Source organism: Pseudorasbora parva, unplaced genomic scaffold (genome assembly GCF_024679245.1).
Source record: "Pseudorasbora parva isolate DD20220531a unplaced genomic scaffold, ASM2467924v1 scaffold_31, whole genome shotgun sequence".
NCBI lineage: Eukaryota > Metazoa > Chordata > Actinopteri > Cypriniformes > Gobionidae > Pseudorasbora > Pseudorasbora parva.
In genome coordinates, this window is record NW_027125103.1 from 196,696 (window position 1) to 340,874 (window position 144,179).

At 40.2% G+C, this 144,179-nt stretch overlaps 2 protein-coding genes and 1 long non-coding RNA gene across 3 annotated transcripts; 2 read left to right on the top strand and 1 right to left on the bottom strand.

Annotated features, from left to right (window-relative positions):
• The first annotated feature begins 21,262 nt into the window (after positions 1 to 21,262).
• Positions 21,263 to 64,644, top strand: iqck (IQ motif containing K). The gene is made up of 8 exons (XM_067437322.1): positions 21,263 to 21,454; positions 21,637 to 21,715; positions 42,309 to 42,435; positions 44,832 to 44,884; positions 44,994 to 45,071; positions 53,314 to 53,398; positions 54,579 to 54,693; positions 64,031 to 64,644. Exons 1-8 carry the CDS (start codon positions 21,451 to 21,453, stop codon positions 64,243 to 64,245), a joined length of 756 nt encoding a protein of 251 aa, XP_067293423.1. The 5' UTR covers positions 21,263 to 21,450; the 3' UTR covers positions 64,246 to 64,644.
• A 6,283-nt stretch (positions 64,645 to 70,927) lies between these two features.
• On the bottom strand, positions 70,928 to 113,849 carry gprc5ba (G protein-coupled receptor, class C, group 5, member Ba). The gene is made up of 5 exons (XM_067437312.1): positions 113,367 to 113,849; positions 92,367 to 92,431; positions 83,105 to 84,122; positions 82,159 to 82,271; positions 70,928 to 72,271 (listed from the first exon to the last, which is right to left on the bottom strand). Exons 2-5 carry the CDS (start codon positions 92,409 to 92,411, stop codon positions 72,227 to 72,229), a joined length of 1,221 nt encoding a protein of 406 aa, XP_067293413.1. The 5' UTR covers positions 92,412 to 92,431; positions 113,367 to 113,849; the 3' UTR covers positions 70,928 to 72,226.
• Positions 79,851 to 81,256, top strand: LOC137065809 (uncharacterized). The gene is made up of 3 exons (XR_010901795.1): positions 79,851 to 80,475; positions 80,663 to 80,759; positions 80,869 to 81,256. It is a non-coding gene; the product is annotated as an uncharacterized lncRNA (long non-coding RNA).
• Positions 113,850 to 144,179: the final 30,330 nt, after the last annotated feature.

Sequence of the window (144,179 nt, forward strand, 5' to 3'; positions counted from 1 at the left end):
ACTAAAATATCTATCTTCTGGCAGTCAACCGTGCGTGTCTACTAACGCCAAAAGAGTGACCTCTGACCTGAAGCATGATGTATTGATGAATGCGGATATGCAGAGAATAGAGGAAAACAAAACACTGGTCACGAATTTGAATTTAAAGAGGATTCGATATAAGAGAAGAGAAAATTGTAATATTGTACATCATTTAGATTCATATATGTTGCAGTTACATGAATGCAAATTATAGAAGTTTATATTTCAGCTATATTTTAACTAAATTAGAGCAATTACAAACTCAAGTTCACTAAAACATTAACTCTTTTAAAGTGAATTGGCACAAAATAGACTATTAATGATGACAAAAGGAACATACCGGTAAACAAATCACATTACATTTATTCTAACTTTTGCTTTTTGTCGGTGTCACACAGCTTTCACTGTGTCACACACAATCGTTGTATAACGTTATCTATGCAAACCATGAGCTTTAGGGTTTAACTTAGTTACCAAATTACATCGTTAAACAACTAGAATAGTTGTTTTTTTACATTTGATCATTTAGCAGACGCTTTTATTCAAAGGGACTAACAAATGAGGAGACCAATCATGTAGTTTAATAACTTTAATACAAATATAATCATTTTTCACTTGTTTTTGCACATTAAATACTTGTAATTTAATTTTTGCACATGCGCAGCATAATTAGGCTTAAAGTTACCTGGCACCGACATAATAACAGAAACGAACAATTTACAAATGTTTTAGCAAATCTTGCCATTAAATAAGTTAACATTTGCATTGAGAATGACATGACAAACACAAACCTTACCTGGAGCGGTCCAGCTGGGAGGCAATCATATGCTGGAGACAATGAACCCGCGATTGAGTTCCGCGTGGCCGCGGCGCATTGACGCATGCGCAGTTTGCGAGGACCGAACCAAGGCTATTTTTGAGTGTTTAATTTTTTTTTTGTATTGCTGATATTACTGTTAACAAATAGTTTGTATGGGTAGAACATTACGAAACAAATATATGGGAATATACTGCAATTATATGCAAAATAGCCTATATTAAAGGAAATATAAAGAAAATATAGCTACTGCAATGTATGCATTGACCTTGTATGGCTATATTTTAACACACAATATTTAGTATTACGATATAAATAGTATTACATGTAATAGGCTATCCATTAATTTGTATCCTTTATTGTGTAGCCTTACTGTATATTGAATTTCCCATATTAATGTGAATGCATGTACACACATAAACCGTCCCCGGTTACGTATGTAACCTTGGTTCCCTGAGAACAGGGAACGAGACGCTGCGTCAGCTGACGCTACGGGGAACGCCTTCAGCGTGACAGGTGTCTGAAATCGCTATCAAATCACAATCCTACTGACCGTCGGCAGCTGGTGATGTCATCACCGTGCGACCAGGAAGTATAAAAGGGCACCGTGCCAACATGATAATATCCGCTTCATCTGAAGGGACTGTGGGCAGGCACACCTTGAAGCATGGCCATGTGACGCAGCGTCTCGTTCCCTGTTTTCAGGGAACCAAGGTTACATACGTAACCGGGGACGTTCCCTTTCGAAAGGGAACTCGCGCTGCGTCAGCTGACGCTACGGGGAACGATATACCCACACCGCCATGCTGAGGGGAGTGCACGCCCCTTACTGGCAGTGAGAACTGCCTGGACGAGTGTTCGCAGGAAGTCTGAACCACTCCCGCTCTAGCCACACAGGCTGCCAGTGACATCATTCCCTACGGTCATAGCCCAAGCTATATGCTTAAGAGAGAACCTAAACAAGTTTTAACTGAGGTTTCCTACTCTCGGCTTGCTCGAGGGCCTGGGACCTACTACTTCGAAGGAAGGAGCCCTTAAAGGGGGGGTGAAATGCTGTTTCATGCATACTGAGCTTTTTACACTGTTAAAGACTTGGATTCCCATCCTAAACATAGACAAAATTTTCAAAAACTAATGTTGGACGTTTGATGGACTATTTCTGTGTCAAAAATACTCCTTCCGGTTTCTCACAAGTTTCGGCGAGTTTTTTTCGAGTATGGGTCTACTTGACGTTAATAGATCGGAAGGTCCTTGTATGGGCCGTACGGGCTCTTCTCCCGGTAGGGTGCGCGCGCGTGACTAGAGCACGCCGTAAACAGTCTCTCAGATGCAGATCCAGTCGTCCGTGAACCCTTATGTGGCGCCGTGCTTCTCTTTATTCCTATGGGTGACGTCGAGCGACTTCAACGCTTCAGCACAGCATTCCGGGAAGGCAGCGCTGCATTTGAACCGATTTGAACGCAAAAATTACGGGAAGCTTCACAACATCGTTTCAGTCGCGTCTCAAAATGGATTTACACGCCACTGCTGTCAGGACTTTACCAAATCATACCAAAGAAGTGTGTTTTTGACGGAGCAGTCCCAGCGATAAAGGTTCGGTCCTGCTTTGGAAGCAGCCGGTGAGTTAAACTGCTTCAAATGTCTCTGCTTTTGGCTACTGACGCATGAGTAAACATCAGTAAACGACACGATCGCGTGCTTCGTCATTCAAATGCGCTAACGGTTACTCCATTGTTGTTCTGTATAACGTTACAGTATTCTGACGTGCAAAACCGTTTTGCTTGCTACTTCTAAGGTCTAGTCGCATACAATAGTCCATAAACCGAATCATGTCCTCATACACTGCGAGTAAAGACACAGAAATGTGGAGAGGCCACTAAATACAGTAACTTACATACCACAGAGATGGACGTCCTGATGTTGCCGTTTCTCCTGTTCAATTTATTTCTCCCTCAGATTTGATTCTGGATCATTATCTGTATTAGCTGAGATAGATGGGTTTCTCCACGCTTGAGAACGTCACCGCTTTGCGCGCTTGTCATTCTTTAGCTCCGCCCACACGATACGCCTCCAGGCGCTCGGTTTTTTCCGGAAAGACTCGGTACAGCCTATATTTCTTTTATAAATATGATAAAACTAAAGACTTTTCGGAGATATGAAGGATGCAATACTACTCTATAGGTACTCAAGATTGACATGAGATTGACTGAAACTGAGTGTTTCACCCCCCCTTTAAGGGAATGTGGCTAGGGGACCCGAGGGCGCCCCAGCTGTCACTAATTCGGGAAAAACCTTCACCGAATGCCACCAGGGAGGCCTCACCTGGCATCACTTCTGTGGGACACCCCAGCTTGGCCAACCCTGTCTGTCAAAACAGAGCCTCCGGACGTCGCTCTTACTCATGAGCATCCAGACTGAGGGACTGCAAACTGGCAATGTCCTCCTCAGACCGGAACTCGGAGACGGGAATCCTGGAGAGCAGTACTCAGCTTAGTGCTTCTTACCCTTGCCATCGAGGGGAGTCTCTTCTGCTCGATCCTAGGATCTACTGAGCACATTTATTACAGGGGTGCTCAGGAGGCCTAAAAAAGGCCTATGGACTGATCTACCCGGGAGGCCCCGAGGGGGGCCTGCCCGTCTGATCAGACTCAAGCGGCCGTAAGCTCGCAGATGACCCTCAATGAGGGGAGCTCTTAAGCCAGCTTGGTAGGTAAACCATGCTGTAGGCTAGCCAGTCCCTGTCCTGAAGGGACTGCGCAGCAGAAACGGAGTCTCGTTGTGCTAGGGCATGAGCCCGTCCTTGAGTTATACCGGCCCAGGCCGGGACCCACCGGCGGGCAGCCGCTAGCTGTCAGCCCAAAGCCAGTTATACGTTCCCGCTTAGGGGAACCGTTTCCCCTCCAGGGAGGCCAGGAGGCGCCTCTACCTGGCACCGTTAGTGCTAGCTGTTAAGAGCCGCATGAAGGTGGCTTTACTGGTTCCTCAGGTGGCTCATGAGGCTATAACGCCAGAAGCCACCCATGCTAATGGCTAGCTTGTCACCGAGACCTGGTCCGGGAATCCCCTCCCAAAAAGGCCCGAAAAGGCCTGACAGCTCAATACACTGGCCTACCGAGCGTACCAGCTCGGGGGCTCACCCTCAGGCGGCCTAGAGCGGCCTACTTCCTGCCAGCCAATGTGCAAACTGTCGGGAGCTGTTGTGTTCCCGGGGCTCACCTCCAGGGAGGCCTGTTTGATGCCTATGTACAGTCCGGTCTTTTTTAGGGCGGCCTGGAGAGGCCTACTGCCGAATGGCAGTTCCCTATTAGATAGGTGACAGACGGTGCTTATCCGATGGCAAATCCCACCGGAAACCCCGCAGGGCCGGGAAACGACCATAGGACGGCCTGAAGCGGCCCGTCCCTGATAGCAGACCATGCTAGCCGCCTGGCTAGCACCCACGCACACTGTTGCAAGACCTGGGAACCGGGGCTCACCCTACAGGAGGCCTTAAGCGGCCTAGATCCTGCAAACCAATGGTCGGAACCCTAGGTCACCCCCTCAGGGGACGCCATGTGAGGCGTGCTGATACTCAGCGAGCCCTCAAAGTCAGGCTGACAGTGGCTGTCTGATGAGGGCTGGGTATCCAGTCACTACCTGGGGACTCATCCCCAGGGAGGCCGTTAGGGGCCTACTTATGACGAGGTTTCTGCTGCAGCCGACATCGTTGGGGAGGACCCTCCCTGCTCACATGGGCCACAATGTCGGAACTCACCCGCAGGGAGGCCTACTGAGGCCTACCACCTGACTCAGAGTTAACTGCCCGGACTGCCTCAGCTGGCGTCTCCCGCCAGCCAGCCTTCTATAGTCGGTCCACCCCAGCGGCCCATAGCAGCCTTCTGCGACGGCGCAGTCTCTCAGGCAGCGCCTACCAGCGTGGACCTAAAACACAATGCCCACAGCAGTGCACTCAGCATAAAGCGCCTTGGACCCTCTAAAGCGAGGGGAGTACAACTTACGCCACCTGCCTCCAGGGCGGCCGTCTGGTCGTCCAGCGGTCCGCTGTCCGCGCAAGGGCGTCCGCCGTCCGCGCAAGGGCGTCAGCCGTGACAGTGTTTTGGCTCCAGGGGAGCATCCTACCAACCCATGCTTTCCGATGGTTGCGAAGTACAGCTAGACCCGAGCCCTAAAAGGTGAAGCAGAAGACACAGAGCAAAAAGTGAAAGATATTGAACACACACAACCGGCCATTTCCTGAACCAAGCCGAGGGGCCGGCCAGAAGTGGCGGCCGCACTAGCTCTGGGGGGCGGGGCTACTGCGCACAGCGAAGAGACGCCTACCCCGTCCCTACGACCACTGGCTGAGTCGCGATTCATTCTGCTATACACCTTTTTGCATTAATAATAACCCCCAAATGCAGAAGGGGGGGTGGGAGGGTGGGGGGGGGGATGGGGCATTGGCCGGACGACCCTACTGTGGGGAGGCCGGGTAGGGATACAAAGCTCCTGCGGGACTACCAACAGGAGTCCGGGGCAACTGCCAGGGCGATATGCCACCGCGAGACGCCACCGTCATCCCATCAACAGCCTAGGCCAACTTGATGCACTAGCATCGGTCTGATAATCCCACAAACAACGGCCTAAAAAGGGCTGGGACAGACCTTACTGCAGTTCATGCGCTAGCCTAACCTCACATATTCATCTAGATATATTTTACTAGCAGAGGTGCCACCGCTACCCGGAGGTGGCTCCAGCTAAAAAAGTTCGCCAGGAGAACATACATCAGTTTAAATCGCCGCTACATGCCCGCGGCATGTGCGGTGGCCTCAACTGCTCATATTACACATATCCAGAAGAGAAACAGCCTCATAAACTACTGTTTCTACACTAGCAAACATCCAGCCTACATAAACACTCTGTGTTTATACAAACATCGTTCTAGCCACCTTTACCGGGGAACTACAGGCCCACATTTCCACTGTTAATTATTTTTCACTTTTTTTTGACAAAATATCCCTCAGGGAAGCATAGAGTCCAGACATACGGCATTGAAAGGAAGAATGTTTGCCCTAAAAGGGGACTCACCCGCTGTCTTCAGTGCCTCATCGCTTCATGTAACATGCATGCTTCGTCACACTAACCTGAGGGTGGGGCGCTCTCACAGGCCGTCAGAGTCTCACATCCGCTCATCATCGGCCCGCGCGGCCTGGTGTAAAGCGCGCCCGGGGAGAGAAAAGAAAAACAACAGAAAAACAAAGGAGGGGACACCACACTCACTTCCGCGCCCTCGAGGGCGGAGACCGCTGGAAGCGGTTCTTCTCCCCGATGTCCCTCCTCCTGCTGCGGGTGTCCAGCCTCTTCTGCGTCCTACTCCTCCACGGAGGGGGCGCACGAGAGGCCACGCTGCTGCGTTGGCCCAGTCGATGATCCTCGAATCCCGAAGGGCCAGGGACACCCCCCTGCCTGGGCGCCACCCCGGACCTCAGCGGAATACACGTTCTATATGCCGCTGAGCGTGCCCTCGCCTCTCTGAACTTTCCCACCACCGCCTCGACGGAGGTGCCGAAAAGTTCAGAGGGCGAGACCGGGGCATCAAGGAGAAAAGCTTTTTCTTTCCCCCCGATGTCCGCCAGGTTCAGCCACAGATGCCTTTCCGTGGTGACCATAGCCGCCATCGACCGTCCGATGGCGACTGCTGTGTGTTTGGCCGCCCGGAGAGAGAGATCTGTGGTGCGGCGCAACTCAGCCATCGCATCAGGGGGTAGGCCCTCACCCTGATCGAGGTCCCTCAGCAGATCGGCCTGATAGGCCTGCAACACTGCCATTGTGTGCAAGGCCGCCACCGCCTGACCCGCCGACATGTATGCCCTGCCGTTAAGACGCGAAGTCGTCTTTAATGGTTTAGACGGCAGGGCAGGAGCTCTTAGTGTCGATGGCCGCCCGGACGCGAGATAGTTCGCGAACGTCTCGTCGATGGGCGGCATCGACACATACCCTGCCTCGGCCAATCCCTCGACATCAGCGAAGTTAAAACGCTGATGTCGATGGATTCGCGCCGAGTAGGGTTTCTTCCATGCCCCCACGACCTGCTTGTGAAGGTCGGGGTGGAATGGAAGGCTCCCGGGAGCTGGGCGGCTATGGTCGGGGAGAAACCGATCGCCCAATCTGTCAGGGCGGGCGGCCTCTCCCCTGGCTCTCTGCCAAGGCAGCTGAAGTCTCAGCGCCGCGCGCCCCATCACATCTAACAGCTCCCCATACACGGGGCAGGATGGCTGGGAGGATTCAGCCTCAGCTTCATTTTCCTCCTCATCCACAGCCATCCTCTGATCAACCGGAAAAGCACGGGCTGGCGACGAGGAGGAGTCTCCATCCGACTCCTCCTCCGTCAGCCTGCTCTCGCAACCTGGCTGATCATCCGCGAGAACTGTACTCTCCAGCCGATGAGCCAGGTCCATCTGGGAGCCCCAGGACAGACGGCGCCTCTCAGCCTCAGCTTGAGCGGGACCGCTCGCAGATGCTGGCTCTTCTTCCCTCGAGAAGAAGGCCAGGCGAGAGCGGAGCGTCCTCAACGGAAAACGCTCGCAGTTTGCGCAGGAGGCCCCCTCGAGAACCTCCCGCGCGTGCTCTTCCCCCAGGCAGAGCACACAAAGGGTGTGTGTGTCCTCAGGCGTGAGAAACCTGGGACACGGATCAGCGCACTTCCTGTAAGCTCCCTTCATTTGCGTGTGCACTTCATTTTAAGACTTTCCAGCGAACCAGACAAAACAGTCCCTGAAGACGAAAGGATATTGTCATGTTGGCATGGTGCCCTTTTATACTTCCTGGCCGCACGGTGATGACATCACCAGCTGCCGACGGTCAGTAGGATTGTGATTTGATAGCGATTTTAGACAACTGTCACGCTGAAGGCGTTCCCCGTAGCGTCAGCTGACGCAGCGCAAGTTCCCTTTCGAAAGGGAAACTTTTTTTTTTTACAGAATGAGTTACAATAAATTTCTACTTCCCATTATGCTTTACTTCTGGTTTAAAGGAGGTTAAATGTTAAAATTAATTGTTATTTCATGTGTTTTTGCTCAATGTAATAGAGGGAGATAGGTTGAGATAGTAGAGACAGTGAGGTTGACGTTTGGCCAAAAACCAATAAAACTGTTACTTTTATTAAAAATAATGTCTGTGCACTTTTCAGCAGTTATAGCTCTTTGCTAAATATTTAGGAACATGCCGGTGTGCTTGACTTGTGTTATTGTTAACTGTGTGTGTGTGTGTATATATATATATATATATATATATATATATATATATATATATGTGTGTGTGTGTAACCTCAACTATATGGCGGTTTAAGAATGTCGACTAAATAGACTACGCCACCCCCACTTCCACGGGATAGGGGACCCTCATAATATTTGTAATAGGTCGTTCAATTAAATGAACTAGAAGCCAGGGTATAAAAGGTCAACTTTTATTAGTTACTCACAATTTTTCATTGATACCACTTGGGTTCACAGCACGGTTCTCAAATTAAAAAAACACAGTAAAAAAAAAAGAAATGAAAAATCCACCAAACACAGAACACAAAAAAAAGAATGCCAAAAGTGCTGTTCACCACAAATTAAGAATACCAAAATTGATAATACATCTAGTGCTCAAAGACAGTAAAATAAAGTTGCGTTGCTTAAATTACAAAAAACAAATGACAATAACACAAAGGATAACTCTGTAGCGACTCAGGCGAATCAAACACACAATCGCCAGTTACATTTAACAAATATGTTTTGAATGCTTTGTGCTCAGTAACAGACCTTCCCCCAACACAACAGAGAAAGATTCTCTGTTACCCTGGAAACCATCTGATAAGATGTTTTATGGCCCAAAAGAATTTGGCCACAGGAAGAGTGTCTTAGAAACAAAGAGTTTAAGACACGAAGCTTGTAACACACACGCTTTTGCCTCAAATTATAGACAAACCATCTATAAATGAACATGCACCCCAGGACATTATATGTAAACACATAACTGTCTTGTAAAATGTTTCTTCTGTATGGTATTTTGCATCTTTTTGTCTTTGTCTTAACAATTTACTAGTTCAGGTAACCTCATATATGCATGCTCCTTGACTCATGCCTACTCAATCATGGTGTAGAAACAATGTAAGTTCATTTTAAATGCTTGTATTTCTGTGTAAGAATGTATCTCTGCTTTAATATCTCCCAACCATAAGGTGTTTGATATCTAAATATTCCTATTTCTTTGACTTACTCAACGATGCACAAAATGGGATTATGAAATGTATCATTAATATGTTTAGCAAACTTGGGAGTAAAACCATACAAAATCAACACCCCTTTACGACACCTCAGAAACATGCAAAGCAGGTCGTAAACCAAGACAAAGAGAACTTTTCCCGCTCAGAATTCACCCTCTGGATTGGGTAAACTAACCCAGAAGGGGGCGTGGATTAATTGTCTTAAAAGACCAGTGGAGACAACAATCCTGCTCTTTTCTCTTCTCTCTCTGGCTGAACCAACACGTCCCTCCAAGCAGGGAGGGCCTCCATATACAGAGCCATGTGCTGTGTGGGACCAGAAACCGAGGCCCACCACACTATTTGGGCCAGCAGGCCCCAGCTCTTCTAGTCTTCTACCAGCCACCTCTTCTTCTCTTCCAAAAAAATCTTCTTCTACACTCCGCTTTTCCACAATCCTCTTCTCCTCGCTTCCCTACTGCCTCATCAACTTACTAGCCCCAAGGGCCTTCTTCAGGAGGAGAACACGAAGCATCGCTAGAGCAACCAGCCGCTCCCCCCCCGACCTCGGAAAGAACCGCCGGACACGCAGGACATTTGAACTCGGAACACACGCGAGAAGCCAAAACGAAAGCAAGTATTCTTATTTTCCAAATTCAAACTGCTGTTAAGAGGGTGTGTTATTTTCCCGTTGGGACAAGTTAACTCCGTGAAGGTTGTATTTAATGAACTGAAGGAAAGCTGCTTCTTATCCCTAATTCTTTGTCCCATCTCTCTCTCTCTTTTACCTCTCTCTAATTTTAGTCTATTCATTATTCTCTTTTATGTATTCTTTCAGTGTGTTATTTTTAGTCTGTGTTTATTAAACCTCCAAAATACATTTAATGAGTTGAGTCTGTTGTTCTCCCACATACACAAAGTCAATGAAACTTACGATCTAACGTTACCTAACTGCTTATGCTACTATGTTAGTAAAGTAAACTGTATGACCATTTGAAATATTGAACTTGTCCTGATCAGTAAAGTTAATGTTTCTTATGCGCTCGAAAAGCAGTAATCCCTTATTGAGAATTGATTTGAAAAGTCTATAACTAATTTGCAGGACAAACTTAGTAGGATAATTTCAAGCAATTCCGTAAAGGGTTACTTGTATTTAATTAAACAATTTTCCCTATCGGAAAATTTTAATACGTAATGAACGACTAGCAAATTATATTCATAAATTCATGATTATTAAATATTAAATCCCTTTTGAGTTAATTATTCCCCGAGATATTAAACTCATAGTCATTGTCGTTACAACTCAAACTGTAATCATAAAACTGGATAAACCACATGGGAGAAAACACACCAATCCAAAACAAATGAACCCAAAAGCAAAACCCTTCACAAAACCAACCAAACATCAAATATAAAGATCTCCCATACAGTTGTAAACCAGTAAATGAAACAAAAAACGTTACAACAAAATAAATACAAAAAAACAAATAAACACCCAAAAACAAAATGCAAATTAATCAAATGAATCTCAAATATTAGTGGGAAAAGAAAACGGTGGCTGCTAGACCAAAGAGGAGGATGTAAGACCTGTAATTAAAAACATTTCACATTTTTTTATTACACAAAAGGACATTACACTGATAAACTTATAAAATACTCACATACCTCCTTAATATACGCTATGGTTTACTTTGTTGACTGAGACACAGTCTCACTGAAAGCAAAAGAATGGGTTGTAACGCAGTCGATTCCGTAAGAACCTCTGTGCACGCTGTTACTCTCATAACAATCATTAAATAGCTAAAACCAATGCAGTGTTGCCCGCACAGTGCGTTCAGATCAACAGGTCATCAGCACGGGAATAATCCTAAAACAACATTGTGTACATTTAACACTAATGTGTCTCCTATACTCCCACATAAATATAAAAGACATCGACTCACATTGAATTGTCAAAAGCATCAGAATATACGCACGGTCATTAGGTAGCTGAAGCCAACACAGTGTTGCACGCACGGCGCGTTCAGATCAACAGGTTATCAGCACAGGAATAATCCTAAAACAACACGGTGGGTTCAACACTAATGCATTCTCTTATTAGATTAGACTCCATAGATAAAATTACATTTACTCACACCACGTCGTCAAAGGCAGCAGTCAAAAAGCAGTTTCTCCAACGCACCTGTAACGGAGGGGGAGAAAACCACACACACACACTCATTCGAGGGAAGAGCGAGAACAAACGTGGCTTCACAATGACCGCGAGAATTTAAGATGGGTTCATCCCATCACCTTAAAGGCATAGCGTACTCATTCCGGTTACATATGCACACACATATATACATACATATATTATATATATATATATATATATATATATATATATATATATATATATATATATATATATATATATATATATATATATTGTGACGGGGTGAAGAAGTACACGACACAGGAGGGCAGGTGAATTTCCCCGAAGGGTGGATTTATTAACAATAGTGAAAGTGAAAGTGCGTCGAGTGGGGTGTTCCGTGCTCGGTGTGGTCTCTCTCTCTCTCTCGTCCTCAGTGCTCACGGTGATCTGGATCCGTGCTCAGAGTGAGTGCTGGCCGTCACACGCTGCTTTCTGGTGGGGAAATGGAGACAACAGTTAGCCGAGTCTTCGGGAGACATCTCTCACCTCTTTCTTCTTCTTCTTCTTCTTCTGTTTACTGGCGCTTTGCATACTATGTGCATATCGCCACCTACTTTTGCTGTTATGCAGTCGCTGTTTATTCATCAGATTGTTCTTGCTTTTACTCTTTCCTATCATACCTACTTACATAAAAAAAAAAAAAAAAAAAAAACAATGCTCTATCCTATTCCTTCTTCCCAGGACCCACCTGGCGCTGCGTGTTCAGCTCCTCCAGTCTAATTATGTGGTGTCCTGAGATTCAGAATTGAGTAGATCATCCGCGTTCTATATTTAAATCCTTTCACTTAACCCAGTTTTATATAAGTATTTTATTAATGTCATGTATCCTACTCTGTCTCTATTAAAATCATATCCTAGTATATATTCCAAATTATTATTTACCTTACCTTTTTTGTTTAAATATATCATTAATTCCTTTCTTTCTTCTTCATACCGTTTACACTCGTATATTACATGCTCCACCGTTTCTTTTTCCCCGCAATTTTCACACAAACCAGTCTCATGTAATCCTATTATGAACAATGAAGAATTCAACCCTGTGTGTCCAAGTCTCATCCTAGTTATTATTACCTCTTCTTTCCTATTTCTACCACTTATTTTTCTTTTAGTATTTACCTTTTTTTTAATATTATATAAATGCCTTCCCTTGATATCAGTATTCCATTTGTCTTGCCATTCTTTAATAATACTTTCCTTAATAATAGTTTTAACTTCACATTTACTTAGAGGAACATTATAATAAATTTCTTCCCTTTTTAAAGCATTTTTTGCTAATTCGTCTGCAGACTCGTTACCAGCTATTCCTACATGTGCTGGCACCCAGCAAAATCCTACTACCACTCCTTTTCTCTGTATGCGCCATAATAATGTAAATATTTCACACATCAAATCCTCTCTAGATGATTGATGAGTTGATAAAACTGATGCAGAGTCAGAGCATATCACTACTCTGTCTGGATTTACTTCCTCTACCCATGTTAATCCTATTATAATAGCAACCATTTCTACAGAATAAATCGATAATTTAGATGTTAATCTTTTACTTATGGTTATTTTAAATTCTGGGATATATATTCCTACTCCTGTAATCCCTGTTTTGGGGTCTTTGGATCCATCAGTATAAATATGCATACTTGCATAAAATCTTTCCTGTATATACTTATTTACATTATACTTAATCATACCCATCTCCTCCCATTCTCTTCTCTTCTCTAATATCTCTAAATCAATTGTAACCTCAGGAATTATCCATGTTGGGACCTCTCCCCACACTGGAGACACACTACATTCTATGTTTGCAGTCTGATATTTCTCTTCTAACTGATGTATGTTCCATCCATATCCTCTTTCTTTGTTATTGGTATATTCCCAGCAATTATTTAAAACATCTTTAGTTATATGATTTCCAGTATAACCCTTTAAAGATGTCAGATATACCAAGGACAATTTGACTCTCCTTAATCTCAGTGGCATTTCATTCACCTCTACTAATAGCGCATTGACTGGTGTTGTTTTTGATGCTCCTAGGCATATGCGTAGAGCTCTATATTGTATTCTATCTAATCTTTTTAATAATGTTTCTGAAGCTGAACCATAAATCATGCATCCATAATCAATTATAGATCTTATCAATGCTTGATATATTGTTAACATTGATTCTCTTTCAGCTCCCCATTCTTTGCCAGCTATTGCCCTCATCACATTTAAGGTCCTCCTGCACTTTTTATCCATTTCCTCAATATGTTTTTTCCAGGTATATTTCTCATCTAACCAAATTCCAAGATATTTAAAGACCTTAACTTGTTCTAGTGATTTTCCATATAATACCAAACCAATATCTTTATAAATTTCTTTTTTCTTACTGAATAACATATAATTTGACTTACTTGTTGACATTTTAAAACTCCATTCTATACTCCATTTTTCCACCTTTTTTATTGCTATTTGCATACTTGAAATTACTTGCCGAACATTTCGACCTCTCTTCCAAATAGTCCCATCGTCAGCATATAAAGCACAACCCACACCATGTCCTACATTGTCAAAAATATCATTAATCATAATGTTAAAAAGAATTGGACTTATTACACTCCCTTGTGGGATACCATTTTCTGCTTTAAAAACTGAGGACTGACATGCTCCCACTTGTACTATAAATGTTCGTTCAAATAAAAACTGTGATATCCAATTATACATTTTACCATCTATTCCTATCTTTGATGCTTTTATTAACAACCCTTCTCTCCATACTGTATCATAAGCCTTTTCTATATCAAAATATACTACTGCCATAATTTCTCTCATTTTAAATGCCTTCTCAATTTCATTACTGACCTTAATTAATGCATCCATTGTTGATCTTTTACCTCTAAATCCACATTGATATTTACTTAATTGACCCTTCTTTTCTAGCTCATAAGATAATCTATACACTATGATCTTCTCCATTATTTTACATAAGCTTGAAGTTAAAGCAATAGGTCGATAATTTCCAGGGTTTGTTGGATTTTTACCTGGTTTTCCTATTGGGATAACTACAGCTTGTTTCCATATTTTTGGGAGTATTCCTTCTGTCCATATTTTATTATATAACTTGAGTATCTTCAGTAATACACTATCTGTCAGATGTTTTATCATTAAATAACTTACCCCATCACATCCAGGAGCAGTATTGCCACATTTTTGTATTGCTATTTTCAGTTCTTTGATTGTGAATTCTGAATCTATACAACTATTATTACTATTTCTCTTCTTCATTATATCTGGATTTTTATCTAAAATATCTCTTCTTCTTAATTCATATTCTTCTCCCAATTCTATTTTATGTGCTTTTTCTAATACCTTACCCAAGATATTTGCTTTACTTATGTCTGTTACTGCCACTGTATCCCCTTCAATTAAAACTGGTATTTGAGTTGATTTTCTCCCTTTCCCACACATACTTCTTAACATATTCCAAATTTTATCCAAAGGAGTATCTTTTCCTATGGTAGAACAAAATTCTCTCCATCCTTCTCTCTTGGCATTCTTAATTATTATTCTTGTTTTAGCTCTTGCTTTCTTATATTCCATCATATTACTCATATTCATATTGTTCCTAAGTTTTTTAAATGCCTTATTTCTTTCTTTTATTGCTTTACTGCATTCTTCTTTCCACCATGGAATATTTTTATTTTTCTGCCCTGCATTTCTTTGTGGTATATATATTGTTGCAGCTTCCATAATTAAATTAGTTATTGAATTGCAGAATGTTTCTACCGAATCTTCAACCAGTGTATCCTTATATGCTTCACAATACTTGCTAAATGAATTCCATTCTGCTTTCTCATACATCCATTTCCTTTGTAAAAAACATCCAGTATTACTACCATTTACATGTATTTTACAAACAATTGGAAAATGATCACTTCCAACTGTATTCTCACTGCTTACTTTCCATTCACATATTTCAGCCATTCCATTTGATATTAGTGTTAAATCTATATTTGATACCGTATTATCTGTTATATTATACCTAGTGCCTTCTCCTGTATTTAAGCATACTAACCCTCTATCATCCATAATTTGTTCCATTACTTCCCCATTGTGATCTATATTTTTACTTCCCCACATCCCATTATGTGCATTAAAATCACCACACCATAATTCCTTTTTGCATTTTTCAATTTTTTCAAACAAATTTATTGATATCTTCTTACATGGGTTATAAAAATTATATATAACAATTGACTCTTTTTCAAGAAATACCTCTACCACAACACATTCAATATCCTTAATCTCTTCTAATTCCCTATACATGGTTCCTTCTTCCAAAAAAGTTACTACACCTCCACCTTGTTTCCCCACTCTATCCCTCCTAACAGATGTATAACCTGGTAAGACAAATTGAAGATTTGGCTTGAGCCATGACTCTTGTACACAAATAATGTTTGGCTTATTCTCTAAATCTAACACAAATTTTTTGAATTCCTGACCGTTTGCTACAAGGCTCCTTGCATTCCATTGTAATATAGTTATCGTCATTAAGCTAGTCAGAAACTTGAGAAGCTTCTACTGTTACTGATCGAGTCAGAATCTCATGTATCGTGTTTGCTGAAATCCCAGATATCCCTAGGAATTCTGATGCAGCCTCTAGAATTGTTTTGATCTTGGCTGATCTACTTGGTAACATAGCAGTGACATTTATAACCTTTATAATAAAGGCTAGAAAGTTCTCTTTTGTCAATATTAGTACATTATCTTTAATAGCACCCTCACCTTTATTCTCATTCTCTTTTGTTTTTGTTGTTTCTATGTTCCTGAACTCTTGATTGTTTTGTTCCCTTACCTTCTCCACATTATCTACTTTACTTCCACAAACCTTCACAGCTTCAGCATAAGTGACTTTATGCTCAGCCTTATATTTTTGGACTTCTTTAGCTTTCATTTGAACCTCACATCCTCCATATGCAGCACTGTGAGGACCACCACAGTTACAGCATTTGAGTCCATTCACCTCAGTACATTTGTCATATTCGTGTTCTCCTCCACATTTAACACATCTTACTTTCCCCCTACATACTGCAGCCACATGTCCAATTCGCTGACACTTAAAACACCTTAGTGGCATTGGAACATACACTCTTACTGGATAGCTAATATATCCCATTTGTACCTTTTCAGGCATTTTTCCTTCAAATGTCAGCAAGACACACATAGTATCTTGTCGCTGTCCCTCTTTAGTCTTATATAATCTTCTCACATCAACCACTTTTCCTCCTTTTATATTTTCTTGAATTTCATCAGTAGGTATATATGTTGGAATTCCATATATTACTCCCTTTTCATTCTTGGATACGCCAATCTCTTTGACCATGATCTTTTCCCCATTCATTTCTTTCATCTTGAGCAGCTTGTTTTTTTGCCCTCCGTCTTTCGTTATAATCAACACTCTCCCTTGCCCTAAACATTTGGCCATGATAACCGCTCCGATACTTTTATCAATTGCTTTGGTCAGTCCTAATGGATGCAGATGTTTTCCTGAGCTCTTTTCAAATGTCAGCATTACTTTGAACCCATTCTCCTCCGTATTTTGTACAATCTGCTCTCTTGAATTTTCCTGATTTGTTTTGTTCTTTTTTTTATTCAAATCCTTTACAGTTAACACCATATCCCCACTATCTTCTTGCTCCTTAACAGATTTCTTGCGTTTTGAGTTTTTCTTCCTTGAGTATACTTCCGTATATTCCTCCCTGCCCTCCATGATCGATTCTTCAGAATCTTCATCCATGACTGCACAACAGCAAACGTTTGTTACCTATCCTTGTCTTTTTCCTTCGCAAAATTTGAAATCCGTTTCAGAAACCTCCTCCAACTCCTCGCCGCCAACAACAATCCACATCTTCTCAACCCTCTCACCTCTTTGGGCGGCGGGCAGGCTTATAAAGCCGCCCGCTGATGAGCTGCAGCTGTGACGGCTCAGCCTGTGATGAGCGGGTGCAGGTGTTCCCGCCTTGTTTCCAGGGCGACGCTGATGAGCGCTCGGGACACTTGTCACGATATATATATATATATATATATATATATATATATATATATATATATATATATATATATAGCCCTTTGTAATTGTTAACATTTTCATGAATGTATATATATGTAAATAAATAGTAACTGTAATATAATAGCACTTTTTTTCTCAGTAACTGTAACGGATTACAGTTCCTTTTATTTTGTAATATATTATTTTGTTCCAATATATTTTTGGGTATATCATCACATGCACATCAAATAAAATGACATACATTATGATATATAAGTAAATATATTGTCACATATTTTTCTAATTGAAAGTAATTCCTCATGTACTATGAAATATTGTAATATATTTATCCTGTATATTTTTAATATGCAGTTAAATAATTTAATATATTTGTCATTCACATATATAAGGAAATATTTTCTTTGCGTTAGGGTTACCCATTTTTATTAGTTTTACTTGCTAATTAATTTACTAAAGTAAAATCTTACTGATTTGCAGGGGTTGTATTTAACACAATCCAGCATTTTTTTTTTTTTACAGTGTAGGACATATATGATTGAAAATACATGAATATTGTACAATTTGTATATGTGGTTTTTGCAGCATATATAATCCTTATAGTTTTCTGTTGGAAAATATAAGAATCACACATGTTTTTAGCGAGACTTTTCCATATGGGTGACTGCAGAGAGTTTTTCATTGACAGGCCATTCAATCTCAGGGCTAGAGCCCAGACCTGGTCGAATTATAAACACCATAACACTCTTAAGGCTCTAATAGGTATCACGCCCTATGGCTCAATATCATTTATTTCCAAAATGTGGGGAGGGAGGATATCAGATAAAGAGATCAGTGGTAAGTCTGGCTTTTACAGTAACATTAATCCAGGCAATCAGGTGATGGCAGATAGAGGTTTTCTTATAGGTGACCACCTGGCTAGGCTTGGTGCCACACTGGTCATGCCTCCATTCTTGAAGGGGAGAAAGCAGCTACCTGGGTGTGATGTTCAGAGGGCCCGCCAACTTTCAGCATTGTGTATTCATGTTGAGCGAGCTATTGAACGCATGAAGGTCTTTAGAATTTTGAAAAACACACTCCCTCTGACCCTTGTTCCTCTCTCCAGTGACATATTGACCATCTGTTGTGCTTTAAGTAATCTTAGAACTAAACTTATTAAAGGGGGGGTGAAATGCTGTTTCATGCATACTGAGCTTTTTACACTGTTAAAGACTTGGATTCCCATCCTAAACATAGACAAAGTTTCAAAAATTAATGTTGGACGTTTGTTAAAGTATTTCTGTGTCAAAAATACTCCTTCCGGTTTCTCACAAGTTTCTGAGAGTTTTTTTCGAGTATGGCTCGACTTGACGTTTATAGAACGGAAGGTCCTTGTATGGGCCGTACGGGCTCTTCTCCCGCTTTGGAAGCAGCCGGTGAGTAAAACTGCTTCAAATGTCTATGCTGTAGGCTACCGTCGCGTGAGTAAACATCAGTAAACGACACGATCGTGTGCTTCGTCAGTCAAATGCGCTAACGGTTACTCCATTGCTGTTCTCTGTATAACGTTACACTAGTGTGACGTGCAAAACCATTTTGCTTGCTACTGCTAAGGTCTAGTCACATACAATAGTCCATAAACCGAATCATGTCCTCATGAACTGCGAGTAAACACACAAATGTTGACAGGCCACTAAATACAGTCCATACCACAGAGACGGACGTCCTGATGTTGCTGTTTCTCCTGTTCAATTTATTACAGCCTCAGATTTGATTCTGGATCATTATCTGTATTAGCTGAGATAGCCATGGGTTTCTCCACGCTTGAGGACGTCACCGTTTTGTTCGCATTCGTCATTCTTTAGCTCCGCCCACACGATACTCCTCCAGGCGCTCGGTTTTTTTCGGAAAGACTCGGTACAGCCCATATTTCTTTTATAAATATAATAAAACTAAAGACTTTTCGGAGATATGAAGGATGCAATACTACTCTATAGGTACTCAAGATTGACATAAGATTGACTGAAACTGAGTATTCCACCCCCCCCCCCCCTAAATAATACTGCTACTGGACTTCGATTACTTTCCTCTCACTCTTTAACAAATTGATAAAGTATAATTTCTTGTGATTACTCTTGTGAAAATATAATTAAATCAAAACCCTTTGCTCCTTAACTTTGTTCACTGATTTATTTTTGGATTGTTTTATTTATTATTGTATAATTCAGCTCCTTTCTGCTCCTTCTGGAGCCTTTCCCTAGAGGCCAGTTAAGAAATTGCAGTTTACATTACTTCCTTATTGGCTTCAAGAGAGATCGCAGGAGGTTGCCGCTTGAGTGGCACACGGCAGAGACACGAGAGTGTGTGTGTGTGTGTGTGTGTGTGTGTGTGTGTGTGTGCGTGTGCACGCGCGGGGGCGCGCTGCCGCACCCTCGCATCTGTGCCTGTTATTCACGCAGAGACGCAGAATATGCAGGAGTAATATTTAAATAGTAATTTGCAGTTTAATATTCACAGTGTCTCAGACACTTATATATATTTGGCTACAGTTTGGAGCCCTGCGCTTGGATTAACACGAAAGCTGCGTGTACCGAATATACTCGGGAGTCGTTAGCCTACTACCGGTAGCGTTAATACAGAAATGCTGGTATCGTATTTTTTTTTTTAATTTCACCACCAACATCGTACTAAAGTAGCCTACCTGTACTTGTGACAACCGTACATTTGCATGTTTACATTTACATTTGTTCATAAATAAAAAATTCTAAGTCTAAATTAGCTCACTCTGATTAGATGCAAAGTAGCTTACGTCTTGGCGAGCTACCTCCAATCAGGCCACGAGCTACTGGTAGCTCGCGAGCGACGTGTTGGAGACCCCTGGCCTAACATATTGGAAGTCAAACAGCAACAGTCACTAAAATAACTACTCAATGGCAGGCTGAAGCTCAATTAAAATGATGGTATTAGACAGCGCTAACGTTACATCTACTAGACCAAGGTTATTTCATTCATTGCTATCTCCTGAATTAGTTAATCAATTACTCAGTCCCTCAGTGATCATGTTAACTGTCTACATTTTCACCACGTCTGTTTTTGAATCAACTTACATGTTGGAATGTAGATTAGGCTACTCCCTAATGCCAACGGTGGGTCTCCCTTCCAAGCAATTTACTAGCGTTGCCATAGGAACACTTCGGCTTTTGCCACCCGGAAGCACGTTTATTACTGTTGTGACGTCATGGTGAATTGTCCTATATTGGCAGCCTTGACATTCCATACTTCCGGGTCATGTATTGAACGCATAGATTGAACGGTGGAGCTGCGTCATCAAGTTCACGTCAATAACTTAGTGGATAAAGTCTGTGCGCAATAACTATTTTCATCACATTGTAAAATTATTGTACAGCCACTGTAGTGAGATGGACTTTGTAATGTCGTCTTTAGTGCCTTTATGGGTCTTGTGAGTGGGTCAGTGGGAATGTACTTAATGCCAATGGAGGCCTTTTTTAAGCCTTTCTCAGCCATCAGCTTTCAACAAAAGTATATTTTGTGTTCCGAAGATGAATGAAGGTGTTACGGGTGTCCAACAACATGAGGGTGAGTAATTAATTAAATAATTTTTATTTTTTGGGGTGAACAAACCCTTTAAGGCTCATGTAACGAGAGATCAGCTTTTTAAAAATTAAAGCTATTTAATGTCCTCTTAAAGGTTAAGTACACATTTGCTTCTTTGATTCAAAAACAGAAGAATTAGAGCTACATTTTCTTTAAAAAAAAAAGTATTTAATTAAAGATTAAAGTGCAGATGAATTAAAAAATAATAATAATAAGGATGTGTACGTATAAATAAATTTAAAAAACTGCAATATTGTAGTTAAAAAAAGAGATGAATTTTGATTTCATGGTGACTTTCAGGTAAGTGGTCTGTTAGTCGTTACTTCCTCAGTTACCGTCACTATGGTTACAGAAAACAGACAGGGCAGAGGTGGTGGAACTGAGCTTAATGTTCAGTCGCGACTGATCAGCATCGTTTATACTCTAACAAACAAACAATCAATCAAACAAACACACAGACACACGCGCGCGCGCACACAGACACACACACACACGCGGTGCTGCGTTTTCGGCTGTTTTGACTGTGACTGTTATCTGATCGCTTACTGCAGCGCTGCATGGGTGAGAAAACGCGGATCTCCAGCCAGAACAAGGGCTTTCATTTTCTCTGTCATGAAGTATAAATCATTCATAGCGAAATTGCGATTGATAGGTTTAAATGCCAGTGGAATGGACGTAGTAAAATAGCTGATTCATCAAATTGTTTCCCCATAATATCTGTAATATTTCTTTCTGTTTTGCAGAGGACGACATGAACGAGTCATCTAGTTCACCAGACTCTAGTTTCTACACACTCTTCATCAGATGCTCAGCTCAAACAGAGTAATTTAATCCTTACTATTTCCTCCTGTTGATTTGTTTGCTTGTTATATGTTAAACTTAAAATAGTCATTCATTCATTTTATGGTCACATTGAGAAAATCATGTTTTTTTGTGTGTGTGGAAGACTATCCAGATCAGATTCAGAGAAATGATCAAACACAGATGGAGTAGATTGAGTCCATATACCATAATGTTATTGTTGCCTAGCAATGGTGGGGGGTAATTTCAGTCAGTGCTAATTTTGGGACTTTTTGGTTGGATCTTACCCAACAAACAATTTTTTTTTAATGCTTGAACAACAATAACAGGACAATAACAACAAGACAAATACATAAAATACAAATAACACAGGAGAGAAAGGCCAGGTTTAAGGATACTTAAATATACAATACAAGAAACTGAATAGTACCATAAGACCAAACAAGCAGCAAAAGACTGACATTTCACAAAATCTTAAATGAATTCAATAAATGAATGGTTTTAACAGCCTTTTTGTTTGTAATATCTTTAAGAGAAACCATATAATTTTCTAATTCTTTCAATACCACAGAAAAAAGAGGTTTCTGATTACTAAATTTACAACGATGAATATGAAACTTAATGAAAAAAATCACAAGATTAATAAAATAAACTTCTTTTTCAAAATTATTTTCATATTGGATAAAGCCAAATATTACATGTTCGTATAACAAGGAAAAATTGAGTGCCAATTTGTCATTAATACATTTAGAGACTTCCCACCATAATCTCTGCACTGTAAAAAAAATATTTAGAAAAAAAAGTTACCTGGTTGCCTTAAAATTTTGAGTTCATTGAAATTAAAATTTTGAGTTAATACAATGAACATTTTTTGAGATTCGACAACCTTTATTAAAAGATTATTAAAAGATTTTGTAAGCATATTGGGTAATAATATGTGTGTTATTTCTGATGACGCAGTGAAACATGCCAAATTGTGCTATTTTCAAGATTTATTACATTTTTTATGTGGTTCAGATACAAAAATATTTAGAGTTTCTATTTAACTAATTTCCTTCATTGTATCAACTCAAATTTTTAATTTCAATAAACTCAACATTTTAAGGCTTACTTTTTTCAGTTAAACCAACAAAAAGCACCACAATTTTTTTACAGTGTGTGTAAATTCACAGTGCCAAAAAAAAATGAGGTACAGTTTCTGTGTGCATAGATCAAAATGAACAATTTACATCAATGTCTTTAATAAATTTGGATAGAAAATGTTTAGCGGGGTAAAATTTGTGCAATATCTTAAATGAAATTTCCTTGACCTTATTTGTAATAATAAATGTAGGTAACAGCCAAACTTTACTCCAATAAATAGTACCAATAAACCTTGACCAATAGGACATTACATGTGGTTTACTCACTACTTCTTTTTGGAAAAGGGAACGTATAGCCTTATTATTTTTGCTTGCAGAAAAACAAACTTTACCACAGATCGTATCAGCTGGATGCAATAAAGATGCACATTTAGAGTATGAAATACCTCTACATAAAGAAACAACACCTGTGGAAATAGCACCTATTACAGAGGCAAATTCTTTAGGGGACACAGGAAAGTTTAAGTATGAAAGGAATTCATCATAAGTCATTAAATACCCATGATAATTCAACAACTGTCCAACCAAAAGGATACCCTTGTCAACCCATGTTTTAAAATATATACTCTTATGTTTCTATAAAATATTACAATTATTCCAGATGTAAAAATTATGTGGTGAGAAGTTATGCTTGTAAATTAACTTCCAAGTTAAAAGTGCTTGTCTATGAAAAGCTGACAGTTTAACTGGAAGTTTTTCAATTTTGTAATCACACATAAGCAAGAATGAAAGACCACCAAGTTGGTCAAAAACAGATTCAGAAATAATATATTTCAGCTAGTTAATTTTGAAGGTGTTATTTAAAATCGAAAAGTCTAAATAATCAAGGCCATCATTTTTATATGAATTAACAATTACAGATTTTCTAATATAATGTATACGATTTTTCCACAAAAAGTTCAGAATTATTTGATCAATTATCTTATTTATTTTATTATCTGAATGTATTGATGTAGCTACATAAGTAAGCCTAGAAATACCTTCCGCTTTTGCCAGCAAAACACGACCTTTGAGAGACAAGTCCCTCTGTAACCAAATATTAAATCTGTTCTTTACTTTACTAATCACAGGATTAAAATTTAGTGAGATTCTCTCTTGTACATTTTTAGTTACAACCATGCCCAAATAAGTCGGGGCATCCTTTACAGGAATATTACAAATTGAGCTGGCATGGCAACTTTTTAAACAGTTCACATTTTCTTAAATTAAGGCAGAGACCTGAGACACTGGAAAAACGTGAAAGAATTTGACAGCTGTCTGAATTTGATCTACATTTTTTAAGAAAAGAGCTGTATCATCAGCCAACTGACTTATCAGGACATTCCTCTCTTCAATCTGAATTCCTTCTATATTGCTTGATTTAATGAAGTGACAAAACGCCTGAGCAACAATGAGAAAGAGGTAAACAGAGACTGGGCAACCCTGCCTAACTCCTCTTTCCAAATAAAATCTTTGAGTAGTACCATTATTTAATTTCACAGAACTATTCCCACTTGCAGAAAGAGTTTTCATGGCATTACAGAAAAAAAGCCCCAAACTTAAATTGCTCTAAACAGTAAAAAATAAAAGGATGCTCAACAGAATCAAAAGCTTTGAAAAAAATAAAAAATAAAAAGTATAAAGCTATCATCTTTTATAAGTTCAGAATAATCTATAAACTCAAATATAAGTCTGATATTATTAAATATATGTCTGTTTCTCATAAACCCAGATTGATTTTCATCAATAATTGAATCTAATACTAATTTGAACCTTTGGGCAAAAACATGAGCAAATATTTTATAACCATTATTCAAGAGGCTAATGGGTCTCCAATTATCAATAAACAACAAATCTTTCTTGGGCTTAGGAATCAAACATATTATACCTTGTGTCATAGTTGTAGGAAGTTGTGAGTACTTTAAGCTTTTAGAATAAACTTCAAAAAGAAATGGGGCAAGAATCTCAGAAAACTGCTAATAGAACTCTGTAGAAATCCCATTGTTACCAGGCGATTTATTACATTTTAAACTTTCAAAAGCTTGTTTTATTTCCGTAATAGTTATTGAAGAATCACATAGCTTTTGGTCCTCTTCAGTAATCATTTTTACATTCGTAAAATATTTACAAAAGGATGCCATAGTATGATCACTGAATTTAGAAGTGTATAAATTGGAATAATAATTATAGCAAAAGTTAGATATAATGTCAAAATTATCTGTAATAGATCCATTAATATTCATTTTAGAAATAGAATTTAGTTTAGCCCTAGATTTTTCAAGTTGAAAAAAATAAGCAGACATCTTCTCTCCATGCTCTAACCATTTTTGCCTTGATCGGATAAAGGCTCCTTGAGCTCGGTTCTGTACGTTATCAAGCTCAATTTGCAACTCTGTTAGACGCAATCTCTGTCCTTCTAACAGGTCTACAGAGGGAATATGGGAATAGCCATTAGAGATGGCTAAGATTTAGCTAACAACCTTCTCTTCGACAAGACGTTGCAATTTAACTAATGTACTACTAAACCTCCTCAAATATTTTCCAATTTCAAATTTTAGTAATTCCCAATTATGACTAAACAACCTTTCCTTTTTATGATTTACTCCAATGATAATTAATACGTTTTTCCAGGTCCTGTTTAACTGCACTTAATTTAAGCAAAGAACTATTCATTTTCCAGTATGAATTATACTTATTACAGTTTTTGTTTGGAGAGATATTAATTTTGATTACTATGGCCTTGTGATCAGTTAATGGAGTTGCCATAACATTAACAAAAACATTGTCCACATCAAAATTGTTAGAGACGAGCCAAAAATCAATCCTAGAACGTCTAGAGCCATCCTTGTTACTCCAAGTATACGCAAAATCATCTACATTTTTCTATCTCCATATGTCAATCAGATGAAATCTATCCATGAATAATTTTAAATTAGAATTTAAATTTGAAGGTCGTCATGGTGGCCACCTATCTATCTATTCATTTAAAACAACATTGAAATCGCCCCCTATTATTAAATAAGAATCAGGAAATTTGGATAGCCAATGTGTGAGCCTTTCCTCTAACAAACATAATAACTGGTCATTTTCAGATTTACAATTATAGCCATAAATGTTAACTACTATAAAAATCACACTAAAACATTTTAAAAATTAAGCATATAAAGTGGCCATTTTTTTCACAGTCCGAGTGCAAAACTTCACCTCTAAAATAATTTTTCAAACAGGAAACCCCTGCAGAATGTTCTGTTCCATGAGACAGCCAAATATCACTGCCCCATTGTGATCTCCAAAAGTTAACATCAGAGTCAGAGTGTGATTCTTGAAAAAAAAAACGAGTCATTGTTAAACCGTTTGGCAAACAAAAACAAAGCCTTGCACTTAATGTTCTCTCTTAAAGCCCTGGCATTCAAGGATAACATAGAAAATGACATAACCAATTAACACTAAAATAAAACAAATAAAGAAAAAGAAGAACAACTTGTAACCTTTTATGAACAAACAGTTCATTCAAGTTTTCAAATTGGCAAAAAGGTCAACCGCATTATTTAGCACCATAGCATCTTGTATTTTGTGCAGATAAGCGTTTCTTTAAATAAAATAAATGGAAGAAATAATTGCTACCACCACTGATTCAGTTCGCGGTCAAAAAGTGCAGATATACAAGATCCCGTAAACATGTAACATGTCTTCAATTACATTCAAACATCACAACAGTCAATTAACAAAATTAGTTCCCAGTTCCCTGGTTGTGAGGATAATTTCACCTTTTCCTTGTACAAAGGCTCTGGCACCAACAAAGTACGTAGCTTTTCCAGCCCCTCGAGCTTTCTGAACTTCATCCTCCTTTTGCGGTCACTTTTGGAGAAATCCTCCCTAAAATGCAAACCGTTGTCCCGCAGATAAGAAGAATTTTGGAAAATTAGTTCCCAACTCAGTTAGTTGTGAGGATAATTTCACCTTGTCCTTGTACAAAGGCTCTGGCACCAACAAAATATGCAGTTTTTCCAGCCGCACAAGCTTTCTGAACTTCCGGCCACAACTTCATCCTCCTTTGGAGAAATCCTCCCTAAACTCCCTAACTTTTTCCTTCAAGTCGGAGATTTTTCGCTCTATTGCGTCAGAGTGGCAGTTGATCAGTTGCGTTATGTCTGCCAGTTGGGAAGAAATATCAGCACTCGTTAACATATCAACATATCATTAGCCTTTTTCTTAGCAGCTGGGGGCTTGCTTGGAGTAACAGGCAAAGCTGGGAACTCCTCTTTAGCCAGACTAAATGAATCCTCTTCTCTCATACTGACAACATAATCATGCCCGCTGCTAGCCACTGAGATTGTGCTTGTGCTAGCGGTAGCATTACTCTTTTCAGAACATGCCGAGAGCCCTCGTTTACAAACCATGGTGCAGCAAAAAGTAGTTAAAAGTTGAACCAAAGATACAACAAGCTGTTACAAGTCAAAGTACCAGAGTAACTACATTACACTGCTTATAAGCAACTTATATCATACAATCTTTGTGCAAGTGCTCAAAATACGTCCGCTCAGGCTGCCATCTTGGTCACGCCCCCCACCCAACAAACATGAGACGTCCGCACGACATGCAGATCACGTCTATATTGCGTCAGTCGGTCGTCCAGGACCATATCTGCACGTCAACATGACGTCCAAATCCAGCGCGGTATCCGGAGATCTTACTACGATGTCTCTCGGACGTGGATATGAAGTTCAATATTTACGTCCTGCTTGGAGGTTGTTTGGACGTTCGTGGACGTGCAAGACTGGCAAAAAAAAACTGTTGTGACACACCCTAAGAAAAAAGATCTTGTCAAGTAAAACATTATATAAATTATAAAATATTTTTCATGGATTACATTTTTTACAGTAAAAAATAATATGAAAGCATAAAAAAGGGAGACTGGCTTAATATTGCTAGGTATATAACCAAAGCAAAGCATTTGTATAGAAAAATACTGTCTATATGCAGTCACACTTTCAAATTAAATAATTGAGTGTTCCTGAACAAAATAATAAACCAATATAATATAAAACTAATATAAAAGGGCCACTTTGTCACAATCTAGTGGGTGGTAACTACAAAATTAATGAATTAATATTAATGAGGTTTTTATTTATGTAATGTTTTAACTCTAGATGGGTTATTTGTGTAAATTATGCGTGACTGTGACGGGTTTTAATGCGCATTCGAATCGCGGTCAACCCATGGTTCAAAGTTCAACCACACTGGAGCGGGCAGAGTTGCCATGGAAACGGGGACGACAACTGCCGACGAGCAGCACAACTCCGTCCCTCACTATTTTTTTCACTACTTTCAGGTAAGTTTAGTCTCTAAAACCGCACAAATAATACACACAACTGTTCCTTTAACGTTTCTTACGTGTTACTGACACTTATGTTGAATATTTACTTCATAGAAATGGTTTAACGTTTGTGTCTTCGGAAAAAGGCTGTTAGCATATCAACCGTTTTCATAAGAGGTAAGTTAGGTTAAACGCTATCGATTGAACTCTTGTTTATGAAAGTTTGATATAAATCTTTATGTGAAAATGAGAGGTTTTGATAGTTTTATGAAGTGTTTCCTGGTAATTTGTCAGTGGTATGTATCAAAAACCTAAAAGTATACACTGTAATGTTATTGTTCATCGGTGATGTCAGTTACATGGAGCGTGAAAATTAGCTGCAAATTGGTAAACAAATATTGTAAAATGTTCTGTAATTTCAGGAGGGACCGAATAACGCATCTACAACAGAGGGGAAGCTCCCAAGATTCCAACATTTCTGAAGGAAGCTGCTGACAAGAGAAAACAGGTGAACTGAGGAAGTTCATTAAATAACTTAATTTCACAGTATTTTTTCATGCCTTTGACTTGGCTTGCTCAGTTGGGGACACTGGAATTTCGATGTAAGTTATTCATCTAAATATACAAATACAATTAATTAATTAGGTCTTGTTTAATTCTATAAACTATAATACTGATCTGCCAACATTGTCGCTATATGATAAATTAAGCTGATAATCACTATTTTCTCCAGAGCAATTGTACAGCCAAATCAAAATTTGTTGCAATATTTTCCTGTTTAACACTGTGAAGCTGCTTTGAAACAATCTTCATTGTAAAAGCGCAATACAAATAAAGTTGACTTGACTTGACTAATATTACCATGATTTTACATCATTGTCTTTTGCAAAATTATACATTTTAAGACTTTGAAAATTAAAATGTAAGTGACACTATGAGCAATATTAAATTAACAAGTAATCCTAAAACATAAACTCTTATCTTAATCAATTATTTTCTGTATACTCTATATATTTCTCTTTTCTGTATTTCTCCTCTTCTCTAGCTTCTTTTCTTCTAATAAACTGCCATTATATACTAAATATTGTTGGCTTGGTGTTTATGTTCCTAGATTCTTCCATGCTGATGTTATGCTGCACCCCAGCAGAGTGGATCTCCTGTCAAAGAAAAGCTCCAATACGACTAGTAAGTACAATCTAACATACAGGGGCATAAGCATCTTTTAAGAAGTGAGGGGGACAAAAGCAAGAGATGCGATAACTTAAATCAGTCAATTAGACAAAATTCTCACCAGTGTTCAATCAGCTTTGACATATTTAAATCTGCATATTTGTGATATTTTTACCTTTTATAAAGGGCATTTTTACCTCTAATCTTATAAAATATAAAAAATTAATTTCTCTCTTTGTAATGTCAACACAAATGTTTAAAGCTGCAGTCCGTAGTTTTTCCTCTTTGTCGCCATCTCTGTTCGAAAACTGCAATTGCAGTTATTCGCGGAATTATCAACTCTACGTGAGTAGTGCCCCGGTCGGCACAGCGCGGAGGAATCAAATGTGCAACTGTCAGGAGTAGCGCTGTCAGTCACCCGGTGTGGATACTGTCATTCACAATCACAGACTTTACTGTTTGAAAGTATGACCGACATAAGAATGTAATCTGAACAAGTAAGTAGCTCATCCTCTTTTGTTCTGACCAACTAAGGAGAAAAAAGTATTGCAATACATCGCAATGATTAATCTAACAATCGTTTATCATATCACGTCAAACTGCAAATTATACTTTTTCAAACTGTTAAATGTTATCAGGATTGCGTGACTACATTTAAAGGGGGGTGGAACACTCAGTTTCAGTCAATCTCATGTCAATCTTGAGTACCTATAGAGTAGTATTGCATCCTTCATATCTCCGAAAAGTCTTTAGTTTTATTATATTTATAAATGAAATATAGGCTGTACCGAGTCTTTCCGGAAAAAACCGAGCGCCTGGAGGCGTATCGTGTGGGCGGAGATAAAGAATGACGATTGCACACAAAGCGGTGACGTCCTCAAGCGTGGAGAAACCCATGGCTATCGATCCAGAATCAGATTCGGAGGCTGAAATAAATTGAACAGGAGAAACAGCAACATCAGGACGTCCGTCTCTGTGGTATGGACTATATTTAATGGCCTGTCAACATTTGTGTGTGTTTACTCGCAGTTTATGAGGACATGATTCGGTTTATGGACTATTGTATGCGACTAAACCTTAGCAGTAGCAAGCAAAACGGTTTTGCACGTCAGACTAGTGTAACGTTATACAGAACAACAATGGAGTAACCGTTAGCGCATTTGAATGACGAAGCACACGATCGTGTCATTTACTGATGTTTACTCACGCAACGATAGCCAACAGCAGAGACATTTGAAGCAGTTTTACTCACCGCCTACTTCCAAAGCAGGACCGAACCTTTATCGCTGGGACCGCGCCGTCAAAAACACACTTTTTTGGTATGATTTGGTGAAGTGGAGATCCGCGATGTTGTGAAGCTTCCCGTCATTTCTGCGTTCAAATCGGTTCAACTGCAGCGCTGCCTTCCCGGAATGCTGTGCTGAAGCGTTGAAGTCGCTTGATGTCACCCATAGGAATAAAGTGGAGCGCGGCGCGGACTATAACCGACATAAGTGTTCACGAACGACTGGATCTGCAGCTGAGCGAGTGTTTATGGGCGTGCATTTCCTCTTTCGCCTACCGGCAGAAGGGCCCATGACACAGAAATACTCCATCAAACGTCCAACATTAGTTTTTGAAACTTTGTCTATGTTTAGGATGGGAATCCAAGTCTTTAACAGTGTAAAAAGCTCAGTATGCACGAAACAGCATTTCACCCCCCCTTTAATGTGTATTAGGGCTACCTGTAGTACAGTTTCCATTTCTGTGCAGTTTAATTTCTAATCGTCATATACTAACACATTAATGTGGAGTAGAGGTGAAGCTCCCACCACTGGAATTAAAAAAATTATTACAAGCTTACTGCTGTAAATCGAGCTACGGTAAGCAGATAGTTTTGAATACTGGCTGGTTATGTACTTGCTCAAAAATATATTTTGGATAATTTTTTAACTCAAAAAAGTTACGGACTGCAGCTTTAAATAGTACAGGGCTCGAATAAATCGTTTGAATGAATGACTCAATGACTCACTCCTTAAGACGGCCACCTGCTGCTACCTACTGGAGGTTTATTTTCATGTTTAAACATACTTTCCATAATTTCTTATTTGTCTATTCAAAACTACAAATCTCAAAACATTATTTAATGCAGTTGTAATTTTTCAGTGTAAATTATTTAATTTGATTTGTAACAGCCCTTTATAGTGTCTCATTTTAATTTAATGTATTGATCAAATTTAACAATATAAAATTAAATCTAAAGTATGGCCTATATTTAATAAGATTAAAGGAAAATGCTCTTTATAAAAGGCAAAAATATCACAAATATGCAGATTTAAATATGTCAAAAGCTAATTGAACACTGGTGAGAATACTGCTTCAGAATAAGTTATATTTACAAAACACACAAATCTAACTTTTTTCCAGAAAAGCAAATTTTTTTACGCGGACAACCGATTTACATGCACATGGACATGCTTAATGTCGAGCCCTGATTATAAATGCAAGGATGAAACTATCATTTTAAACAATTTCAAAAATGAATTATAGCCATTAAACATTATAGTGTAATTAAACTCCAGAAAACTCCTTCCTTTACATAAACCCAACATGAATGCCATATTTACCTGTGTCCTGCCTGGTAGGAAATATACATAATTTTAAATAGTTATCAAACAGTCTGCACTGCGTAAATTATAAATTAAATATAGCTGAATCATTAGCTACAAAAGTTATTTAGTCAATTTTCCCTGTTACCTTTGTTCTTTATGTTTTCTTGTATTTATGTATGTATTTTTGTTTCTTAATGTTAATCAAAGAACAAAGGTAACAGAGTAAACCTGATTCTGGCATGCATATTTCTATGCGTTGTTAGGACATTCACAGACTCACAAGAGCCTGCTTTTGCATATTTATATATTTTTTGTCTTTTCACTCTTACAGCTGCAGTAATGAAATGGAATAAGGATGCAACTGAGGAGATGATAGACATGTCTCGGAGCACCTCAAGCATGCACCAACAAGGAAGGGAGGAGGAGGAGGACCCACACAATAAATATTTTTAAAAAGGAACGTTATGGATTGTTGTTATTTACGTATTTTTTTGTTATGCAATGTTATGCAAGATGTTTTAAAGATAATTTTTGTTCTCATTATTTACAATCATAAATGGACTTTACATTGAAATAAATTAGTTATAATGCAAAGTGTGACTTTATTTGGCCCAGAAACTGTAATTGATGTCTAAAAGTCTGCAGTTGACATTTTGAGACGTTGAAAATACATCCACAATGACCACATTTTAACTAAAATGTAAATTTCTAGAGACGTCCTTTGGACATCGATATTGGCTTCTAAAACACGTAATGAAAAGACGTCATAAAAACCTTCATTCGGGCTCTTTAAGGGATGTCCGTTCAACGTGCGACAATGACGTCCAAACGACGTCGAAAAAGACTTCATTCTGGCTCTTATAGGGAAGTCTTTTCAACATCCGACAAACACGTCGAAAAAACGTCTTTTGGCCGTCCCTTTGCTCAGTGGGTATCGTCTCAGATAACTCTACTCAGCTGTTGACAGTTGGAAGTTTGAATGGACTCCCTCATGGCAGGAGAGGACGCTCATTTTTCGCCGCTTTTATACATCTAAAACCTTTGTTCGGATTTTTACGGTTTTGCCTAATTTCAAAGACTTTTACTCACCTACTGCTATCTCTTCTAAAAATCGTCTTTTTGCTGGAGATTGCTGGGAGTTGGCGCATACACTCCTCTGCCATGGTATGGACCATCATCTCACTGTGCCTGACAGTGTTCCAGCTCTGTGCTTGGATAATGCCTAGTGCTAGTCAAAACCTTCCAGCGGCCGTCATGAAGCTTAAATATTCCATCCCACAGCTGCTAAATTTCAACAACTGCACATTTACGGCATGCATTGTGGTTATTAAGGAACTTGAACTTCTGCGCAGACTGTTACATCCATAAAGGCTCTCATTGCGGGCTTGTTTACCATAAAACCTGAACACACTGCTTCCTTACCATCCATCTCGACCACAAGGTCGCACATCTACTGCGTCATCACAACAGTGTTGCTCTCTGTTTTGGTAACACAGGAATCACCGCGAGATCTCACCAATCTAAGCTGGACTGCACGGGAAACACCACGAGATCTTTTAGCACAGAGCATGACAGAAAACGTTGAGAGGATTTTAGTGTAACGGCCAATAACGAGATTCACCACTTTATCAACGCTCAAAATAGAACTTTTTAATGCGCAATCCCTCACAAATAAATCATCTTTCATCCAAGACCACATCATGGATAAGAGATTAGGCCTTATGTGCTTAACGGAAACATGGCATCAGCCTGCAGGTTACCGAGCACTTAATGATGCCTGTCCTCCTGGTTACTGCTACCTGGAGAAAGCCCTTAACACTGGTTGTGGTTGTGGCTTAGCTGTAATTCATAGACAATCATTGGAGCTGTCTTTTTTCCCTTTGCCCAGTGTCATCATTTGAATACCTTGTTTTTAAATGTAAACCCCCTTTTTTTTGTCAATACTTATTTATTGGCCCCCCAAAACGAATTATGTTTTTATCTCTAAGATGCACGACTTCCTTACAACACTCTGCTCTACTTCTGTCAACATTTTATTATTAGGAGATTTTAATATTCATGTAGATACCCCCTCCTTCCACCTGCCAGCTGAGTTTCTGCAATTATTGGACTGCCTTAATCTTAAACAGCACTCATTCTAGGGGGCAGCCTCTGGACTTGGTCATTTCCAACTCTCCTCATATTAGAAACCTCTTGGTGTACGATCTGGGTGTGTCTGACCACCAGGCCATCTCAATGGAGCTGCCACGCCCCTCTTTCCATACCAAAGATACCCGTCAAATTTGCTTCAGGAACCTGAAAAAGATTAACCAAGACACTTTAACTACAGACCTTCAGCAATTCTTCTCTGCTGATCTCTCCTCAGTCACGGAGTCGGTTGACTTCTACAACCAGTCTCTGAGCAGCCTTCTAGATTTTCATGCGTCTGTCAAAATTTGAATGGTCACCTTCTCACGCTCAGCCTAGGGTGACTACCCGTTCCGCGTAGCGCGTGCGCGCACAGCGTTTGAAGCCATATTAATGCGTCGCATAATCAATGCTTGCTCAAAAAAAAGTTGGTCAATCTATATCCTCGAACCCCAGGCAGCCAAACGATCATTGCCACACCCACCCCTCAGTTGAACTGCTGACTAGGTTGTCAACTTTTCGTTGTTGTCATGACAGCGCACACACGTGCATACCAAGACACAGTGGTAAGGAACTTTTAGATACTTGCTCGATAGAGGAGTAATTATCTCCGAACAGAAACTGTTCGGACCAATGAAATCATCAGGGCGGGCTTTAGACAATGATGGACAGATGGACAGTAAAGTAATCATGCACGTCATCAAAGGGGCTTGCATTATATTTGTTCAAATCTTAAATGGAGAGCTTGTTTGTATCTGCATTCACCTTCACAATTTCTCTCAAAAATGATGATCATGTTGGGTAAGTACTCTATACCAAGACACAGTGGGAAGGAACGTTTAGATGCGCGCTTTCCAACTTAATTAATTTCTAAATTCATATTTGTGGCTGAAAGGTGTTGAGGGGGATACCGAGAGGGCTTTTTGTGACCTTTGCAAAACATCTTTCTCAATCGGACATGGAGGGGAATACGATGTCAAACGACACAGACTCAAGTTCACCATCCTTCCTCCCCCTTCTCGTTCCGTGAACCTCTGGAGTTGTGAGTTAAGATTTATTTTTTAACTGTTCCTGTAGTGTTGAGCTAGCCTGGATGTCAGCCAAACTTAGCCCCGCCCACAAAATGTTTAGGTTGGGCAGTTCGGTCTGGCCTCGCTCCATAGAGGAGTAATTATCTCCAAACAGAAACTGTTCGGACCAATGAAATCATCAGGGCGGGCTTAAGACGATGACGGACAGATGATCAACAGAAACGTAATTATGCACGTCATCAAAGGGCTTGGATTTGTTCAAATCTTAAACGGAGAGCTTGTTTGTATATGCATTCATCTTTACAATTTCTCAGAAATGATCATCATGTTGGGTAAGTACTCTGTGTATCAATAAATTCTTTTATTTTTTCACAAGACCGGCAAAGATCGTTTATTCCAGCGCATAAAGACAGGGTTGCCAAGTTTTTACAACAAAACCCACCAACTACTAGCCCTAAACAATAGCTTCTCGGGGGGTTCTCCGGAAAAAAAATGGTGTTTGGGGGGTAAAATGTGTGTTATTTTGGCAAGGTTGCCTGCTAAAATTCACACTCATGGGTCTATATATCACATAATAGTCTCTTCAACTCACGGACATAGAAAACAACCCGTGGGTAAAAAAACGCGGACTTGGCAACACAGGGCAGTTGAGCTCTGTTGAAGTCGCTTCGTTGCTCTGATTCGTTGTATGTCTATCCAATTGAGGTCTTTCCTGGTTAGGTTGAAACACGCCCCATAATCACAGCCCAAAGGAGCAGTTTCAGACTCATATTCTGACTAGAATTGAGTTTGACCACGTCAGGCTAGTGTTGAGCAACTATAATTTTAAAGTGAATAAATTGTAATGAAAAATAAATATGACAAATACATGTAATGTTAAAAAAAAATATTATGAATCTTTATTTAGAAAAAAATACACATTGGTTGGCCTATTCATGAGCATACATAAACAATTACACCTGTTTAGGGGAATAATGCATTATTAATAAACCATGTAAGGTGCTATGTGCTAGAAATAAGCAAACCACTATCAGTGTCCCACTTTGTCCCTCAGAAACATACCCCTTGTCCCCTCTTGGACTTATTAGCAGGTGGTCACCCTAGCTCAGCCCCCTGGTACACCAGCGAACTGCGGAAGTTGAAGACAGTTGGGCGTGTACTTGCGAGGCGTCGCAAGCTCTCAGGACTCACTGTTCATAGGCAGGCCTATAGAGATCATCAGAAGGCCTACGCAAGGTCCTTGAGAGATGCTCAATCTCAGTTCTACTCTAGCATCATCAACAATAACCCTGGAAACTCCAATAAGCTCCAATTTCTCCACTTTAAACCACATCCTCAAACCACAAACTCACACTTTTCAGAGGCCACAGAAGAGAGGTGCAACAAGTTCATGACCTTTTTTAGGATCAAAGTAGACAACATCCACTTGCTCCTATCTAGCACCTCCGCCTGTCCCATCTGTTGATTCACAGCCAGGGACCTTCCAACATCTCTGCTGCTTCTCTATCATCACACAGCACGAGGTTGAGGACATCATCAGAATAATGAAACCATCCACCTGTGCACTGGATCCTTTTCCTACAGCCTTGGTAAAATCTAACCTCTGTGGCTTAAGTCCATTTATAACCAAGATTATTAATAATTCCCTCCAGGCTGGCCTTGTTCCTTCATCTTTAAAAACTGCTATCATCAGACCACTTCTTAAAAAACCCACTTTAGACCCAGATTTTATTGACAACTACAGTCCCATCTCCAACCTCCCATACCTCTCTACGGTGCTGGAAAAAGTTTTTGCTGCACAGCTTCAGGTCCATTTGGAGCAAAACAATCTATATGAGAAATTTCAGTCTGGTTTCCGCTCAGGACACAGCACAGAAACAGCTTTGGTTAGGGTCACAAACGATCTATTGATGGTGGCAGATGCTGGTTCCCCATCCCTTCTCATCCTCCTGGACTTAACTGCAGGTTTCGATACTATTGATCATAACATCCTCCTTCACCGTTTACATTCCACCTGACTCAGTCCACAACTGGGTTTCTTCTTATCTCACTGGGAGAACTGAATATGTTGCATTGGGAGAAGCTACATCCCTGTCACACAATGTCACCTGCAGTGTCCCTCAACGCTCAGTGCTCGGCCCCACCCTGTTCATCCTCTACATGCTGTGTCATCAGCCAGTATGAAATTTCTTTTCACTCATCTTTACCTCAGGAAAAGTTCATCCACGTATGCTGACCTCACACCATCCAATTTGATCACTTGCCTGGATGAGATAAAAGCGTGGATGAAGCAAAACTTTCTGCAGCTAAACAACTCCAAGACTGAAGCTATCCTAGTTGGCACTTAACTTCAGGTCCGGAATTCTGTTTTCACCAGCATTGCTTTCTCTGATCAGGACATTCCACTTTCCACTTCAGTCACCAATCTGGGGGTCAGAATGGAATCGCAGCTTACTTTTGAAGCTACACATCAAACATTTGTGTAAGACCTCCTTCTTCCACCTCAGAAACATTGCCAAGCTTCGTACAATACTAACTCTGGCTGATTCGGAGAAGCTTGTCCACGACTTTGTCTCCTTCAGGCTGGACTACCGTAATGCGCTCCTTATTGGCATCCCTAGCAAAAATCTCCAGAGGCTGCAGTGTATTCAGAACAGTGCTGCTAGGATCCTCATGAGGGTGCGCAAATACGACCATATCTGCCCCATTCTAAAATTACTCCACTGGCTTCCTGTGTCGTTTAGGATTGAGTATAAGATCTCTCTCCCTACCCACCAGTGCATCCATGGTGACGCACCCACCTATCTCAAGGAACTCCTCACCACACAAACATCCACACGTAACCTCCGCTCTGTTTCAACGTATCTTCCTAAAACTCCAACGTCCAAACTTTTGATTGATTTGAATTTTTCAGTTTTATTTATTTTATTTTATTTACTTATTTATTGTTGTTGATTGTTTTAATTCTGTAGCACTTTGAGATCTTGTTTAATATAAAGTGCATTACAAATAAAATGTATTATTATTATTATTATTATTATTATTATTATTATTAAATACCCCTAATGCTGGCACAGTCCTATAGCTCTTCTTGGATCCACATTTCATTCAGTAACATTAGATAGTTTTGATTTAGATGCTGTTTAATGTTGATGATCACGATATTTTACATGTGCATCTGCTTACATACGATCGCTTGTTTAATAGAAAAATGTACAAAAAATGGACTTAGTGTCAGTGACCCATAGGATTCTGAAGAGCTGTTCTGAAGTGTAAAGTAGTGTCGAGCTGGCCGTTGCCATATTTGCCAGCGTGTCAGTCCCAGATAACAGAAAACGGGAAAAGCAGCAGGACATGGGCGGAGCTGATATGATGCAATAACTAATAGACAGCGGATAAATGGATATCGACCCATCACTCAGTGGCCACCCCCTTAATTATGCTAAACTTTAAAGGGTTTGTTCACCCAAAAATGAAATTTATGTCATTAATGACTCACCCTAATGCAAAGATTTGAACGGTTATGAATCAGCGTATTGATCAATATGCTGATTCATAACCGTTCAAATATTTGTTTGAGGATTGAAAACAAACCCAGAAGAGAAGACAATGCTGAATAAAGTCGTAGTTTTTGTTACTTTTGTACCAAAATATATTTTCGATGCTTCAAGAGATTCTAATTAACTAACTTATGTCACATATGGACTTTGATAATGTTTTTATTACTTTTCTGGACATGCACAGTATAGTGTGCATACACTTGCATATGCTCTCGGACATATAGGTTTTACGGGTGTGGAACGACATTAGGTGAGTCATTAATGACATAAATGTAATAATACTATAAACTATAATACTAATCTTCCAACATTGTCGCTATACGATAAATTAAAATGAGCTGATAACATCGCTGTTTTCTCCAGAACAACTATACAGCCAAATCCAATTTTGTTGCAATATTGTCTTGTTTAACACTATGAAGCTGCTTTGAAACAATCTTCATTGTAAAAGCCCTTCATTGATCGATTGATTAATAAAAAAATTTGATGTCTTCCTCGCGTGTGTTTTGATTAGGAGATTGTGTACTCATTCAGAAGATGCGCAATAGCACCTCCTAGTGTCTAACAGTGAAAACATGGAAACAAGGAATATTCCATGTTTGGCTGGGAAAGAGTTAAGGATTAAAGTTAGGGTCAGGTGTGGTGGTGTGGGTAAGTTTAAGTGTAAATTTAGGGACAGGTGTGGTGGTGTGGGTAAGTTTAAGGGTAAAGGATAGGTGTGGTGGTGTGGGTCAGTTTAAGGGTAAAGTTAGAGACAGGTGTGGTGGTGTGGGTCAGTTTAAGGGTAAAGTTAGGGTCAGGTGTGGTGGTGTGGGTCAGTTTAAGGGTAAAGTTAGAGTCAGGTGTGGTGGTGTGGGTCAGTTTAAGGGTAAAGTTAGAGACAGGTGTGGTGGTGTGGGTCAGTTTAAGGGTAAAGTTAGGGTCAGGTGTGGTGGTGTGGGTCAGTTTAAGGGTAGAGTTAGGGACAGGTGTGGTGGTGTGGGTCAGTTTAAGGGTAGAGTTAGGGTCAGGTGTGGTGGTGTTGGTCAGTTTAAGGGTAAAGGATAGGTGTGGTGGTGTGGGTCAGTTTAAGGGTAAACTTAGGGACAGGTGTGGTGGTGTGGGTCAGTTTAAGGGCAAAGTTAGGGACAGGTGTGGTGGTGTGGGTCAGTTTAAGGGTAAAGTTAGAGTCAGGTGTGGTGGTGTGGGTCAGTCTAAGGGTAAAGTTAGGGTCAGGTGTGGTGGTGTGGGTCAGTTTAAGGGTAAAGTTAGGGTCAGGTGTGGTGGTGTGGGTAAGTTTAAAGGTAAAGTTAGAGTCAGGTGTGGTGGTGTGGGTCAGTTTAAGGGTAAAGTTAGAGTCAGGTGTGGTGGTGTGGGTCAGTTTAAGGGTAAAGTTAGGGTCAGGTGTGGTGGTGTGGGTCAGTTTAAGGGTAAAGTTAGGGACAGGTGTGGTGGTGTGGGTCAGTTTAAGGGTAAAGTTAGAGACAGGTGTGGTGGTGTGGGTCAGCTTAAGGGTAAAGTTAGGGACAGGTGTGGTGGTGTGGGTCAGTTTAAGGGTAAAGTTAGAGACAGGTGTGGTGGTGTGGGTTAGTTTAAGGGTAAAGTTAGAGACAGGTGTGGTGGTGTGGGTCCGTTTAAGGGTAAAGTTAGGGACAGGTGTAGTGGTGTGGGTCAGTTTAAGGGTAAAGTTAGGGACAGGTGTGGTGGTGTGGGTCAGTTTAAGGGTAAAGTTAGGGTCAGGTGTGGTGGTGTGGGTCAGTTTAAGGGTAAAGTTAGAGACAGGTGTGGTGGTGTGGGTCAGTTTAAGGGTAAAGTTAGGGACAGGTGTGGTGGTGTGGGTCAGTTTAAGGGTAAAGTTAGGGACAGGTGTGGTGGTGTGGGTCAGTTTAAGGGTAGAGTTAGGGACAGGTGTGGCGGTGTGGGTCAGTTTAAGGGTAAAGTTAGGGACAGGTGTGGTGGTGTGGGTCAGTTTAAGGGTAAAGTTAGGGACAGGTGTGGTGGTGTGGGTCAGTTTAAGGGTAGAGTTAGGGACAGGTGTGGTGGTGTGGGTCAGTTTAAGGGTAAAGTTAGGGACAGGTGTGGTGGTGTGGGTCAGTTTAAGGGTAAAGTTAGGGTCAGGTGTGGTGGTGTGGGTCAGTTTAAGGGTAGAGTTAGGGACAGGTGTGGGGGTGTGGGTCAGTTTAAGGGTAAAGTTAGGGACAGGTGTGGTGGTGTGGGTCAGTTTAAGGGTAAAGTTAGGGTCAGGTGTGGTGGTGTGGGTCAGTTTAAGGGTAAAGTTAGGGACAGGTGTGGTGGTGTGGGTCAGTTTAAGGGTTTTAAAGTTAGGGTCAGTTGTGGTGGTGTGGGTCAGTTTAAGGGTAGAGTTAGGGACAGGTGTGGTGGTGTGGGTCAGTTTAAGGGTAAAGTTAGGGACAGGTGTGGTGGTGTGGGTCAGTTTAAGGGTAAAGTTAGGGACAGGTGTGGTGGTGTGGGTCAGTTTAAGGGTAAAGTTAGGGTCAGGTGTGGTGGTGTGGGTCAGTTTAAGGGTAGAGTTAGGGACAGGTGTGGTGGTGTGGGTCAGTTTAAGGGTAAAGTTAGGGACAGGTGTGGTGGTGTGGGTCAGTTTAAGGGTAAAGTTAGGGACAGGTGTGGTGGTGTGGGTCAGTTTAAGGGTAAAGTTAGGGACAGGTGTGGTGGTGTGGGTCAGTTTAAGGGTAGAGTTAGGGACAGGTGTGGTGGTGTGGGTCAGTTTAAGGGTAAAGTTAGGGTCAGGTGTGGTGGTGTGGGTCAGTTTAAGGGTAAAGTTAGGGACAGGTGTGGTGGTGTGGGTCAGTTTAAGGGTAAAGTTAGGGTCAGGTGTGGTGGTGTGGGTCAGTTTAAGGGTAAAGTTAGGGACAGGTGTGGTGGTGTGGGTCAGTTTAAGGGTTTTAAAGTTAGGGTCAGTTGTGGTGGTGTGGGTCAGTTTAAGGGTAGAGTTAGGGACAGGTGTGGTGGTGTGGGTCAGTTTAAGGGTAAAGTTAGGGACAGGTGTGGTGGTGTGGGTCAGTTTAAGGGTAAAGTTAGGGACAGGTGTGGTGGTGTGGGTCAGTTTAAGGGTAAAGTTAGGGTCAGGTGTGGTGGTGTGGGTCAGTTTAAGGGTAGAGTTAGGGACAGGTGTGGTGGTGTGGGTCAGTTTAAGGGTAAAGTTAGGGACAGGTGTGGTGGTGTGGGTCAGTTTAAGGGTAAAGTTAGGGACAGGTGTGGTGGTGTGGGTCAGTTTAAGGGTAAAGTTAGGGACAGGTGTGGTGGTGTGGGTCAGTTTAAGGGTAGAGTTAGGGACAGGTGTGGTGGTGTGGGTCAGTTTAAGGGTAAAGTTAGGGTCAGGTGTGGTGGTGTGGGTCAGTTTAAGGGTAAAGTTAGGGACAGGTGTGGTGGTGTGGATTGTTTCAAAGCAGCTTCACAGTATTAACAGGGAAATAATGCAATAATATAGTTTGATTTGGCCATACAGCCGCTCCAAAGAAAATGGAGTCATCTATCTCATTTCAATTATCATACAATGCGGGCAGATCAGTAATTTAGTTTATATAGTTAATTTAGTTTACTAATTAGAATCATTTGGATATTGAATCTAATTAACATTACACCTAATGTAAAGTGGGTTCGATTTTATCAGTCGTTTTAATATTTTTTTAAGTAGAATTGCATGTATACAATGTCCATCTCTGAACTTGTCTAAATTGTATTTTTGTCCGAGCAGATGTTCAGTGAGAGGCCAGCTCTGTCCGGGGCTCAGCCGGTGTTATTTAGAGGAGCGTGTGTTTCCTGTGCTGCTGCCCGGACTGGAGGCTTTGCTGACAGAAGTACAGAAGCACCAGTGTTTTGAGGTCAGCTTCTTCAATGTCTATCAGCATCAATGTGTGAGCCCTCCTGACTCACACACATGTTGTCCAATTTAATTAAAATTGAAGCTAAAGCCTATAGTAGTTCTCAGCGCAATCAGGAGCCACCTAATACATGTTCATGCAGAGCATGGTAATTGAAATTAGAAAATCAAATAATTATAAATCAAACAGCTTATCCATAAATCTTGTGGTATAAACACAATACATTAGCCTGACCACTTTGCAATGATTCTCCTGCTTATATGTAGCGCACCAGCTAACGTTACTGCTAACACATCATGTGTCTAATTTATGCCTTGGACCTGAGATACTGACCTGAGCCATACATCAAAAAACCCACAGTTACTGAAATACAGTCTTATAACAGAAAGTCACTCTCTCAAACATGATGGGTTTTATTAATTTTATAAACAGCCACAGCAACAATCCTTTTGATGAAGGTCTTAATTTGAAAACAATGTGTCTAAGCAAACTACAATACAAAACTAATAAATAAAGATACAAGACTTTTTATAGTCTATATACAGTAGCATACTGTGGGGTTTCAGTCAAGGGCTTCACTAACGATCAACACACCCCACGCCGTCGCCATAACAACACCACGCACGCGCACACAGACACACACACAATACAACAATGCACTGAACACAATACTTTTATGAATGTTGGGAAGGAGGCAAGCAAAAAGTACACACGAGACAAAAAGGCAATTTGACTATTTATTGACGATACCACTGCCCTTACGTGTCACCGTTTAGGCAAATGGTGAAATTAATCAAAATCAGCTCACTGACACAAATACTCTTAAACAAACAAAAATACGGACCAACCAGAACATCCAAAGAAACAGAAAAAACACAGCTAGTTAGCTAACGTTACCGGCTTGACATCAGGATCGATCATTCGAACGCAGCCCGTCATCCGCAGCGGCCATAGCTCAATTCACAGAGAACACTCATAACCCGCGAAAAGTTCAAACGGCTGATGACATCAGCGGGGGGTTAGCACTGACACATTGCTGGGCCTCTGGGCCGTTCTATCACCACACATCAAAGTTTGATTGGCTGATGACCCACGTCAGTCAAAGCTATGGTCCAATGGAAAATGGCAGCTTCAATGGAAGGCAAACTATTCTTCTAGTGCTGGTCCACAGAAAGGTGATGCGTTCAGATGGTGACATATGGAAAATACAGCTCAGCCTCACAAAAAATAGATACATTCTTTCTGGAAATATAATCGTAAATATATAAGATTTTGACAGGGCCAGCAGAGAAGGCCCTGATGGCCCTGACAGCCCACCACTGTCTATATAGTGCATCATATGTAATAATTTTCATAAATCAAAAAAATTCAGTTTATTAGAGCAAACGTAGGGTAACATTTTTGTTAATCCTGTCGACATTTAGTTGTGAATGGGGCCTCACACACTGCTTGATTCACGCCTGGCATTTCTCCCCTTGGGTTTTAGGTTTGGGGAAGGAAAATAATTCCACCCTCTGTCCAAACTTTTAGGATACCAGGTATCAGATTTGCACAATCCATATTTTCGCAATTTCCCTCGCTCGAAAGCTTGACACACCTTCTGCACCTAGTTACGGTTGCTAAGCCACAATTGGCCTGTGGTGGGTCAAATAAACTATAAAAAAATGTATTCAGTTTAATTCAATTTCAATTGTTCATGAGTGGGACATAGTGAATAAACAATATGAAATGGGAGGAAAAATGATCCCTTTACCCCCTTTAGCCATCACATATCAGATCAAAAAGGCATTTATTTTCAATAAAGATGAAGTATGATGAAATATTTGAAAGGTGGAAATAAAGTGTCTAACGTGTGTTTAAAGTATTATTCGGTTAGGGTTTATTGCCCCAATAAGGCTGCATCCATTTAATAATTTCAATAAACAACAATTTACGCTCTGTTATTATAATATACAACAACACTGAGGTGCAAATAGTATCTGCCACTATTTATAGTATCTAACTAGTGAAAAAACTAACAGTGAAAAAAGCATATTTCTTAGCGATAGATGATATTTACACTGAGTTTAAATAGCAATAGATTCTATTTAGACTAAGTGAAATATGCTTTTGATAGCAATATGCTATTTTTACTAAGTGTAAATAGCCACTGCCTATTATTTTTTCTCCCAAAATCATATTATTTTTCCTCCTCCATGTCCCTTCAGTAATGTCCTGAGATGCTGGGATAGGCTCCATTATTCTCACCAGTTTGGAGAATAGATAGATGAACATTATCATTGGATGCACAGACAAATGCTGTCAAAATGCAATAAATATAATAATGATCTAATATCTTATAATAAATCATATTTTTCTTTTTCTTGTTTATTTCCATTGCATCATTGTCTATCTAGAGGAAAAAGATGGCATTTAATGGCTGTGACTTCCTCACTGAATGGCTATACAAGTGAGTGGGAGAAATGTGTATTGCCAATATTTGATGGTTATTTTGTTTATACATACAGTAAAAATATTGAAGTGTGTTTAAATCTATTCTTTATTCTCTTGTTCATCAGTAAAAACCCTCAATGGACCGAGCGAATACCTATGGATTTTCATAAGATTCCTTTTGTGCAGGACTGGTTTCTGAGACAGTAAGTATATTGCCTATACACTCTGCACATTTTGTTCTCTCTCTCTCTCTCTCTCTCTCTCTCTCTCTCTCTCTCTCTCTCTCTCTCTCTCTCGCTCTCTCATGCTGGGTGGTTGAGGGTCAGTTTTTATACGATCCGTCTTTTACGTTTATTTTAAGCCATGAACAGTATTTTATAATATTGTCCAGAGCTTGAATGTGTGTGCAACTGATGCCACAGAAAGTAAGTTACTAAAGAATTTTAGTTCTGATTATTTTAAAGGAAATCATATTTAGGTATGAATTCATATTCATGAATGTCAGTTTTTTGTGAACTAAATCAGCTATAAAAGAGCAAGCTGAAATACTTAAAATGTGTTCATGTCCTCATTTGTGTGTCGCATCTTCAAGTTTCAAATGATATAGTGTGTTTTCATAGTGTTCCTCTTAAAATGTTAATGCATTTTGCCCCATGTGACATCCGTACATTGTATTTTTATATTATTTGTTCTCAGGTGAAAAAGACGTACTATTAAATATTTTAAAAATGTAATATTGTATATTTGTATTGTGCTACTAAAACATACTCAAGTAAATTTTTTCCCACCTGGGTTGCCACATATTGACACATTTAGTTTCTCACCCTTTTTAAAACACTGTATTATTATTTCACTTGTTTACACACTTGAATTATCAGTAACTTAAATTGCTATTTTACTATATTAAAGTACGTCTTGATAATAAGTGTTGCAATAAAATAAAATAGCTTTTTTGCAAATCATATTATTGTTATCATGCACTAATCTTTTTTTTATTAATGTTGACTAACCAGGACTGCGTTTCCCAAAAGCATCTTAAGCCTAAGTTGATCGGAAAAACGATCGTACGAGTGATCTTAATATTAAGGTCTGTTTCCCAAAAGCATCGTAACTTAAGTAGCGCTTGAAAATGATCGTAGATCTACAAGTGCTCTGGAGTAATCGTAAAGCTCTAAGTGTATCGTAAGAAGAGAGAGTTATGAGGTCACCTACAGGACAACCGGCAGATTACACCTTTAACTTTATTCAAGTGCATTGTGATAATACTATATTTTTTGTTGTTGTTGGTGTTGTTTTATGAGGGCAGGTAACAGACAAAAAATAAAAATACACATCTGAATTAAGTGACGGAAAAAAAGAAAAAAGAATAAAATAAGTAATGTAGAAAATATACTTCTAAAACTGGGAAAAATAGAAATAAACATATGACTTGCTGACGTGCACGAAAACCAGCCATGTATTGGACAGTCCTCTGCAGTGCCCTCTTCCTTTTTGTCAGGCTTGCAAAATCCTGCCATTTCTTGCAGACCTCTTTAGCCGATCTTTTAACTAATAATTTAACTTATAACTTTTAATTTGGTAGCAATGTCCTCTCAGATGTTTTGTTTCTCTTTGTTTGTACGATGCCCTTTAAATCTGTTGAAAATAATATCTTTTCCCGCTCCACCTCCTCTAGAAAGATATTGATTTTGTCTTTTTTAAAGGTATCTTTTCTTATTTTTTATTTATTTTTTTCCAGCCATTTTGTCATTGCCTCATCCTGTAGGCAGTTGCTTATTTGCTTATAATATATATAAAAGTTGCTTATAATTATTAGGTGTACCGTTCAGAGGAATCGATTCCATATAAGGTTATATTTCAGCACTTCGCAAATGGACAGCGACTCTTAAGTAGCACTTAGAGTGCGTTCTCGCGCGTTCATGTTAAGTAAATTTTTGGGAAACGCACGTGGAATTGCTGCGAGTAACTTCGCTCGTAGAACGAGCTCTTTATAGCTAAGATACATCGTTATTGGGAAACCCGGCCCAGTCTGACTTGTGCTTGCTAGAATATAGTTAATCAATTAGTGCTTTTATTTTTAAAATAAAAATCAAATGCTTTTGAACTTTTACTCATATAAAACTGAAAACAAGTACTTATAGCCCAAGTATATAAATAACATTATTGTTATATTCTCAAAGATTGTAGAGTTTAGAAATGTGCTGGTAAAAAGTGGTGTGTGTTGATTGGTGCGTTTTTAAACGCTGTTTAAAAGAGTCATTCTGCACTCTTAGAAAAAAGGTACAGTGCTGTCACAACAGTAAAAAGGTACATCTACTCACCCCTAAATGGTACAGAATAGTATCCTAAAAGATACATATTAAGTGTACATACATACATATAAAGATACACTTTAAGTGTGCATATTAGTACCTTAAAGGTAGAACCTTTTCGGTTCCCTTTATCGAGGGAACTCGCACTGCGTCATCGTAGATGACACATCGGGGAACGCCCTCGGCGTGACGCTGCTGAGTTCATATCAAAAAAGTCCAATCTTGATTGGTGTTGCGTAATGACGTAACGAGTGACGGCATACCCGGAGGTATAAAGGGACGCCGGCACAAGCAAACGCAGCTTCCTGCTTTCAGCGGTCGCGCTCTGTGTTCTGTCTGTCTATTTGGTGTTGTTTGTCCCGTAGGGCTTATTATATCATTAGATATGGCGAGCGAGCAGTTCAGACGGTGTGTCCCTCCCTGTCCGCGCTTTATTTCGGGCACGGACACACACCAGCTCTGTGTGCAGTGTCTCGGCGTGCAGCACGCCCGGGCCGCTCTCGAGGGAGCGGCTTGCGGCGAATGTGATAAGCTGCCACTGAGAGTACTGCGCTCGCGGCTGGCGGTCTTTGACGAGGCCGGTCAGCCTCGCGAGCCTCGCGGTTCTGGGCCCGCTGTTGCCGAGGCAGAGCGGCGCCGCAGGTCGTGGGGCTCGCAGCTGGATCTGTCAGCGGGATTAGGGAATGTTGAGGCATCTCTCTCTTCCTCTGACGATTCAGAGGATCTTCCGCCACGTGTGGAAGCCCGCGCTGCGGCTTCTTCCCGCGAGGCGGAGGATCAGGTGCTCATGCTGTCCGATTCCGAGGGATCGTTGACAATGAGCACCGAAGCAGGCGCAGTGGGGCAGTCGCCACCCCACTCGCAGGCTATGGAGGAGCTCGTGGAGGTCTTGACTCGCGCTGTGGCCAAGCTGAGCTTAGATTGGCCACAAGAGGAAGTGCACGTCCAGCCGCCAAGCAAGCTGGACGAGCGCTTCTTCAAGCGTCGAGCCCAGCCTCCACGCCGGGGTCTGCCGTTTTTCCCCGACCTGCACAGTGAGCTGTGCAGGGCGTGGGAGAAACCCTTCTCAGCACGTTTGACTACGCCCCCTGCACTTGACTTCGCTAACGTGCTGGGAGCGTCTGAGAAGGGATATGTTGCGCTGCCGAGGGTAGAAGAGGCGCTCGCGGGCCACCTCTCTCCCGAGACAGCAGCTTCATTGAAGACCCCGGCATTGCCCTCGAAACCATGCCGAGAGACTTCGAAGCTGGTGGCGAGGGCATATAGTGCGGCTGGTCGCGCTGGTGGGTGCCTGCACACTCTTGCGGTTCTGCAGGCCTACCAAGCGGACTTGCTGAAGGAGCTCGATGAGGGCGAGGGTCCCTCTCCGGAGGATGTGACTGAGCTGAGGAAGGCAGCGGATTTGTCTCTTCGTGTCACCAAACAAGCGGCCCGTGATATCGGCCGCTCCATGGCGGGTTTGGTGTGCGCGGAGAGGCATCTCTGGCTGAACCTGTCGGGGATCAGGGAGAGAGACAGACACTTTCTCCTTGATTCCCCGGTTTCGCCTTCTGGCCTTTTCGGCGGCGCTGTGAGCACCGTCGTCGAGAGGTTTCAGGAGGTGAAAAAGCAGGCGGCCGCTCTCAGCCAGTTCATCCCTCGCCGCTGGGGCTCCTCCAGCAAGGCTGCCTCGAGCGGGCAGTCTCGGCCAGCAGAGGGCTCCTCGCACCGTGAGGTGCAGAAGCAGAGCGTCGCTTCTCGTGCCCCTCCTGAGGGAGCTTGGCAGAAGAAGCGACGCTCTCGCGGGAAGTCTTCAAAGCCGAAGACCGACCTGAGGGAGGTTATTCAGGCCAAGAAGGCTTCCAAGCGGTCCTAGCTGCGGCAGGACCGCTGAGAGCTGTCCCCCACGGGGCGGAGCGACCGAGGTCGTTCTCCCCCCGAGGCTCTCGGGAAATCGATGTTGTGCTCTCGCAGTCAAAAAGGCTCCGGACCACGTCGTTTCCCCATGTTCGCGCGCGGCTCTGGCCAGCACATATAAAATCTGCGGCAGAGCAACGACTGCGTTCACACACCGAAAATCTGCCTCGATTAGTCCCTGCCGGTTATCCGCTTCAGGGGGTCGAGGCAGAGGTTCGGTTGATACCCCCTTATCAGAGTATCTCGGCGCATGGTCATGCCTTCCGAATATCTCTGTGTGGGCCCTGCGCACTGTAGAACGGGGATACAGACTGCAGTTCAGAGTTCCCCCCCCGAAATTTGGGGGGATAGTCTGGACAGTGGTCGGTCCCGAGCAGGTGGGGGTAATGGGGCAGGAAGTACGCTCTCTGCTGGAAAAAGGGGCGATAGAAAGGGTCCCCCCGCCAGAAAGGGAGGTCGGGTTCTACAGCCGGTACTTCATAGTCCCCAAGAAGGATGGGGGGTTGCGTCCAATATTAGATCTCAGGCTTCTGAATCGGTCTCTGAGGAGATACAGGTTCAGGATGCTAACCATTCCTGTTATCGTGAGTCAGATCCAGTTCGAGGACTGGTTCGTCACGATAGATCTAAAGGACGCTTACTTCCATATTTCCATCCTTCCCAGTCACAGGAAGTTCCTGAGGTTCGCTTTCGGGGGCGAAGCGTTCCAATATCGGGTCCTTCCCTTTGGCCTAGCCTTGTCACCTCGCACCTTCACGAAGTGCATGGATGCAGCCCTGGCTCCGCTAAGACTCCAGGGCATCCGGGTACTGAATTATATCGACGACTGGTTGATCATGGCCAGGTCGTACGATATGGCAGTTCAGCATCGAGATGCTGTTCTAGCACACATGAGGTGTTTGGGGTTGAGACTCAACGCGAAAAAGAGCACGTTGACGCCCTCCCAGAGAATTACGTTCCTGGGAATAGTGTGGGACTCGGTAACGATGCGGGCACACATGTCACCCGCACATATCGAGACCATACGGGCGGAGGTCTCAAGTATAAGGTTGGGCCACAGCATCACTGTCAAACAGTTCCAGAGACTGGTGGGTCTCATGGCAGCAGCGTCCAGTGTGATTCCGCTCGGCCTGCTCCACATGAGACCGCTACAGTGGTGGCTGAGAACCAAGGGGTTTTCTCCGAAGGGGAATCCCTTTCGTATGATCAGGGTAACGCGCAAATGCATTCGTTCCCTGGTTATATGGAAGAAACCTTGGTTTCGGTCCCTGGGGCTAGTATTGGGAGCATCGTGTTGCCGGAAAACCGTTTCAACAGATGCATCCCTTACTGGTTGGGGCGCGGTCATGGAAGCCCGAGGGGCGAGAGGTCCTTGGACAGCCCAGCATGCTTCATGGCACATCAACTGCCTAGAGATGCTGGCTGTCTGGAAAGCTCTGAGGAGTTTTCTCGAGGACCTTCGCGGCCACCATGTCCTGATACGATCCGACAACACTGCCGTGGTATCGTATCTAAATCATCAGGGGGGTCTGAGATCGCGCCCTCTGTACAGACTGGCGCATCAGGTCCTCCTGTGGTCCCACGGGAAACTGTCTTCTCTCAGGGCAGTTTATATCCCGGGGGACCAGAACCAGGGAGCAGACATCCTGTCGAGGCAGGGGCTGAGGCCCGGGGAGTGGCGTCTCCATCCAGAGGTGGTGGAGGCCATATGCGAGAGGTTTGGCCGAATGGAAGTGGATTTGTTTGCGTCTCGAGAGACGACCCACTGTCCACTTTGGTTCTCCCTCAGGCATCCGGCTCCGTTGGGCCTGGATGCCATGTCACAGGCGTGGCCGAGGCTGCGTCTGTACGCATTTCCCCCGATTGCTCTGCTCCCGGGAGTTCTGGAGCGGGTTCGCCGGGAAGGCATTCGCCTGCTTCTGATAGCACCCCGGTGGCCGACCAGGGTATGGTTCTCCGACATTATGGACCTGCTAGACGACCTTCCATGGCAGATTCCTCTGAGGAGGGATCTGTTGACTCAGGCGGGGGGCTCGATATTTCACCCCCAGCCAGAGTTATGGAACCTGTGGGCTTGGCCCCTGAGGGGGCAGAGCTCATAGAGGAAGGGCTGTCAGCAGGTGTCGTGGAGACTATACTCAGCTCCAGGGCTCCTTCCACCAGGAAGCTGTACAACTTGAAGTGGAGAGTGTTCTCCATATGGTGTAGAGACCGTGAAGTAGACCCAGTGAACTGCGCTGTGGCTTCAGTACTGGAGTTTCTGCAAGATCGGTTTTCCGCCGGGCTTACCCCGTCCACACTTAAGGTGTATGTGGCAGCGATAGGAGCTTTCCACGCACCATTAGGTGAAGGACCTCTGGGGAGGCACCATCTGGTTGTACGGTTCCTCCGAGGAGCGCGGAGGATGAGACCTGTGGCTCGTTCTAGGATCCCTGCGTGGGATCTGGCAGTGGTTCTCGAAGGGTTGGTTGAGGCCCCCTTCGAACCGCTGGAGTTGGCTGAGGCCAAGAACCTCACGCTTAAGGTAGCTTTTCTCTTAGCCATCACCTCTCTGAGGAGGGTGGGGGACCTTCAGGCATTGGCTGTAACACCCAATTGCTTGGAGTTTGCCCCAGGCAACGTGAAAGCTATCTTGCGGCCGACCCCGGGATACGTCCCCAAGGTACCGTCTAATGCGGTACGGTCGGTGGTTCTCCAGGCTTTTCATCCCCCGCCTCATGTGACGGCAGATGAGGGCAGGCTTCACCTCCTCTGCCCGGTGCGGGCATTGAGGATTTATTTGGAGAGGTCTGCCCAATGGAGGAAGTCAGACCAGTTGTTAGTGTGCTTTGGTCCACCTAGGAAGGGGCTGCCTGCAGCGAAACAGACAATTAGTAACTGGATTGTCCAGGCAATAGCCACTGCCTATCAGGTGCGCAACTTGCCTTCACCTATAGCCGTGAGGGCTCATTCTACCAGGGGCATGGCCTCCTCGGTAGCCCTCCTTTCCGGAGCTTCTCTACAAGAGATTTGCGAGGCGGCTGGGTGGGCCACACCGCATACCTTCGTGAGGTACTATAGTCTGCACCTCCCGGTGACGCCAGGAGCTAGGGTGCTCGCCCCCTGATTATGCACTCCGGTTCATGTCATGGGGTGCAAGATAGGCGAGGACTAGTGGGTACTCGTTCCCCGATGTGTCATCTACGATGACGCAGTGCGAGTTCCCTCGATAAAGGGAACGTCTCGGGTTATGAATATAACCCATGTTCCCTGAGAGGGAACGAGACACTGCGTCTCGTAGCCCCGCCTATCTACAGAGCAGCCCGCTTCATAGCAGTAAGCTGCGTTTGCTTGTGCCGGCGTCCCTTTATACCTCCGGGTATGCCGTCACTCGTTACGTCATTACGCAACACCAATCAAGATTGGACTTTTTTGATATGAACTCAGCAGCGTCACGCCGAGGGCGTTCCCCGATGTGTCATCTACGATGACGCAGTGTCTCGTTCCCTCTCAGGGAACATGGGTTATATTCATAACCCGAGACGTTTTCTAGCCTATGGTACCGCACCCTGTGACAGCAATGTGCCTTTCATTTCTGACAGTGTGTCTAATGTACCTCCATTTATCAAGGATAATGTTTTGACTGAAATGCATTGCTTTATGGCAAACTGGTTATACTGATCAAAAGGATAGAGATATGCAGTAAATCTTAGTTAGTCAAACATGGATCATTTAGGCGTTATGTCTACATGGCCTTCAGAGATAAAGATGATCTTGACATAAAACTGTGAGAAAAAATTCTGAGAATGCATGAGTCTCGTTTCTTTCCACAGTTGCTTCTCATGAATGACAGATACAGATGTGGTTATTTTTTTGCATGCATATATCCATCAGAATAAGTACATTAAAAACACTTAAAAATACAGGTATATCTGCCTGTCGCTTCACTAAAGACTAGGATGTCCTCGAATGTGACAGTTGTCCTTTAGTGCCCCGTTCAGTCCAACTGTTTCACACAATCCTTACCACAGCCGACCCCAAATGTTTCCCTCACTGGACACTCTGGGATGTCCTGAAACCTTCTTCACTGCAGTTGAAGTTCTTACCTTGAAAAATTATAAAATAATGAATAACATAAATATGAAATAATATTTTATGTAGTTTTTCTTTTGGGATGTTTGATGTAGAATATATTTTAATTATTTAAAAAATGATTGTGTGAAATAAAGTTTGATTTTAAGAATCTTTTCTTTGTCAGCCCCAGGAAGAGCCTTCCGGTTTCTTTACTTTTAACAGACGAGCAAGCTGCAGTTTTGATCCAGGCATTCTGGAGGGGATACAAGGTAAGAATTACACAAAAACTAAGAGCTCTTGTGGCTGAAAGGGTTGCAGAGCCAGTCTGTGATTGGCTCCCAAAAAAGTGTAACAGAAGCAGTAGAAATTAATGTACAAGTTTCGCTGGCAGATCAGGCTGAGTTTACCCAGTCTATTGAAATGCAGAATTCAAATGGGTCCGATATGTTTGTTGTCTGCACCGTCTCATGCATTTGATCCACACTGCGCTCTCGTGTCTGTAGTCTAACTTTAGACCAGAGCCGTTGGTGTGTGTGTGTGTCCGCTGCTGCGGTTACACTGAATTGTTTTAGTGGTGTGTTCCAAAACTATTACAAACTTTGCATTTAGGAGATATAAGCATTCAAAACTCCTTACACTGAATTGTTTAAATTAATGTACAAGATTACAAGAAACCATTTACTAATTTCTACGTAAGTTTTGAATGCTTATATCTCCTAAATGCAAATGTTGTAATAGTTTTGGAACACACCAGCTTATTCATAACTTTAAGGCTAACATAGTCATACTAAAAGCTAAAAAAAAAAAAAAAAATATTTCACTGGGCCTTTAACAACCCCCATGATTTGGTTATTAATAGTATTAATTTGGTTAATAATACTATTAATAACCAAATCATGAGTTTTATCAGCATTTGTGCAGCACACACACACACACACACAATGAACTTGTGGTTCACCCATGCTTAACGTACCTCTGCCCCTCACAGTTCACATTCGCTGGCCAAGCAGATCATTCAGACATGACTGTTAAACTATTAAATTTTATTTACCTAAAGCATTAACACATTTTAATGAATATAAAATGTTAACTAAGTTCCTAAATTCATATATTTAACATTTTTAAATATTATTATTTTATATTTTTATATCATAATTTCTTTGTAAATGCATTTATGTTGCCTCTGAGCAGCATTAAAACAGTACTTTGAATATTGTTATCTACTGATATTAACTATACAAAATCTAAAGCAAATTAGAAATCATATACTGGCCAAACACTCACCCCCAATACAAAACATTTGTTTTGTATTCTTGTGTTATACAAGTTATAACCTTTTTTTGTTGTTGTTAAACTACATATACATATACATAGGTACATATTTTAGAAGCTTTTGAGTAAATCATATCCCTGAATACTGAATTATGTCAACATGGTGTTTATTTTCAGGTGCGTGTGCGTCCAGATGTGCAAGAGTTGAGGCAGTGGCAGAGAGAACTGCGGGAAGAGAACTGTGACATCAACAAAACGGTCCAAGACTTTTGGGCACGCCAGGAGAACAGAGGTCAAAAACACATGCTAATAATGTTCTCTCTGAAAATCCCTCCACAACACGATTACATTATTCAAATGCACAAACTTTTGAGACAGACTGGGAAAGCCACATGCACTGGGATTTGAGCTGGTAATACATCACTGTGAGGACTTAATAAAAACAATCAAGGAGGAAAAATGGAGGGATTTAGCTGACCAATCTGAAGTATTTGTGAGATATCAGATAACTGGTACCTTACTTTATTATCAGCACAAGGAAGACACAAGTGTAATAAAAATATAAATGAGTAACAAAGACAACTACTAAAAGAAATATAATTCATCAGATGCATAAAGTGTTAGTGATTGATTAGGTCTTGCTATTGAAGTTATCATGTGTAAAGATATACTGCACTACAGTTTTTTACCATAGCTATGACAATTTTTTCAATACTTTTAACAAATTTCCTAAACTCTTAATGCACCAACGCACCTACAACACACAACTGGCAAAACAGTTATTGTCATGCTCAAAATCACACATTGTAAACTAAAACTAAACATTAATTTTCAAAATGCAATAATACATTAACACAATACACTCTGTCTACCAAAACACTGCAAACATGTCTCAGAATCTTATTCTAACTATTCTAAAAAATACTAACACATGTTCTTTTCCAACAGGAACATTTAGTCAATCATAGCACAATGTCATAAAAACACACCAAATTGAATTACAGAAACTGCATTATTTTATGTGTCAAGTCTGCCCTTATACAATAGACAGTATATTTTATTGATCATAGATTGTGTCTTTTGAAGCCTCTCCACATTTTTGTTTTGTTGGGTTTAGTAAATAGCATGAATTTTGTTTATTTTGCTGCAGAATTCAATACAAAAAATAAATGACCCATCTAGACATGTGCCGATTTTCGATAATGCGATTTATCACGATAATGAATATGCACGATATTGTTATCGTGGGCACTTTAAAATATTGTAAATAATAATTTATTAACAATTTATAAAAAAAATTTATAATGCATTCAAGAATACTTTGCCAATCAACCGTATAAATGCTCAACACCGCTGTATTCTGCGTCAAAGGGACATGCGCTCAGATATAAACAAGCCCAACGTGCGTTTGCACATGACTGAATGGGTGAAGGAGACGCGCTGCTGAAGTGCTGCTCAGTGACAGCAGAGGGCGCTGATGAACTGCAGAATGCGGCTGTTACCCCGGGAACCCCGCAAACAAACAAAAACCGTGTGTAGTTTTTAAAACATCCATTAGTTTTTGTAATCTCAATGTTGTTCATCACAGCACCAAATACTTAATAGGCTATTTATTTTCAAACTTAAACATTTTTATGTTTTAATCTGGACTACAACATGCCCTAATAATTAGAACGTTCTGTTATTGTTCAGTAAAACTTTGAGACATACAACTTCATTAGTTAACATGTTTATTCATTATTACCAAACTGACAATGAAAAATACTTATAAAGAATGAATAATTCTATGTTAATTTCTTAGTTACTGTTTAATAACATTAAAATCAAAATAACTTTGTTAATGGACCTAAGATAAAACTAACAATGATCAGTATTTCTTAACCAACATTACCAAAAACATTATACTTTCTGTAACAAATGTAGCTATTGCTCAATCTTAGTTAATGCATTAAATAATGAGACCTTATTGTAATTTGTAAGCCTACCTGTTGTTCTTTATAGCCTAATTTTTTTGCAATTTAATCTGTTTGAAAATTGTACTTCTACAGCTCTGAAAAATATCAAGAGACCACTTAACATTGATTTCTCAATGAGGGGTCTCTTAATTTTTTTCCAGAGCTGTATATATTTTGGTGCATTATTGTATTTAAACATTCAGTTATTTTTGTTCTTACAAAAATAGTTCTTAAAGCTGTTATGCTATGGCAACACTTTTTTTTGCAACTTATTTCAATATTGTGATAATATCGTATATCGTGATAAAACTTCATCAATTAATCGCAACATGAAAAATTGATATCGGCACATGCCTAGACCCATCTCAGAGTAGCTTTATAGAATGCCCTTCATTTTATTTCATTATCAGCAATCACCATGTTGAGTATAGCAAGCTCCTGTTCTTCATTCAGGAGCTTTCCTCTGCCCTGTGAGTGAGGTAGATATTGAATCTTTAGATAGACAAAATACAGTTACATATTAGAGAGCAGAGGCATACAGTCACTGTAGTACATGGTAAAAGTATTTACACTTTGCAGTAGGAGATTTGGCTGTACTCGTTCCCCAGCCTCTCTGTATGATAGCCTGTGGTTTATGACATGGTCTATGAAAGTAGCTCTTATTTCATCAGTTATCCTAATTCTGGCCCTTCTCTGAGCGTCAACCATGCATTCTAACTCCTCAATCTCTACCTTGTCCTTGTCCCAATCCATTCTGTTGTCCTGGTACTCATCTTCTTCTCCATCATGCAGGCATTTTTTTTTTGTGTTGCTCTATATTGTTCCTTCTTCACACAGGATCAGCCCAAAGATGCCCGTGTTTACGTTATATGGTCATGTGAATGAAAGCACATAAACACCTGAAGAAATTCCTTGACAAAAATCAGCTTTGATTTATATATTTGCAAACCTTCAATCCGCTGTTTCTCAGTAACAACGGAATAAAAAAGGGATATGTTTGTGTTTTATTTCACAATATGAACAGCTGTCTATCTTGACTTTAGCCTAAAAGGTTAGGTTTAGAACATGGTGTTATCTGTTCTGACATACAGTGTTAAGGCATTGGTAAATCTGGGAGTAAAATCCATTGTTTTGATCTTGGTTGAGTTTGTGTGTAAAAGAAGTTTAAGCATTATAAATGTGTGTTTATTATATGCATTTTCTGTGTCAAAGCAACAAGAAATGTGTTATTTGTATAGCCCACACAGACAGATGTTGTGCTAACTGCATTAAGAGTTTAGGAAATTTGTTAAAGGTATTGACAAAATTGTCATCGCAAATGTAAAAACGTCTCGGTTACGTATGTAACCCTCGTTCCCTGAAGGAGGGAACGGAGACGTACGTCAGAACTGAACCGACGAATGGGATCTTACTTTAGAGACCAATCCTACTTCGAGCATCTAACAACGAGCCAATGAAATTTGGCATGCGATCACGCATTCCACGCTCCGCCCCGCAGCGCGGGTATAAAACAGGAAGTGGAATGGTAGATCAGCGCTTTTCCTGCTGAGGAGCCGAAAGGTGACCGGACTCCCAGCGGAAGCACAGCATCTGGCGACGGGACGTACGTCTCCGTTCCCTCCTTCAGGGAACGAGGGTTACATACGTAACCGAGACGTTCCCTTTCAGTCGGTCACGTTCGACGTACGTCAGAACAGAACGAATGGGATCCCTATGGAAAACGCCAGGATGCTGGCCCTTCCAGCGTACTGCTTGAGCGCACTGCACCGTCTAGTATGGTACGGAAGTCAGGGCTCCAAGCAGGGAGTACAGTCACTGCTGTTTCTGCAAGACCCACTCAGAATGACTATTGGATAACGCTGGGAAAGCGTGCCTACCTCAGAGAGAGGGTACGCTGCGGGGCCACGTCCTTCAGGGAAGGAGAGGTGGCAGAATACACATAAGGACTAACCTGGCAGGGTAGTGCAACATATGGCAGTCTCTGGGGTGGTTCCAGCCTGATTGAAGGGGGGAAAGAACACGCCCAGAGACGACAGATAACACATAACACACTCTGTCGAGGGAAAGACACGGGGCTAGCCCGAAGGGTAGCTGGTACCGTGGACGAATACACATATGGGGTTGCCGTGAGGGAACCGCTACATATGGAACCCAGCCTACAGCCACGTTACACAAGCATACGGGTGCAGGCCTGGCGTCAGACGGTCCGCAACGTCTGACACCGGAGGGGTGACGGAGGAGCTCGACAGGGTTAGCCGGTTTCCCGGGGAACACAACTGGAGACAAATAGATGCACGTATCCGGCCCAGAGGGCGGGAGTGGCGTTTCGCAAGCCGACACTTAGAACGGGCACTTAGCGCTCCTGGCCACTGGGGGCGAGGATGCGGGAAGATACCGGCTCTACACGTAAGCTATAGAATCTAGCAAATGTGTTAGGTGTCGCCCAGCCCGCAGCTCTACATATGTCTGTCAGCGAGGCGCCTTGAGCCAGCGCCCAGGAAGAAGCAACACTCCTAGTGGAGTGTGCTCTTACACCGAACGGGCAAGGCACGTCTTGGGACTGGTAAGCTAAGACTATAGCATCCACTATCCAGTGGGCTAACCTCTGCTTGGAGACAGCCTTTCCCTTCTGCTGGCCTCCGTAACAGACGAAGAGTTGCTCTGAGGTCCGAAGGCTTTGGGTCCGGTCAACGTAAGCGCGAAGAGCGCGGACCGGACACAACAAAGCCAGGGCTGGGTCTGCCTCCTCCGAAGGCAGCGCTTGCAGGTTCACTACCTGGTCCCGGAAGGGAGTGGTAGGAACCTTGGGCACATATCCGGGCCGGGGTCTCAGGACAACGTGAGAGTTACCAGGCCCGAACTCTAGGCACGATTCGTTGACCGAAAGTGCATGCAGGTCCCCTACCCTCTTGATCGAGGCCAATGCCGTCAGGAGCACTGTCTTCATTGACAAGATCTTAAGCTCACAAGACGCCAAAGGCTCGAAGGGAGGGCTCTGAAGTGCTCTGAGCACTAGAGCTAAGTCCCAAGAGGGTATCGAGGATGGACGAGGAGGATTTAGTCTCCTCGCACCTCTGAGGAACCTGACGATTAGGTCGTGCTTCCCCACGGACTTACCTTCTACTACATCATGGTACGCTGCTATCGCAGCAGCATATACCTTGAGGGTGGAGGGAGACAGCCTTCTCTCCAACCCATCTTGCAGGAAGGAAAGCACGACACTGATCGAACACCTTCGGGGGTCTTCCCGGCGGGAAGCGCACCACTCAACTTTTTGAACAGGTTCCACTTCAGAGCATAGAGGCGCCTCGTAGAGAGGGCTCTAACTGAAGTGATGGTATCTACGACAGCTTGTGGTAGTCCATCTAGAACCTCCGCGTCCCGTCCAGGGACCAGACATGAAGATTCCAGAGGTCTGGACGCGGGTGCCATAGCGTGCCCCGTCCCTGAGAAAGAAGGTCCTTCCTCAGGGGAATCGGCCAAGGAGGGGCTGTCGCGAGGAGTGTGAGTTCTGGGAACCAGGTCCGGTTGGGCCAATACGGCGCAACTAACAAGACCTGCTCCTCGTCCTCCCTGACCTTGCACAGAGTCTGTGCAAGAAGGCTCACTGGGGGAAACGCATACTTGCGTAGGTCCCGGGGCCAGCTGTGCGCCAGTGCATCTGTGCCGAGGGTACCCCCAGTCAGGGAATAGTACCACTGGCAATGGGTCGAGTCCGGAGAGGCAAACAGGTCTACCTGTGCGGCTCTGAACTGGTCCCATATCAGCTGGACCGCCTGGGGGTGGAGTCGCCACTCTCCCGGAGGTGTCGGCTGACGAGAGAGCTCGTCGGCTGTCTGGTTCAGCGCACCAGGGACATGAATGGCCCGAAGCGACCTCAGCTGCTTCTGACTCCACAGGAGGAGGTGGCGGGAGAGTTGGAGCAGACGACGGGAGCATAGACCACCCTGACGGTTGATGTACGCAACGGCCGTGGTGCTGTCCGTACGGACCAGTACATGCTTGCCACGCAGCGGCCCCTTGAGGCGGCGGAGTGCCAAGTGTACTGCCAGTAACTCGAGGCAATTGATATGCCAATGCAATTGCGGTCCCGTCCACAGACCAGCAACTGCATGCCCGTTTTACATGCGGACATCATCTCCCTCAGAGCAGCTCCTCTTCTCCCTGGGCTCCCTGTCTCAGGGCCGCTTCCCCTTGCACTTGCCGGCCGGCTTCGCGGGACCCTGGACGGGTTGGGCGGCCCCCTTGCGTCCGGCACCCTGCTTCGCTGGTGGAGGCTGCTGCTTGGGCTTGGCAGGGGCGGAGGCGGACGCTGGGGGACGCCCTCGGCGACGAGCAGACTGGGGGGCTGCCCCGGGCGGCTGGGTGGGGGCAGCAGCGGGCCGCCGGGGCAGGATGTTCTTGATGGCCTCCGTCTGCTTCTTGGCCACCGAGAACTGCTGGGCAAAGTCCTCGATGGCGTCGCCGAAGAGGCCGGCCTGACAGACAGGGGCGTTCAAAAACCGAACCTTGTCCGAGTCCCGCATGTCTGTCAGGTTCAGCCACAGGTGGCGTTCCTGGACCACCAGAGTGGACATCGCCCGACCCAGGGAGCGTGCAGTGACTTTCGTCGCCCGGTCCGTCTCCGCACGCAGTTCCTGCATAACTGCCTGGTCGGAACTACCCTCGTGCAGTTCCATGAGCGCTTTGGCCTGGTGGACCTGCAGGAGCGCCATCGCATGCAAAGCTGATGCAGCTTCTCCGCAGGCTGAGTAAGCCTTGCCCGTCAAGCTGGACGAGAACTTACACGCCCGGGAGGGGAAACGCAGGGCGTGCCTCCAGTCCGCAGCGGTCTTAGGACACAGGTGCATCGCAACCGACCGCTCGACTGGGGGGATCCCCTCGTAGCCCTTAGCCGCACCACCATCGAGAGTAGTGAGGATGGAGGAGTCAGTCGATCGCTGGCGAGCGCTATACGGCGCCACCCACGACTTCGTGAGCTCCTGATGCACTTCCGGAAAGAAAGGCACCGGAGCGGGACGCTGAGAACCAGCGCGACCCGTCCCGAGAAACCAATCGTCCAGCCGCGAAGGTTCGGGACGTGGTGGAGGGTTTCCACTCAAGCCCGACACTTGCGGCGGCCCGGGCAAGCATAGCCGTAAGTTCCGGGTCAGACTCGGGCAACGCTGTCACACCCAAGGGGGGCAACGCAGCCGAGTCTTCATCCTCGGAACCCATTAGCTCATCCCCCGATGCAGCGACCGACATCTGATCCTCCGCCGGAGCCCCAAAAGAGACGACTGACGCTCCACGTGGGAGGTCAGCGCGCCCTTCCGGAAGCTCCAACGGCACAGTGGAGGGGGGAGGGGCCCGAGGAGCCGTGAGACCCGTCGGGTTTGCCCTGACCGTCACCCTCAGGTCCCCACCAAGGTCATCAGCCAAAGTAGCAGCCCTCTGCTTTGCAGCTGGAGGACCGCTAGATCGGGGGATGCACGATGGCGCTCCACCTCTTCTGAGGTACTGGAGACGGGACCGCAACACTGCGATGGACATATTCCCGCAATGGGAACATGACTCATCCACGAACGCAGCCTCAGCGTGCTGTGCGCCCAGACACGTGAGACAACGAACGTGCCCGTCAAGCGGAGACAGAAATCAACCGCACCCAGAAACACACGGTTTGAATGACATCTTGAAAAAGACGCAGGGTCAAACCGTGTTGCTCTTTTTTGAATGGAAAGCTGCTCTTTTAGTGTGCTGAAGCACTCAGGGAGATGACCGCGGCTCCACACAGTTCGTTCTGCAAGCCTGTGTGAGCTCTCAGTGATGTTTGTGTATACGCCCAGCGAACCAACTCTTTCTCAAGGAAACGCTCAGCGAACCAACAAAGCTCTTGGTCACTGATCAGACGGTCTCTCACTGACACGCCGTATCACCCGCACTGGCAGACTCTCAAACACAGGAAGTTGACTCGTAGTCAGAAAGCTCTTCGTAGAAACAGCAAATGCAACTGTTCGGCTCCGAAGTAGAAAAGCGCTGATCTACCATTCCACTTCCTGTTTTATACCCGGGCTGCGGGGCGGAGCGTGGAATGCGTGATCGCATGCCAAATTTCATTGGCTCGTTGTTAGATGCTCGAAGTAGGATTGGTCTCTAAAGTAAGATCCCATTCGTCGGTTCAGTTCTGACGTACGTCGAACGTGACCGACTGAAAGGGAACTGCAATAAGGTGAATAACACATTAAACAAATACATTGAAGATTGTTATCAACTGATATTAGCTATACAAAATGTAAAGCAAATTAGAGCTCATATACTGGCCAAGTGGCCATACACTCTAAAAAGATGTGGCGAATTACACCCCACCCCCCAATACAAAACATTTTAATTGTATTCTTGCGTTAGAACCTTTTTTTACTCTGTTATTTATTTATTTTAAACAAAATTAATAGAATTAAACCTTCAGTATTCTTTTCTGTAAACAAACTGCAAAACTGACAATGTAGACATTCTTTACACAACATAAAAAGTACTTCAGTTTTACAGTAACTTAACCCAGAGTTAGTCCATACATACCATTTTTATCTCTGTGCCATAACTCTGTCCGAAGCGCCCACTGCTAGTCTAGCTCAATAAGTGACAAAATGACGCAAACATTTTCCTATTTACAAGCTTCAACGTCAGATGTTGAATTTTGTTTGGAATAAGCACTGCACTGTTAAGAAAGAAAGAAAGAAAGAAAGAAAGAAAGAAAGAAAGAAAGAAAGAAAGAATGGGATGTGATGTTCAAGATAACTACCATTGAACGATAAATAGACGGATAAATGGATAGACAGATAGATGGATAAATAGACGTATGGAAAAATGGATAGACAGAAAGATGGATAGTTAGGTGGATAAATGGATAGAAGATAGATAGATGGATAGACAGATAGTTGGATAAATGGATAGATGGATAGATGGATAAATAGACGGATAAATGGATAGACGGACAGATGGATGGAAAAATGGATAGACAGGAAAACGGATTGACAGTTAGATGGATAATATATAGATAGATAGATAGATGGATAGACACAGACAGATGGATAAATAAATGGATAAATACATAAATGGATCTACAGATGCATAAATAGATAGATAAATGAATAGACAGACAGATGGGTAAATAGACAGATAAATTGTTAGACAGATAGATGGATAAATGGATAGACAGATAGATGTATAGAAAGACAGATGGATATAATCTTCTGGATGTTGTTTGTCCTCTGTGGTCTCTCTAAGGTTTTCTTTATTATCCTGCATCACTTAAACATCAGGTAGAACCGCATCGAAGGGTTTCTGTCAGATTTCACAGCTGTTTACATAAAGGCTGAGAGTCTGGCTCCAAACACAAGAGGGCAGCAGAGCATCATTTACTGTGCTTATTCCTGACACACAATAAAAACATAAAAATCTCCAAAACACACACTCTCTCTCCCTCTCTCTCTCTCAAAATTAAAGCATAGTCTCTTGTGTGTCAATGAGCAGCAGCATTATACCTGTTCACTGCAGTAATAAGGTGTAAAGACTTGTAAATATTGACAAATCTAAGGTGTTTTTTAGAAGATCTCTGTTTGGTTACCGGAATGATCTTGATTTGGCAGGCCTGAGACTCTTCTGTCTCTACTGAGTTATCACCTGTTGTTGTTTCAGTGTGGTCGGAGCTGGCTGAGCTAGAAGGCGATCATGTGGAGGGTGGCGTGTCCATCGAGGTGGTCCCTCCCACACCCCAGAGCAGAGTCCTAAATACACCAGCTCCTCAGAGCGCCCCAGAGAGGAACGAGCTGCTCACGCCCAGCCTCCTGGCCCAGCCTGTACATCACGACAACGCTTCTGCCATTCCCACGCACAATATAACAGCCGAGTGAAGCACAGAACAGGGCTGTCCAATCCAGCTCCTCAAGGGCCACTGTCCAACAGGAGTTAAACACAGCTGGAGCCGCTTCAGAACCTCTAGACACGTCCAGGCGGATCACGGTGGAACTTCAGGAGCAGGACTGGATTTTCCTGCAGGAGATGTGAAATGAAAATAAATCCTCACATGCATGTATCTTTCCATATGATTGATGGAAATCCTGTTTTTATTCTTTTAAATCTTTTCCTGTTTTTAGCCAGAAACATGATCTTCCTTCAGTAAAGAAAGGAGGTGTTGATTTAAACAAAAATGCATTCAAATTATTATTATACAACCAAATTGGTGATTAGTGTGTTCACTACAAAGGCACTTTTGAATTCTCATCCATTTTATTTATGAAGTGAAAAGAAAGAAAATGGAAATCTATCGATCCATCCATCTATACAGTGGGGCAAAACGTGATGGGTAGGTTTAGGGGTAGGGTTAGTGTAGGGGGATAGAATGAAACGGCGTTGATAAACATGCTAAAAAGCGATTATGCGTCTTGATAGCATTTAAGTGTTTGTATTGCGATTAAGTGTTGATATTGACCAAATACTTATTTTCCACCATAATTAGCAAATAAATTATTTAAAAATCCTGACTGATCTCATGAAATTGCATATATGATACGCCAAATGACAGAGGTCAAAAGTTTTCTGCAAGTTTCCAGGTTTTTACACACTGTTGCACACATTCCTCCATGCAGATCTCCTGTAGAACAATGATGTTTTGGGGCTGTCGCTGGGCAACTCCCTCCAAAGATTTTCTATTGGGTTGAGATCTGGAGACTGGCTCGGCCACTCTAGGACCTTGAAATGCTTCTTACGAAGTCACTCCTTTGTTGCCAGGTGGCGTGTTTGAGATCATTGTCAAGCTGAAAGATCCAGCCACGTTTCATCTTCAATGCCTTGGCTGATGGAAGGAGGTTTTTATTCAAAATCTCACAATACATGGGGTGTATTGTGATATTCATTCTTTCCTTTACACGGATCAGTCATCCTGGTCCCTCTGCAGAAAAAACAGCCCCAAAAGCATGTTTCCACCCCCATTCACAGTAGGTACGGTGAAACTCTGCATTCTTTCTCCTTTAAACCCGACAAGCTGAGTTTTTACCAAAAAGTTCTATTTTGATTTCATCTGACCATATGACATTCTCCCAATCCTCTTCTGGATCATTCAAATGCTCTCTAGCAAACTTCAGATGGGCCCGGACATGTACTGGCTTAAGCAGAGGGACACGTCTGGCACTGCAGGATTTGAGTCCCTGGCTGCATAGTGTGTTACTGATGGTAGCCTTTGTTACTTAGGTCCCAGCTCTCTGCAGGTCATTCACTAGGTCCCCCCATGTGGTTCTGGGATTTTTACTCACCGTTCTTGTGATAATTTTGACCCTACGAATGAGATCTTGCGTGGAGCCCCAGCTCAAGGGAGATTATCAGTGGTCTTGTATGTCTTTCATTTTATAAGAATTGCTCCCACAGTTGATTTCTTCACACCAAGCTGCTTACCTATTGCAGATTCATTTTTCCCAGCCTAGTGCAGGTCTACAATTTTGTCAAATTTAGACCCTTTGAATGCTCTTTGGTCTTTGTCATAGTGGAGTTTGGTCTCTTTTAAGGTTGTGGACAGGTGCCATTAATACAGGTAACGAATGGAGGACAGAGGAGCCTCATAAAGAAGAAGTTACAGATCCGTGAGAGCCTAAATACTTATATTCCACCATTATTTGCAAATAAAATCTTTTAAAATCAGACAATGTGAAATTCACTTGTCAGGTTTTTTTTAAACAAAAACAAACAGTTGATTAATACATTCATTTGAATTCCGCAGGAATCACACGTCACTGGTTGTTGAATGTTTTTATTATATATATATTGTTTTTGGGGAAAATGTTCTAAACATAGACATGCTGCATCACTGCACAGCTCCAGATTATCAAGACTGAGGGCAAAACAACCAGGAGGTGAGATATGTGAATAATACAGAAACGAGGGAAATTCAGTAGTATGGAAGATTCAGGGAACAGATATTATGTGCATATCTCACTACTGTTAATTTAATGAACACAGGTGACCTAAAAAAAAAAAAACTTCATCTCATACCAAGCTGGCATTTCCTAGCCTTTTTCATTATTTTCAGTCATGTGAAAATACACAGGTTATTTTATGACTGTCATGTAAACCCTGACAAACACGTCGTGTGCATATGCACACACATATACAGGAGCTTGACAAAACAACATAAACAACAAATATGTTAATATAAAGGCCCTAATAAGTAACGGGAGCCTTTCCCTTGACACAGCACCTTCATTCATTCTAAACAGTGTAGAGGGATACTGCACCTTAAAACATATGCAAACGTCGACACAAATGTTTCATCAACACATTACAAGTGAGCTTCCCATTGATAATTAGTTACCTTCACATGTCTCTGCCATTTAACTGTACGTTATTATTCAGGTAGGTAACTTTAAACACATTTAAACAGTTATTCAACAATATTCTCTTCATACTGTTGCTCCACCATGACAGTAGTTGGCCTTTAAAAAAAAAAGTTAATGCTAACGTGTGCTATAGCATCCCTTGTGACAGTTCTGAGAATGCAACATGTAAAGTACTTGCTTTGTGTTACGAACTGCTCTCTGACACGTCAAATGCAACAACGCACTGAACACATTACTTTGTGTGTTCATTTGGTTACATAAGTACATTTGATCTACTGCTCTGACCTTCAGAACCTTCTGATACTGGTGATGAGATTGACAGCTATTTTATTTGATTCTGTTGTCCATGAACCCACAGTCCAACTGTACTAGTTTCACCATGGCTAGCATTTGCCATTGAGACTTTTGACAATAAATCTTTTTGCTGCAAATGATAAACCTGCACCAACAAATTGATTTGAAATTACACATCTTGTATGTATGTTTTTTTGACATATAAAAAAAGTTGATTGTTCGATTAATTTTAAATAGTTGCAAAACACTTAATGCTCGGTAATATGACCGTGTACACTATATTGCTGATAGTATTGGGACACCCTTCCAAATCATTGAATTCAGGTGTTCAATCACTTCATGGCTACAGGTGTATAAATCAAGCACTCGGCATGCAGATGCTTCTACAAACATTTGTGAAAGAATGGGTCGTTCTCAGGAGCTCAGTGAACTCAAGCGTGGTACTGTGATTGTGATAGGTTTCCACTTGTGCAATAAGTCCATTTGTGAAATTTTCTCACTACTAAATATGCCAGGGTCAACTTTTAGTGGTGTTATAACAAAGTGGAAGCAATTGGAAACAACAGCAACTCAGTCAAGAAGTGGTAGGCCACGTTAAATCAGAGAGCGGGGTCAGCGCATGCTGAGGGTCACAGAGTGCAGAAGTCTCCAACTTTCTGTAGAGTCAAGAGTCAGGCTGTTTTTCAGGGATTGACCCCATAGGTCTAGTAAAATGAACTCCTAATGCTTTAGCATACCAAGACATTTTGGACAATTTCATGCTCCCAAATTTTTGGGAACTGTTTGGGGATACTCTCTTCCTGTTCCAACATGACTGCGCACCAGTGCACAAAGCAAGGACATGGATGAGCGAGTTTGGTGTGGAGGAACTTGACTGGCCTGCACTCCTGATCTCAACCCAATAGATCACCTTTGGGATGAATTAGAGCGGAGACTGAGAGCCAGGCCTTCTCGTCCAACATCAGTGCCTGACCTCACAAATGGGCTTCTAGAAGAATGGTCAAAAATTCCCATAAACACACTACGAAACCTTGTGGAAAGCCTTGCCAGAAGAGTTGAGCTTCCCAAGCTGTTAGAGCTGCAAAGGGGTGGGTCAACTCTACATTAGCCGTCTTTAATGTTTATGTGCATGTAAAGGCAGGTGTCCCAAAACGTTTGGCAATATAGTGTATCATGACAATGATATAAAGTAGGAACAGACTGAATTTTTTTTATATGTGCAGCGTTTATTGAGTTATTGACATTGTGCAATATGCTGCAAAAAAGATCTCAAATGTAGCATTTGCACACTGACAGGCAGCTTTCTGTGCATGTGCTCTAAGATGGAGTGAAACGCCGACCACTAACCACCTTATTCTTAATGTAAGATCGGCCGTGGCCATTGTAACTTAATTGTGTTAATGCTTACGGTTTCATTCGCTTCCAGCTCTTTTAGCTGTACAAGAACCATCCGTTATGCTGATTGATATTGCAAAATTATATTTGGTATCATATAATTTTAACATAATCATAAACCCTCTGGTTTGTACAGCAAATTATTGTATCGTTTCCTCAATTTTTAAAAATCTATTCACAGTTTTTTTCACTACTTGTTCACCACAAGTAATAGGCCGCAGTGTTACCCTGTCAGAAATAAGTATAGAAATGGCTCTATGGCATTTTGTGCTACATAATTTTATTTGTACATTTTAACTATATAAGGTATATGTTTTTTTTTTTTTAATCTTAAATACATTTTCATGCATATGCCCATCTCTGTTCACTACGCAGAATTTTAAAAACAATTCTATGCACTATAAAATGATGAGAGCTTTTTTCTTTTGCTAAGATTCTGCCAGGGAAGTGGGCATTTACACTGAAGTTTTCAAGGAGAACTGGCATCAAAACAAGAGTCCCATTCAAATGGTCAGAGCCAGATATGCAAGTCAATAGCATCAATATCCACCTTTCTTATCCTAAACTTGAACTGCTTTGAAACTCACATATCAAAGTGCTAATTGTCTTTTATAACTGGCTTACTCAAGTAGCTCCTCGTTACACATAACAAAGAAATCTTTTCTTGCTCGCTAGGGCTTGGCAATATAGTTATATATTGATATAAACAACATTGTGAAGATCACAGTGATTTTAATATGCTTGTTAATATTTAAAAAGTTTTAATAAATTAATGACATGATATTCAGATAAATTATTCACATATATGACAATTAGCTGAGAAAAGTCCTCAAGAAAATTCATTACACTATTGATGCAGACATTACAAAAAGTAGAAGTGAATATATTTTTGGTTTTAAGACCATGTCTTTGAACATAAGCCTGTCGCTGTATTATAGTTCATTTTATAGTTATAGTTAATTATAATTATAGTGTGTTAAATCTGTCTTCAGAGCAACTGCAACAATTAGTAATTAAATACATTTTTAGATTATTATAGGCAAGTCACCTTTATTTATATCGCGCTTTTTACAATGCAGATTGTTTCGAAGCAACTTCACAATGGTAACAGGAAAATAATGTAACAGAATTTAATAGAAAGTAATATAGTTAAATATATAGTTAAGTCAGTTAAGTTCATAAAATACAGCAATTTTAAAAAAGCAAAATTCTAAATGGGTGATGCCCAGCGGCCCATTTGACTTTTGGCCCATTTGGCTTCAATGAATAAAAAGAGTATTATGATTTTTGGGCAAACTGTTCATAAGTTATAAGCAAAAAAAAAAAAAAAAAAAAGACTCAATATACTGAAGTGTTGCTGAGATATTTCAGTCAATTTGGCGTGCTCTTCTTTGAATTTGTTGACGTGTTATTAGAGAACAGTTTTTTTTTTTTTTTTTTTTTTTTACTTTTGAATAACTTTTTTTTGTCAGCATGGTCTAAAGATGATATGAGCCAATCTTGGTAAAAATCAGGGGGGGGGGGGGGGGGGGGGAGTTCAAAAAAGTAAAATAATCTTACGGTTCAAAAGTTATTAGCACAGACATAAGTGAAACCTTGGACAGTGGGTGGCGCTATAAAGACTGAGTTAGAGACTCCACATTTCCCGTGGTGAATGTTCAGACTCTCCTGTGTGCCAAATTTCACAACTTTTTACCATACGGCTCTATGGGCAGCCATAGACTCAAGAAGTCTAGAAGACACTTGAAGAGGGATCCGGTTTACATAGACTCCAGCAATCCAACATAACTTTGGAAGTAAATTGCTAGTGATATTGTGTAATTTACATATTTGCATTCTCAGAATATAACTGCTATTAACCGCAGCATATTATTTGGGAGGAAGGTGGAATCGAACTCCAAGTTGGACCAAGCAATCAACCACATGTTCACACTTGGTTTTGTGAAAACAGCCTAATACTGAACTGTCTTATATCAGTTTATGTGTTGTGTATGGGACTCTGCATGCAGAACTATAAAGCAAATCATAGATATCCTCTACAGCTCAGTGTCCCTTTTAGAAGGTTACAGCACAGTCTAAGCAGCAAACAACAACACACAACTTTCATTTTAAAAGAACACAACTGGTCATCACTCTCATAGGAAGAAAAATGATCTGAAAAAGGACCTGACCACACCCTCTTACCACAGTTCTCTGATCTCTTTTATTGTAGTCATGCTCAGGTTGTCACTCTTTTCAGCAGCATTAGTTCATCCAAAGATGAAAATTCTGTCATTAATTCCTCTCCATCATGTCCTCCCAAACCCATAAGACTTTTAGTTTAGATCTTTTTTAATGAAATCAGAACTGCCGAACACTACAAAACGTTCATAAACAGATTGCAAATCTAATCCTTATGATTTGAGCGGGTTCTCAACTCAAGTCGAAGAGACTCAATCGCTTTATGTGACGAACAGATGTAATTTAGGCTTTTATTATTATTATTATTCTTTTATGATTTATCAAATTGTTATTCTCACGTCTCGTGTTAAGCAGCATGTTTGAGCTTCAACGAGTCAAGCAGGTTCGTTTAGCTTTCTGTTTAAGTTCGCTGATTAATGTTTAATGTGAATAAAAGCCTGAATTAAATCTGTTCATCATATAAAGTGATTGAGTCTCTTCAGAAAACTTTGTTTAAAATGCTTTATTCATATGGATTAGTTTATGACCTTTTTGAAACGTCAAAGTGGTAGTTGCGTAGACTGCCAGTGGACAGAAAGCTCTCAGATTTCATTAAAAAGATCTTCATATGAGTTTAGAGGATGAATGAATGTCTTACAGCTTTGGAACAATATTAGGGTGAGAAATTAATGATGGGAGGTTATAACTTCCAAAACTTTGCAGTGTGTACACAGCCATTTAGATTTGTCTGAACTATATTAATGCCCCATCCCATGTCCTCACTATATTAATTAACACCCCATCCTATCTCCTCACTCCCCTCCTTTGCTCCATGATCTCATCTTAGTTATTACTGCTGGTATCTGTCCAGCAGTAGTAGGTATCTGAAGGTTACTTGTATAACTGTGTAAAACAGAGCAGAGATCAAAACTTATGAAATAGTTTGCAACTCCAGTGGCAAATGCAAGACCCTTGATGTATAAGAATACAGCCCATTACAACCAGGAGTTGCTAAGTTTTCATCCTAAATTGAGTGAGATTTGATCTCAAGAGTCCACAGAAGAAAGCTATAGATTTGTCACAGCATGTTGCTTCAGTGCTTCTACTCATTCATACACAGACAACTCAAAAAATAAAATAAAAACTTTAACCGGAGAAACCAAATACTGTATCCTGTTCTCATATAATAATGTGTTTACTGTCTCAATTGCTGTTGAGACAGACCTGTAACCTCTGCACATAACATACAGAGTCCGATATGACTTCAGCGTGAATCTGAAGCCAAAGCAAAATTCATATTAATTTGAGACAATTATGGGTTTAAAATACTGTTAGAATAAAAAGCTGTTAATGCTTTTAATAGAGCAACTGCATTAATATTTTCCCCAGTGCACCAACTATTGATAATGCAAAGAGTTGTCCTGTTTTAACATCCTTCCGTCATGCTTGTCAGAATGCTCAGGGACACACACACACTCACTCACACACACACACACACACACCAGAATCCGAGTCCTTTATTTCAGTCTCACTGCAGCACTGGTGACGATTGACGTTGTCTCTAACTGGACGTAAATCCATATTCACTTCAGAGATTTTTCTTACAGTTCAGGAGCTTGCACCGCTTTTCCATTCACCCTTCTTCAAATCTCCTCCTTTACCAAAGCTGTCTTCCTGTGTATGTGGGAGGAGCGGATGGAACCTGTGAAAAAAAAAAAAAAAAAAAATTGCCAGGCATATTTACAGTCAAGACATTTACATAAGATGAGAGGAGTTTCATAAGCGCATTAAACAGAATGTACAGTCTATCAGCACCTGACACGACTCCAATCCCTCTGGTGTGGATTTTCACTCTTAAAACGCCTTTTATGATTTATTTTTAACAAGATAATAAATCTTGTTAAGATAGAGGGGTAAGATGGTTTGTTTTCTAGGATGCATCAGCCTTTTTGAGTCTTGCTATTGGCGCTGTGGTCTTTCTATGTTTTTATCCTTTACCACTCATCTGTGTATCTTTGTGTTTAGAACATTTGAATTCCTCATTTTGTTGCTTTGGGACTTTTATTTTGAAATTATTTCACGTTTCGCCCCAGAACAAGCTTCCTCTGACATCTGAGAATGGTGTTGGAGAAGCCAAGTCACTGTGATAATGGAAAGTAAGTTGAGTTCCTCTTTAAAAAAAAAAAAAAAAAAAAAAAAAAAAAAAATTGGGGCCCTAAATCAACATTCCTGCCAAAAAAAACCTGAATCTTAGATTCCTGCCAAAGAAACCTGAATCAAGAAACCTGAACCCTAACCCTAAACTACCCATAAAGATAAATTACAGGTTGATATGAATGATGTACAAGCCCCTAACCAAAGCAAAATCCAAACATTCGCTCTAAACCCTAAAATCTAATTTGTTGATACACTGTAAACAAATTCTTAACCAGTTATCTGGTTGCCTTAAAATTTTTAATTCATTGAAAATAAAAATTTGAGTTAATACAATGAATATTTTTGAGAATCGACAACCTTTATTCAAATATTATTAAAAGATTTTGTAAGCATATTGGGTAATTGTGTGTTTTATTTGTAATGACGCAGTGAAACATGACAAATTGTGCTATTTTCATGATTTATCAAATTGTTTATGTGGTTCAGAGACAATAATATTTTGAGTTTCTATTTATTAAACCAATATTCTTCATTGTATCAACTCAAATTTTCAATTTCAATAAAACTCAAAATTTTAAGGCAACCAGGTCACTCACTTTTTTGAGTTAAACCAACAATATTTTATTACAGGGAATATTTTTGTAGGGATGTTTTTCGGGACCAAAAAGGATATTGATCCAAGAACATTTCCTGTTTGGTTAACTCATTCATCTGAGCCACTATTGATAGAAACTGTTTTAAATGTAGAATTCTGCCTTTTGACAAGTTTTTGTGAGACTTTAATAATTTGTGAGTAAACTTGTAGAGTATTAGAGTATTATCAACACAAGGAAGAGATAATGTAACAAAAGCAATTTTATTAAAAAAGGCAATAGAAACTAACTAATCAAGTGAAGAACCTTCTCCTGAATTCAACAAATAAACTGTATGATTATTTGTTCATAATTTTTAATGCAAATTATAAAAACATATACTAAATTATAAATCATATACAGACTAGTGCTAAGGCCACTGGAATGAGGTTTGGTTAAGTGAGATTTATGTTCCTGGGCCCATATTTATCAAGCTTCTTAAAGTGCAATTTTTTTCTTAAGTGCTGAGAATTAATGAAATTTACTCCTACTTATATAAAAAAGATATATAGGCCATATATAGGCAAATCAGTTAACAGCACACCAGTTTAAAAATTGTAATTAAGACATGGTGGAAAATGAGTTTATCTTTAATTTCAAATGTGTATATTATAATGTATTCTCTTGAAAATGCTTTAGTCAAATGTGTGATGAATGTAAACTCCAGGAATTTCACTATTCAATGTGAATTTATCTGAGAATATTCTTAAATAAGGAGTCTTTAGTCTAAAATCTCTTTAGTGATTGGTTCATGCCTTTGTCATCTTCCAAAATCCTGTTTGTGGCACAGCAGTGTCTTGAATCATCTCTAAGACTGACACTTAAAGGGTTAGTTCACACAAAAATTAAATTTACGTCATAAATGACTCACTTTAATGTTGTTCCAGAACCTCTTCCGGGTTTGTTTTCAATCCTCAAATAAAGATTCGAACGGTTATGAATCAGCGCATTGATTCATGATTCGGATCGCCAATGTCACGTGATTTCAGCAGTTTGACATGTTATCCGAATCATGGATCAATCCGCTGATTCATAACCGTTCGAATCTTTATTTGAGGATTGAAAACAAACGCGGAAGAGAAGACAATGCTGAACAAAGTCGTCGTTTTTGTTATTTTTGGACCAAAATGTATTTCCGATGCTTCAAGAGATTCTAATTAACCCACTGATGTCTCATATGGACGACTTTGATGATCTTTTTATTCCCATTCTGGACATGGACAGTATAGTGTGCATACACTTGCATACGCTCTCGGACTAAATATAAAATATCTTAAACTGTGTCTGAAGATGAACGGAGGTCTTACGGGTGTGGAACGACATTAGTCATTAATTACATAAATTTCATTTTTGGGTGAAGTAACTCTTTAAGATTTAGTCCTAGACTTCACTTAAAGTATGATTGAGATGCTTGATAACTAACTTTTAAGCGCAGTTTTGAGCCAATAATAGTTTTACTCTTGAGTCAATTCTTAGCAGTGTTCTTGTGAGTAATTCTCAGAGGCTTGATAAATACGGCCCCAGTTAGCTAAGTGATGAGTCCGGGGATGGCAACTGGGCTGCATTGCAGTGGGAGAAAGGAGTTGGATTACATTTTCAAGTGCTCGGGAATGCTGAACTCCAGACATGAATGTGGTCTAGAAACACACAGATGATGGACAGAGGACCCTTGAAGACAAGCTTTGCTTGCGGGTGCAACATACATTGTTGGTGTTGCTGTTTTCAAACTCCCCTACTTTCTGAACTTCAGTGTCCTTTTTGTTCTATATTTTTGTTTCAGTTACCTTATCTTTTCAGAATGTTCCTTTGTCCCAGAGAGAACATTTTATTGCTTAATGAGCAGACGGTTAATTAAACCTCATAATTAAATATGAGGGAGAGCAAAGCAGTTCCTTTGACCATTTCCCACCATTCTCCTTCTTTGTTGAGTTTGTGTGTGCCGAAAAAAGAGCACGTAATGTCCCACACTGCAACTTTTATTCCCTCGCCATTATTATATGGCTTATGTAAATATTACGCATGCACACATGGAAAATGCATGACAAATATTTTTAATTATCGGTCAATGTTATTAAAAACGCAGTAAATGTGAACATTTTTGTGAGGCAATCAATCCTCTCTTCCAATAAAGATATTCTATGAGTTTTTATATAGTGGTGTAGCATGGAAACCTATAGATGAGCATAGTGGAATACAGGAATGCAGGAGAATCAACGGCCACTAAAATAATAAACAAGAACGGACAAAGAATGACTCAAATTGAAGGCTATAAAAGCACAGAGTAAATAAAGAGCTAAACAAGATCAGGTAGATCAAATCAATAAACAATGAGAACTCATAGCAAACAAACTAAAATAAGTTAACACTCTAAGAGATAATTCAGGGAACCTCTTACCACAACTCAAAAAAATACATACTCGCAAGACTATTGATTTTAGTAAAAAAAAATTGTTGACATAATAATGTTGATTGTTACATTAACTTAATACTGTGTGTAATTCAAACTAATTTCTGCATTTTAAAAAATAAACTTAAGTTCTAGTGAAATTATCTTCATAACTTTAAAAATGAAGTAGTGGATTTCTAGTTCCCAGCATGCTTTGCATAAGACTGGATAAGGAAAATAAATGTTGAAATTAAGTGTTATTTTATGTGTTTTTTAATGCTGTAATGTTTGCCATTGAAAAGAGTATCGGGGATGCTGTGGTTACTATTGTGCTGAAGAGTAGATACATGAAGGTAAACGCTACACTGACTCTGTGTGTACCTTGTAACAAGTTTACTCGTTTAAATGTACACGTTAAGTAAGTTACATTTAGCATGTGCTATGATAGCTGTGGATTTTAATTGAAATAGATCAGATTAATTGGTTCCAGGGCTACAACTCAAGTTAGAGCAACTTATTTTTATTTTTTTGAGTAACCAACTTACATTTGTATGATTGTGTTCCTTTATCTCAATGTAGTTTTTGGATTTTTTTGAAGAAACTATGGAAAAAGAAAGGAAACATAGGAAACAATGATCTACAAACTAAAAATCCTGGAAAACGAAACAGAAACCATAATCGAACATCACAGGAAGCGACATTGCTGTCCTATATCTTTTGACCGGAGAAGGCTTTGGCTTTTCAAACAACTTTATTTATATAGCACTTTTACAATGATGATTGTTTCAAAGCAGCTTCACAGTGTTAAACAGGACAATATTGCAACAAAACAGTGATCAGCTTATTTTAATTTATCATATAGTGTCAATGTTGGCAGATCAGTATTATAGTTTATACAATTAATTAAGACCTAATAAATACATTTTATTTGGATATTTAGTTGAATAACTTAGATCATAATTTTAGTGTCCCCAACTGAGCAAGCCAAGCCAAAGGCGACAGTGGCAAGGAACCCAAACTTCATCAGGGCATGATGGAGAAAAATAAACCTTGGGAGAAACCAAACTCAGTCGGGGTGCCAGTTCTCCTCTGGCCTATTAACACACTGTGTATGATTATTATTCTGGCAACCTTACAGGTCAGAAATCCTATTAGATCGGAATATTCAAAAGTTCGGGGTATCACGCAAGAGACGGGTTAATTGAGGATGGCGCGTCGGATGATGGATGATGTTAACATGAAATTACAATTGAATTAACACTGATCTGTTTTCAACATAATGACTGTAAACTAGGGATGGACATTTCAAGCAAAAATAATATTCGATGATCGCTGGGAATGATTTGATTATTATTAGAAAATCGTAACTCCTCCCCCGTATGCACACATGTTTAGGCTACACACATAGAGAGAGACCATTCACACTCTCAATCTGTATGATAACAAAGCATTTTATTAATTAGGGAATAGACTATATTAACTCAAGCCATATAATTATTGTAACATGCTGAAACATTTAACTGAATGAGTTACCGTAACCGTCCTATGCCACAAAAGTCTACAGTGTGTGTGTGTGAGCAACACTCAGGTGTGCACTTGTTCAGGAAGAAAAGTAACCAGCACATTATTTAGCCCATTAAAATGTCAGTTCAGCAACGCAAGGGATGATGATAGTGTTGAGGATTTACCTTAGATATGATGAGAGAGCCTGCAGTGTATTTGCGTTTTTTTGTTTTGTTTATCCTCCCGATAAGGCCTACACAATGCTGCCATTAAAAGTAAAGCTTTTTTCAAAGTAGCTTTTTGTTTTGTTTTGTTTCCTTATTAAATTAATTTCGAAAAAAATGTTTAGAGAATTTTTGTTTGTTTAATTAAAGTTTATGTTTTTTAAAGTGACAACCAAGCGGCCGACAGTGAGTTAGCCCAACGCTTTAGCCTCTCAAATCAACACTAGACTCGTCTTGCCTATAATAAAGTCAATATAAAACACTTCAAGCATATCAGAATGTTAGTTTATATGTTTACTATTGCCACCACAGTAAAAAGGCTTTTTTAACGTGTTGAGGCATGTGGTCAAACGAAACGGCCTATACAATCGAAACTAATAAAAAAAAAATTAACAACATGCAGGTTGTCTTACACCTCTCCAAAAAATTCATATAAATCCATTCTTCAATACCCGTGCTATATGCACATTTAACGTCTCGTCAACAAAAGCAACAGATATGAGCTCCATTTAATTCATCAGCTGAAGCTCAACCACCCCAAACTGATTTGTATTAGGAGTCGGATATGAATCCGTCTCGAAAGAATTTAGAAAGGCATTTACTCCTGATTTTATCACAATCGGATAGATATCTGATCAGAGAAATCTAATGAAGTGAGCTGGTGTAAAAAGTGTCAAATTCAGTGTCGACCTGTGTCTTGTTTACAAATGATTTTCTTGCTATCTTCGGCATGTTTACTGCTCCCTTAACTGCACGAGTTGGTGGGCGGAGCTACAGAAGCAGGTGGTGGGAGGGGCTACAGAAGCAGGCGGTGGGCGGGGCTACATAAGCAGGTGGTGGGTGTGGCTACAGAAGCAGGCGGTGGGCGGGGCTACAGAAGCAGGCGGTGGGCCGGGCCAACAGAAGCAGGTGGTGGGCGGGGCTACAGAAGCAGGCGTACACATTTATCTGGTGTTTTCCTCTTCTAATACTTCACTGATTTAAGCACTCTCATTTTCTGGGCCTGGTGTCTATAAAAGCTTTTCTATGACTAACAAGAAAGTTTTCAGCTCTGAAACTTACTGTATAATCTTATATTACCATGACCTTTTTATATATCAAAGGCTCAAGGGAAAGTTGATTTCTCAATTCATCAGCCCTTTAAACATTCAACAAAATATTGAACACTGTTCTAGTGGTTTTTGTATATTTTAAATCCCAAAATCTTACATATTGCACTGCATGAAAAGTGGGATTTTCGTCAGTAAGCGGCACTGTAGATTGTCGTGGAAGATCAGGTTTACGACTGTACACGGCAGTTTGCAGGCGACACCGAAAACTGCCGTGAATTGTCAGAAATTGACGTGGGTCTTGCTTGGCAGTTGTCCCCCCCAAGACCCCCCTTCCCTTAACTCCAGGGGAGGCTTTAACATGTAAATGAACATGCTGTGAGCTATACAAATGCAAATCAGGGTAGCAGGAGTTTTAACCCATGTGAGATTTTTCTAAAAGGTATGAACTTCCTTCTAAGAAAATCTCTTAGATAGATCAGGCTCAGTATAGCCTAATTGTAAAATCTTAAACTTAAGCTTGAATTTATATATTTGATGAAAGTATTCTAGATTATTTATTGTGTGTCATTTGCAATCAGTCCCCGTGAATTCAGTGCGACTCGCAATTTTGACCAATCACCGCAACTTTTACCAATCATTGCGGTCTCCTGCTAATAAGCGGCGTCATACATCAGCAAACTTTATATATCATATATCATTGCCTGTCAAAATTAACGTGTTAACGCAAATTAATTTTAACGGCACTACATATATATATATATATATATATATATATATGTGTGTGTGTGTGTGTGTGTGTGTGTGTGTATATATATATATATGTATATGTATATATATATATATATATATATATATATATATATATATATATATATATATATATATACAGGGGTTGACATTAACTTTTTTGCTCACCGGCCACCGTGGCTAGTGGTTTTCCAAAGTTACTAGCCACTCAGCATTTTCACTGGCCACAATTTTGATGTTTGGAAATTACATTGTATATGTTTAAAGTTGACTTTGGCATATATAAATTACTTGATTTTGAATCATTTTACTTTATTTAGAAGATTTAAAACCCTTTCAAACTTTCAAATGCAGAATGACCCCCCAAATCTTGTATATCAGCTGGGATGGGCATGCAGGTGGGCAAGGGGTGGGCAATATAATAGATTATAATAGAATATAATAGGCTAATATGAGAAAGGTAATATGACAGGCTATGAGTTATTTTAGTTAGGATATATATATATATATATATATATATATATATATATATATATATATATATATATATATATATATATATATATATATATATATAATTTAAAAAATACCCTAAGCAAATTACAAAAACAATAGTTATTAAAAATAAAATAAAAATTCCGATACTAATACGACACAATGTAATTTATTGAATGTAATTGTCATTGGATACGACTTTCATCGAAAAGAATGTAACAAAATGTGGGCGTGGTCTGTGTTGTGAAATGAAACCACATTAAAATTTCCCTTAAACTGCGTTTGAAACATACAGCAAAGCAGCGACAGAGGAAAACACAGAGCCTGATATTATGCAAACATTTACCAATAATGTGGAAAGCGTTTTAAATCTGTTCAGTGGAAAATCCGCTGTGACGAATCTGTCCTCGTCTAACATCTGCTGTAAATCCAGGTAAAACTAGCTGCGTGCACGCGCCCGTCCCCAGATAACATGATCCCCAGTTGATCCGTAACACCGGCGGGAAGAAACAGCTGAATGCAATCAGTGGGCTATCTCGTCAGCTTGCTCAGTTTGCTGCCGATTTTAACGAGCAGTTAACTTTAGTAATCTCCAGGTTGCTGTCCATAGATGATAGGTTGCTTGCTTTGGAGTCGAAAAACTGTGTGGAAGATACTAACTTTAAGAAGAGAAGACGAGTGCCTAAGAGAAGACCAGTCCTAAGATTGCGGTAAGACTGTTATCTAAGCTAAAGTAACCTAAAGCAAAGCTTTTTAAGTAGCACAATCTGAAATTAGCCTTGTAAAAGAACAAATGTAAGTTGCTTTATAAAAGTGTTTTCTTTTTCTGGTCATTTTACAGGAAGCAGTACGCCGTCTTCACAACTTCTTCATAACACTCATTTAATTGTTTTCCAGCTGCATGTAAGACAGAGACAGTACGCAGGAGGTACAAACATCCAGTTCTTGAAAAGCTGTGAAGAGTTCAACTCGGAGTCGATTGAGAAGAAAGAGGGTAAGATTTATTAGATTAGATCCGTTTTTGGTCAGTGTGACTATTTTTCAGGTGCATTTTACGCAGTACATCGCACAATACTGATTGTCTTTATTGTTTGTTTTTACAGCTGCTACAAGCAAGAAAGAGTGTGTTAGCTGAGGATATGAGGTGGGCCTTTGGAAGTGCGCTACCATAGACCTGATGTCTGATGATGAAGACGGCATCGTTCGCGCGGTGTCTGGATGGACTATTCGACCAGCCAGGAGTTCGCCGAGCTCTGTGCCACGCTGCAATCGAGATTAGAGGCGATTCCAAAGAACAGGGCAACGCACGACAGACGTCTCCAGACGTCTGAAAAATGGACTTAAAACAGACAGAATGGCGCTAGTTACCTACAGCTCTGAAGCGGAAAACAGAGACTTCATGGTGCTGTAGGATTTTGGGCTTCTCGTGAGCTTCCTATTGTTGTGTGGGCAGATCTCAAACGTTTTGCATTTGGTTGTGTGTTTGTTCTAATAAAGCTCTTTCTTCGAATAAACTGCACGTCCCTGGCATATTTTCCTTTCCTCAATAAATGAATGTCCTTGATGGTTATAATAGCGTAGTCCATAGGATAACAATGACATGAATATAAAACATAATAGCATATCACATGAATATGAATATATACAATTAAAAAATAATATGCAAATCATAATTTTATATATATATACGTGTGTAAAATTATTATAATTTGGGGGTTTAAATTTATTAATTTATTACCCAGGTTGACCAATAGTAACACATCTGCCAACCAATCACGAGTGATATTTCTTGTTTCAATGTAGTAGTTTCAACCAATACTGAGTGAGGAAATTCAAGCCATTCCGGCAAGGCGCCGCCCAGAGCTGCTATTCATATGCTAATTAGAGCCATTAGCGCCGGCGCCAGCATGCCTCCGCAAGCTCCACATACGTCATGGTTCGTTTCCGTCAATATGTGGCACAGACGAACGCGACGTTCACAGGCTGTAAACTGACGTTAATTGTCGAAAATCAGGGAGATTTCCGGCCGTTTACGGGGACGAAAATCCCACTTTTCATGCAGTGTTGTACCTTTATTCTCTAGAGGGAAGTGTGAGAACACTATAAGTGTTATAACAAAAGACCCAAAACTGTAGATCCTTCCAGTCCAAGTTACAGAGGAATTAATAAGAAAAACTATCAGCTTTGAACTGATTGATCTCTTAATTTACGACACTTTTTCCTTACCTATAGCAAAACAGAAATGCTGTTTAGGCAGGAGTTATCTTATGCTTGAGTCAGTCAATAACTTGTCTCGAACTTGTAGTAAGGAATTTAGACCTAATGTTTCTTCGTTGTATTTATTAGGCCCATTTATAAAATATATATATATATATATAAATTGAAGTACTCACTGCTCCCCCGTTTAGTATCATGGTCATCTCAGTGGGTTGGTAGACGTTACTTCTGAAAGGTGCGCTGGGTCTGGCCCCTGTGCTGCCATTATGATGACTGCCACTCCTCAATCCTACAAAAGCAGAGGAGGGATTTTAGGATCTGATTAATGCATATTAAATCTTTCATTGAAGGGTTAGTTCACCCAAAAATGAAAATTATCTCTTTATATACTTACGCTAATGTCGTTGGACACCGGTCAGACCTCCGTTCATCTTCAGACACAGATGAAGATATTAGTGTTGAAATCCGATGGCTCAGAAAGGCCTTCATTGACACCAATGTCATTTCCTCTCTCAAGACCCATAAAGGCACTAAAGACGTCGTTACGAAGCCCATCTCACTACAGCGGCTCTACAATCATTTATGAAGAGACCAGAATAGTTTTTGTGCACAAACGAACTAAATAACGACTTGTATAGTGATGGCCTATATCAAAACAAAGCTTTGAACGGTTATGAATCAGCGTATATTGATTTATGATTCGGATCGCCAATGTCACATGATTTCAGCAGTTTGACACGCGATCCGAATCATGAATCGATACACTGACTCATAACGGTTCGAAACTTTGTTTTGAAATCGACCCATCACTATATAAGTCGATATTTAGTTGTTTTTTTGGGGGACTCAAAACCCCTTCTCCTGTCTTCATAAAATGATTGTATAGCCGCTGTAGTGAGATGGGCTTTGTAACGACGTCTTTAGTGCCTTTATGGGTCTTGAGAGAGGAAATGACATTGGTGTCAATGAAGGCCTTTCTGAGCCATCGGATTTCAACACTAATATCTTCATCTGTGTCTGATAAAGTTCTTACCGTTATCAAACGACATTAGGGTGAGAAATTAATGACAGAATTTTAATTTTTGGGTGAACTAACCATTTAATCAGTGTGCCTAGTTGTACCTGCAGTATTTTCATCAAACGCATATCCCTGGTTCTCCACAAACTGCCTGTGTGAAAGTGGGATGTCCTCATCGAGGCTGGCCTCTCTCATGCGCGAGGAATTCTGAGACGTGTCGAAATAGTCCGGAGCCGAAGGCTGAGGCGGAGATCGAAGACAGGCATGGGCTTCAGGAGCAGCGTGGCACAGCAATAATAACCAACCCTGAGCTACCAGCGCTACGGCCAATGCTGGATCGTCCCAGTCCGGAGACTTCCCAAGCACATTGTTTCCATAGACGTAGAAACCAACCCAAGCCACCCACAAGAGAATGGACAGGAAGCAGGAGACCAGAAGCCACACAACATTACAGTGCCACGGCCGTGCCTTCCCACACAGGGCTAATGTTGCGGTTATTAGGGCGGCCAGCAGGAGCGCCAGCACATAGGCGCAAGCGAGGGCAAAGTCCAGAGGCTGATACTGGCACGCCGGGTTACCCTCACGAAGCACCGTCAGGAGAAGCCACTCTGCAGCAATAATGCCTTGTACTGCGGTCAACCCTAATGCGAGTCCGACGAGGGCACACCCGCCTGGGCTCCGAGACTCACGTGCAAGCCTGCGCAGCCTCACGCCCTGTGCCAACATGCAGGCAAAGCAGAGCGAAAAAAACACCCCCCAGAGGGCACGTCGCACCAAACAAATGCTCTCGTTGTGCTCAATAAGGTATGCGAAGCTAAGCCCGAACAGCCCAATAATGCCTATCAACAGGAAGAGAATGGGACCGATGCCACTCCGCTTTGGTGCCTCGGTCACCGAGTGCAGGCGACACAGAAGAACTAGCAACAGTAAAACCGCAGCTAACACGCCAGCCGCCGCTACGACCTCCACCACCACGCCCCATATAGCATCTAGGTCACATAAGAGAGTGTAGGGGCGCTGGAGGCCAAATCCACAGCCAAACGGGACCGTCGGCTTCTCATCTTGAGACCAACTCACATCCAGCCCGGTGAGCAGCAGGAACAACACATGAAAAAATGGCATCTGAGGAAGAGAGAGAAAATGAGAATGAGAGAGCAAATATTGGTCCTTGAACAATGTTTTAAAAGTTGGCCTGATACATCCAGTGGGTCAAAAAAAAAAAATCCTTGACACCCAACTTCCACTTCAAGTGTGGATGTCATTGCATTATATCAAATACTATCAAATACCAGTTACAGATCTTTTTTTAAAGCCATTTTTAATGGTATTTATTTAGTGTGAAGTCTGTTTACCTTTCTCCACACATGTTGCCTTCAAGTGGACCTTTCAAATCTAAGTTGGTGTTTTTGTTTTTTGTTTTACCAGGTATATATGCATGACATTTAACAAAAAGTTTATTTTGCATAATGGCAAAATATCATCTCTCATGAGTGATTAACATTTATTTTATATAAATTCAGGTCCTATTGTTACTTTCCCACAATGAAAATGAGAATGAGAGAGCAAATCTTGGTCCTTGAAACATACAGTGAGCCAAAAAAATGTTCTTGGACAACTGAGTTCCACTTCAAGTGTGGATGCCATTGCATTATATTAAATACTATCTGTAAAGAAATATGTTTTTGTTTTATTTTTTCGAAGCCATTTTTAATGGTATTTATTTTGTGTGAAGTCAGTTCACCTTCAAGTGGACCTGGAAATAGGGTGAGTCATTAATGACATACATTTCATTTTTGGGCGAACTAACCCTTTAATGCACTAACGTGGAGGAAAGTAAATAAGGGTTTAGGGGGTGATTTCGGATTCAGCACCAGTGTTTAGATAAGACCCATGGCCACAGGTGTATAAAATCAAGCACCTAGCTGTGCAGTCTGCACTAATAAACATTTGTGGGGGAAAAGGGTTAGCTCTGAAGAGCTCAGTGATTTGGAGCGTGGTCCTGTGACAGGATGCCACCTCTGCATTAAGCCAGTTTGTGAAATTTCATCCCTGCTGGATATTTCAGTCAACTGTAAGTGGTGTTATTGGAAAGTATTTAGGAACAGCAGCTACTAAACCACAGTTCGGCAGGTCAGGAAGAATTTGTGCCGACAGATGTTTCTTAACACGTGAGACTTTTATAAACCATTATTGGAGAACTAAATTCAGTTGTACACCATTGATATAACGTATGTTTCATTAATAATGTGTTTAACAGAATTTATCCAATGACTGCAATGCTCTCATCTCTGGCGAATGACTTCTGCAGAAGCAAAGAAATCGGTTTCTTTTCTACACTTTTAGAAGAAAAGGTTCTATATAGAAACTTGACAGGTTGTATAGGCGCTACGTATTTGTAATCTGCTGCAAAAAATGCTTTTCTTAGTATTTTTGTCTTGTTTCTAGTCCAAGCATCTAAAAATTCTTTAAACAAGAAGTATTTACTAGACAAGCAAAATTAATTCTTGTTTTGGGGAAAAATAAAAACAATAAAAAATAAAGTTTTTGCTTTAAAAAAAAGAAAGAGAGATCCTTCTATAAAAAAAGAAACACAAAACCATTTTAAACAGTACCCCTGTAGACCAGCCCCAAAATAAGAATATTATGGTCGACCAAATAAAAAACAAAGCTAAATCTAAAAGGACCAACGCAACAACCGGTTAATCGGTTGCTAATCAAATATTATTTAAAATGGCTGCAGATTTAGTACCATGGTGTGATTTAAACCTGACAGAAACGTAGTTTGAACTCAAATGAGACTGCAGCTGAATTAATCCTATTTTCTCCAGGATTTCAGAGAGAAAAGGCAGCTGAGATATAGATCTAAAATTTGTTAAATTAGCAGAATCAAGGTTAGCAGGCTTCTTGAGATATGGAGTTACCATAGCATGTTCGAGCCAGTCCGGGACTAGCCCACATAATGAGCAAAAGATCAGGCCCAACAATATCCAAGATTTGTTTAAGAAATGTCTTGAGGGGAAGAGGTTTCTGTCAGATGCATCATGGGAGATCACACCAGAGAGCAGGGGAACTTAATTACTGTCTCCTGTGTATTTAAAGGGTCATGAAATCCTAAACCAAATTTTCTGAGATTTTAAAGGGGTGGTTGCATACGATCACTTTTTTAACTTTAGTTAGTGTGTAATGTCGCTGCTTGAGCATAAACAGTATCTGCAAAGTTTACAGCGCTGAAAGTTCACTGCAAACGGAGATATTGTATTTTAAAGTTATGGCAGTTTATTGCTTACAAAAAGGCCGGTTTTGGACTACAACGAGCTTCTTCCTGGGTTGGTGACATCATAAACCCTTGCCAGTCTCCGCAGATGTGACTTCTGCCGTAATGGTAAGGGGCGTGGCGTTTCCGGCAACCTGTGCTTGGCACTTCAGCCAATAAAAATACAGGAAACTACATTTGGCCATCTAACCAATCTAAGACCACTGCGTTTTTCGGAGGGATGAGCTTCATAGAAACAGGAAGCAAACGAGCCGCTCAAAGGACAGTGGAGACAGCGGTGTGGAATAAAGGTCAAATAGAAGAAAAATAAGGCGTAAAAAAATTCGTATAAATTGTTATACTGCGCCCCATAAACACAACCAAGCCTAGAAAAAAAAAAAAACACAGAACAACCCCTTTAACAGAAGTATGTGTTGAACATCAAGGAAGACAATGTTACCATCTGTTAGTTTTGAATGTGGGAGACAGCTAGTTAATTTTAAACCTCAATTTTTAACTTCCTGGTTTAAATTCATCTTCATGTCAACGTCATAAGCTGTGACTGTTTCTTGTACTATAGTACGGCGATGACTCATCGCTGTCTCATAATTATTCATGAGACTGCGTGTCTTTATCCAATGAGAAGACGCGTTGCTTAGTTCATGACAGCATGTGCTTAATTATTCATGACAGCACGCGTTTAACAGGCATTTTCCTCTGACTGACGCAGCGGCGCTTCTAACAGTGAGATCGCATACAGTAAGAGAGATGCAATAATGGATAAAAAAACTAGTGTTTTTTCCCACTTTGTATGAGTGTCTGCATTCCCTGCATTCTCTTCAATTGATCCCGAGTCTTCACAACACGCTATTCCTCCACACTGTGAGTGTAACCGCTCTTCATGGCTATTTAACCGACCAAACGGTATATAAAACTTCACAAAATAAGCCTCAAAAGTTATCAAAGTTATACAACATTTTAAAAGCAGAGAACTTATTGCGAATGGCTGTGCATTAAATTGTGCATTGAAATATAGTTGTCACAGGATATATGTATTTGTGTAATGGTGAGCTTACAATCCATGTGTATATTGTGTTGCGTGTAACGTAATGGTCATTTGCAGTGTGCATTTGTGGGAAGCTTTGATGCTTTTAAGAGTGAAAAAAACTTTCTGAATCAGAAGAAGCCGTTGCTGTGCTGTCGGTCTCCCCTCACCCTCTGCACTCCGTTGCTAAACCACGCCCACTTTTATAGCATTTTCGTAGACAAATCACTTCCAAAGGGGCGTCACCAACGGACATCGCTTAAATGCCTCTGGGTGCAATGGGATAGACCCTATTATTTAGCTTATTTTAAGCAAAAACTCTCTTAATTTTGAGTTATTTTTTCCCAAAACAAGACAATTACTTTTGCTTGTCTAGTAAATAAATACTTCTTGTTTTAAGAATTTTTAGATGCTTGGACTAGAAACAGGACAAAATACTAAGTAAAATAAAAGCATTTTTTGCAGTGCAGAGTCGTCAAATCTAATCTGAAAAGAGAAATTACTTAGTCTGTAGGGGTTGGATCAAGCAAACCAGACCAAACTTTAGCATATCCGTTTCTATGTGGAGTAGTTTCAGATTAATGAGATTATAAACCCTTTAGATTAAACATGCTCATGTGAATAGCTTTTATATGGGCTGCTGTGTTTATTTTATGTTTGTTGAATAGACATGACTTTGTTTTCCTCACTGGAAGTCCTACACAATTTGCAAAATTCAGACACAATAAATACTACATTAAGACAATTCTAAGATGGCGTTCGTCGTGTGGATTAAAGTCTGTCATCCTCAGAGAGCGCCATCCTCAGGATGAATAACGCAAGGACTTGTAAAGTGTGAATGATGTGTTCAGCGATTAGGATATAAAGCTTACAAATCATAAACTAGCATTAAAGGGTTAGTTCACCCCAAAATGAAAATGATTTAATTAATTACTCACCCTCGTGTCGTTGGACCCATAAAAGGCACCAATGACGTCGTTATAAAGTCCATCTCACTACAGTGGCTGTACAAAAAATTTACAATGCGACGAGAATAGTTTTTGTGTGCGAAAGAAAATCAAAATAATGACTTTATCCGCCAAGTTATTGTCTTCCGTGTAGGTCTCTGACGTGAACTCACCTGGAACTCTCTTGATAGCGGCTCCTCCTCTTCCGGGTCATGTATTCGAACGGTGGAGCTGCGTCATATTCTCGCGCATGCGTCAAGTTCACGTCAATAACTTGGTGGATAAAGTCGTTATTTAGATTTTTGTGCGCACAATAACTATTTTCGTCGCATTACACTCTTAGAAGAAAATGTTCTATATAGAACCTTAAAAGGTTCTATCAGCGCTACGTAGTTGGAACCCCTAAAAAGTTCACTGCAAAAAAAGCTTTTCTTACTTTTACTTACGTATTTTTGTCTTGTTTCTAGTCCAACCATATAAACATTCTTAAAACAAGAAGTATTTAATAGACAGGAAAAAGTAATTGTTAATTGTCTTATTTTAGGGAGAAAAAAAATGTTAGTGTAGTAATGTAGTAGAGCATAAATAATACCTGTAAAATTATAAAGCTCAAAGTTCAATGCCAAGCGAGATATTTTATTTAACAGAAGTTCCCTTTCAAAGCCTACAGCGAACGGCCGGTTTGGACTACAGCCCTGCACTTCCTGCTTTAATGACGCAACTAAAACTGTTTGTTGACGAACCCTCCGCCCACAAGAACACGCAAATTCGGGGGCGTGGTCTTGTTGCTCTCGCACGTCGAGAATAGGAAGTGTTGTTTTTGTAGAGTGTGTTTGTCGCCATGCCATTGAAACGCTGTTATTTTCATCCCGGAGTCAAATCACCTTTGTTTGGCCTTCCCACGGACGCTGTACGTAGAGATCGTGGCTAAAGTTCATGTTTAACTCGGTTCTGGAAAATTATAATCACAATTTAAAACTATGTGCAGCACATTTTGCTGAGGACTGCTTCCTCAATCTCAATCAGTTTAATGCCGGATTCGCAGAAAGATTATTCTTAGAAGATGACGCAGTTCCCTCTTTGTTCCAAATACGTAGTGCCGATAGAACCTTTTCTTCTAAGAGTGTGTAACATTATTGTACAGCCACTGTAGTGAGATGGACTTTGTAACGATGTCTTTAGTGCCTTTTATGGGTCTTGTGAGTGGGAATATTTTGAATGCCAATGGAGGCCTTTCTAAAGCCTTTCTCAGCCATCAGCTTTCAACAAAAATATCTTCATTTGTGTTCTGAAGATGAACGAAGGTCTTACAGGTGTCCAACAACATGAGAGTGAGTAATTAATTAAATCATTTTCATTTTTGGGTGAACTAACCCTTTAAGAGCCAGATTTTGCCCTATATAGCTAAATGTATGGCCAGGAGTTGCTACTGGTAGGCAAGTTTTATAGTCACTGAGGTCCCAAATTTGAGCTAGTCAGGAGAAAATGGAGATTTTTCTGATCTACATGTGCATTTTGAGACATTTAAAGGTGAAAAAATGGATAATAAATAGCTTTAAAACCATGCGAGTGGGCAGTAGATTATTGTTCAATTCCTGCTCTCTCCTGATCTCCATCACCCTTGTCTCTTCCCCTCCCAAAGCTGAGTTTTTTTCATTTCCATCCGTGTCAGCAAAGAAGCAAGCCTAAACATACCACTAAACATAGCTGGGGCCGTATTCACAAAACATTTTATCTCACCACTGAGAGCTCTCCTAAATGGCAGGAAAAGTTCTTAGTTACACTTTTTTTCTTAAAACCTATTCACAGCGACTTTTACTAAGGAATAGAGAGAAGTTTTTAGCTAAGAGTGAGAGCGGGGTTGACCTCGTTGCTATGGATGATGTCATCACGCTTGCTAACTATGCCCACAGTGATTGGCCGATAGGGGAGGAGTCTCTGTCTGTGATTTAATCATAGAAATATTTATTTGAACGAGGTTTCATGTTTCTATATTCAAATAAAATAAGAATGTTGCCACATTCAAAGAAAGACTTTAAAAAGTAGACTAAGATGTTAGCGTGTCTTTAATAAGATCTGTCACAAACATGATCCCTGCACGATCTAATCTATAGCGTCTTATTAACTCAGTCATCCATTGTCTGGATTTGCATAACATATTTCTTCTCCCTCTTCGTCTTTCTGCCATTTTCTCTGCTGCTTAAAAGTCCTCGTCCATGCTCCTAACAAATTTGATCTTAAGAACTCTTTTAAGGGGTGCTTTCTGAATAACTTTTTTCTTTACTATGATGTTTTAGTTCATTTTAAGAGTAAACGCCCACATTTTAAGATTTTTCTTAAGAGTTTTGTCACTAGGAGCTACTCTTTGCATTAAGATTCTTTAAGAATACAGGCCCTGGGCCCATATCCCTAAAGAATCTTTGTGCAAAAAAAGTGGCTCCTAGCGGCCAAATTCTAAGAAAATTCTCAGAGTCATGACGTTTTCTTAGAATTTTCCCTAAAAGTGACACGAAAATCCCAGTTAATATAAAAGCTATTCCTTAAGATTCCTAGCGCTTAAAAGGGCTCCTAAGGCGAGATCTGCTAAGAGCAGGGAAGAGGACTTTTAGTGGTTTAGGAGTTCCCCTAAGCAGCTGCACAAAATGGCCATCAGAGGAGGCAGGAGAGATGTCCTGCAAACACTGGATGACAGGGAATTATTGAGAAGCTACAGATTGGATCGTGCAGGGATCATGTTTGTGGTAGATCTCCTTAGAGATGCAATTACTTCACCATCTCGATGCCACAAGGCTATTACACCGGAGAAGAAAGTAATCACAGATATTGCTAAAAGCTGAGCCGTGGTACCCTCGTTAAGACCACACTGAGTTGTAACATTGTAATTTCTACTTCATTAAGGACAGCCCCTTGAGATAGGCCATCTTGTTTTCAATGGGGTCCATATGGGAGTGAAAGTACAAAATATGCCAGCTAGGATATTAATATGAGCAAATAAGACACAAATCATTATTTGAACAGGGTGTAATGAGCTTAAGTTTCCATATATTATAGATTCTAATGTTAGGCTATAACCCCTACAGCTTACTATTCATTTTTCAGATATTTTCTTGAATGTGAAATATTATTTACAATTACAGTCTGCATAAGATTAGAGTGTATAATTATGTTTATTGATTTGAGGGTACATCCTTTGCTCATTATCACCAAAAGTTCATTTGAATCAAACTTGTAGGATCAACCAATCACGGCTTTTGAAATGATGAGTCATACCTAGCAACGGGGTCAACCACACCTCCTCACTAAGATAGGCTTTTCCATCCATTCCTTGCTCAGAGTTCACTGAAAATGTTCTGGAATCACTTGTAAGCTAAAACTCTCTGAGAGGATTCCCAGAATCTTTAGGGATACGGGCCCTGATCTTTAGCCTATATGTTGTATTAATCATTTTAGGACAAGGACAAGTTAATTTACTGAAGGCTACAAACGCTGTAATGCTTAATAATTAAATTACATGAATAATGTAAATCATAAAGTCCTAATTTTTTAATTGAAAATGGCAAAATTAGGCAAACGCTTATTAGTTTGCCTGATTATTTGTCGGTAGTTTAACGTTTCTATCCCAAATCAGCTGTCAAATATGACATCTTTAGTTTAGCAACTTCCATCTCACACTTCTCACACAAGTTTTTTTGCTGCTGTGAATTATGTAAATCATTTTTTTACAATTGGAAATTATGTTCTGGATTGTTTTTCATGAGCAAAAATGGGGTCCGGGGTGCTTACTGAATTATATGGAGTCATTAAATTATTTGGTTATTGTGTAGTGTGCGCGTGTGCACATAAAATCAACAATAAAACACACACAGTGTTGTGTGATTCATCATATAAATTGCTTTAATGTTGTGGATAAAAATTATTTGCAAAATGAACATATGCAAATAAAATTATTGTACATCCCTTCACCTGAAGGCATTCACACCGGTGTGACTTAATTGTCCAAACTATTTTTGTGGCCACTGCATTTGCAAGTAGTTTTCCTTAAAGCGATCTCCTGTGCATGTGTACCATAAATATTTAGCACTAATGACATGGTTTAATATTAAATAAAGCCAAGAGCTTACCTTAGTATAAGATATATTCAGTGGCAGAACAGTTGCCTTGAACATTATGGTCTGAGAGATGGACCCTGCACAACAAAAGAAACTGTTTTAGTTTTCACAGATTTGGAGATCCATGTTACATTCACAAGAAAACATGCATTTCAAAATGAGATGTCTCTCAACACTCTGGTAGGATTCAAACCTCAAGCATTTTATGGTACTGATAAGGCATTTATATACAAAATTGAATAAGTATGCATGTATTCATGCCATGGTTCTGAGAGACCGCTCAAAACACTGATGAATTATAGCACGCACATGCTCAGTGCTTTATAAATAACTTGTAATACATACATAATATATAGCAGAGGGCAAAAGCAAATATTCTGGAACACTTCCAAATGATGGTCTGTCATTAATAAGTAACTGTGCAGGAAGTAATGCAGGACTAATGAGAAGCACTACATTAACACTACACCTACTACTATATTTTCTAATATAGAAACAAATAAAATCTAATTTAGAAGATATTTCCTTGTTAAGTCATCAGTAATTTGCCTCACTAATAAATATTAACTAACTGCCAAATTATAATGAACATTACTGTGTGTCTGAGACGACACTGAGGCTTTTTTACTCTGAATAGTCATAAAATGTGTGACTAGTTAATATTGAGTAATTAGTTATGCTTGACTTTATTCAAAGTAAAAAAAGACACTTGCTCACATCTCAGACCCATTAATGTTGTGATAAGTAATTCATTATTAATTCTTTATAATTTGTCGTAGTTACCTATTAGTTCTTAGTGATGCCAATCTCCTTCAGTAATTATTTATATACCTGTTAAAGGGTTAGTTCACCCCCAAAAAATGAAAAATATTTCATTAATTACTCACCCTCATGTTGGACACCCGTAACATCTTCGTTCATCTTCGGAACACAAATGAAGATATTTTTGTTGAAAGCTGATGGCTGAGAAATAAATAACGACTTTATCCACCAAGTTATTGACGTGAACTCGACGCATACGTGAGAATATGCCGCAGCTCCACCGTTCTAATACATGCTCCGGAAGAGGAGGAGCCGCTATCAAGAGAGTTCACGTCAGATACCTACGCAGAAGACAATAACTTGGCGGATAAAGTCATTATTTAGATTTTTTTTTTGCGCACAATAACTATTTTCATCGTATTGTAACATTATTGTACAGCCACTGTAGTGAGATGGACTTTGTATCAATGTACTGAATGCCAATGAAGGCCTATCTGAAGCCTTTCTCAGAAATCAGCTTTCAACAAAAATATCTTAATTTGTGTTCTGAAGATGAACGAAGGTCTTACGGGTGTCCAACGACATGAGGGTGAATAATTAATGAGATCATTTTCATTTTTGGGTGAACTAACCCTTTAAGGAACTATCTTAGTCCTAAACCCAATATTACTTACTGATTAGTTCAGCTTGTTTCTATATTAGTTAGTAGCAGTAGCTGAAGTGTTAATGTAGTGCTACTCATTATTGCTGCATTACTTTCTCCAGAGTTAGGGTAGAGTCAGCTTAATATTACATGATAAGAAAAATCCCTAGAGTATCTTAAAGGTTGACTGCATGCATGCCAGTTTTACTTCAGCTCAGCCAGACTGTATTACACAGAGTCGGTACACACATACTGAACATAGCGATGCTATTAATCTAAATCCACCTAAATCCAAGTTTTCCATGTTTTCTTAAAGGTCATTCAAAAGTGATTAATCAAATATAAACACCATGTTGTGTGTTTGCGTAAAAAACCCCAAAGTGTGTTTGTAAAGTACATGTGTGAAGCCCAACTGTGAGCCTACTATAATCAGCTTCAACACCTTTTATTCATTTTGAACTGCTGATCAAAAAGGCCAGATATGGTATGCAGTTTTAATATGACATTTTTCAGAAACCATTTAACAATAAATAAACATAACAGTCTAAAAATGTGTTTCTTATGTTACCTTTAACATGTCCTTATCTAACCTCTATAGTCTCTGTTACTTAGTATGGCTCATCATCTGTCAGGACTCTCCTTCACTTTAGGTCTTATGGTATTAACTACGTATTCCTCTGTCAATGCAGCAGGTTTGTGAAAGATTCCTAATTGGTTGGTTAGGGCTGAAGTACCCCTTCCTCAACACTAGTGTTGGGCATTGAGAACCGGTTCCAACTTGGAATCGTTTAAAAAAATAACGATTCCACTGGAATTGTTTAGAAAATTTGTTTTCGGTTCCAAAAGTTTTGGTTTCCATAGTGGCCACCATATTTCCGGAAGTGCTTGCCACTTGTTCTGTTGCAGGATGGTGAGCAGCACTCAAAAATTTGGCTTTATTTCACTTTAAAAAAGCCTGGGTGCAACACTTATTTCTTGCACGGGATGATGCACAACAAATATGACTAAACACCTTACGCCTGCATGGTGTACAAATTAATAAGTGTAGGTTGTTTGACATGGTCTCGTCCTCCTTGGGAAACCCTGCACTAACCAACATTATTAACGTTACCTCGTCAGAATCAGGTAAGTGATTATAGTGTTATAACAAAGCCCTTGACCAAATTGCTAATTGTGGTGAACAACAACATTACTGAAATAAATAGTCCTAATATGACTGCTGCTAATGCTATGGCTAAACCGGTGGAGACTCGGTGTGAAACTCCATTCACCTTTGCAGCAAAGCAGGGGAAGTCCAGACCAGGGAGCAAGTTCTGCATCAATCAGTTTTTTGGTCTGGTGCAGAGGCATTCCTAATTTTCTCCCGCATTGGCTGCAACTCCCAAAACTAAAACTCATTATTGAATCAAAATAAAAATTTCCTCTGTGAAATGAGCCTTGACTTGAAATGAGCTGAACTGAGTGAAATGAGCCTTGACTCCACCCCTCAAAGTATCCAATCGAAAGTAAGAATCGGAACCAGAATCGCTACAAAATCAAAACGATGCCCAACCCTACTAGACACTAAACCAAATAATCGATGTTGTGGGTAAAAAAGACTGGACAAAATAAACTTATTTTAAATCCAATATTTGATGAGGGACATTTTATATATATATATATATAAAAACATGAAATTGCCAATATAACCAGTAGATGGCGGCGGAGGAGTACTTATTGACTTATTAGCCATTTCCACTTCCTAATATAACATCTTTTTTTTTTTCTCGTTTTGCTTTTGAATTTATATTTAGACATACACACTAGCCTGGTCCTAACAGACTCTCATACGTTTCATTTGTTCAGAGTCTGGCCAGTCTCCATTGACAAGAGTTAACTTTATTGAAGGCGGGAACACTGTTTAAGTTTAAAACATTGGATGTTTTTGAATTTCATAATAAAATAGATGTAATTTTAAAGATGAGATTTTGTTTCACATGAATGGTAACAAAGCAGAGAGATGACACCCCCCTTATTAGGATGGGAGGCTCGCTACAATGCTCTGTTCATTCCTCAACTGAAAACAGGACAGACTAATCGATTCTTGGGATTTAATAATCAATATCGGTTTGTAAAAAAGAGAATCGATTAAAATCAAGAAAACTGATATTTTTTACCCAGCCCTTAACTCAAAAGCTGCAAAATCACATTGTGAATGAACACGTGCAGCAAATAACACTGTATTTTATTTATTTATTACTCAGATAACCCATGTGGTCACTACAATGATAATAATGTAATAGGTTGAAAAAAAAAATGAAACCTTTCTGCAAACACCAAAAGAGGGTTTGCGCACTAAGTACTGCCTAAAAAGATTTGTAACTGAGATTCAAACCCATCCCCATTAAAAACTCATTATTACATTTCTACAGAATGTGCAATATGTGCAATACATACAGTCAAACCAGCATTTATTTAAACACCTTCAACATTTCCTCACGTGATAACCGTGTATTCACTATCGTTTATAAAATGGTAATAAAATATGACAAGATCTCAGAGTTAAACTGTTTCAGAACAAATTCATCTTGATAATGTCAGATCACTTTGATAGAAAGGTGTGAAATGGATCAACCAATCAGCTGTTACATTTAAGGACACGATTACATAATGCCAGTTTAGCTCAACCAATGAGCAAGAAATGCTTCATTTTGTTCAGTCTGTGGTGTCAAAGGTCACATTAGCAATTAAAGAACAAACACTTCAGCAAAACATGCTCAGCTCAAAGTGTCTGAGTCATTTTGGGCCCAAATAATCCGTTTTATTGGTAGTCAGTGTATGAAGGATTTTGGGGTATAATTATATGTTACCCCCGTTGAATTTATTTAGCTCTCCTCACTTCCAGAAATGAACTATAGTGTCCTGCACACATTAATGAAACATTATATCTGTCTGAATCATTTTTGGTCTGTACCTAAAATGTTAGTCTAGATATCAGTACAGAAGTGGCGACAGAGACGGGAGTTATTAAAACTCAATTCAACGGCTTATTCAAATAGTCGCCTTCATTTATATAGCACTTATACAGTACAGATTGTTTCAAAGCAGCTTAACAGTGATGACAGGGAATTAATGATGCATTTTGGCTGTTGTTAAGCTGAAGTTTTGTCAGTGTTGATTCAGTACCAATGTAAAGATTATTCAATATTAATAATTATTTATAAGATTATATAAATCTGATTATTAGATATTTCATTGCTGAAGCTTGAATTTATCACCATACTTTATTGCATTGAATATTTTGTTCTGTGATAACTTTTCAAAATAGGCGTTGCAAAAGAGTCCCTGTATGTTTTGTGTTTATTTATGGATATAAATCAGGGTTGCCAACTTCGCTTACCTGGCTGGAATGAGATTTTGATGACACACATAAGGTTTTAAGGATCCAACAATTGATTGATTTTGTTAATGCAGATTTCCTTAATACTTCAGCGTAATGTTAGCCTGCTTTTACCAGACTCTTGTACATTTCATTTGTACATAGAGTCTGGCCACTCTCCATTGACAAGGGTTTATTTCCGCGAAGGCGGGCACCCTGTTGAGGTTTAAAACTATTGGATCTGCCCTGAGCCACTCTGGATCTGCCATAACCAATCGCTAACGTTTGGTCGTGACGTATGTCATGCGCCCTTCGCCTGTTTCACTCATGGAAATCCGACAAAATAAAAGTGCACATGTGCATGCCACCTCAGTAATAAACTATAGGATAAAACCTAAAACTCGTGCATTCGGATTGTGATTTATTCACGCCACGGTGGAGAGGAGAGTTCTGTGACCGGGAACGCGGCGCTCACGCGGTCCGTAACATGATTGTATGCTGTAAATAAAATGTCATATGCTTGGTGTGATAATAAATGCTGCTATAAATAACGGACCAATTCAAATGTTTAAGTGATTTTATTTTAATTTGTTTGAGCGGTGATGAAATATATTGCTCTTCTAAATACTTGCCAGCATTTTAAGGAAACACAAGTCTAGAAATGCATCCTAATAACAGCAAAGCAACCGTATGGTGTTCTGCAGTGGTCAAAAATGATTACAAACAGTGATTTTGAAGTGATATATTGTTGAAAACTCAGATGTGGATTCGGACAGCTGTTACATCAACACGGCCTTGCGTTTGTCAAAAGCAGTCGGTAACTCGGCCGGGGATTTTTACACGGGTGGTGAGAGACGGACGGCAATAAAATAACTGACCAGTCCCCGTAACTTAGATGATGGCAATACCTTCCGCCCCCACGAGAAACAGTTACCGTCCGAATAGCTTCAGCCAACTCCTTCATCACTAACGAAGCGATCTGGAAAATCAAACTTTTCCCGAATTTACCCTGTTGGAGGGCCACAACATCATGGCCACCAACAAACCCCAGCAAAGACTGTTATTGCTCCGGCTTTAACTTCTGGAAATTCGGCAGCGGTGCCACAATGCAATGAATGGTTTAGTTAGCATCTTTCTCCGCCGCCATTACTGAACTACATCTCAAACTAGCGCTCGACATCAGCGTCATCGTTCTCAGCCACTCCCTCTGTTCGCTGATTGGACCGGTAAAAATTTGTTCGGAGAAAACCTAAGACTACACAGCAGTCCCAGACATAGTACTGAAGGAAGTACGTAGGAGGGCAGAGCCAGGCTAGCGTAATGTTGCACTAGAGGCACTTTTTTTATCAACTTTACCTACCAAATACAATGGTTGGCTATTTTGCTAATATTAGCCTACCAGCCGTTTCTTACTAAGATGTCTTTTGCAAACTTTATTACAAACCAAAAATTAAATGTATTATTGTACAGTATGATATATGTTGAGTGGCAAAAGGTGTACTACAGGCCTACATGATACTAAATACATGTGTGACCCTAGAGCACAACACCTCTCACGGGTATATCTGTGGCAATAGCCAACAATACATTGTGTGGGTCAAAATTAGCCATTTTTCTTTTATGCCAAAAAAAAATCATTAGGATACCAAGATCATGTTCCTTGAAAATATTAAGTAAATGTCCTACTGTAAATATATCATGTATATTAGTAGCAATATGCATTGCTAAGGACTTAATTTGGACAATTTTAAAGATTTTCTCAATATTTAGATTTTTTTGCACCCTCAGACTACAGATTTACCAAATATTATCCTAACAAACCACACATCAATGGAAAGATTATTTATTCATGATGTATAAATCTCAATTTCAAAAACTTTATGACTGGTTTTGTGGTCATCACATAATCAATACATATATTTGACATTAACATCCTATACTCTAATCTTTATTTGTAACAAGATCATGAATGAAAATAATATTTTACAATATGGTGGTTACACAATATATTTTTTTTAATCAAAAATGTATACATGTTTATATTAGGTCATGCAATATGAGCCAACAACAAACTATTGTGTTTGTATCCATTAACATTAAACGTGATGTGTCTTGGACACTTTTCAGGGGGTAGTGAAGCCGATGATCTGCTGAGCCAGTCCATTAAACATAGCCAAGCCATATTCAAATATTTATGATTCAGTTATTAATAGTATTTTATACGTTTGTCAATGACCAGACATCAATGCATTTTTATCACTCTCATTTTGTGCACAATTTAGTACCGAAACAATGACTTTGCAATCAATAATAATAATTTTTCAATAATAATAAGAGTTTTATTTTTTAAAAATTATATTGCTGGGTTTTTGGCTCTTATGTAATCTCTCCAAACAATATCAGACCCGTTTTTTTTTTCTTTCTTTTTTTAAGCAAACCAAACCGACTCCATCTCAGTAGGCGAGCTGAGAACTGTTCACTTTCAGCTAATGGTAAGGTTCGCTAAAAATTGTGCACCGTGAACACACACTGCTCCAGGCTCACTTGATTTTCCATTTGTAAATTCACATTTAGTTCAGATGCCTCTGTACAAATCGCCTACAAAAGGGGGTTCACCTGAGATACAATCACACTGCGTGTTACTTTGCAAAAACAATAACTGGCCATTTTTCAACAGTTTCTTCAAAGTTGAACTCTGCAGTGTTTTTTTTTTTTTTTTCGTGCCACTGCACTGTTTGGGAAAAACTGATGTCATGTGTAATTGTGCAGTGATTGCCATGGTAACAGCAAGAGCTAGAAAGAGGAGTGTGTGGGGTGGGGGGAGGGGGGTGTTTGCCCATCCGCTGTAAATCAGCAGAAGCGCTCGAACACGGTCCCAACCTTAACACACAAACTCGCACAAACACACAGTCGCACAAACACTTCATGTGTTTTTGTGACTGCCGTGATGCTTCTCCGAGAGGCAGGGGTGTGTGATTTGTCATTTTATTGCACAGGTCCACAATCCGCATTCATGTTTGATATTCAGTAGAGGACGGTGCTTTAGTCCAATGTGTCTGAGGGAGGGAGGGGTGCAATGTTGCAGAAATAGAAACAAAGTGACCAACAAAACATACTGACGCTTGTCACAACCATTTATAACAAACTCAAGTGAATAAAAAGGCATAAATAAAAGCACCCCTTCCAACCTAATGAGTTTAAACAGACATCACATTGTACTTGGTTACTGTTTTTACAATGGTGCGACTGGGTCCACACCATTAATTTAACAAAACTGGAGGATAATGGAAGTCATGAAGATGTGTGTGCGAGAGAGAAAACTGATTGGCTGTTCTGTGATTGATTGTATTGCTCCACGCCCCATGTTCACAGCCAACATTAGGACACGTGTAACAGCATCTGAGCGATCGTCTCATGCATTTCTCATGTAAGGATGTGTGTGTGTGCAGTGAAAGATGTGCTTTGCCCTGGAGATCTGCTGCTGCACCCCGTCCAATCTGCTCCCACTCTTTTGTGCTGCTCGCGACTCCTCTTACATAACTAGGATCCAGCTTTCACCAGTTCTGCTGCATGGCTGCCACAGACGCTTCATCACCACAGCCTGTGCTTTACATACACAACCAACACTGGCCCGACATGTTAAAAACAGGCCATCCAAACCACACATTTTATTTTATTTTATTATATAAAGAACTGGATCTGGTGAGATGTTAAGATATTTACTTACAATTAAACTGTATGCTAACATTACTAGGCACTGCATTCTCTATTATTAGCAATGGTGTTGAAGTTAAAGGTCCCGTTCTTCGCGTGTTTTCGAAGCTTTGATTATGTTTACAGTGTGCAATTGTACAATGAGTTCATGTTTCGCGTGTTAAAAAACCCCCAGTATTTTTCACACAATTTACTTATCTGTATACCGCAGTTTCCTCTGTCCTAAAAACAGCCTGGTGATTTCCTTGTTCTATGAAGTCCCTCCTTCAGAAACACGTAACGAGTTCTGATTAGGCCAGCGCTTCCCGCGCTGCGATTGGACAGCAGCTTAGCGCACTTTGCCTGGAAAGGTCCCGCCTCATCATAACGGGGAGATACGCGCACTCAATGTTACTGCAAAAATATCTACAGTCCCTGACAAAAGTCTTGTCGCTTGTGTACAAATTGACCTAAAGTGCCGCTGAAATATATTTCTAATCAAGATATTTTTACAAGTAATGGCTCATTTTAATCCCACCAGCTTTTGTGATAATGTTTCAGTGAAAAACTAAACTTTCAAAAAGTATTCTAATATTCCCAGCTTGGTAAAGCCCATTGAGTCAATTTTTGCAAAGACATAAGTGTTGTCACCTTGTCATATGAGCTTCACCTGTGACGACTAATGGATCAATTAGGTCTCAAGTGTGTATAAAAAGAACCCCAGTACACTAGACCTTCACATCAACTGCAACTAGACCTCTGCAAACATGCCTAAGATTCACCCTGAGACAAAGTTTTGATTATCAAGAGGCTGAAGACCAGATCCACTGCTGATGTGGCAGACACCTTCAATGTGTCTCAGCGTCAAGAACAGAGGATAAAAAAAAGATTTGAAGAGACTGGAGACGTTTTTGACAAGCCCAGGTCAGGTAGACCCCGCAAGACAACTGCTCGAGAGGACTGTTTGATGGCTCGAAAATCCAAGGCCAGCCCATTTTCAACTGCAGCAGAGCTCCACGAGACCTGGTCACCTGAAGTCCCTGTGTCAACCAGAACAGTTTGTCGGATTCTGTCTCGAAATGGCATCCATGGCCGAATCAGTGCCCGGAAGCCAGCACTAAACAAAAGACAATTGAAAAACCGTGTGGCATTTGCCAAGGCCCACAGACTGCTAAAAGGATGGATGCTGGAAAAGTGGCAGAAGGTGGATTTTCAGATGAATCTTCTGTTGAATTACACCACAGTCGCCGCAAATATTGCAGGAGACCTACTGGAGCCAGAATGGATCCGAGATTCACCCAGAAAACAGTGAAGTTTGGTGGCGGAAAAATCATGGTCTGGGGTTACATCCAGTATGGGGGTGTGCGAGAGATCTGCAGGGTGGAAGGCAACATCAATAGTCTAAAATACCAAGAAATCTTAGCTACCTCTTATATTCCCAACCATAAAAGAGGCCAAATTCTGCAGCAGGACGGTGCTCCATCGCATACTTCCATCTCCACATCAAAGTTCTTCAAGGCGAAGAAGATCAAGATGCTCCAGGATTGGCCAGCCCAGTCACCAGACATGAACATCATTGAGCATATGTGGGGTAGGATGAAAGAGGACGCATGGAAGACGAAACCAAAGAATATTGATGAACTCTGGGAGGCATGCAAGACTGCTTTCTTAGCTATTCCTGATTTGACCTTTCTGTCTTTATTAAATGATAAATATTTTTTCTGTGAAAATTATTTATTTCAGTGCATTAAACATCATTTGGGAGGGTTTTAGCTTTTCATATGAGCTATTTCTAACACCAATTAATTAATTAAAAGTCAGGTTAATATCAGGTATTTCTAGAAAATAGATAAGCGACAAGACTTTTGTCAGGGACTGTATATTACCTTATCAATTTGAATCAGACCCGGAGAATATCGAAGAGGATCGATTATAACCTGCTCAGGAAAGACTTTTGCTGGATGTTTCAGAATGGTAAGCTGTCTATTCAGTAGTTTAAACTGATCATTACAAACACCAACAATCGATGGTGTCTGAATGAATTACTACACTTTTATATACTAAGTTTTTCGGATTAGTTTGAATGACCATCTAACGTTAGTTAACGAAGCTAAACAGCGTTGCACTTTGTGTCATGTGTTACATAAACTGTTAAACGGACCGACTTAAATAATAAAATACACTTACCAGTTGTGCACCATAAACAACGCCTTCTCCAGACAAAGAGGAAACTGCGTCATCTTTTAAGAATAATCTTTCTGCGAATCCGGCATTAAACTGATTGTGATTGAGGAAGCAGTCCTCAGCAAAATGTGCCGCACATAGTTTTAAATTGTGATTATAATTTTCCGGAACCGAGTTAACCATAAACTGTAGCCATTGATCTCTACGTACAGCGTCCGTGGGAAGGCCAAACAAAGGTGATTTGACTCCGGGATGAAAATAACAGCGTTTCAATGGCATGGCGACAAACACACTCTACAAAAACAACACTTCCTATTCTCGACCTGCGAGAGCAACAAGACCACGCCCCCGAATTTGCGTGTTCTTGTGGGCGGAGGGTTCGTCAACAAACGGTTTTAGTTGCGTCATTAAAGCAGGAAGTGCAGGGCTGTAGTCCAAACCGGCCGTTCGCTGTAGGCTTTGAAAGGGAACTTCTGTTAAATAAAATATCTCGCTAGGCATTGAACTTTGAGCTTTATAATTTTACAGGTATTATTAATGCTCTAACAGCAACATTACACACTAACTAAAGTTTGAAAGATGGAATCGCAAAGAACGGGACCTTTAAGACCACCTAAACCAAGACCAAGAGAAACCAGGCGAGAAAGAGTCAAGACCAGACCAGCGCTCCTCTAAACGATCCACATAGAATGTCATATATTTAATCAATAAGCACAATTAGAATAATAAGACATTATTTAGAGCTATTGCCAATCAAATTACTAATAATATTCATCTGTGTTGCAGAGGTTGCATCTGAATAGGTACAATTACACCTGTATAAATAATGTTGAGATTAATGTCTTAAAAATAAATTAATATAGAAATGTGATGGAAAATAAAAATAGACCTATCATTTTATTTATGAAACTGAAATCCAAAAATGTAATGAGTGCACTAAATTTGTTCAAGGCAGCAGATTCATTTAGTAACAGAACACGTTGCCAAAAAAGCAAAAACATGCGTCTAAAGTCACTTGATATTAATTTCTTGCATATTGAACGTTTGTATATATTCAAAATCACATTCGTGAAAGCAGCTCTGTTGTTCTTGTGAAATGTGAGCCAGGAGCTCAACACCAGTCCTGTGTCTCACGGGTATATCTGTGGCCAACAATATAATGTGTGGGTCAAAATTAAAAAAATGTCTTTTATGTCAAAAATCATTAGGATATTAAGATCATCTTCCATGAAGATATTTAGTAAATATCATAAACATATTAAGCATTGCTAAGGACTTCATTTGGACAACTTTAAAGGAGATTTTCTCAATATTTAGATTTATTTGCACCCCATTCCAGATTTGCCAAATATTGTCCTATCCTAACAAACCACACATCAGTGGAAATATTATTCATTCATCCTTTCATATGATCTATACATCTCAATTTAAAAAAAAAAAAAAAAAAAACCTTATTACAGTTTTTTGTGGTCCAGGATCACATTTTCTATTCTTTGTTGTGTAAAAAAAAAAGAAAAAAAAGATCTTGTATGTTTTCGCAATCACATCTTACATGTTGTGGCCATTTATATTATTTTGGGGCATTTGACTCTGAGACAATCCTGCATTGATTTTGGACCCAGCACAACAGTAACAAAAGAAATCACAATAGAAATAAGTTATTGATTGCATTTTAAGCAGTGAGTTTTACATAAACCAGACAATGCACTGGCAATTTAGTGAAGCACTCGTCTTGAGATAAAATCCAGAGTTATTTGTCCTGGCTCTTCGAAGCCTTATAATGGCAGTGAATGGAAGCCCAAAATTTGAAGCCTAAAAAAGTGCATCCATCCATTATAAAAGTGCATACATCTATCATAAAAGTGCATCTGTCCTAGGGCTGGGCGATATGGAGCAAAAAATATATCTCGATATACGATATATATCTCGATATCTTTACAGGAAAAATAACCCCCTAAAAACTACAGCAAAAACAAATATGCCAAATACCACAAATTCTTTTTTTTTTTTTTATTGAAGTGCAAAGAGGTAGTCAGTTCATGTAGGAACAAAGTGCTTTTGCAACATTTAAAAAAAAAACTCCCTGATTACATAAATAATAATAATTTAACTGTAAAAGAAAATAAATAATATTGCCTTTTCATTTATTTCATGCGTTCAAAAGATGAATCAAAGACTCCCTTTTTTGCACTTAAAGTAAACAGTAAGCATTTTGCAGAAAGATGGGGGCATGACTGAGATATAAATAAACTGATTTTGTCATAACACCATTTCCTGTTAAATTTGTATCAAAATTCAAACAGTGATGTTTGTCATGAGTTTGACAAAATTCAAACTCATCATGCGGATCATGTAGGCTACACATGAGCTGAATTTCACTTCTTTTCCAGTTACAGAACGAAAAATATGAATGTCAGAAGGTAGGCTGTATATGATACAGTACAACTTATAGAAGAGCACCGCGTGTCTCAGGACACCCGGGATGTCGCGTTTTTCCCTCTTGGTTAAAACATGAATAGACCTATTCATCATAATCCCGTGATAAAGCTGACAAAATAATAATAGTAATGATATTGCAATACTTTTTAAATGTTTTCAAATGATATGCAATCATTTTGACATTTTAACCGAAAACCATGTGATCAGTTAGACTTAGACACAAATCATAAACTGGCATGATTGCGACCATAAATTGATGCGCACAACCTGTAGTAAATGTACATTTACATTTATGAATTTAGCAGACTTACATTGCATTTAAGGTACACATTTTACATTTTTGTCAGTTCTTGCTTTCCTTGGGAAAGTAATCAACTCATAATTAATTCAAACACTCTCCTCACATAAATACTGCGTCTGAAAGAGAAACTCCTACAAATGCGATAAGATCAGCCGCAGAAATAACCCTGTCCAGGCCTTTTCAGCACTAATTTCGCACTGTGTCTTTAGTAACTCCTGAGAGTTGTTTATAATGCCGAAAGAGGGTTTGCGCTGGTGCTGTTAATAAATCTGACCCTTAAAGTCTACAATGCTTACTTTTTTTATTAAAAGGGTTTGACAAGGGTTTAACCCAGCAAAACATTAACCTGTCCAGCCGCCAAAAAGGCCTTCTTACATTGACTCCCAAACTCTTGTTCTTAAACTTAAGCACTGCCGAGTTCTCCTCATAATGTGCTTGTGTTCATAGCACCAACCCCTATATTCGGATTATTGATATTGTCCAGTCAAAGCTTGGTTTCATCCAGACCAGTGGCAGATTTAGGCATGGGAATCATGGGCTGCCACAGGATTGGTTTTCTATCGATCATTCGCATGTCACATCAATGATGCCATGTCACTGTATGGGTCAACTAACCCAAGTGGGTTCCCTTATTCTAGTTTGAGACTTAAGCCCCGTTCACACCGCCGGCACAAAGCAACATGATCCCGCTGATTGATTTCAGGCGAAAATGGCTGCTGGCGACTGGATGCAGGGGACTTCGGCCACTTTGAGTGACTACTAATGGGGGTGAAGTCAGTGCAAGCGCAGTGCACATGATACTATTATATCAGAAGATAATCCTATCAGTCAGCATATGTATTTGTTTAAACAAAGCTTTTTATATTAAATCAAGGCTACTCACTACAAACAAACTGTTCGCCCTGGAAATGCTTCAGGGCACCATGGGAAACAGCTGAGCGCTGTTAACTATGTAATCAAAGTTTCCCCCAGCCCGTATCCAATAGCATCTCCCGCTGCCAGTCTGAACTGTCTCGTGGCCACATATAGATAGCCAGCGTTGTTTCCACTGATCTATATATATGACTGGATTTCTCCCTGCGATCTAAACTGCCAGCAGGTGGTGAAGCCACTGGGAGTGTTTGAGCCAAAACCTTGACCCAAGTCACCCGGTTTTCAGCGCATCAGTTGCACATATTTAGTTTGTTTATATATACTTTATATATATTATATATATTACAATACCTTTGTTGCTATATTGCACTGTGTGTGACCCTGGACAACAAAACCAGTCATAAGGGAAAATTTAAATAAATAATCTTTGTGTGGTTTGTTAGGATGGGACAATATTTGGAAATCTGGAATCTGAGGGTGCAAAAAAATCTAAATATTGAGAAAATCTGCTTTAAAGTTGTCCAAACGAAGTCCTTAGCAATGCATATTACTACTAATATAGATTTTTTATATATTTACGGTAGGACATTTACAAAATATCTTCAAGGAACATGATCTTAATATCCTAATGATTTTTGGCATAAAAGAAAAATATAATTTTGACCCACAGTGTATTGTTGGCTATTGCCACAGATATACCTGAGACGCTGGACGGGTGTTGAGCTTCAGGCGCACATATTGTATTAAAAAAACTCACCGTGCCTGCCTCGTCTGTCCACCAATCTAATGTCGGTTACTATAATAACTTTTTTATAAGCTGGTTGTAAATAAATGTTTGCATTGTACGAATGTACAGTGAGACTTCAGACATAAACACAACGACTCGCTCTCATTAAAGTCAGACTATTTGATTTAATATAATCTGGGAATACCAATATGGTGGCATCATATAGAGCAGTGGTTGTTTCTCTTTTATATTATGCATTTTATGCACAGATTGCATTTAAATATATATTTTCCCCCTAGGTGATTTATTTTTTGTGAAAAGAAACTGATTCAATGTCAGCAATGTACCATGACGGCAAGTTAGTCAGAGGAAAGCAGAAGCCTGGAAGCCCAATGCTGTAAGGGAATCTATCAAATATGAACCTCCAACTTTCTACAGTGATAGTAAGTGCTTGGTAGTAGGGCTGGGCGATATGAAGCAAAAATATATCTCGATATCTTTACAGGAAAAATAACTCCCCAAAAACTACTGCAAAAACAAATATGCCAAATACCAGTTGTTTTTTTTTTTATTGAAGTGCAAAAATTTAATGTAAGAACAAAGTGCCTTTGCGACATTTATATATATAAAAAAAATCTGTATAGAAAAATAAGATTTTAACTGTAAAATAAAAGAAATAATACAAATTGCCTTTTCATTCAAAATTAAAACGACATTTAAAAAAAATATATCTGTATACAAAAATAAGAATTTAAATGTAAAATAAAATAAATAATACATATTGCCTTTTCATTCAAAAATAAAACAACTCAACTCAAGGTAGGCAGTGCATATAAGAGTTCAGCAGCAAGCCGCGCTCTCTCCGTAGTGTACAGTCGCAGAGTTCTTGTCTCGTAAAATTATGCCGACTAGGTAAACTGTATCTTGGATCAAGTGTTTTTAGCATGCGTGTAAAGCCATGTCGTTCAACGCCGGAAATGCATGCCATGTCCACTGCTATATGGCCGGGATCCTTAGTCTGGTGCACTCCTCGAATGCAAGCTTGTGCCTTGTCTGTAAACGGTGGAAAAGGTTTGTGGTGCTAGAAGCTTTGGTTGGCCCCAACTTTCGGCATTCACGGCAATAGACATCCGTCTGCTGTTCGTCCGATGCCTTAAAACCCGAAGTATCTCCATATAATGGAGCCAGTTGTCCTTTTTTTTTTTTTGACGAGTTCTGTCCAGCCTCCGGGCTGGTTGCGGACGCCGTCGTGTTCAATGAGAGAACACGCGAGGGGAGGGGGAACAAAATCAAGGAAGTGGGGGGCGAGCACAGCACAGAGAAACGCGAACAAGCAAAGTGGCGGAATCAGAATTAAATATAAACAATATATCGATATATACTATATGTCAAAATCCATATTGTGTTTAAAAAAAAATCTATATTTTAAATAAAGAGATATTGCCCACCCCTACTTGATGTTATGATCAAAAACCTGCACCAGTGAGACTGGTGGTTTCACAGTAGTTTAGTCTTTTTGCTCATTTTATGCTTTTGATATTCATTTATAGTGGCTTGTGTTTGCTTGGCTCACAAAAATGACAAGCAATCAGAATGCAGATGCAGAATGTAAACCATGTATAAATGGGCAAACTGCAATGCAGTAAAAAGGGACACTAGATATGCCAACAGCTTGAAAATTGTGTCCTTTTTAAATCAAACTATTTTCAGGACCTTACGTGAAATCAATCACCAAAATACATAATGAAATCTCATCGCAACAGGGTTACAGGTAGCCTAGAAATCTAGACGCTAGGGCTGAACAATATTCTGTTTTCGCATGAGCAATAGTCACATCGCCGGAACATGCTTGTAGCCCATGCGATGTGAAGCGTCGTAGCCCATGGTGTATTAAGAGAATGGTAGCGCACAGTAAACACAAGTTTGTTGCCGGAGTGACATGCACGTTCCGCGATCCTGCACTGTGATTGGTCCGCTGTGCCGCTGCTCACCGCTCACGGCTAAACATTCACTGCTAAAATGCGCGACGAAGAGGATCCGCCACAACAACAACAAAAAAAAAAACGTTTCATACCAGAAATCATCTTTTTGGGACTATTTCGGCTACAAAAAGGAGGATGTTGACCAAAAAGAGGTAATTGCATGGAGTGTCAGAAAACAAGAAAACACCACCAATTTGTCTGATCACTTAAAACGGCACCACAGAGTTCAAGACGAATACAAAGCAGGGCTCGACATTAACGCTTGTCCGGGACAAGTGGATTTTTTGAAGGGAAAAGTGAAAGAGAATTTTACTTGCCTGACGAACAAGAGCCTGATTAAAACAAAAAATAACTAGCGAATCACCAAAATGCAAGAATGTTTGTGCATCAGTGTAAGTGGCGATCGATAGTGGATAATAATATATAATGAACTGACGATAATAAGGTCGCAATGTTGACGCTTGTGCAGCCGCTCAAGGAGAAATTACAACACTGAATACCATCACGACTGAAAATGACACTGATTTCTTATGACCGTTCCATAAACAACTAATTAACATTCACTTAAAATCACTTACATTTTAGATGCAATATTTAGTGTTTTTGTTCTTTCACAGCAGACCCGTAACGCGTCTCACTCACAGCAACAAGTGTGTTACTCAATCGAATCATTTGAATGAACGACTCAGTGACTCACTCATTAAGACGGTCACCTGCTGCCACCTACTGGAGGTTTATTTTCATATTTACACATACTTTCCAACATTTTATGTATGTCACTTTTAATGAAGCTTGCTTATTAATGAAATTATTAACATCATGGAATGGTAATTATTGAGTTTAGCCTGGATTGATGGCTCTCAATATCGCAATATATATCGTTGGGGGAATAATATCGCAATGTAATTTGTTTTCAATATCGTGCAGCCCTACTACACGCACACCCTAGCAGCAGCAAATGTAATTCTAGCAACTCTCCATTGGCTTGCGAGCTTAAAAAAAAACACTCTAGTCAGGCAAATTGTGTATAGAGTCGGTGGGCAGATGAAAATGGTTTGTTCACCCAAAAATGAAAATCTCCTGCTACTTGAAAATAAAGATGATGGCTGCTGCTGGCAAACGGCGGTCTTTCGAATCGGCTTTTGGCCGTGACTCTGGAAGACTTTGAATTAAGCTTTTCTTTGAGAAGAGAACAAAGGACGACACTGAAATCATTCTTAAGAAGGGGAGATGTGTTCAGAGTTTTGCCGTCCAGATACTAGATACTATACTGTCCATGTCCAGAAAGGGAATAAAAACATCATCACAGTAGTCCATATGAGACATCAGTGGGTTAATTAAAATCTCTTGAAGCTTCGAAAATACATTTTGGTCCAAAAATAACAAAACCTACGACTTTATTCAGCATTGTCTTCTCTTCCACGTTTGTTTTCAGTCCTCAAATAAAGATTCAAACGGTTATGAATCAGCGGATTGATCATGATGATGTTTTTATTCCCTTTCTGGACATGGACAGTATAGTGTGCATACACTTGCATACGGTGTCAGACTAAATATAAAATATCTTAAACTGTGTCTGAAGATGAACGGAGGTCTTACGGGTGTAGAACGACATTAGGGTGAGGAGTTAATGACATACATTTGATTTTTGGGTGAACTAACCCTTTAATCTATCAATACGTCACCTTCTTCATTGCTCTGGTTGGCTGTAGCGCTTTTCTACTGAGTGCAGAGGGAGTTTGAAAGACAACCGTTTATCCACCCCTCAGATTGAGCCCTGTCTATGGTGAGTTCCCAGACCCAACTTCATCTTGATGTGGGTCTGGCTTGTCAGGCTAGGTAAGAGGTGCATTATAGTGACATTTAGCATCAAGCTATATATGACTGTTTATGAGATTAAAGGGTTAGTTCACCCAAAAATGTAACTTCTGTCATTAATTTCTCTCCCTCATGTCCAAACCCGTAAGACCTTCGTTCTGATGAAATCTGAGAGCTCTCTGATCCTCCATAGACAGCAGTTTAATTACCACTGTAAAGACCCAGAAAGGAAGAAACATTGTTAAAATAGTCCATATGACAATATAGTCCATGTGACTCCAGTGGTTAAACCTTAATGTTATGAAGCGACGAGATTACATTGTGCATTAAAAACAAACCAAAATAACAACATAACAACAATGGAAACAGTGCAGGACACTGACAAGTCGTTATTTTGTTTGTTTGAGAACAAAATGTATTCTCGTCTCTTCATAACATTAAGGTTTAACCAGTTACATGGACTATTTTAACAATGTCTAATTCCTTTCTGGGTCTTGACTGTGATAATTAAACTACGGTCTATGGAGGGTCAGGGAGCTCTTAGATCTCACCAGAAATATCTTGATGTGTCTAAAGACGAACAAAGGTCGTACGGGTTTGGAACGACATGAGAGAGAGTAATTAATGACAGGATTTACATTTTTGGGTGAACTGTCCCTTTAAGACTATGCCTTTACTCAAAACTAACTTTAAAGCACATTCAAGTATTTGTAATAACGTTCCATTGCAAACTAATGTGGATTTTGGGGCATATATTAAAATATTAATTGTAGCTTTTCAGGAATGAGCTAAATGTTATGCAATTATTTTAGCTACGGTATGGATATTTAAAAAAAAAAAATACAATATATATTTTTTAAAGCGGTTATACAGCCCTCCACTAACAATAGTAAAATCAGTAACACTGCCGAATGAAATGCTATTAAATGAAGCACAATTCATTCATAATAGTTTTAAGGACATTGTCCCTGTTTCCTAGGTTTGTGTAGAATCGTTATAATAAACTACTCGGCACCACTCGATATTCCAAGCTTAGTTTTGTACATTATAGTGGAAATGTTTCCATATTTCTAAACACTAAGAGTATTTTTACGTGTCGTTCCAAATGACTGAATATAAATATAGCAGTAAGTGCAGAAAGCTTTTGTGTTGTTGTTGTGAGTCGGGGCGCTGAAGACCCACAGCTTCATGTGTAATGAGATGAACTTCAGCTTTCAGAAAGGCCTCTGTCCATTGACCATTGCCTGCTGAGGTACATTTTTAAGCTCAACCCCTCAGGATGATGATAAATCTTCAGATGCACACTAGAAACATGGATGCTCCAATGAAATGCAGGAAGAGGGAGAGAAAACCCCCAAATCAAACAAGCTCTTTCAGTGGTTGGGTACGAATGCTTTCCTTAACATTAACATGTGACTAGTCTTAATTCATATGCTACATAATTTGGCTGATGTGAATAAACTTGCTTTAGGTTTCAGATCCGATTTTCCTCTTTTTAAGGGATGTCACATAATCATGCAGTCACATGATAATATCAAACGACTGCATACACTATTTATTAATTCAGAGGAGTAAAGATCATGTCTGTCAGGACTATCCCACAGAGGCATCTAATGAAACTGTGTAATGTTAGCTTAAATAAATCAAATGACCACTTAGTTGATTTCATGAATGTGACCACAAACCAGTCGGGTCAATTTTTTGAAATTGATATTTAAACATCATAAGCTTTAAACTGATGTGTGGTTTGTTAGGACAATATTTAGCAAATCTGGACTCTGAGGGTGCAAAAAAAATCTAAATATTGAGAAAATCTCCTTTGAATCTGTCCATGTGAAGTCCTTAGTAATTAATATTACTACTAATAATATATATATTTTTTTATTTACGGTAGGAAACGTACCAAATATCTTCATGTAACATGATCATAATATCCTAATGCTTTTTGGCATAAAAGAAAAATTAATAATTTTTACCCACGTATTGTTGGCTGTTGCCACAGATATACCCAAAAGACGCATGACTGGTTTTGTGCTCCAGGGTCTCTGTCTCTCTCTCTCTCTGTGTGTGTGTGTGTGTCTCTCTCTCTCTCTCTCTCACATACACACACACACACACACACACACACACACACACACACACACACACAAACAAAAGATTTGATGACAGCTGGCAGAAAGCAGCAGTTGCTCTGGTGTATTTACACAGCCTGTATCTGATCTGATCACGTACCTTTATCGATTAAAGCGTCCGATATGATGATCGATGGTTGAGAGCGCGTGTGAAAAATGTCACATCTCGGCTCCTGCAGCTGATTAACACAAGGCTCGCACAATTATTCCTCTTCTTGCTATTTAAAAACGTTACCCCCTTAAACCTAGAGTTTAATCGGGCGTTCGCGGTGTGATTAATAAACGAGGTCAAACACCAACAAAAAACAGGCGCTGGGAATAAAAACGCGTAACGTTATTCCCTTTCTCCTCTCGTTGTTCATCAGTTGTCACGGAGAAATGCAAATGTCCTCGCTCTTCATCACACCATCACCGCCTCGCACACATTCGGCATTCGTCGTCTTTCATCTGTTTGCCGCAGAAGCCGTCTTCGTTGTTTAATGTGTTCATGAGCTGCTGTGTTTCTTTCAATGCATCTGCTGCTTTTCCTCGGTCTTCACACGCGCGTTCTCAGCTGTTTGACTCAATCAATCAGCGAGGCACAAGCCCCGCCCCTCACTGTCAGTCACGTACAAGCCCCGCCCCTCACAAACATGCCCCCCTCTCTTCAACTCCACGTACGGAATTCTCCCCCACCCTAACTGTCTGTATGTGTCCAAAAAGCTTTTATAATTTTAGTTTTATTGATTTTTATTAATTGTATGTTATCTTACTCGGTGAATGCAGAGAGAATGTGGACGAGCCAAGAGAAATAATAACAGAAATACAATTTATTCCGCAGTAGACTATAGCTTTACGATTAATATGTAAATAAAACAATGACTCTCTTTGGAAATAATGTTTTCCATTAACAGTGCTAAGCACTGCACTGTATTTCCCGAGCTTGCATTGTTGGGGGCTGAACTTCAACGGGGTTGTGTAAAGGCACAATGTGTATTAAAATATCCAGTATATATACAACATATAACAGTGTTGTATATTCTGTTAGGTTATGTAAGCCTACTTACACTATCCCAAATGAAGAATGTTTAAATCCAGAGAAATAAGCTATTTTAACCAGGACACAAACCGTGCATCACCTATCAATGACATTATACCCCTTGATTTCATACCCATTGAGATTTCATTATACCCATTATATTCCCTCTATACACGAACTGTACAAGTTGTGTAGGGCCCTAAACCACCAGGGGGCCCACTTGCTCCTCACTATACACAATAAACATGCCGGTAATTAACCATAGTCTGAATATTTCTTCATAACATGCAAATATATGTGTGGCGTCTACTAAACATTTGCAAAGTCCTGTGGAAATCTTTTTAATAATGATTTATATTTATTCAATAAATGTATTGGACATCATGTCGATAATAACATGCATCTTGACATTTGGCTATTGCGGCAAACAAACAAAAAGTAGCCTAAGTATTTTTCTAACATTTAATATCTTATTTAGTGTTGGCAATGCAATAAATTCATAAACCCATAACTCATAACATAATTCATAAACGTAAAACCCATAATTCCAGTCCAGGTTTCCGCTGTGTTTCATTAGAAATGCCTCGTGATGAAATGTACCTTTCAGTGTGTGTTGGTACACATCAATAATCAAACGTTCTTATGTGTGGTTAATGTATAAGAAATAAACATTCCTGGTCAGGAATAAACAAGCTGTCATGTGACTCGGGCACAATGCCCATTAGTCTAAAATTAGATAATTTAGTGACTTATTGATGTATTGTTGTGTGTTCACATACAATTCACTCTAAAAAAGGCATGGTTGTATCCAGAGGTGGGCACAAATACATCAAAAACTATTTTGTTACAAATTACAAATACTGGCTCATGAAATGTAACAAAATAAAATACAAAATACTGATGTGAAAAATGTATTTAAATAAAATACAAGTAATTAGTATTTTGAAAATACAAAAATACTTTTTTTTCTTTTTTTATATGATTAATCATTTACATGTATACTTTTGGCAGACGCTTTTATCCAAAGCAACTTACATTGTATTCAAGGTACACATTTTACTTGAGTGATAAAACATTGTAAAAAAACATTTTACAAGGTACACATTAATATGTGTGGGTTTGATTTACACACAAGACTCTACTGCCTTGACCACGTATGCCTTTTCCATAGTAGAATCGCTCTGCGTGCGCAATTATTGAAAAACAATAGGATTGATTATTATTTTATACAAATTCCGACAGAATCTGTATTTCTCATATGTAATACATTTAAAAACGTGTAAAAACTGCAGATGAATTTTATATTGTGAACACTTGCTTAGCATTTCAGTGGCGTTACGACCTTACAACGGCACTTCTAGCCTAGAAATCTAGACGCACCCTAGTGGCAGCAAATCTAATCTGCCGCGAGTGTCGTCTAGCAACTCTCAATACACTTCTGAGCTGTATTCGCCTAACTCTTGCCGGGCCAATCACGTCGTGTATAGAGTCAGTGGGCGGGGCTTAACATACGGCCGAGTTGTGTGCTACTTGAAAATAAAGAAGCTGGCAAACGGCAGTTTTTCAAATCGGCTTGGGCCCCGACTCTGGGAGACTTGGAGTTTAGCTTTTCTTTGAGAAAAGAACAGAACGGCACTGAAATCATTCAAGAAGGGAAGATGTGTTTTCTCTACGCTTCGCGTTATTTGTTGCTTTGGTTGGTTGTAACACTATCCAGACAGAGCGACACGTGTCATAATCTGAAAGCCACGCCCATGCAATCTGAAAGGGGGGTGGGGGTTGGGGGGGACAAACCAACTGTCTCCATTGACTTTCTATTGCGTGAGGCTGCCTCCTTGTTATTTCTGACTTATAACAAAAAACGAACAATGTCTAAAAGCTGATATGTGACAAGGGGTACAGAAAACAAGCTAAAAAGAACCAAAAACCCAGAAGTTTTTATAAGCTGTTGACCCCCCAAAAAACAGTGTTTAAAGTAGGGGTGTCCTCGACTAAGGATTTACACATTCAAATCAGAATTGTCGAATCTTTCTATGGTCGACTGATAGTCGAATCCTCTATGTGAAACCTAAAAAAAAATTACCTACCTAGAGAGGAAAAGAGAAATTTGAGTGCGTTTACATGCATGTTCCTAAGCCGATTATGCCTAAAGGCACACGAAGATCAGCGCCGTGTCTCAGGATGTCACACGAGACGCGCACATTATATACGCGCAAGCTCAATTTTGAATCGACTTCTGACAGAAGAGCTGCACAATCTTGTAGCACAGGGTGAAATCAGTACACATTGACGATTTGAGGTAAATATAAATTTAATATAAAACCTTGAAATGGCGCTCTGTGGCGCGGCAGGATTTTAAACAACTTCCTGAGTCGCATCGGACAGGCACTGAATGCCGCCACCAGTGTGTGTGTGTACACTCATTAAATGTGTTCGAATTTTAAAGGCGTGGCGTGACCCCTTAAAGGCGTGACCCCTTAAAGGGGTCGCACACCGGACATGAAGCTCAGCGCCACGCCTGCTTAACACCTGCGAAGATTCAACCGTGAGATATGGTCGAATTCAGCACCGCATATCAATGCATCGAATCTTCAACTATTTGGGGTCACCCCTAGTTTAAAGACATAAAAGTGCATACATGCAATAGAGACAGAGCGTGACAAGTTATATTACACTGAGAACTACGCCCACTGGAGGGGAAAGCCTGTAATCACTTTTGTCTCTGTAAACGCTCATTTTTTATATGTTCATGTTTTTTAGCTTGTTTGCTGTATACACCTTGTCACATATCAGCGTTTAGACATTGTTCTGTTTTTTTGTAATGAGTCTGAAATGACAAGAAGGCAGCTTCACGCAATACAAAGTCAATGGAGAGCATTGGATTGGTTTCCAGACCCAACATCTTCTTGATGTGGGTCTGGCTTGTCAGGCTACGCCACTTCTTGTCCTGTGTTTAAAACTCGTTCACTTCTTGGAGAGACCCGGTCCAGAGCTGTTAGGGTGTTACGTGATTTTCGTGCATCTAACCTGGACATTGCCATTGCCAACATCAGACCGAAAATATGGCAAAATCATTTACTATGGTGAGTGATTTTTCTTAAGTATTTAAAGGGGGGGTGAAATGCTGTTTCATGCATACTGATCTTTTTACACTGTTAAAGACTTGGAATCCCATACTAAACATAGACAAAGTTTCAAAAGTTAAGGTAGACGTTTGATGGGAGTATTTCTTTGTCAAAAATACTACTTCCGGTTAGTCATAAGTTTCGGCAAGTTTTTTGAGATCATGCGTCCCCTTTGACGTTAATGGGGGCGGAATTTCCTTGTATGGGCCTTACGGACAATTCTACCGGAAGCGCGTGAGAGAGAGCGAGGGAGAGAGCGAAAGCAACAGCCTACGCCCATCAAAGCGCTGGCTTGTAGGATGCTGGACAGGTGACAATTACACATAGCACATAACAATGTCACCAAAAAAGTGCGTTTTTGGTTGCCAGACCAAGTCCTGCACAGATTCTCCAAAACCCCGCGGTAAGGCAACAGTGGATGGAATTTGCTTTTCCGGATCAGCAACTGAGTTGCGCGAATGTTTATATCTGTTCGCTGCATTTCGGTGCCGACTGTTTCATAAACAAGGCCCAGCTCGACGCCGGATTTTCCCAATCGCCTAATGCTGAATGATGGAGCAGTCCCAACGTTAGAAGGGTGAGTGAGACTGCTTCAAATGTCTGTGTTTTTTTTAGTCCGCTTACTGTCTACACAAACCACGCGTAAACACACAAACACACGTGCACAACTGCACTTCCCACATGTACACCTTCAAAGACAAAAATACGACGATATAATTCAAGTATAAATATGTAAATAACACAAGCCGCTAAGCATATTATATAGTTAGTGTATAACTTGTAACTTACCACATACAGACGTCCTGCTCTAGTCGTTTTTGCTGCTGCTCCTGTTCAACTGCAGCCTCTGGGTCTGATTCCGGATCATAGATGTATGGCTGTATCTGATTAAAAGCCATATTTTTATTTTGAATAAAGTTTTTTTCCCGCTGTTAGGGATGCACTCGACTCAACACACAGCACGCTGCTGCACACGTCATTATTTAGCTCCGCTCACACGACACGCCTCCACCCGCTCGGCTTTTTTCGGAAAGACTCGGAACAGCGCATCTTTCTTATATAATTATTAAAAAAATAAAGACTTTTCGGAGATATGCAGGATGCAATGCTACTCTATAGGTACTCAAGATTGACATGACACTGACTGAAACTGAGTGTTTCACCCCCCCTTTTAAGTATTTAAAAAATACTCAAATACACTCCCTCAAAATATTTTGTTACAAACTACATTTTATTTTTTCCACACCTGCAAAATACAAATTACAAAATACACTAAAGTAATTAAATACGTATTTAAAATACATTTAATTGAAATACTGCCCATGTCTGGTTGTATCAACCCAAATGTGGGTCAAAAATGGACCAACCCAACCGTTGGGTTAAAAAAAAATTCCATCGGTTGGGTTTGTCCATATTTGACCCACATTTGGGTTGAAACAACCATGCCTTTTTTATTTATCATGCTATAATTTCATAGCCTGGCTCTGCCCTCCTACGTACTACCGCTCAATTTTCATTTTCCTTCAGTACTACGTCTGGGACTGCTGTGTAGTCTTTTTGCTGTGTAGACTGCTGTGTAGTCTAAAAATTACAAATTTTTACCGGTCCAATCAGCGAACAGAGGGAGTGGCTGAGAACGATGACGCTGATGTCGAGCGCTAGTTTGAGATGTAGTTCAGTAATGGCGGCGGAGAAAGATGCTAACTAAACCATTAATTGCATTGTGGCACCGCTGCCGAATTTCCAGAAGTTAAAGCCGGAGCAATAACAGTCTTTGCTGGGGTTTGTTGGTGGCCATGATGTTGTGGCCCTCCAACAGGGTAAATTCGGGAAAAGTTTGATTTTCCAGATCGCTTCGTTAGTGATGAAGGAGTTGGCTGAAGCTATTCGGACGGTAACTGTTTCTTGTGGGGGCGGAAGGTATTGCCATCATCTAAGTTACAGGGACTGGTCAGTTATTTTTTTGCCGTCCGTCTCTCACCACCCGTGTAAAAATCCCCGGCCGAGTTACAGACTGCTTTTGACAAACGCAAGGCCGTGTTGATGTAACAGCAGTCCGAATCCACATCTGAGTTTTCAACAATATATCACTTCAAAATTCACTGTTTGTAATCATTTTTGACCACTGCAGAACACCATACGGTTGCTTTGCTGTTATTAGGATGCATTTATAGACTTGTGTTTCCTTAAAATGCTGGCAAGTATTTAGAAGAGCAATATATTTCATCACCGCTCAAACAAATTAAAATAAAATCACTTAAACATTTGAATTGGTCCGTTATTTATAGCAGCATTTATTATCACACCAAGCATATGACATTTTATTTACAGCATCCAATCATGTTACGGACCGCGTGAGCGCCGCGTTCCCGGTCACAGAACTCTCCTCTCCACCGGGGCGTGAATAAATCACAATCCGAATGCACGAGTTTTAGGTTTTATTCTATAGTTTTATTACTGAGGTGGCATATTTTGTCGGATTTCCATGAGTGAAACAGGCGAAGGGCGCATGACATACGTCACGACCAAACGTTAGCGATTGGTTATGGCAGATCCAGAGTGGCTCAGGGCAGATCCAATAGTTTTAAACCTCAACAGGGTGCCCGCCTTCGCGGAAATAAACCCTTGTCAATGGAGAGTGGCCAGACTCTATGTACAAATGAAATGTACAAGAGTCTGGTAAAACCAGGCTAATAATTTCATTAGTAAATCGACAATTCGGCTGTGTGCTATAGTGTTTCTGACAGCTAGATGGCGCCAGAGAGCATTACTATTAAAAAATCATTTATTTAGTTGTCAACAAAAATTTGATTTTAATTTTACTTAATTGTTCTTATTGACAATTTAACGTGCTTTAACAGGTTTTCCTTTACATATTTATATACATTTTTCATAACTTGCAGTTTGTTCCCTTCATGTTTTAATTCCATTAGGATATATAAAAAACTGCATCTAAAACCATGCATCCTAAAAACCACTGTGAAGATTACTTAAGTTTATGGAAAATTATTATTTTTTTTTTTAAGAATGCACAGACAGGTGTACCTTCACAAAGTTTCGCTTAGGGCAGGGGTCTCAAACTCAGTTTTACCTGGGGGCCGGTGGAGGTAGACTCTGGGTCAGGATGGCTAAAAGGCTGGGTAATCTTCTCAATCTTTATTATTAACAGCTCTGCAACATGAATGTTTCTTCTGAACATTAACTGTTCTTCTGAATTTTAATTTCCTTCTGAACATAAATGGTTCTTCATGAACAAAGGCTTCTCTTGCCTACTCTTTTAAAAAAATATATAACCAATAGAAATTAAGTCATTATGTAGTAATGCAATTTTAATTTAAATAATATACTAATTCAAAGCAAGGCCGTAACCAGGTCAAACAGAACGAAATTCTAGTTGAGAAATAATCTTTTTGGGACTATTTGCAAACAATATTTGCATTAATTTGTGTCTAAATAAATCATTAGTCCCGAGGTTCTTCGCATGAGTGATTAAATACGTAGCTCTGCTGTTAATATTTGAGTTCCCTAGTATCTCTACTAGTAGTCTTCCCTAGTATCTTCCCTAGTAGTCTAATGGTAGAATTTTAACAAACCGTCTCAAAGATTCCGAGTTCTAATCCGCTCTCATGGTTTTTTTCTTCTTCATTAAAATCAAAGATGTTCATCAATGATTGTATATTAAGAGCATGGACAAGTTGCATTTTATGTTCATTTGTGTGTGTGTGCAAAAAAGTGTATTTGAGAACAACGTGCGGGCCACACTAACACTAAACTTTGGTGTCGAGTAGGGGGCCACAAAATATCATCCCGCGAGTTTGAGACCCCTGGCTTAGGGTTTCCCCAGAAGGATTGGCATTGCAGGTGAGCATTTATTGAAATAAAACAGTGCTGCGAGAGAGCGAAAAGAGACGTCAAATGCACCTGTCCCTGTACTGCGGTCAGGCTGGTCACTTCAGAAATCAATGCCCTGTTTGTCCTACACCTACCAGCTCCAAAACGGTGAGTTCCTTCACTCACTCCGATTACTCATCCTCCTGTCTCAAGAGTCCCGTCCTAATCACTCTTAACAAACAAATAGTTACCATGCAGGCCCTTCTAGACTCTGGTGCGGCTGGGAATTTCATATCTGACACTTTTATTAAACAACACAACATTCCCATAACAGACTGCCATTTTCCATTAACAGTGGAGGTGATTGATGGAAAACCTATTGGAGGAGGAAGAGTGGTCTACATCAGGGGTTTTCAAACTTTATGATGCCAGGGACCCCCAAATATGATGAACCTTTTATGAGGGACCCCTTCCTAAAATCCATCTATATATTTTTATGTGTGAAAAAGTATTTAAACTATTAGAAAAATAGTAAATAGGTATTATAAATACAATATATTGTTTCCAAACTTAAATTGGCTATGTGTAATGTTGGATATAAACCTGAAGAAGAACATTTTTCAATAAAAACAAATATTTAAGCAACTCTCACAATAAATGTATTTAAGAAGCTTTGCTGCATTAAGAACACTGCCTTACAACCCCAGTGAGTGAGCAAAATAAACTATAGTGAGAGAAACTCACTAAAAAAACAAAGCAAATGTATACAATTGTGGAAAGTATGTATGCATCAATAAAGGAGAGAAACATTTAGAACCGAAACAGTTAGAATGTTTGGTAGACTTTAAACATTTTTGCTTTGTTTTTTTTATTCTCTGAAATTTTCTGGTGACCCCTTAGAACCTTCTGGAGGACCCCTGGGGGTCCCCAGACCCCAGTTTGAAAACCCCTGGTCTACATCACAAAGGAACTCGGACTACAAATTCTTTACCATGAACACATACAATTCTATGTCATCCACTCACCCAACAACCTCATCATCCTTGGTCTGCCGTGGTTCCGTACCCATAATCCACATATTTTGCAGTGGGATGCCTCCTGCCATAAGAACTGCCTACAACAAGTAACTACCCTGCCTATCCAAACAGTCAAGCAGGACGAGGTTGATCCCAAGAAACGTAATATCCTGGCAGAATAGGCTGATTTAGTGGCCTTCAGCAAACAAAGGTCGACTGAATTACCCCTCATCGCCCAGGTGATTGTGCCATTGAACTACTTCCAGGTACTATGCCTCCTAAAGGCAGAATCTTGAGTTAGCCAAGGAGTTCATTCGACCATCCACATCACCCGCCGCATCAGGGTTTTTCTTTGTGAAAAAAACAGAACGGGGGACTACGACCTTGTAACGATTATCGGAGCTTGAACGGTATTACCGTCAAGCTTACCCTATGCCTCTGGTACCCGCTGCTCTCGAACAGTTACGACAGTTATGACAGGCCGAATATTTCACCAAACTAGATAATCTCATACGCATAAGAGAGGGGGACGAGTGGAAGACTGCATTCTCCACAACCACTGGCCTCGTCATGCCATTCGGGCTCTCCAACAGTCCACCAGTTTTCCAGTCCTACATCAAGGACGTGTTCAGAGAATTGCTGAATCGCTGAGACATAATATATATTGACGATATTCTCATATACTCCAGGTCTTTGGAGGAACACATCCAGCATGTCCGGGCTGTTCTGCAGAGACTTATTCAGCATCAGTTATACGCAAAAGCTGAGAAATGTGAGTTTCACCAAACCTCTACCTCTTTCCTGGGGGTACGTTATCAGTCGAGACGGGGTTATGGATGAGAAGGTTAAAGTAGTCCTAGACTGGCACAGACCTTTCCTGGATTCACCTGCCTGCTTTCCTGGTTTAACCGGCCTGCTTTCCTGGATTCACTTGCCTGCCTTTCTGGATTCACCTGCCTGCCTTCCTGGATTCACCTGCCTGCCTTCCTGGATTCACCTGCCTGCCTTCCTGGATTCACCTGCCTGCCTTCCTGGATTCACCTGCCTGCCTTCCTGGATTCACCTGCCTGCCTGGACGCTGTCTACCCTGTGGTTGCCAGACCACAAGGAAAGTGAAGAGCATTGCTCTAAAGAATGATATGTGACATTACATACTGTTAGAGGTGGACAGTTTTGACCCATAGACCAGATATGCGAAATGAAGACCAGGAGTCAGGATGTTCAATCATCGGGGAGAATTTTACTGAAGAATAGTTTGCAGTTTCATCAGCAGAGTCAGCTACAGAGTCTCTCAGGGCGGTGTCAGGCCAGACTCTACTCTACCTTACACAAAATTACCACACCAGTTATACCAATTTCAAAAGCATGATTTACATCATTACAAACACGTGGAATATTACTGATTGGCATAAAGTCTAAACAATGTGTCATGCGAGAATAGATAGGAGATGTTTTTGTTGTTGTTGTTAACCAGGATGTATACATCAGACAATCCCAAGATTGGGGTAGTGTTGACTTCAGGGGAGCCCTAGAAAATCACCAAGAGGTCTAGGGTGTGAGAAAAAGCGCTCCAATCCAGTCCATAGACCTGCACAGACATGTAACACACACACAAGACTCTAGGGCACATCTCTCCTCCAAGGTTAGTGCAGCAGTGAGCTTATCAACAGGACAAGATATCACCACATGACAAACGAATCTCCAGAAAGAAAAGTATGACTAATGTCATCTACCTCATTCTATAAAGAAATATAAAGACAAAAATGTACTTCTATCAATGGGAAAAACCACAAATTATAAATGGGAAGAAATCACAATTGGGAGACTCAAATCCTCCCACCCCTTCCTGTCCTGGGGTTACTAACAACAGGCAGGATTCACCTCTTGGAAGTTCTATCTTTCTCTCCAAGGCCCTGTTGGTCAGGACCCAGAGATAGAGGTCAGGCTATCTATGTCAGGGCACATAGATAGGGGTCAGACTGTCTTTGTCAGACCATCTCTGGAAAGCAATTTAGACACCATACAGCAGACATAGAGTCAAAATCATATTAAATAATAGTTAAATGTATTAATGATCAAATAAAATTGATTGTCAATAATTCATTATTTTGAAAGGATAATAACTGATTATTTAATTCATGAGGTTATTAAAAATCATTCAAAAGGATAAGATGCATATGATAAAGATGCATATGATGAAGAGGCAAGGGTGTCAGCCCACTACCCCTTCAATACTAAAGCTTTGTAACAAAAGCAACAGTTCAAAAACAAAAATATAAAAGTGACAGGAGCAATGTTATACCTTTCGCCGCCTTCGCTTGCTGTTGTTACTAAGCAACCGGGTAAACTGCTGCTGCTTTGATGACGCAACAAACCTTGTGTGGTTAGGTTCTTGGGTGAAAGGAAGAAGGTGGGGTCAGCTGGACTGGGACTCTGGTTTTTATTCAAACACTCAGAAATAAACATAACAGGGGCACGTGGGCGCATCAAACATAAGCAGGTTCTCCAAACGTCAATCAGTCAATCTCTGCTTTCACTATCACTCCTCACAGCCAGCACACCATCTCAGTCTCAGTCCAAAAACTCTCTCTCCCTCGTCTCTCTCTGCCGTGGCTTTTAAGCCGTCTCTCCACGCCAATTACTGCAATCAGACACAGGTGTTATTCATTTGCACTTGACCCACTTACTTTGGGAGCTCGGCTCCTCGGCTCTGCATTCTCTCTCCCTCTGCTGATCCTGCAAAACCACGCCTCCCCTGCCACACCTTGGTTCGGAGCCAAACAATATAATATGAAAACAGTCAGCAGGGGCAGGAGCAGGGGCAGGGGTAATCGAACTCGGGTTCGGTCCAGGCAGTCAAACTGTTTTTTTTTTTGTGTATCAAAAAACTGAGGGGTTTATTTTGCTGTTATTTTAAGTGTGGTTTTAGTTTTATATTTTTATGGTTGTAATTGCTTTTGTGTTTTAAACATTGTATAGCACTTTGTTCAGTGGTCAGTTGTTTAAATAAAACTAACTAACTATTGTAAAACTGTACTGTGTGCAACGAGAATCAAAATGTTGAAAAAATAATTTTAAGTAATGACTATTGTATTCAAAATAAAAATAATTAATAAATATTGTGTTTGTGTTATACAGCCAATGTAGGATCTATTGCACAATAGAAACACGTAATATATGAAAACACAATGGGCCTCATTCATGAAACTTTCGTAAATATATGAGCAAATTCAGAGTAATTTGCGCGTAAAATAGACCTTTACGAAAACTCTGCTCCAGATTCACAAAACGCTTCGTATACAAACTTGTATTGGGGCGGCAGTGGCTCAGTGGTTCATGTAGGTTGTCTACAAACCAGAAGGTTGGTGGTTCAATCCCCAGTTCCACCTGACCAAGTGTCAAAATGTCCATGAGCAAGACACCTAACCCCAGCTGCTCCCGATGAGCTGGATGGCGCCTTAAGCCCCATTTGGACTGGATTAGTTTAACATGGGGATGTGGGGCTAAAGTAATTATTACCAGAGGTTCTTGGTGATTTTAGTCCCGTCCGAATGTGCCATCTCGGTAATCATTACGGACAATGTCAGTAAAGATTACAGAGACTTTTACCTTCTGTAAAAAGGTCTGGAAAAATGAAAGGTCTGGAAAAATGTGGGTAATACTAATCCCGTTCGAATAGACCTGCTGTAAAAATGTATGGTAAAATTCCGTCATTTCCTGTTTAAAGGTTTTTTAAAAGGCGCATTTTGCGACCTTGGAGGCGCTTGAAGCATTCGGTTGCGTTGTAGGTGGTGGGACAAATCTGTGGAAAATGTCCAGTATTTTCCGCATATCATTTAAAGCAAAAAGAAAATCAAAAGCACTTATTAGAGGCACAACACATTTTAGCTCTAGGAAAGTGTCTATTACCAACATAATCCAATCAGAATCGTTAGACTTGACCTAACTGTTTATTAAAACACACATATTGGAGACGGAGTTCTGACTGGCGCTTAGGTTGTGTGTTTGCTCACGTGATAACGGTAACGTCATACGCACATGACGTCAAGGAGGTGCGCGTAAAGCGAGTTACTCCTCCCACTTCTGCTAGTTTTACTGAGATGTCTTATCCAGTGCGAATTGGCCATTAATATTACAGACGTCCTGGGGTAAAATGACTTTACCCCCATGTCCCCATGTTAATCTAATCCCGTCCAAATAGGGCTTTACATGGTTGACATCGCCGTCGGTGTATGAATGGGTGAATGTGAGGCAAAATGTAAGGCGCTTTGGATAAAAGCGCTATATAAATGCAGTCCATTTACAAAGGATTCGTTAGTTAAACTTGTGTATATTAATGAATTCCAAATATGTGTAAATAAGAAGCATAATGCCCATGAGTTACAACTGCAAATGACATCGCCAGGAACACTGTAGACACTTCTGGAATTCTTTCTCAGGTTTGGAGCCAGTATTTTGCATAAATGCTAAAGAGAGTTTGGCCATTTGACGAGCAATACATTTTAAATTATCGTGTTTCCACTAAAGCATGTTTTAGCCAGCTAAACACCTGGTGCTCTTCTGAAAACGGCCAGCTGGTGGCGCTTGAAAGCGCTTTGCAAGGGCAGTGTTTTTCCAGCTGAGATACTTTGGTAGCTATGATACAGAATATCCATGGCAGTAATGTGATACTAGTATCTCATTTTGAAGAATATTACTAAATTTAGAAATGCAGTAAAAAGTAGTATTAACTTCTCTATTATTTTTGTACGGTTGGTGTACAAGTGGGATGATTGGCCAGTGTAGTTTTTGTCCCGCCCCTCCTCCACTGTGATTGGACGGCCTGGTAAAAAATGACAGTGACGAGCACTGCTTATTACCCAACGTTAAACAGTACAAACAAAACAAAACAAAACAAAAAAGACGGGGCCAATTAACTTGAAATATAATGGTAGGCCTGCCCTACACAGTGCATCAAATTGCAATGTCATCATTTTGCCTAAATTAGAACACAGAACGTTCAAATGTTTTACGCTCCATTTACTCATGGTAGGGAGCAGCTGTAAATTTCTTTCATACCAACTAAAATTTTGAAAATACGAAAATGTTCATGAATCCGAAAATTTACGTCAAAGCAGCTTTACGAATGATTTACACACAAATTCGTTCTGCTCCTGTTTCATGAATGAGGCCCATAGAGTTTGTGCTTCTTCTGCACTGCAAATGGAGTGTGAACCTGCCTACTGGTGCTGTGTTCCAGTTCGTTTTTAATATGGCCTTTACTCGCGAACTTCCCTCCGCCTCGTTCACTCGGATGTGCGTCATTGCTTATGTTGCATGAGTGCCCACTACTGGTGGAAACGTTGCAATGGATTGAACTGGAACGCCCTAAGCCCTTGATCACTTGGAATCCACTATGGAGTGTATTTATTATTAGGGGCCAAGCACCGAAGGTGCGGAGGCACCTATTGAAATCGTTAGTGTTCCTATTATTAGGGGCCAAGCACCGAAGGTGCGGAGGCACCTATTGAAATCGTTAGTGTTCCTATTATTAGGGGCCAAGCACCGAAGGTGCGGAGGCACCTATTGAAATCGTTAGTGTTCCTATTATTATTATTCTGCTTCTTCTTCTTCTTCTTCTTCTTCTTCCGCCATAGGAGTCTCTGGCAGCCCATAGAACCGTATGGTAAAAAGTTGTGAAATTTGGCACACTCATAGAGGCCAGTCTGAGCTGTCACTATAGCAAATTTGGTGCCTCTAACTCAATCCCTCTAGCGCCACCACCTGTCCAAAGTTTCACTCATATTTATGCTTATAACTTTTGACCCCTAAGGGCTAGAAACAAAATTCTTTTTTCATCGGATTCCTTGGCTCAAGCCGATTCGATTTCACCCTATGATGTCATTTTCCGGTATGCAAATTTTCCCGCCATTTTGAATTTTCTGAAAAACCTACTTTTTCGAACTCCTCCTAGGCCGTTGCTCCGATTTTCACGAAAATTGAAACAGATCATCTTCAGAGCATGTTGACAAAAAGTTATGGAATTCAAGTTGATTCGTCCAATCGTTTTCAATAAACGCACAAACAAATTTTACGTGGAGGTTGCAAAAACACACTAAAGGCTATATCTCCGCAACGCTTTATCGTATTCAAACCAACCTTGGTACATGTCATCACAAGCATGACTTGAAGCAACATGCAGCGTTTCGGCGCAGCGCCACCTACCTGTCCGGAGATACGAAAAATGCCTATTTTGGCTTATAACTTCTGAACCGTTTATCCAAAAATCATAAAATTGGTCTCATTAGATTCAGGGCGTCATGCCGAGTCGACTGATATCCAATTTTACCATGTCGGCCATTTTGGATGTCGGCCATTTTGAATTATGTGCAAAAATGCTGTATTTTATGAACGCATGAACAGATTGTTATGAAACTTGGTATGGGTCATCACCACGATGCCCTGAAGTAGCCTGAGAAGTTTCGAAACAGCGCCACCTAGTGGAGAATTTTTTTTTTCAAACGCTTATAACTTTGGGTGTGGTTGACATATTTTGATGGGAGTGTGTTTTTTGGTCTCCTGAATCCTTGCCGACTCCAACGATACCAGACTTGCCAGGTTTCGGCATATGGTTTGCGCAGAGTTGTAATTTAGTGCTTAAAAAACATTTGCTGATATCTTCGAAACCGCTAGTCCGATCGAGACGAAACCAGCCTCAGAAGTTCGGAAACATAGGTCGATAGCTATACGCTAATGCCCAAATCTCAAAATATTGATAGTAAGGGGTAGTAAAATCCAATCAAAGTCAGGTGTCAGTCATTTTTTACGTGTTTTTTCATATAAATGTCTATAACTCCAAAACAAAATGAAATATTTTCACCAAACTTGACACACATATGTATGGGCTCACTACGAGGACACATAAAAAAATTGGTGGGATTGTGCCTCTTGGTGGCGCTATAATAAAACAAAACATGAAATTCCCATTGACTTCAATGCAGTATTACGGTTTAAAATGCTAATGCTATAATTTAAGAATGCACTAGTGTATCGTTACAAAACTCGGTATGTGTCTTCCGCTCTATGTCCCGAAGATATTCAAAAAGTTTCGGGGCAGCGCCACCTTGTGGTCAAAAGTTGTAATAAAATGTACAAAAATGCTAATAACTTTTGATTAAATTAGCCTATTGTAATGAGACTGGTCATAATACATTCATTGGCTCATGCCGAGAAGATAGATACCAATTTTGCCATATTTTGCAAACATATCTGTGCTCCATCTTGTTATTTGTTAAAAATCTACTTTTTCAAACTCATCCTAGACCGTTTGTCCGATTTTCACCAAAATTGATCCGTATCGTCTTCAGACCATGCTGACAAATACTTATGGATTTCGGATTGATAGACAAAACAGTTTTCATATACCACTGCAACAGAGTTGAGCCATGATGCAAAAATTACTCTTGAGGCTGTATCTCTGCAATGCTTTGACATATTGACACCAAACTTTGCATGTGTCATTGTCATCTCAATCTGACTAAACCACATCAGTTTCGTAACAGTGACACCTATTGGTCGAAAGTGATAAACCATTAAACCATTATTATTGACTGTATTTAAAATTTGACTGCTATTTTGCCTAAAATCAACTTAATAGGTCCTTAATGGCTCATTGTTGCAGTTGGCTTGAGACTTCCAGCCATGCTGGCATGTCTTGTCTTCTTCTTTGCGCTTGGCCCCGATAATGGCTGCTTGTTATTATTGATACTACTATTGCAATTGTACTGTCAGTACAAAATATTATCATCATCGCCATATCTAGTATTATTATTATTAGGGGCCAAGCACCGAAGGTGCGGAGGCACCTATTGAAATCGTTAGTGTTCCTATTATTATTATTCTGCTTCTTCCGCCATAGGAGTCTCTGGCAGCCCATAGTTAGTATTATTATTATGGATTACATTTTTTTTCCTCTGTCAACATAATTAGGGGCCAAGCACCGAAGGTGCGGAGGCACCTATTGAAATCGTTAGTGTTCCTATTATTAGGGGCCAAGCACCGAAGGTGCGGAGGCACCTATTGAAATTGTTAGTGTTCCTATTATTAGGGGCCAAGCACCGAAGGTGCGGAGGCACCTATTGAAATCGTTAGTGTTCCTATTATTAGGGGCCAAGCACCGAAGGTGCGGAGGCACCTATTGAAATTGTTAGTGTTCCTATTATTATTATTCTGCTTCTTCTTCTTCTTCTTTTTCTTCTTCCGCCATAGGAGTCTCTGGCAGCCCATAGAACCGTATGGTAAAAAGTTGTGAAATTTGGCACACTCATAGAGGCCAGTCTGAGCTGTCACTATAGCAAATTTGGTGCCTCTAACTCAATCCCTCTAGCGCCACCACCTGTCCAAAGTTTCACTCATATTTATGCTTATAACTTTTGACCCCTAAGGGCTAGAAACAAAATTCTTTTTTCATCGGATTCCTTGGCTCAAGCCGATTCGATTTCACCCTATGATGTCATTTTCCGGTATGCAAATTTTCCCGCCATTTTGAATTTTCTGAAAAACCTACTTTTTCGAACTCCTCCTAGGCCGTTGCTCCGATTTTCACGAAAATTGAAACAGATCATCTTCAGAGCATGTTGACAAAAAGTTATGGAATTCAAGTTGATTCGTCCAATTGTTTTCAATAAACGCACAAACAAATTTTACGTGGAGGTTGCAAAAACACACTAAAGGCTATATCTCCGCAACGCTTTATCGTATTCAAACCAACCTTGGTACATGTCATCACAAGCATGACTTGAAGCAACATGCAGCGTTTCGGCGCAGCGCCACCTACCTGTCCGGAGATACAAAAAATGCCTATTTTGGCTTATAACTTCTGAACCGTTTATCCAAAAATCATAAAATTGGTCTCATTAGATTCAGGGCGTCATGCCGAGTCGACTGATATCCAATTTTACCATGTCGGCCATTTTGGATGTCGGCCATTTTGAATTATGTGCAAAAATGCTGTATTTTATGAACGCATGAACAGATTGTTATGAAACTTGGTATGGGTCATCACCACGATGCCCTGAAGTAGCCTGAGAAGTTTCGAAACAGCGCCACCTAGTGGAGAATTTTTTTTTTCAAACGCTTATAACTTTGGGTGTGGTTGACATATTTTGATGGGAGTGTGTTTTTTGGTCTCCTGAATCCTTGCCGACTCCAACGATACCAGACTTGCCAGGTTTCGGCATATGGTTTGCGCAGAGTTGTAATTTAGTGCTTAAAAAACATTTGCTGATATCTTCGAAACCGCTAGTCCGATCGAGACGAAACCAGCCTCAGAAGTTCGGAAACATAGGTCGATAGCTATACGCTAATGCCCAAATCTCAAAATATTGATAGTAAGGGGTAGTAAAATCCAATCAAAGTCAGGTGTCAGTCCTTTTTTACGTGTTTTTTCATATAAATGTCTATAACTCCAAAACAAAATGAGATATTTTCACCAAACTTGACACACATATGTATGGGCTCACTACGAGGACACATAAAAAAATTGGTGGGATTGTGCCTCTTGGTGGCGCTATAATAAAACAAAACATGAAATTCCCATTGACTTCAATGCAGTATTATGGTTTAAAATGCTAATGCTATAATTTACGAATGCATTAGCGTATCGTTACAAAACTCGGTATGTGTCTTCCGCTCCATGTCCTGAAGATATTCAAAAAGTTTCGGGGCAGCGCCACCTTGTGGTCAAAAGTTGTAATAAAATGTACAAAAATGCTAATAACTTTTGATTAAATTAGCCTATTGTAATGAGACTGGTCATAATACATTCATTGGCTCATGCCGAGAAGATAGATACCAATTTTGCCATATTTTGCAAACATATCTGTGCTCCATCTTGTTATTTGTTAAAAATCTACTTTTTCAAACTCATCCTAGACCGTTTGTCCGATTTTCACCAAAATTGATCCGTATCGTCTTCAGACCATGCTGACAAATACTTATGGATTTCGGATTGATAGACAAAACAGTTTTCATATACCACTGCAACAGAGTTGAGCCATGATGCAAAAATGACTCTTGAGGCTGTATCTCTGCAATGCTTTGACATATTGACACCAAACTTTGCATGTGTCATTGTCATCTCAATCTGACTAAACCACATCAGTTTCGTAACAGTGACACCTATTGGTCGAAAGTGATAAACCATTAAACCATTATTATTGACTGTATTTAAAATTTGACTGCTATTTTGCCTAAAATCAACTTAATAGGTCCTTAATGGCTCATTGTTGCAGTTGGCTTGAGACTTCCAGCCATGCTGGCATGTCTTGTCTTCTTCTTTGCGCTTGGCCCCGATAATGGCTGCTTGCAGCTATATTTATTATTCTGCTTCTTCTTCTTCTTCTTCTTCTTTTTCTTTTTCTTCCGCCATAGGAGTCTCTGGCAGCCCATAGAACCGTATGGTAAAAAGTTGTGAAATTTGGCACACTCATAGAGGCCAGTCTGAGCTGTCACTATAGCAAATTTGGTGCCTCTAACTCAATCCCTCTAGCGCCACCACCTGTCCAAAGTTTCACTCATATTTATGCTTATAACTTTTGACCCCTAAGGGCTAGAAACAAAATTCTTTTTTCATCGGATTCCTTGGCTCAAGCCGATTCGATTTCACCCTATGATGTCATTTTCCGGTATGCAAATTTTCCCGCCATTTTGAATTTTCTGAAAAACCTACTTTTTCGAACTCCTCCTAGGCCGTTGCTCCGATTTTCACGAAAATTGAAACAGATCATCTTCAGAGCATGTTGACAAAAAGTTATGGAATTCAAGTTGATTCGTCCAATCGTTTTCAATAAACGCACAAACAAATTTTACGTGGAGGTTGCAAAAACACACTAAAGGCTATATCTCCGCAACGCTTTATCGTATTCAAACCAACCTTGGTACATGTCATCACAAGCATGACTTGAAGCAACATGCAGCGTTTCGGCGCAGCGCCACCTACCTGTCCGGAGATACGAAAAATGCCTATTTTGGCTTATAACTTCTGAACCGTTTATCCAAAAATCATAAAATTGGTCTCATTAGATTCAGGGCGTCATGCCGAGTCGACTGATATCCAATTTTACCATGTCGGCCATTTTGGATGTCGGCCATTTTGAATTATGTGCAAAAATGCTGTATTTTATGAACGCATGAACGGATTGTTATGAAACTTGGTATGGGTCATCACCACGATGCCCTGAAGTAGCCTGAGAAGTTTCGAAACAGCGCCACCTAGTGGAGATTTTTTTTTTTCAAACGCTTATAACTTTGGGTGTGGTTGACATATTTTGATGGGAGTGTGTTTTTTGGTCTCCTGAATCCTTGCCGACTCAAACGATACCAGACTTGCCAGGTTTCGGCATATGGTTTGCGCAGAGTTGTAATTTAGTGCTTAAAAAACATTTGCTGATATCTTCGAAACCGCTAGTCCGATCGAGACGAAACCAGCCTCAGAAGTTCGGAAACATAGGTCGATAGCTATACGCTAATGCCCAAATCTCAAAATATTGATAGTAAGGGGTAGTAAAATCCAATCAAAGTCAGGTGTCAGTCATTTTTTACGTGTTTTTTCATATAAATGTCTATAACTCCAAAACAAAATGAAATATTTTCACCAAACTTGACACACATATGTATGGGCTCACTACGAGGACACATAAAAAAATTGGTGGGATTGTGCCTCTTGGTGGCGCTATAATAAAACAAAACATGAAATTCCCATTGACTTCAATGCAGTATTACGGTTTAAAATGCTAATGCTATAATTTAAGAATGCACTAGTGTATCATTACAAAACTCGGTATGTGTCTTCCGCTCTATGTCCCGAAGATATTCAAAAAGTTTCGGGGCAGCGCCACCTTGTGCTCAAAAGTTGTAATAAAATGTACAAAAATGCTAATAACTTTTGATTAAATTAGCCTATTGTAATGAGACTGGTCATAATACATTCATTGGCTCATGCCGAGAAGATAGATACCAATTTTGCCATATTTTGCAAACATATCTGTGCTCCATCTTGTTATTTGTTAAAAATCTACTTTTTCAAACTCATCCTAGACCGTTTGTCCGATTTTCACCAAAATTGATCCGTATCGTCTTCAGACCATGCTGACAAACACTTATGGATTTCGGATTGATAGACAAAACAGTTTTCATATACCACTGCAACAGAGTTGAGCCATGATGCAAAAATTACTCTTGAGGCTGTATCTCTGCAATGCTTTGACATATTGACACCAAACTTTGCATGTGTCATTGTCATCTCAATCTGACTAAACCACATCAGTTTCGTAACAGTGACACCTATTGGTCGAAAGTGATAAACCATTAAACCATTATTATTGACTGTATTTAAAATTTTACTGCTATTTTGCCTAAAATCAACTTAATAGGTCCTTAATGGCTCATTGTTGCAGTTGGCTTGAGACTTCCAGCCATGCTGGCATGTCTTGTCTTCTTCTTTGCGCTTGGCCCCGATAATGGCTGCTTGCAGCTATATTTAGGGGCCAAGCACCGAAGGTGCGGAGGCACCTATTGAAATTGTTAGTGTTCCTATTATTATTCTGCTTCTTCTTCTTCTTTTTCCGCCATAGGAGTCTCTGGCAGCCCATAGAACCGTATGGTAAAAAGTTGTGAAATTTGGCACACTCATAGAGGCCAGTCTGAGCTGTCACTATAGCAAATTTGGTGCCTCTAACTCAATCCCTCTAGCGCCACCACCTGTCCAAAGTTTCACTCATATTTATGCTTATAACTTTTGACCCCTAAGGGCTAGAAACAAAATTCTTTTTTCATCGGATTCCTTGGCTCAAGCCGATTCGATTTCACCCTATGATGTCATTTTCCGGTATGCAAATTTTCCCGCCATTTTGAATTTTCTGAAAAACCTACTTTTTCGAACTCCTCCTAGGCCGTTGCTCCGATTTTCACGAAAATTGAAACAGATCATCTTCAGAGCATGTTGACAAAAAGTTATGGAATTCAAGTTGATTCGTCCAATCGTTTTCAATAAACGCACAAACAAATTTTACGTGGAGGTTGCAAAAACACACTAAAGGCTATATCTCCGCAACGCTTTATCGTATTCAAACCAACCTTGGTACATGTCATCACAAGCATGACTTGAAGCAACATGCAGCGTTTCGGCGCAGCGCCACCTACCTGTCCGGAGATACGAAAAATGCCTATTTTGGCTTATAACTTCTGAACCGTTTATCCAAAAATCATAAAATTGGTCTCATTAGATTCAGGGCGTCATGCCGAGTCGACTGATATCCAATTTTACCATGTCGGCCATTTTGGATGTCGGCCATTTTGAATTATGTGCAAAAATGCTGTATTTTATGAACGCATGAACAGATTGTTATGAAACTTGGTATGGGTCATCACCACGATGCCCTGAAGTAGCCTGAGAAGTTTCGAAACAGCGCCACCTAGTGGAGAATTTTTTTTTTCAAACGCTTATAACTTTGGGTGTGGTTGACATATTTTGATGGGAGTGTGTTTTTTGGTCTCCTGAATCCTTGCCGACTCCAACGATACCAGACTTGCCAGGTTTCGGCATATGGTTTGCGCAGAGTTGTAATTTAGTGCTTAAAAAACATTTGCTGATATCTTCGAAACCGCTAGTCCGATCGAGACGAAACCAGCCTCAGAAGTTCGGAAACATAGGTCGATAGCTATACGCTAATGCCCAAATCTCAAAATATTGATAGTAAGGGGTAGTAAAATCCAATCAAAGTCAGGTGTCAGTCCTTTTTTACGTGTTTTTTCATATAAATGTCTATAACTCCAAAACAAAATGAGATATTTTCACCAAACTTGACACACATATGTATGGGCTCACTACGAGGACACATAAAAAAATTGGTGGGATTGTGCCTCTTGGTGGCGCTATAATAAAACAAAACATGAAATTCCCATTGACTTCAATGCAGTATTACGGTTTAAAATGCTAATGCTATAATTTAAGAATGCACTAGTGTATCATTACAAAACTCGGTATGTGTCTTCCGCTCTATGTCCCGAAGATATTCAAAAAGTTTCGGGGCAGCGCCACCTTGTGCTCAAAAGTTGTAATAAAATGTACAAAAATGCTAATAACTTTTGATTAAATTAGCCTATTGTAATGAGACTGGTCATAATACATTCATTGGCTCATGCCGAGAAGATAGATACCAATTTTGCCATATTTTGCAAACATATCTGTGCTCCATCTTGTTATTTGTTAAAAATCTACTTTTTCAAACTCATCCTAGACCGTTTGTCCGATTTTCACCAAAATTGATCCGTATCGTCTTCAGACCATGCTGACAAATAGTTATGGATTTCGGATTGATAGACAAAACAGTTTTCATATACCACTGCAACAGAGTTGAGCCATGATGCAAAAATTACTCTTGAGGCTGTATCTCTGCAATGCTTTGACATATTGACACCAAACTTTGCATGTGTCATTGTCATCTCAATCTGACTAAACCACATCAGTTTCGTAACAGTGACACCTATTGGTCGAAAGTGATAAACCATTAAACCATTATTATTGACTGTATTTAAAATTTGACTGCTATTTTGCCTAAAATCAACTTAATAGGTCCTTAATGGCTCATTGTTGCAGTTGGCTTGAGACTTCCAGCCATGCTGGCATGTCTTGTCTTCTTCTTTGCGCTTGGCCCCGATAATGGCTGCTTGTTCTGCTTCTTCTTCTTCTTCTTCTTCTTCTTCTTCCGCCATAGGAGTCTCTGGCAGCCCATAGAACCGTATGGTAAAAAGTTGTGAAATTTGGCACACTCATAGAGGCCAGTCTGAGCTGTCACTATAGCAAATTTGGTGCCTCTAACTCAATCCCTCTAGCGCCACCACCTGTCCAAAGTTTCACTCATATTTATGCTTATAACTTTTGACCCCTAAGGGCTAGAAACAAAATTCTTTTTTCATCGGATTCCTTGGCTCAAGCCGATTCGATTTCACCCTATGATGTCATTTTCCGGTATGCAAATTTTCCCGCCATTTTGAATTTTCTGAAAAACCTACTTTTTCGAACTCCTCCTAGGCCGTTGCTCCGATTTTCACGAAAATTGAAACAGATCATCTTCAGAGCATGTTGACAAAAAGTTATGGAATTCAAGTTGATTCGTCCAATCGTTTTCAATAAACGCACAAACAAATTTTACGTGGAGGTTGCAAAAACACACTAAAGGCTATATCTCCGCAACGCTTTATCGTATTCAAACCAACCTTGGTACATGTCATCACAAGCATGACTTGAAGCAACATGCAGCGTTTCGGCGCAGCGCCACCTACCTGTCCGGAGATACGAAAAATGCCTATTTTGGCTTATAACTTCTGAACCGTTTATCCAAAAATCATAAAATTGGTCTCATTAGATTCAGGGCGTCATGCCGAGTCGACTGATATCCAATTTTACCATGTCGGCCATTTTGGATGTCGGCCATTTTGAATTATGTGCAAAAATGCTGTATTTTATGAACGCATGAACAGATTGTTATGAAACTTGGTATGGGTCATCACCACGATGCCCTGAAGTAGCCTGAGAAGTTTCGAAACAGCGCCACCTAGTGGAGAATTTTTTTTTTCAAACGCTTATAACTTTGGGTGTGGTTGACATATTTTGATGGGAGTGTGTTTTTTGGTCTCCTGAATCCTTGCCGACTCCAACGATACCAGACTTGCCAGGTTTCGGCATATGGTTTGCGCAGAGTTGTAATTTAGTGCTTAAAAAACATTTGCTGATATCTTCGAAACCGCTAGTCCGATCGAGACGAAACCAGCCTCAGAAGTTCGGAAACATAGGTCGATAGCTATATGCTAATGCCCAAATCTCAAAATATTGATAGTAAGGGGTAGTAAAATCCAATCAAAGTCAGGTGTCAGTCATTTTTTACGTGTTTTTTCATATAAATGTCTATAACTCCAAAACAAAATGAAATATTTTCACCAAACTTGACACACATATGTATGGGCTCACTACGAGGACACATAAAAAAATTGGTGGGATTGTGCCTCTTGGTGGCGCTATAATAAAACAAAACATGAAATTCCCATTGACTTCAATGCAGTATTACGGTTTAAAATGCTAATGCTATAATTTAAGAATGCACTAGTGTATCATTACAAAACTCGGTATGTGTCTTCCGCTCTATGTCCCGAAGATATTCAAAAAGTTTCGGGGCAGCGCCACCTTGTGGTCAAAAGTTGTAATAAAATGTACAAAAATGCTAATAACTTTTGATTAAATTAGCCTATTGTAATGAGACTGGTCATAATACATTCATTGGCTCATGCCGAGAAGATAGATACCAATTTTGCCATATTTTGCAAACATATCTGTGCTCCATCTTGTTATTTGTTAAAAATCTACTTTTTCAAACTCATCCTAGACCGTTTGTCCGATTTTCACCAAAATTGATCCGTATCGTCTTCAGACCATGCTGACAAATACTTATGGATTTCGGATTGATAGACAAAACAGTTTTCATATACCACTGCAACAGAGTTGAGCCATGATGCAAAAATTACTCTTGAGGCTGTATCTCTGCAATGCTTTGACATATTGACACCAAACTTTGCATGTGTCATTGTCATCTCAATCTGACTAAACCACATCAGTTTCGTAACAGTGACACCTATTGGTCGAAAGTGATAAACCATTAAACCATTATTATTGACTGTATTTAAAATTTGACTGCTATTTTGCCTAAAATCAACTTAATAGGTCCTTAATGGCTCATTGTTGCAGTTGGCTTGAGACTTCCAGCCATGCTGGCATGTCTTGTCTTCTTCTTTGCGCTTGGCCCCGATAATGGCTGCTTGCAGCTATATTTAGGGGCCAAGCACCGAAGGTGCGGAGGCACCTATTGAAATTGTTAGTGTTCCTATTATTATTATTCTGCTTCTTCTTCTTCTTCTTCCGCCATAGGAGTCTCTGGCAGCCCATAGAACCGTATGGTAAAAAGTTGTGAAATTTGGCACACTCATAGAGGCCAGTCTGAGCTGTCACTATAGCAAATTTGGTGCCTCTAACTCAATCCCTCTAGCGCCACCACCTGTCCAAAGTTTCACTCATATTTATGCTTATAACTTTTGACCCCTAAGGGCTAGAAACAAAATTCTTTTTTCATCGGATTCCTTGGCTCAAGCCGATTCGATTTCACCCTATGATGTCATTTTCCGGTATGCAAATTTTCCCGCCATTTTGAATTTTCTGAAAAACCTACTTTTTCGAACTCCTCCTAGGCCGTTGCTCCGATTTTCACGAAAATTGAAACAGATCATCTTCAGAGCATGTTGACAAAAAGTTATGGAATTCAAGTTGATTCGTCCAATCGTTTTCAATAAACGCACAAACAAATTTTACGTGGAGGTTGCAAAAACACACTAAAGGCTATATCTCCGCAACGCTTTATCGTATTCAAACCAACCTTGGTACATGTCATCACAAGCATGACTTGAAGCAACATGCAGCGTTTCGGCGCAGCGCCACCTACCTGTCCGGAGATACGAAAAATGCCTATTTTGGCTTATAACTTCTGAACCGTTTATCCAAAAATCATAAAATTGGTCTCATTAGATTCAGGGCGTCATGCCGAGTCGACTGATATCCAATTTTACCATGTCGGCCATTTTGGATGTCGGCCATTTTGAATTATGTGCAAAAATGCTGTATTTTATGAACGCATGAACAGATTGTTATGAAACTTGGTATGGGTCATCACCACGATGCCCTGAAGTAGCCTGAGAAGTTTCGAAACAGCGCCACCTAGTGGAGAATTTTTTTTTTCAAACGCTTATAACTTTGGGTGTGGTTGACATATTTTGATGGGAGTGTGTTTTTTGGTCTCCTGAATCCTTGCCGACTCCAACGATACCAGACTTGCCAGGTTTCGGCATATGGTTTGCGCAGAGTTGTAATTTAGTGCTTAAAAAACATTTGCTGATATCTTCGAAACCGCTAGTCCGATCGAGACGAAACCAGCCTCAGAAGTTCGGAAACATAGGTCGATAGCTATACGCTAATGCCCAAATCTCAAAATATTGATAGTAAGGGGTAGTAAAATCCAATCAAAGTCAGGTGTCAGTCATTTTTTACGTGTTTTTTCATATAAATGTCTATAACTCCAAAACAAAATGAAATATTTTCACCAAACTTGACACACATATGTATGGGCTCACTACGAGGACACATAAAAAAATTGGTGGGATTGTGCCTCTTGGTGGCGCTATAATAAAACAAAACATGAAATTCCCATTGACTTCAATGCAGTATTACGGTTTAAAATGCTAATGCTATAATTTAAGAATGCACTAGTGTATCGTTACAAAACTCGGTATGTGTCTTCCGCTCTATGTCCCGAAGATATTCAAAAAGTTTCGGGGCAGCGCCACCTTGTGGTCAAAAGTTGTAATAAAATGTACAAAAATGCTAATAACTTTTGATTAAATTAGCCTATTGTAATGAGACTGGTCATAATACATTCATTGGCTCATGCCGAGAAGATAGATACCAATTTTGCCATATTTTGCAAACATATCTGTGCTCCATCTTGTTATTTGTTAAAAATCTACTTTTTCAAACTCATCCTAGACCGTTTGTCCGATTTTCACCAAAATTGATCCGTATCGTCTTCAGACCATGCTGACAAATACTTATGGATTTCGGATTGATAGACAAAACAGTTTTCATATACCACTGCAACAGAGTTGAGCCATGATGCAAAAATTACTCTTGAGGCTGTATCTCTGCAATGCTTTGACATATTGACACCAAACTTTGCATGTGTCATTGTCATCTCAATCTGACTAAACCACATCAGTTTCGTAACAGTGACACCTATTGGTCGAAAGTGATAAACCATTAAACCATTATTATTGACTGTATTTAAAATTTGACTGCTATTTTGCCTAAAATCAACTTAATAGGTCCTTAATGGCTCATTGTTGCAGTTGGCTTGAGACTTCCAGCCATGCTGGCATGTCTTGTCTTCTTCTTTGCGCTTGGCCCCGATAATGGCTGCTTGTTATTATTCTGCTTCTTCTTCTTCTTCCGCCATAGGAGTCTCTGGCAGCCCATAGAACCGTATGGTAAAAAGTTGTGAAATTTGGCACACTCATAGAGGCCAGTCTGAGCTGTCACTATAGCAAATTTGGTGCCTCTAACTCAATCTCTCTAGCGCCACCACCTGTCCAAAGTTTCACTCATATTTATGCTTATAACTTTTGACCCCTAAGGGCTAGAAACAAAATTCTTTTTTCATCGGATTCCTTGGCTCAAGTCGATTCGATTTCACCCTATGATGTCATTTTCCGGTATGCAAATTTTCCCGCCATTTTGAATTTTCTGAAAAACCTACTTTTTCTAACTCCTCCTAGGCCGTTGCTCCGATTTTCATGAAAATTGAAACAGATCATCTTCATAGCATGCTGACAAAAAGTTATGGAATTTAAGTTGATTCGTCCAATCGTTTTCAATAAACGCACAAACAAATTTTACGTAGAGGTTGCAAAAACACACTAAAGGCTATATCTCCGCAACGCTTTATCGTATTCAAACCAACCTTGGTACATGTCATCACAAGCATGACCTGAAGCAACATGCAGCGTTTCGGCGCAGCGCCACCTACTGGTCCGGAGATACGAAAAATGCATATTTTGGCTTATAACTTCTGAACCGTTTATCCAAAAATTATAAAATTGGTCTCATTAGATTCAGGGCGTCATGCCGAGTCGACTGATATCCAATTTTACCATGTCGGCCATTTTGGATGTCGGCCATTTTGAATTATGTGCAAAAATGCTGTATTTTATGAACGCATGAACGGATTGTTACGAAACTTGGTATGGGTCATCACCACGATGCCCTGAAGTAGCCTGAGAAGTTTCGAAACAGCGCCACCTAGTGGATAATTCTTTTTTTTCAAACGCTTATAACTTTGGGTGTGAGTGAAAAATTTTGATGGGAGTAGCTTTTTTGGGCTCCTGAATCCTTGCCGAGTCCAACGATACAAGACATGCCCAGTTTCGGCATATGGTTTGCGCAGCGTTGTAATTTAGCGCTTAAAAAACATTTGCTGATATCTTCAAAACCGCTAGTCCGATCGAGACGAAACCAGCCTCAGAAGTTCGGAAACATAGGTCGATAGCTATACGCTAATGCCCAAATGTCAAAATATTGATAGTAAGGGGTAGTAAAATCCAATCAAAGTCAGGTGTCAGTCATTTTTTACGTGTTTTTTCATATAAATGTCTATAACTCCAAAACAAAATGAAATATTTTCACCAAACTTGACACACATATGTATGGGCTCACTACGAGGACACATAAAAAAATTGGTGGGATTGTGCCTCTTGGTGGCGCTATAATAAAACAAAACATGAAATTCCCATTGACTTCAATGCAGTATTACGGTTTAAAATGCTAATGCTATAATTTAAGAATGCACTAGTGTATCATTACAAAACTCGGTATGTGTCTTCCGCTCTATGTCCCGAAGATATTCAAAAAGTTTCGGGGCAGCGCCACCTTGTGGTCAAAAGTTGTAATAAAATGTACAAAAATGCTAATAACTTTTGATTAAATTAGCCTATTGTAATGAGACTGGTCATAATACATTCATTGGCTCATGCCGAGAAGATAGATACCAATTTTGCCATATTTTGCAAACATATCTGTGCTCCATCTTGTTATTTGTTAAAAATCTACTTTTTCAAACTCATCCTAGACCGTTTGTCCGATTTTCACCAAAATTGATCCGTATCGTCTTCAGACCATGCTGACAAATAGTTATGGATTTCGGATTGATAGACAAAACAGTTTTCATATACCACTGCAACAGAGTTGAGCCATGATGCAAAAATTACTCTTGAGGCTGTATCTCTGCAATGCTTTGACATATTGACACCAAACTTTGCATGTGTCATTGTCATCTCAATCTGACTAAACCACATCAGTTTCGTAACAGTGACACCTATTGGTCGAAAGTGATAAACCATTAAACCATTATTATTGACTGTATTTAAAATTTGACTGCTATTTTGCCTAAAATCAACTTAATAGGTCCTTAATGGCTCATTGTTGCAGTTGGCTTGAGACTTCCAGCCATGCTGGCATGTCTTGTCTTCTTCTTTGCGCTTGGCCCCGATAATGGCTGCTTGCAGCTATATTTATTATTCTGCTTCTTCTTCCGCCATAGGAGTCTCTGGCAGCCCATAGAACCGTATGGTAAAAAGTTGTGAAATTTGGCACACTCATAGAGGCCAGTCTGAGCTGTCACTATAGCAAATTTGGTGCCTCTAACTCAATCCCTCTAGCGCCACCACCTGTCCAAAGTTTCACTCATATTTATGCTTATAACTTTTGACCCCTAAGGGCTAGAAACAAAATTCTTTTTTCATCGGATTCCTTGGCTCAAGCCGATTCGATTTCACCCTATGATGTCATTTTCCGGTATGCAAATTTTCCCGCCATTTTGAATTTTCTGAAAAACCTACTTTTTCGAACTCCTCCTAGGCCGTTGCTCCGATTTTCACGAAAATTGAAACAGATCATCTTCAGAGCATGTTGACAAAAAGTTATGGAATTCAAGTTGATTCGTCCAATCGTTTTCAATAAACGCACAAACAAATTTTACGTGGAGGTTGCAAAAACACACTAAAGGCTATATCTCCGCAACGCTTTATCGTATTCAAACCAACCTTGGTACATGTCATCACAAGCATGACTTGAAGCAACATGCAGCGTTTCGGCGCAGCGCCACCTACCTGTCCGGAGATACGAAAAATGCCTATTTTGGCTTATAACTTCTGAACCGTTTATCCAAAAATCATAAAATTGGTCTCATTAGATTCAGGGCGTCATGCCGAGTCGACTGATATCCAATTTTACCATG

Bases quoted from the DNA above. Each gene is read 5' to 3' on its own strand.
- iqck (XM_067437322.1), top strand. The intron at 53,399-54,578 runs GTAAGAATTACA...GTTTATTTTCAG, and splicing joins CATTCTGGAGGGGATACAAG to GTGCGTGTGCGTCCAGATGT. The intron at 54,694-64,030 runs GTCAAAAACACA...TTGTTGTTTCAG, and splicing joins GGCACGCCAGGAGAACAGAG to TGTGGTCGGAGCTGGCTGAG.
- gprc5ba (XM_067437312.1), bottom strand. From the start codon at position 92,411: ATGTTCAAGGCAACTGTTCTGCCACTGAATATATCTTATACTAAG. The intron at 82,272-83,104 runs GTACAACTAGGC...CTGCTTTTGTAG, and splicing joins GTTTGATGAAAATACTGCAG to GATTGAGGAGTGGCAGTCAT. The intron at 72,272-82,158 runs GTGAGTACTTCA...TTTTTTTCACAG, and splicing joins TGATACTAAACGGGGGAGCA to GTTCCATCCGCTCCTCCCAC.